The 142,567-nt window shown below is 43.0% G+C and overlaps 6 protein-coding genes and 1 non-coding gene across 8 annotated transcripts; 3 read left to right on the top strand and 4 right to left on the bottom strand.

Moving 5' to 3' along the window:
- Positions 1-35,525: 35,525 nt before the first annotated feature.
- SOD2 (superoxide dismutase 2) lies at positions 35,526-45,265 on the bottom strand. The gene is made up of 5 exons (XM_059833583.1): positions 45,185-45,265; positions 43,802-44,004; positions 39,916-40,032; positions 37,960-38,139; positions 35,526-36,618 (listed from the first exon to the last, which is right to left on the bottom strand). The coding sequence occupies exons 1-5, from the start codon at positions 45,211-45,213 to the stop codon at positions 36,473-36,475; spliced, it is 675 nt and encodes a 224-aa protein (XP_059689566.1). The 5' UTR covers positions 45,214-45,265; the 3' UTR covers positions 35,526-36,472.
- Positions 45,266-48,627: 3,362 nt separating this feature from the next.
- On the bottom strand, positions 48,628-76,804 carry WTAP (WT1 associated protein). Of its 2 annotated transcripts, none has more exons than XM_059830229.1 (8): positions 76,732-76,804; positions 72,887-72,924; positions 72,740-72,795; positions 65,547-65,605; positions 63,652-63,779; positions 56,705-56,883; positions 51,739-51,893; positions 48,628-49,839 (listed from the first exon to the last, which is right to left on the bottom strand). In XM_059830229.1, the coding sequence occupies exons 2-8, from the start codon at positions 72,914-72,916 to the stop codon at positions 49,256-49,258; spliced, it is 1,191 nt and encodes a 396-aa protein (XP_059686212.1). In that variant the 5' UTR covers positions 72,917-72,924; positions 76,732-76,804; the 3' UTR covers positions 48,628-49,255. The 2 variants fall into 2 exon arrangements, 1 of the variants encoding a protein (XP_059686212.1); XR_009484507.1 differs by lacking the exon at positions 48,628-49,839 and adding an exon at positions 56,147-56,492 and having other exon boundaries at positions 51,858-51,893.
- Positions 76,805-86,142: 9,338 nt separating this feature from the next.
- On the top strand, positions 86,143-94,839 carry ACAT2 (acetyl-CoA acetyltransferase 2). Its single transcript, XM_059835125.1, has 9 exons — positions 86,143-86,191; positions 86,284-86,418; positions 87,653-87,834; positions 88,697-88,814; positions 89,586-89,729; positions 90,820-90,942; positions 91,672-91,826; positions 93,877-93,987; positions 94,586-94,839. Exons 1-9 carry the CDS (start codon positions 86,143-86,145, stop codon positions 94,751-94,753), a joined length of 1,185 nt encoding a protein of 394 aa, XP_059691108.1. The 3' UTR covers positions 94,754-94,839.
- Positions 94,840-95,003: 164 nt separating this feature from the next.
- TCP1 (t-complex 1) lies at positions 95,004-104,179 on the bottom strand. The gene is made up of 12 exons (XM_059835103.1): positions 104,058-104,179; positions 102,432-102,517; positions 101,523-101,651; positions 100,833-100,930; positions 100,374-100,484; positions 99,497-99,678; positions 98,743-98,869; positions 98,244-98,419; positions 97,367-97,490; positions 96,032-96,224; positions 95,560-95,723; positions 95,004-95,305 (listed from the first exon to the last, which is right to left on the bottom strand). The coding sequence occupies exons 1-12, from the start codon at positions 104,128-104,130 to the stop codon at positions 95,092-95,094; spliced, it is 1,677 nt and encodes a 558-aa protein (XP_059691086.1). The 5' UTR covers positions 104,131-104,179; the 3' UTR covers positions 95,004-95,091.
- Positions 103,059-103,194, bottom strand: LOC132322027 (small nucleolar RNA SNORA29). The gene has a single exon (XR_009485012.1). It is a non-coding gene; the product is annotated as a small nucleolar RNA SNORA29 (small nucleolar RNA).
- A 1,070-nt stretch (positions 104,180-105,249) lies between the features above and the next one.
- MRPL18 (mitochondrial ribosomal protein L18) lies at positions 105,250-108,058 on the top strand. The gene is made up of 4 exons (XM_059835594.1): positions 105,250-105,377; positions 106,081-106,261; positions 107,355-107,589; positions 107,856-108,058. Exons 1-4 carry the CDS (start codon positions 105,314-105,316, stop codon positions 107,925-107,927), a joined length of 552 nt encoding a protein of 183 aa, XP_059691577.1. The 5' UTR covers positions 105,250-105,313; the 3' UTR covers positions 107,928-108,058.
- Positions 108,059-108,821: 763 nt separating this feature from the next.
- PNLDC1 (PARN like ribonuclease domain containing exonuclease 1) lies at positions 108,822-122,120 on the top strand. Its single transcript, XM_059832475.1, has 19 exons — positions 108,822-108,842; positions 109,415-109,472; positions 109,594-109,667; positions 110,622-110,655; positions 110,779-110,902; positions 111,614-111,702; positions 111,943-112,043; positions 113,340-113,419; positions 114,421-114,558; positions 115,508-115,577; positions 115,834-115,919; positions 116,146-116,201; positions 117,639-117,703; positions 119,499-119,552; positions 119,769-119,811; positions 120,384-120,483; positions 120,968-121,143; positions 121,316-121,414; positions 121,990-122,120. Exons 2-19 carry the CDS (start codon positions 109,423-109,425, stop codon positions 122,060-122,062), a joined length of 1,512 nt encoding a protein of 503 aa, XP_059688458.1. The 5' UTR covers positions 108,822-108,842; positions 109,415-109,422; the 3' UTR covers positions 122,063-122,120.
- The last annotated feature ends 20,447 nt before the right edge of the window (positions 122,121-142,567 follow it).

Raw genomic sequence — 142,567 nt, 5'->3', positions numbered from 1 at the left:
TGGGCTAGGTGGAAGCATTTCTTAGATGGCTAGATCACAGGCTGCTGCACTGGGAGATTCAGGGACACCAAGATGAATGACCTGTCTACACTGTACTGGTCTTCAAGGACTGTTTTGAGGCTGGTGTGTTTTGGCTATTGGATTCCCCAAAACACTGTTGAGCCTCAGAAAAAAAGGTGTTCACAAAAGAGGAGTGCAGAATCTGGGTGCAAGGCCCCTGAGAGCAACCTGTCTTGCTGGCTTGAACTTGCTGCCTGGCAGCTTTAGGGTGCTGCTCAGGGCATTGGATTAGATCTACCAAGTTTCGCGCTAAGGTTACTACAAAGACTTCCTGGGCAACTGTGTCATCTTTGCAATCACCAGAATTAGTGAGGATAAGTTTCTGCCTCTTGGTTTGTGGGTCTCCAGACACAGGAGAATCCTGTCTTTTCTTTCAGGCATATGGAAAGAGGCTGGCATTAGGGATTTATGGCCAGTTCAGCATACATGCTCATTTCTTGCTTCTTGGCTTGTTCCAGACTGCTTCCTCTGGAAAACAGCTTTTCTAATGGATAGTGTCCCTCCAGGCTGCCTGTTTGATATATGTAGATGCTGTCTTTTCATCCTTCCAACCCTAGTGTTGTGTCCTCTGCAGGCCCTCCTAAACAAACCTTTGCCACGATGCACTGAGGATGTGAGCATTGGGTACTACCATAAGGAAATGGCACTCCCTGATCTAACCAGCTTTATATGAGCAGTGGTGCCTAGAGTCGTTTAACACTGGCAGTCATTGCTCTGTGGTTCAAGTCCTGGTGTCTCCTCCAGCTTTGGTTCCCAGCAGCCTAGATGACTGCCTTCAATTTCTGGAGGGGATTTCAGTTATGGCAATTCAATTAACACACTACTGGGAAAAATTTTGGTACAAGGTAAAATCTCATGTTAAATTCTGTAAAGCAACAAGAGTTTGCTAGTGATGCCTTAAGATACCTGAACACACTGTGTGGCACAGAGCTGCTGCGAGCATCACTTCTCAATTTCTTTGGATTATGTCAAGACAGACTGATTAGTTTCACCTGCAGCACTAGGCACATCTTTAGCTGTAACACCTCCTGACAATGTCCTAAAACATTTTCTTTGCGAAGAGCCAGCTTTTATTTTGCCTCTCTGGTTTTCATCTCTTGAGCGGAATGGACAAGGCGCATGTCTGCAGGACATGACTGTGGTCTGTCGAGCCACCCCGGTGTGCAAGCAGAGTAACGGCCACCACCATGAGCAGGAGAAACCCCACTGGCAGCCTCCTCATGGCAACCCTGTCCTGTGTTCCCATTAGCTTGTGGGTGGCTCTGCCCTGGTACAGGTACCCTGTTACGGGTAGAAGGGAGTGGAGCTTCCCCCGGAGGGTAAAACAGCTGCTCCCTCTCTAATGCTGCACATCTGGAAGAACCACTACAACCACCCTGGCCAACAATAAAATCTCCCCCAGGCTGCTCAGGAGCAACATAGCCTTGTAGCCTGCACTTAAATGCAGACAGCTCATAAAGGGCAATAGCAATTTCCATGGCAGTAACCAGTCTCTTCTGTCTAGAGGAAATCCCCCAAAAAAGCTTGATTCAGGGTCTGAGTGCTTGGGGGGTTTGGTAGAGGATGTGTAATTGCTACCAAAGAGCAAGACAGCCTCTGGCTCCGATTCTTGTGGCTAGAGGGGCAAATGGGTTGGCGGAGGCAATCCCTACTGATTATAGGGCTCTCTGTAATTAGGAGGTTAATGATGTCCCAGGAGCCTGGAAAAGGATCTGGTTTCCTGCAGGGGTCAACAAGGAATTTCGCCCACCACCACTCTCTATGCAGCACTGTGCTGCCCAGGGGGATGTCCTGGTAGACAGGCACCTACCCCCAGCCTTCAGCCTTGTGATCTGGTGGCCAGCAGAAAAGCATAGCAAATAACCAGTGCCGGGCTCCAGCCCTCAAGGGAAACATCACAAACTTGTGACCACCATGGAAGTGAGCCACTGGAAACCTTTGTCTTAGACCAGAAACCATGGCTGTGCCATTACAGAGCATTATCTGGACTGTTCCAGCAGTAACCACCCCATCAATCTGCTTGTGGTACATCAGTGCTCGGCTCCCCTTTGCAAAGTCACTCTGGTTTACCCAGGCAGCAATTCCAGCTCCTCTCCTTCTTGGCCTCTGACCCTGCAGCAAGGCAGCATTTGGGGAAAGTGCAGCTGAGGCAGGAGACGTTTGTCCCACAGCTGCGGAGACAAGTGACAGGCTCAGGCAACAAAGCTAGATACCTGAAGGTCTTGTTCATGGCTCTCCACCTTATCCTAGTCCTTACCAAGACCTGTTTTTGGGGTGGGAGATGATAATGAGCAGGATGGAATGAGTTGTCTTTAGGACTTACTGGTCAGGTATAGAGCTATAAGAATGGGCAGATACACTTTATTATACAGAAATTATATACATATATATAAATATATCTATATGTACATAACTATATGTATGTGTGTATATAGAAAAGGTCTCTATACATGGCAAACCCATTAGCGAGCAGTCATTATTCTTAAAGCATTTGCTGCCTCCCATGGGATACTGTTTAGGAATGAGCATGCTAAGACCTTGGCTCCAATCACATTCTCTATAAAGAAGTTTAACATTATTTTTCCAGCCTGTAGGTTAGGCGACTGGCTGGGTTTTCCTCCTTCAGTGGAAGAATATTGAAATATTCAGAGTCCCACATGAAGTATAAATATGCCAATTCCATTAACTACCTTAATCATTACCACAACATCAGCCTGAAAACACATTTGTCCAGAGGTGAATTTTTCCCTAATGGGATAAACAGAAATATCTGTAAGAAGTGTTGTGCCTCTGCCTCCTCCTGCAGAAGAGCTGCTCAAGACCCCAGCGAGGACAGGACTCTGACGTGTCCTTGAAAGAGCCCAGTAACAAAAGCGAAGTGCTCTCTGCAGTGGCCGAGAGCCTGGACCCAGCCAAAATCTGCCAGCTGTTTCAGTTTACTTTCAGTGAGCACAAACCTGCCAGAGGTAAAAATAGAGAAACACCTCGGGAGTTGTGGCTTCGAGTTCAGGTCTTCCCTTCCCCATGCCCTTGGTTCCTTCAAGGAACTGACAGAGTTTGCGCCTCTTGCTGCAAGCCGCCATCAGGCTACGTGGATCGAAGATGACAGCCAGCTCTCTGAATTAAAATGACAGGCAAGGACTTCTAACCACGCTCCTGAAGGCCCTGGTTTCAGTGCAATGACCTCAATTTTTCTTATTGTCTGTCCACTGCAGCTAATCAACCAGTAGAATTTATCTCATCTTCTATTTTCCCTATGAGCCAGGGAAGGGTTTGTTGTTGGTAACGATGAAACACAACAAACCCACATCTTTCCTTAGGTAATTCGAGATTGTACAGCCCAGTGCGCCAGTGAAATTTTTAACCTGCTTGACAGTTACAGTCCAAATCTTCCACCGTGACTCTGCTAAAAGGTGGGAACAAAATTCCACTCAGAAAAAATCATCAATGCACTGTCTGCAGGTACTGGATTGAGACCATGAAAACACCGTGGGATCGCTGCAGTATAAATCTCTAAACAGCTAAGGACAAAAAAATAAGTTGAAATAAGTCACTGAGAGCCAATGGACACACCGTGAGATTCTACCAGAAAAGACCTGACAAAAGGGCTTAGTAGGCATTACAATAAATGCAGAGGAACATACTTCAGGAGTGGCAGACATACGATAAAGGCGCATGTTGAATACAATTAAATTGCAGGGTGGGCAGTGGTTGAAAAGCCACACTTTAAAAAGCCACACAGGCTCCAAGGGGAGGCAGGTGGAACAGGCTAATAACAGGACTTCAAAGTAACAGTATCAGGATTTTTTTGGTGTTCATGCTGATGTTTCTGAATTCCCATTTCAGCCACTGAGGATAGGTGTAAACTATCAGTCAGCAGATGCCATAAGTCAAAAAATATGTCTTATTCCAACACTTTGGCAGTAAGTTACAAACAAGTTTGTTGTGTGAATGACATACATACATTTGTGTTCAAATGTCTTATTGAATGTAAAGTTAATTTTTTACCCTCAAATAGGGATTAGAGGGTGAGCACTTTTAAACTTCTGTAATAAAATCTTTTCCTAGAAACACATTCATAAGACCAGTGCCTGACTGAACTTTTAGCCGGACTTCAGCCAATGCAATAAAAAAAGTTATTGGCCAAATGTTAATGATGAATAGTATGCTGTTGATAGAGAACGTTTCAGGCAAAGCAGGTCCTGTTCACTATATTACAAAGAGAAAACCCTAGAAGTCCAGTTCCTTGTTGAAGTGTTCATACCCCCATGCTGCTGTCTCTCTGGAGAGGACATCATCTCTTCAGATGTGCCACGTTTTCAGCACTAGAGCTAAGAAACCTCTTAGGCTTTTTTAAGACTCATGTTTTGAAGCAACAGAAATGATTTTTTTTGGCAAGCATTCTCTCCAAAATGTGCATATATACAGTAAAAATGAATGATAAAATTGCACTGTACCAAGAGGAAAACTTATAAAACAGACCTTGCTGAGTGGAGCCAAGCTAAACGTGTCTAACACTCTTCAGGAACCTGCCCTGTTTCAGCTCCTGTTGCCCAAACCACAGGGCCGTGCTAGGCTTGGCAAAACCCTGAATGCTTACACTGGCAACGTGGTGATCCCAAGGGCTGCACCCCTCCACATGCACTTGGTAGCCAGCACCATTGCCTTTTCTACGACGGGGCCAGGGGCTGCCCCCATCACACAGCTTTGCCTGTAGAGCACCACATCTATACATCTACAGGCTCATACTCTTTGTTTATTTCTAAAATCTCTAGCATACTTTCTGTGGCCAATTTCTTCCTTTGCCTATTGTCTTTCCAGGTCTTCATATCCCTTCAAATAGAAAAAATATCTTCAAGCTCATCCTCCTTCCAACTCCTCCAGTAAGCCTCCACCTTCCCTCTTTGCTTCCTTCGCAGACCTCACATCCGCTCTGCCGGTGACTATATGAGCTCAAACATCTGCCCAGGTCTTAGATGCTCTACTGAAACACTTCATTATGTATGATCCCAGCCCTTGTCTGGCCCCTCACAAGCTTATGTCTTCCTGTTCTTCCTAGTGGGTGGCACGTGTCAAACCTGCCAAGGTGCATCTGCTTTCACGAATGAGGTGAAACTGCAATTTTCTCATCACTTTCTCATGCAACCAGAACCAGATTCCCTCACAACCAGGCTTGAGTTTATCCTAAGGGTTCAAAGCAGAAATTTTTGTGGAGTTTAACACATAAGGTGAAGAGTGTGAGGTCTGAAGTCCCATTGCCAGATGTTTCTACCATGTAAAGAGGATGGAGGACACATGGCTTGTTGCACAGCTGCAGCTCCACTGAGGCCTGACCCACCTGCTGCTGCACTTTGTCTTTGCAGTCATTGCTGAGTTAATCTGAACCATCTGGCTGCTGCCATGTTCTAACAGCCGCACATTTTCTGCATACTTCCTTGTCGTTGACAGTGCTTTGTTCCGGTATCTTTGAGAAAATATCTGCCCTGAGGATTCTCCTTTTTATAACCTCTTTAAAATACGTCACCATCTGCTCACTCTTAAAATCTCTTCCTTGATCCCATCACTAGTGACTGGGCCCCTGAATGACCTCCCCTTTCGTAGCAAGGCACTTGAGCAGTGATGTTCATTCCTATGCTTCACATCACACATTATTCTGTATCATGTTTTGATCAAGTGGTTTGTTCAGTCTATAGCAGAGAAATGCCTCTGCTTTAGCAAATGCCTCTTCTCTTGGCTGTTGAAGGCTCTCTGCTTCTTGGCATTTGCAGTGTCAGAAAGCAGACCCCCACCCCATCTCTCTCTGCACCAGCCCAGCTCCAGGCATACAGTCTTTGGGTTCTGGCACCCCAACAAACCATTTTGTCCACTGCCCAAAGCCCATCTGCACCAAACACCCAGACATAACCACTCTCAAATCTTCACTGGTTGCTTTTGCCCTTCGTCACCTTGTTTCTTTAACTCTTTCCCTGCTGGGTACATGCCACACTCTTTTGCTGCTCCCTCCGAGTGACACCTCACCATGTGCTGTCTCCATTTAATTTACCTCTTTTCAGCCTCACTTGGCTCGATCAGTCAAAGCCAAAAGGGTTTCTTTTCAGCAACAGCAGGAGCTACAAGAAGTTCCTCTTCCCCTATTGCCTCCTCCAATCCAGACTCCCAACTTGCCTCTGCTCTCTGAAACCCTCACGAGATTCTTGCCTTGAGATTGCTTTCTCCTTCTGCATAACACATCTCCAGATAAATCCCTATTTCTGCAGTGGCTCAGCCACTGATGGCATCATTTTTTTGACTGTCTTAGCTCTCTCTTTCCTCATGTTTGCCTGAGGTTCAGCTATTCCGTAAACCAAAATGTCGTTTCAGATTTTCCCACATATACAAGAAACAGCACTGTAAGACTATAAGCTCCCATTGCTGTAGTGGTCTTTGTTTTTTAAAACCTCCCCAGATATTCCCCTGCTAACTTTATGGTCTTCATCTTTAGTTGAATGCCATTATGCATTTCTCCCTCACACCACTTTGCCAGTGTTCTTCACATCTCTCTGCAAATAGTGTCTCGTTTGCTCATGCTTCTTAGCTCCTCTCTCCCCTCTTGCTATTTTAATGGCATTATTGTGATTACTCTGCAGCATTTTGGACTCAAAGATTGGAGGGAATATTCCCTGTCAAACGTTAGTGACATCAAAAACAGGTCTAAAGAGAGCCAGAAGTGACTGCTGCTGCCCTGCTCACCCTGAGCATTCCTGTCTGTGGAGATAGCTTCTTGCTTCCAGGCAAGTTCTTTGAAAAATAATTTGGTTTTCGAGACAGGGGCTGGGAAACAGAAATCCATGAATGGAAAGGTGAACTGAAATAGTCATAAGTGGAGGTAAACTGTGTGTGGTACTTGACACAGTGGTTATGATTAAAGCCAGTGTGTGGATGATGTAATATATGCTTCGAGAGTTAGTCTGTAATGGATTTTACTTCTTTGCTTTCTTCCAGGCTAAGCAGCTTTCTCCTGATTGCCAAACATGGCTTTGAATATCATGAGAATCTCTGATATAGATCTGGAATCCCAACAGGACCCTGGTAGGACCCCACTCTGTAGACTGCTTCTCTCCTCCATTTGTGCTTAGCATTTGTCTGGTCTTATCTTCAAATGTATTTCTAAATGCCTTCTTCCTATTTAGTGATGGACTGCTACACCAACACGTATCATCTGGTTATGCAGCTCTCATCTGTACTAGCTTTTGTGCTGTCTGTGCTTTTGTGGCCAAGCAGCATCAGTTTATTTTTGCATGAAGCTCAGAGCTTCTGTAACCATTGCCTTGAGAACTTTGGCTGATTCAACAGGCACAAGACCACATGTATGTACTGGGTGATGATCCATTTTTTACTACTGTTCTGGCAGCTCACATCAGTTCACAGCAGCAATGCCAGCGTAACTGCAGCCTTACCCCAGCCAGGAGCAGGTAGGTCTGTACCCATCTCTGCTGGGGGATCCTGGAAGGAAATCAAGTTATGAGAGCTATCTTGCTAGCTTGATGTTATTATAAGTCTCTGCTTCTGGGATCCTCAGCTCATAGCTGAACAAAGCAGGAGCCATCTGTGCATGTAGTTTAAACATCAAAGGCAAGCACTGGAGATATTAAATTTGTCTCTAGCATTTCACAGTCTCCAGGTGTCTTGCAGATGATGACCTAGCATCCCTGAACTCCTGCCACATCCACCCTGCCCACTGCATATGCCACCACAGAGGCATGAACGTGGTACCCATGCTAAGCAGAGCAAAGCGCACACAGTACCCGCTCTCCTCCCACCTGCCCCCCTCCAGAACCCAGGCAAAACGCATGGCCTGACATGTCCTTCGGACATCACAGAGTGGCTGATTCTTTGAACACCCCTGGGTATTTCATACCACCAACAATTCCCTGTACTGAAGAGAAAAAAATTATGAAAATTGATTGTGAGAGCCCAAAAGCTGTTTCCCCATGCACAATGTGCATGGTTCCCCATGCAACTGTTATGCTACAGCCAGTTCCTGATAAGAACAGTTAATATCTGCTTTATGGTGAAGAAAACGTACTCCCAGGCCTCCTCCACAGCTTAGCTTTGAGTTGGGATTTTCTCATGTTTCACAAAGAAAGCCACCAGGTCTGTCACAACTACCAGGCAAACTGTTAGTAATTTGACTCCAGACTGTGAATATAAAGAAACACAACCTCTTTTGCCAAAGGTTTGAGAGGCATGGAAATCTGTCTTGCTACTACCTAGAGCAGGGAACCAGGAATAAACCTTCCCTTGCATCTGTCAAAACACTCACTTTAGAAAGCGCTAAATTATCTGGTTTGCATGCAAATACAGGAAGATCAGAAAAACAGGCTTTGATTTCCTCAAGCAAGTTTATATACTAAGGGTGACTGGCTTAGTTACTTTGAAAATGTGAAGCATGGAAAGGGTAAAACAGTTCTGTAAGAACATATCCTGGACAAATAGCAGGGAGGAGAAGAAACTGCCTGACACTGCCACAAAAGAGCACAAACCTGACTGTAATGCCATTAGGTTGCAAATCGGGAGAAATCCCTAGCCTGGGGTGCCATGAGGATGAGAAAGAGCCTCCAGATTCCGCTGGGACAAGCAGCTGACCAGTGCAGAGTGGAGCCCCTTTGGCTCCCCAACACGGCTGCATGCCCCACTGCCGGAGGGGCAGCTGGACTTGCTGTGCTGGAGCACCTCTCCCAGACCTGTGCCCACCTCCAGCCTACTGCCCAGCTTTCCTTCCTCCACGGTTCAGCCTGCTCCCCCGGCATCAAGGCGATGGCTGTGGTCCACCCGCTCCATGCACAGCCTTCCCCCTCTGCAGGAAAACATGTGAGAAAGCCCCCAGAGTTTGTCTTATGGCAGGAGCACCAAAGAGAGCACCGTGGTGCTTTGGACAGGGGTCTGCTCTGGCAGCTGTGGGCACACAGCCCCCTTAGCATCATGCAGCAGAGCCTGGGGCTGATTTGTGGCAGAAGAGGTGTCTTTCTGCACCTGGGGGCCCTACCCCAGCAAGCCAGCTGGCCCTGGTTAAGGAAAGCATCACAGTACATTAGAGGTAAATTTTAGCTTCTTAGAGACCCGGAGAAAGTCACTTTTGTCATTGGACGTTATTTTTGTTTGTTTGAATGCAGCATCCTAGAGCACTACCTGTGGGACTGTGAGGATCTGAAACTGGAATCTTTGAGACGAAAAGAAGAATTTGGTTGATTTTTTTTCTTTCCTTTTTTTCCATTTGCTTTTTATTTATTAAAATACTTGTGAATCTTCCAGGAGATTCACCAGGAAAAATTCCAGAAGGACTAATACTCATCATTTTTCTGGATCCAATTAAATCTCACATCCACTGCCCTCATCGCTAACATATGTTAAACAGAGCTAAATATATCATCTTATTGTAAATTGCATATAATTTGGCTTGTTTTGTTTGTCTTCTGTGGGCACTGATATCTGTTTTCTGCTCTGAATTTGTCATCAATAAACCAGAACTCATCCAGAGAGAGCCATTAACTGCTTGTATAAAATAATCTATCAGAAAATGTTACCAAAGAATGTCAGCAGGCGGGTCCCATGGACATTACAGGGAGTTACAACCATTTCTAAAATGGCGAAAATGTTGCAATTCCTGCCACTGTTCAGTGCACAACTTGGCTTCTAAAAATGCTGGCAAACAGAAATTTGGCATTGCCAACTTCTGCAATTGTTATCATGAGATGCTGATACTGAACTTTTTAATGAAGTCCCCACTCCTGAAAGCATCTGGATTAGGTGAAAATCTCAACTTTCATTTCTTATAAAAACACTTGTCTTTCTAACCCACATGGTTAGAAAAGCCTGGCAAAACATGGGTGTCATCTCATCTATTTTTACTGTCTGTAACTTAGATACCTATTACAGGCAGGTCACCTGCTCTACTCTACAGTCCGTGAAAGAGGCTGGTACCTCCAGAGAGTAACCTGCCCCCCCTCTTCTCACTGCCGACTCGAGCTGAGCCTGTATAGTAGTGCACAGAGGTGGAAAGGACAGGGCTGCTCTTCCTCCCCTGTGCCCGTACTCTCCCTTCTTTGACCCCCCCAGCAACTTGCTTCAGCCCACGGTAACTTGATTTCAGCTGAAATCCCGCAGTGGGAAGAAGACGTTTCGGCCAACAAAGATCAGCCCAAAGAGCGTTAAGTGGAGGAGTCTCAGGTGGTGACTGCTGGGGTGTTTGAGCTGCAGCCCTGCTGTGACAGCCATTTACCCCAGCAGTGAGGAGAGTGATGAATCCAGGCGGCAGTGTGGCCCCACCAGCACCAGCACCCCAGCATTACCTCTCCAACAGCTGACCCCTGGTCAGGTCTTGGCCTGAACCCCCGGCTGGTGCTGGGCGCTGCCTCAGCCACGAAAAGCATCGGCTGCGCGGGCAGAAAGCTGTGAGCAAAGAAAGAGTACGGAGCTATGAAGACAGCAGAGCCACACCGGTCTCACTAGTGCCAGATGATACGAAAGAGGGCAATGACCACAGGTTGTGACTTAGGAGATTTCACTTAACATTAGGAAAAATCTTTTCTTCAGGAGGCACTGCAGCACTGGAGCAGGTCCCAGGTACAGTGTACTTCCATGCCTCGGGGTTTCCCCAGGACTCATCTGTGTGTCGAGAGTGGGGCTGGACTAGGTGACCTTCAGAGGTGCCGTTCTACCTGGATCTGGAGATTTTGCGATATCTCACCCAAACGGAAGTGAATTTCCCACAGGGGCTATGCCAGCCCTCCCCAGGGAGGACTCAGGGCACACTCTTAGGGTGCTGCCGGGAGTCAGCAGGGAGCCTCTGTTTTGAGAGGCATGAGTTGTGCCCCATGTGCTGGCATATGCTCCATTTTTTTAATACTCTCCTTTTGTCTTCTCTTTCTTACAACAGCTGAGAAGTAAGTCATAATGCTTTCAAAGTTCCCTTCAAAAAATGGTGGTAGCTTTTCTGTTTTCAAGAATCTTTTCAGTAAGTCCAACAACATCCCCCGGTCCATCTGTTTTTCTCTCTTTTTCCATCTTCTTGTGAACATCTCCACTGACTTTGCACCCTCCTCTCCTCTCCTCTCCTCTCCTCTCCTCTCCTCTCCTCTCCTCTCCTCTCCTCTCCTCTCCTCTCCTCTCCTCTCCTCTCCTCTCCTCTCCTCTCCTCTCCTCTCCCCTCCCCTCTCCTCCCCTCTCCCCTCCCCTCCCCTCCCCTCCCCTCCCTTTCCCCTCCCCTCCCCCCCTCCCCTCCCCTCCCCTCCCCTCCCTTCTCCTCCCCTCCCCTCCCTTCTCCTCCCCTCCCCTCTCCTCCCCTCTCTTTTCCTTCCCTTCCCTTCCCTTCCCTTCCCTTCCCTTCCCTTCCCTTCCCTTCCCTTCCCTTCCCTTCCCTTCCCTTCCCTTCCCTTCCCTTCCCTTCCCTTCCCTTCCCTTCCCTTCCCTTCCCTTCCCTTCCCTTCCCTTCCCTTCCCTTCCCTTCTTGTTCTGGTTTTCCACCCTCCAGAAGCCCAGGAGGGGTGCTGTCTCCTAACAGAACAGGAAAGTGGCTATACACAAGGCATTTTCAAAGGGCTAATTGCTCTTGCCAATTTTTAGATGGGTCCAATATCCAACACGTTCTCCCTTTGCATCCCTGATGATGGTGCTTTCCCCTCCCTGAGCAGGGAAATCCCTGTGCTCATGATCTGAACGTGGTGCTTCCACCAAAGCTGTAAGTAACTTTAGACTGGTGTCAGGCAGATCCAACAAGCCACCCGAACGGTAGGCATGTGTTTTGCACCAGGAGGTGCTGGTCCATTATGATCCCAGTAAGAATGGCACTCACACTTTGTAAGGTATCATTTAAAATGTTATTTATTAGAGCTAACCCTGTAAGAAGAGAATAGTATTGATAGCCTTATGTCCCTTTTAGATGCTGGGAGCGCTGCATGGTGTGTCATTGAACAGGACTCTGACCCATGCACAGCACGCCATATGCAGACCCCATCCACAGCAGAGACTCTCCCCTTTCAGTAATTTGAGCTATTACAGTATTTTCTTACAAGGAAACAGCTCTACAATGGTCTGTACAATGGTCTTCTGGTCAGGATCACACCACCATGTCAAGCGGAGTGCCATATGCTAGTGAGAGAGAAGAAAAACAAGAACCAGCAGTCTGGCTAAAATGAGTGCTTAGCATGGTAGACACTCAAAAACAATAAGCCAAACAGCAACAAGAGTTGTATACATAGGATTAGAAGTGTTTATATCGCTGCCAAAAACTTTTATATCCCCAAAAGGCTTGTTAAAGATGGGAGAAGTTTGATGCTGGCTAGAAATACTGTGTTAATAGAGGGAAATGCAAGTTCTGTAAAAGAAAATTATTGTGTGCTACATAAATTTAATAAAAAGCTATTTGAAAGACAAATACAGTAGTGTGTCATGGGTAGAGCATAAGTGACTTTGAAAGAAGTGATGGCTAAGAAAGCCTAGCACTTGCTCTCACTTTCTAAGACACTGATTCAAAATAAAAAAACCAGCAGACAAGCTGGAAAACAAGTATGTTTTTCTATGTAAGAGGTAGCTAGACATGGAAGTTCCCAAAATATGTTACTGGAGGAGTGGGAAATGCCATGGGAGGAAGAGGAAAAACAGAATCGTTTCACAGTTTGAAGCCCAAGAGTCTATCTACATGGGGAAGGCTTCTCCAAATATCCAAAAATCTGTCCCACAACCCATGCTGGTGGGTGATGTGGGGAACACTGGATTTCTGCTTCATGTAAAACCTAGATGCTGAAAATACTGCGGTTAAAGAAAAAATACGGAACAAGAAAAATGTCACCAGAATGCAGGTAGCAGGTGTCTATCTGGACACCAGAACTGGAAAACGAACCAACCTCTCTTTGAGCTAGAAAAGCAGCCGCGCTTGTTTTGGGGTGGAGCATTTGAAACACCGTTAAGCATCTGCTGCAGAAAGAATGCAAGGCTAGGAGTAAGAGAAAGATTTTTTTTTAAGTCAAACATTGGTAGGAAAAAGCAAAAACAATCCAATCAGTTGCACTAAATCAATCAGCTTTCCTCAGGAACAAGAACTTTTTCTTTAGGAGCCCACTGAGCCATGGTGTAATGGAAGGGCCAAGTGCAGCTGAGAGAGCCTCCTTCACCGTAAGGAGTGCCCAAAACCTCACCCGGCACCGCAGCCAGCGGCCGCCTCCCGCGCTGCTGCACCTCGCTGTCTGGAGGGGCTCTTCAGCGTGGCAGTAACCCGGCTCACCCCACACCCTGCATTGGGGTGTGGGGCCCAGCAGCACCCTGCTGGGGGCAGGGAGCCTTGAGGAGGGTTGAAGGGGCAAAGGCAAGAAGGAGCAAGGCTGGGGCACAGCTGAGGCGGGGTTATGGCACACCATCCTTCTTGGTCATTGTAATGAAGTCCCACCACCGGCTACAACCCGGGCTTCACTTCGGAGTCAGGCTTTTCTCCAGGTCCCCACAGCTAGGCCATCTGCATCTTGCACCTGCAGTGTGCTGACATCTGGACAACTACCTGTAAAAGCAGTTTCTCACTGTCTCACATCTTAATTAATGCATCATCTTTTCCTCCAGCCTGGACAAAAGCTGTTCTGATCCATCATTTCACACAACAGTCCTTCTCTCAGCCCATTATTTTGTGGTCTTACCTCTCCCTTGGCATCTCCACAGCAGCATTCCCTCATCTCTACAGCTACTTTGGCTGTAGAAGGGCAGCGTCAGGAAGATAAGCCTAAGGGCACATGAGGACTTAGAAGTTACATGAAGGCATACCTGCATTGTAGCCAGCAGCAAACAACCTCTGTCCATCTAAATTCGCTTTCAGTTGCTATGTGTCCAGCACACGCTCCCTTGGGGAATCAACACAGTTAAGGGCAGAATGTGCAGGAACATACACAAGTGAAGAAGCATCAAGCACCAGTGCAGAATTCAGCCTTAATAATCTGGCTATTTTTCACAAACCTCAAACTAAAGTTATAAATGCTGAGCTGCAACACACCAGCCTTAGCAGGAGTAGCAGGGTCTTGGTGGGACATCCTGAATTTGAAGGACAGCTGTGCTGCTGAGCGAGTTTCTCCTGGCACCCAGCTATTGGACCTCAATTTAAAATACCTGTCACAATGTTAGGCCACGCTACCCTGTATAGCCAGGCTTTTCCTTTCCGGGAAAGGTTATGAATCAGAATGACGACAAGACTTTCACACTCCCAGGTTTCATCACTGCTCATAACTATATTCTTTATAACACGGCTAACTACATGAACTGAACAAAGTGCCGAACGGCACAGGGCAAACTCACCCCGGGGCAGCGGAGGGCAAGGTGGTGCCCAGGAGGATGGCCGGGCAGGAAACGAGTTTAACCTTTCATTCCTGCAGGCACAGCATTCACATTTGCTCAGGAAATACTGCCAAGGCGATCTAAAAGCCCTTCCGTAGTTCAGATGTTCTGAGACTAAGAAACAGCAACGGTACCTGTCTTTGGCTGCAAAGGAGAGAGCTGCCCCAGCTTTAGTGGGGCCATGTCCCTCTTCTCAGAGGGATGGGGCAGAGAGACCCTCGCGATACCCACATGGGGTTTTTGGTGGGGAGCGAGGAAAAGGAGAAGCCACTGCCAGACAAAGAGCAAAGCAAAGAATGCTCTGAAGGGTATCTTCATAATGTTTTTTACATTATTTTGCTGGCTGGCTGGCAGCATGCAGCATCTGTTTCCAGAACTGCTCATGGGAAATACTCTGGCGGCTGCAGAGGCTCCCTTCCCCCTCCCCAAGGCCTCCCCCCAAACCGCACCAGTGCTGGATTGCAGGCTCCATCGCTCGGGGCGCTTTGCCTGTAATCACTGGCAGTAGATTTATATGTGGAGTCCAATTATGTCCTCAAATTTATTATTATAATGGAGTGATTTATACTGCAAACAAAAGAGCTTAGGGGTCAGAAGACTCGTCTTCCTGTGGTTCAGTTTGTTTCCCTGATGCTTTTTTTCTTCTTTCACTTTTGGGGAGTTGGGGTTTGGGTTTTTGTTGGGTTTTTCTGCCAGAGAAGCTGCTTTCTTGTAGCTTGACTGTGCAAGGCAAGAGGGAAAAGGCAGGCCAAGAGGAAGCAGTGACTCACTGTGTCTTGTGCATTTAATTATTTTTAATTTATGAACTGTAGGCAGACGGTGGCTGCAGCACATTAAAGTTTCTTTACGAAATAACACAAAGGTTTTTCCCTCCAGTGCCTGAAAATTTTGCATCCTGAATAAAAAGTGTGAGAGAGTGCAGCCCAGCATCGGCACTGGCGTAGCACCCGCGTACGAATGACAAACCTTAGCCTCCTTTGTTAGTCAGGGCTTTTGCTGCATGAAGGCAGCTAAGGGAAAGTATAAGAGCCCAAATGAAATCAGAAAAGCTGATGACAACGGATGCTTGTTCTAAAGGTGTGCACTCCCTCTCACCCTGTGCAACACCATCTCCATATCCAATTATCTTCCCTGAACTGGTGAGAAACCTCAAAGGAAAAAGAACAAAGTAAAAAGAAACAGGATCTTGGAAGAGAAGAAGAGCTGCTGCTATGAATAAAGGACACCAGATGGGAAAACCACCTCACAGAAATGTAGTGTAAATCACTACAGAGGGAATTATGGCTTTTTTGGTATACCTGGACCTCAGAAGGCAGACATAGCTGCAGACACTGTGTTTCATCTCGGGTCATTTGGAACACCTGGTTATAAAAAAATCTCTGCAAGAAGGCTGAGTAGCTCTCTAGATCTCACTGCTGACAATGGTGAAAAGGCAGATAAAACCTTTAATTCTGTTCATGACATGAGGAATCCGCTATTAAGATCTTTCCACCCCAAATATGCTTGGCACAGGATGCTGCAGGTATAAAAGTCTACTTGGGTCCAAGGGACAACTTACAAGTTCATGAACCAGAAATACACCAAGAGCTATTACATACAAAGGCATTCCCTTCTGGCTCAGACAAAAGTTGTTGGAGGATGGGGAAGCAGCCCTTCTCATTTGCCCCAGTCTTATACTATTCCCTGGCTTCCAGTGTCAGCGATGGTAGGGCACAGCTTGCTGGGCTGGGTGAACCTCTGTCCCAACCCACTTGGTTGCTTTTATGTTCCTGCAGATGTATTTTATATTGGGTCAATTATTGGTAGATTATTCCCACACCTCCTCTGAGATCTTCCTTCCATGACAGAACATCTCAGGTCTTACCTACACAGTAGTTTCCACTGGTGTAGCTATGAAGTGTTTTAATGAGTCCGACTGAGCCAATGAGAGCTTGTACACAGGCACCCAGTACTGTAATGCTGTATTTTGGCTTTGCTTAAACCATTCTTTTATTTTCAACAGATTAAAAGAAATCAGAATAAGCCACTCTTAACCCCCAGTAGCCTATACCTACACTGTCCTATCTAGCCACACCAGCTAAAATACACAGTGTTAATTAATCCCTGGTATTTTGCACGCAGAACAGGCCTTTCTTGCAGTTCCTTGGGGACGCTTTGCTCAGCACCATGAAACTGCTGCTGCTATAGACAGGAATTACTTTTTGAGAGAATATATAGAGGTGATGTAATGCTAGGGTCTAACATGTCACTCTGCATGCCACCAGGGTGACAGCAGGCCCCTCTCCGGTCATTGGAGAGTGAAATACTGCAGTGTTGACACTAAGCCCTCGTGTCTCAGATTCGAGCCTTTGAGGAGGGGGAGAGCCTCTCTTTCCTTGGAAAGGCTGCTTGGAGTAATAGGATGCCTTTGAGGCATCCAGGCCCAGTGTGGGATGAGCACTTTGTTCCACTGCACTAAGAGCAAACTTAAACTTGGATTTTGGAGTGTTTTGGAATACAAATATAAATAGGAATTATACCCAACACATACTTCGCACCTTGCAGTGACAGAATGTGCTCCAAATTGTTCTTTCCATTTGCCTGTCCCTGCTTCCAACAAAATGATTCAACCTTGCACACCATTCAGAGCTTGAACATTGCGGGGGTTATTTTACATCCACGTGCTTGCAGAGATGAGAAAGTCTTTTGGCTGTAAGGCCATACTCAATGTTTAAAACAAAATCATATGGAAAATATATTGCAAAGAACCATACTGGGAATCTTGAACCTTCGAAAAGACAGTATTTAGAGCAGCTGGCTTCTATTAAAGGAGAGCGTAGAAGAAGTTGGTAAAGACTCATTGTATCCCAAACAAAGCTCCAAACTGAAGACAACCCCCTTTCTAATCCCAGTTTGATGTTAACCAGCCTCCTAACACTACGAGCAATATATACCCACGGTCAAGGCAACCAGCTTTCCCAGGTCAATCCGTTCACTCCACCCTTGCACTCAAGAAAGGAAAGCATTGAAAGCCTCCTGGGCTGATCCCAACGAGCAGGGCTGTGCCAGTCCACATCATTAAAAAAGAAAAAGTGGAGCAGCAGCAGAGTTTTTGTTGGCACCGCTTTGTGTAACTCACTCCTCAGCACTGGCTGCTCTGGAGCACAAGCACAGCCATTGCGGGCAGGCTGCTGGGGAGCCGTCATGCGTGCCCACACCAAACGCACCGACGAGGGCTGGCGCTTTCGCCCATCGCCGGCGTACCTCCATCCATGCCCTTGTCACCTGCAGGTGGGACAGCTGCCTTGCCCTCCCCCAGGCCCGCAGCTCCGGTGCAGCGGGGGCAGAAGCCGGCGGAGGCTGAGCCACGTCCCTGCCCCGGGGCCCAGAGAGAGGGGAGCAGAGCCCGGGGGCCCCCTCCCCGCAGGCTGAGTTTCCGGGAGCAGCGCGGTCCCTGTCCGGCAGCTCCCGCCAGCACCGCCGTTTTCTCTCCGGGCTGCTCTTGGCTTCCTCCTGTGCAGCTGTGCTCTCCACATCAGAAGGGCTTTTCAGAGAAAAGTGAAATTAGTAAAAATTAAGATAATTGAACACATTTTGTTTTACCAGAGAGACTGTTTGTGGTTAGCAAATAGTCATGAAATGTTATAAAATATTTTCTAACAGTACCCTATAGAGATGACTTGTCTGTAAAACATGAAATAAAACTGACAGGAAACCACCACATTGATTTAATAAAACATAACATTAACTGACACCAAAAAGCAACCTAGTTAAGAAGTAGAAAACTTTACAACCTCAGTTATTTGAAAAATACAGGAGTAGCCCAGCTATTAAATCGAAAGGGATCATTAGGGTAATTTTCACTATTTGGTTCACTGCTATTAAACATGATGCCATGAATGCATTGGGTTGGAATTTCTTTACTCTATTATTCTCCTGACCACTCCTGCTCAAAAAAATAGTAAAAGACTAACTGCCGTTTTTAAACCATACAATGTTTTGCAACACTCATTTAGAAATATTTCTAGCTGAGCCAGTCAAGGCTTCAGAGTTTATGGTGCATATATCTTCCCAGTGCATAATGGTACGTACATTCTTGACATACTCCATGGCTCAAACTGGGCAACTAGAGGTACTGCTTGGGTCTAACTGAGGCCCTGGGAGCAGGTATTGTTGATCCTTTCCATCTTTCAACTGCGATTTTGCAAGAACATCTGTGCACAGAAAAGGTGAAAACAATAGTAGGAGGCTAACCTAGAAGATAGTTATTTGTTCACACCTATATTTTTGTACTGCTGTAGTCCATGAACTCTGCGACTGAGCCAGGAGTCCAGCATGGCTGGCACTACACAGGTGTGAGAGCAATGCAGAGCCTGGGAACGGTCTCCTCAGCATGCTGCACTGAGCACCTGCATCAGATGCATGAAAAAGAAAGGAAAAAGAGCTGAAGATGTTCTTACCCATTTTTTAACTATTGTGGCCTTCTGGGCAATAGCTCTTAAAGAGAGAGCCCTAAAGCACCTCTCAACACAAACAGCAAAAACATCCATGTTCACCCTAGTCCTGGCTTAATCCCTTGTGCCATGGGGCCCAGAAGAGCATCACAGTCTCTGCTGTTCTGCCGGTCATGAACAGCTTTCTGGAAAATCACAGCGTGTTCAAATGGCTGGTGAGGTGGACTGAATGTGAAATCACAGAGAGAAGTGAACATCACTGCTCATGCTGGAAGCAAGCCCTTGTGATGCTGCAGCTGTTATTATTCTACTTGCAATACTGCAGTCCCAACTCCTGAGTTTTTGGGTTGGGAATCCAGGGTACCAGACCATCTTGATATGACTGTCAGCAAAAGGCTCAGTATAACCTTACCTGAGGTGGTGCACGATCCCAAAACCTTGCTGAAAAGGCCTATCCCATAACTGAATGGGTCTTGACTCTATTCCTCTCTATTCTCCTCGCTGTCTGAAGTGTCTCCACTTTTATCACGTCTCCTCTAATAGCACAGTTAGTCATTTGTTCACTTTTAGATGCACAACTCCCTTGGGAGAGTCAGCAATTTCCCCACCTCGTTCTAAAGACAAGCTCAGCGCATGTCAGGGTGTCAGGGATGCTTCCAGCTGCCTCTTCACCAGGCAGGCACAAGACTTGAAAGACACCTCGAGTGCAACAACAAACACAGCTACCATAAACTTTTTTCCCAGTACCTAGACAGCCACAGAAAGAGAGAAAGGTGGGGGTTTTTGGTGGTGGTTTGTGTTTTAAGAGTGTCTAGTACCATGGATTATAGCAAGTAACTAAATCTCCTGAGTGGTAAAATAACGTAAAGAAATTAATTAGGAGAACAAAGCAATTATATGGAGTAAATGTATAAGAGCAATTGATTCAGCCATCCCCCTTTAAATTCTAAAGTGGTGTGCCATTGTTCTAAAAAGAGAAGGCTCCAAATGCCAACATGCAAAGATTTAATATGCTTTTTCCCTTAGGCTAAACTAAAGAAAAATTGGCTGCACTTTGCTGGAATTAACAGCAAACAGGTCATATTTATCATCCTGACACTTATGTTCAAGAACTAGCAATTTAACTGTTCCTAAATGGGTTGGTTTGGCCCTCCTGAAACTGCAGATGGGTTATGGTTTATATGCAATCTTATCTGCTAGAAGTGACTAATATTAGAATAACACGGCACTGCAATCTTGGCATTCTGGAAAGCTGGTGAGATCCTAGCCCCAAATTCTCCTGCCTAAATGCTGCTGGTAATTTCAGCAGTCTTTGTGTTATTACTATGTTTTATGTATATAGGTCCCAGATAAGTTACCCATGAAGGAAAAAATAATTGACAAATTCTCCACCAGCCTTCTGAGTTGTTTTTTCCCCTCCTGGGATCAAAACCTCTTTAGAAAAAAAGATTATTATTCTCTCCCCATAGCTATAAATTCCTCAGCCAGCTCTTCTGTTACCATGCAGTCTGCTGGGCATATTCCAGAATTATTTCTTAAGTTTTCTCAGACTTCCATATAAGTCCAAAAATTCCACAGTCCTGCTCTGTGCCAGTGTGACAGCCGACCCTTACGGCTTGGTATAAATTTTTGAAACACCCAGTTCCGCTGCTGCTGAGCAGCCAATTCCACTGACCAGTAAATTAAGGACACAAAATCCGCATAGGATTTTGGGCAAGCGCTGCCACAATAATCACACCCGTCTCTCCAGCAGCTGCAGTGCTTGGTAGCAAACGAACCTGCCCCAGAAGCCACGGGGACAGGAAGCATCCAGCCATCCCCACATGGGCTAGCATTGATCACTTCCACAGAAAGCGGTGTTGTGGGGCACTTATAAAAAAGAAGGGGGGCAAAAACCCCAATATCCGTGCAAAAATACATGAATGGTACAAAACAAAATGACACTCCTCCACTGGAGGCAAATAAACCACTCCTAGGCTCCATATCAAGCATGACGTGAAGCACTTTGTGAAAATAGATGCAGCATCCTCAGCGCGGTGGTGTTCATGGTGAGGGCTTCCTACCAGGACCTGGTGTCCCAGGCGTGGTGTGGCTCCCACACCTGACAGGGGCTGGAGGTGGAAAGCAAGCGTCTGCTCATGGCCTGTGCATCCCTGTTCCCTGCTAGAAGAGCGAATTAGCCAACAATAACAGTGTTTGTTTTGTTGCCATCTCAGTAGACACTCTAATAGTGCTAATAGGAAAAAGAAACCTCACCAGAGAAGGGAAAGGTCAGAAGGCTAATAAAATAAATGCAGCTATTGTGCGTTCACTTGGCAATTCATAAGGGAGTGTGATTCTCTTTTCTTTTCTTTTTTTTCAGTAGTAAAAGAGACCACTGACGAATCCAAGATGAAATTCCAGCTTTCACACAGGGTTTCTTACTGACAGCCACATCATCGCAGAGTCAGGAATTTTAGAGATTCAGGTTTACACTTGTTAGATTCCCCCCTCATTTCATATCTTTGAGTTTTTCTTCCAGTCAGTTCTGGATATCAAAAAGAAGCAGCGTCATCCATGAGAAAATGTTGGCCAAAAAGGTAATTTTATGCCAAGAGCCCCATATTGTTCTTGAAGGGCACAGCTGGCCAGCTGCAGCTCTTCGTTAGTGTTGCCCAGCTAGGTAATTCATGGTTGTTTTATCTTTAAGCTTGTGAGTGTTCCTCTGCTTATAACCAAACACCTGCTGAAGTATTTGGCTGGATTGGGGCTTTGAGTTGCCAAAACACAGTTTGATAAATGGTTTACTTCTGAGCACACTCCTCTCCAGCACTGCATCAACACCATGGCGCTGCTGGATTCAGGGACCCCCATTCCTGTGTGTCGAAGACTACACATGCACATGTACACATACACATATATCCCATGTATCTGAGGGTCTCCAGGTACATGCAGAGCTGGAATTTCATCCTCTTAACAGTAGCAAAATCACTACAGTGCTGGAAAAAATGTCCCCATGGATAAGGGATTTAAATACAGCCGCTGCGCCTCTCTGGGAAGGATGCCCCTGCACTCCCCTGTCTTCTGGCAAGGATCAGGGCTCTGAAGCAGCAACCACAGCCCGGGGCTATGAACACGTGGGCGCCTTGGGAGGACCTAACCAGTACCCCAGTGCCTGCCCTGCACCCAGGCAGCACACATGACTGAGGCCACTTGTCCTCCTGCACTGCCAGACCTTGGCTCTCCTCATAGTGGAGAGAGACAGCCATGTCTCCGAAGCAAGGCAGCTGTTGCAAGGCATCTGAACACAGGCCACGGTACTAGAAACAGCTGATCGCCAGCACAGCAGAAACTGGGGGAAGAAAGTAGCCTGAAAGGCTGCAAAATAAGTTGCATGGCCATGCTTAAAAGCACTGGTTTGTTCCCAGGAACCAAGGCAGAAGATCACCTGCTGCAGTGAAATTCTCCCACGTCTGCAGAAGGATGCACTCGGGCTGGATCCTGCCTTTCACATCGTCCAGCACACTTCCCTGCTATGGACACCTACACAGTCGTCAGCTGGAAACAGCAGTGTCTGCAACTTCCCCAAGGGCCCGAAGAGAAGGCCTAGTTTAAAATCTATCAAACACATGAGAAGGTTCCATCCTGACTTCTTGTAGAGCATGTTGATGCAAGTAAACACCCAGACCCGTGGCCTGCGGTGGAATGAGGGCCGGGTTTTGGTGGGATACAATTCCCTTCCCAGCACACTAGAGAAGAAATACTAAAGAAAAAACTCACTGTACTAGAGAGGAAAAAACATCTGTCATGTCAGCCATCCCTCTGCAGCAGTGGAGCTTTTTCCTAGGCAATATGTTTGTTGCTTTAAAGGGTCCAATTTTGTCCTTTTCATGTCAACCTTTACTGAAGTTATGCCACAATCACAAAAAACTACTTTGGTACTCTATCTAGTATATATGTTTTGTAGGTAATAACATACCCTGCCTCAACGTCTCTTAACTTTCCTTCATTTCTCTAAAAACCAACAGCCCGAAATTCTCCACAGAGTTAAAGGGATGCTGTGGTAAGTAAACAGGGGATTAAGCATCACTAGCAGGTGCTTTCACTCTCTGCACTGGTGAAGGCAGGACAAGGAGAGCTGCATCAGACTGACGACCACACATACCAAGGGATGTTGGGAAATGGGGGCAGGTTCATAGATCAGCTACAAGAAAAACCTCACCTTTGGTTGGTGTCCATGTCCGTGCAATCAGTGACAGACCATATAGGATATGCCTTTTGACAGCTCAGTTAAATAAAGCAAAGCATGTGAACACAAATCTGGCTTGTGAACATCTTAATTAAGTTTTTACTCTACAGAAAAACCCATTGCTCGCCGTGTATAACCTATCTTCTTGGCAATCTGAGTCTCCAGCTTACATTAGTACTACAGCTCCTTAGTTTTCCCATGAAAGTTTCCTATCCAAACCCTTTATTCTACTGGAAAATATAAATTATATTACATCAGTGTGATTCAGATGGGGATTAGTTATTACCATTTCTAAAACAGAGATCATCTTTTCTTTTTGAGTTTCTCTTGTATCATAGGGCATTAAGTGGCCTTGGAAAACCTAATTGATCCATATACTGTAGTGTAGAGGCTCAGACTAGCCACAGGCATCCTACTAATCTAACGGATCACACAATAAGAGGGAGGCTAGGATTTGATTAAAGCCCTCAAGGTCTGGAGGGAGGGAGAACTCAACTTCTCATCAGGGAGAAAGACAGGAAGAGTAAAGCAAACTATGTGGGAATTAAGAAAGGAAAATATATTAAATTTACTGGCTTTAAAACACAAAGAGACACTGTGATCATCCATTTCATATAAATTCCTGCATAAGCCAGGCCATGACATGATTGATTACCTCCCAACAAATACATGGTTAGTTTCTCTACAACTATAATTACAGGTATCTTCAGAATAAGAGCATTTACTTGCATGCCAATATAGCAGTGTTTTACCAGCATCACCTATTCACCTTTTGGGAAAACATTCATATACCCCTTTCCAGATGTTGGATGTGAATTCTTGTACAAAAATACCTCAGACATGACCAATACATTCACTAGGGGACCTCAGAAGAATACGGGATGACCCAGACCTCTTTATTAGAGAACACATACTCCTATTCAGACTTCTTCTAAATCAACATCCCTCAGAGGAAGAATTGTCTCAGATTTTTCTACGAGCTCTAATTAACCACAGTGTTATTTACAGCTGTGCCTTAGGGGGAGCAAGCAGACAGCCTAGTCTGTCCCACACAGAGCCAGCAGTCCCTGGGCCCTACTTACAGTGTTCTTTTAATACAAATTTCATCTCAGGGCCAAGGGTTCAGTCAATGACCTTCTAGACACCACCACAGCCCCAGCAGTAATTGCTTGGGCAGAATTTTATGCCAAGTTATATTTCTTAACCTTAATCTGTTAAATGGTACTGGAAGAAGAGCACACAGCCCATTTGCCCATAGCTTTTCTAATCCAGCGTTACCCATCAGACATTCACAGACTGTTGTCATGCTGGATGGGGTCCCCAAGGGCTGTTTCAGTTCCCAATGAAAAAATACAAAACACTTCTCGAGGTATTCAAGCTTTCTCCAAAAACATAAAAATCTGATGTGTTTTCAGAAAGCAGCAGGAGCAGCAGCGTTTTTCTGGTCTCCGTTGCTTGTGTCCCTTCTGAAGTATATCGATATCCTGTCTCTTAAGGAAACTGCAATTGAAATTTCCCGCAGGACTTGTGAAGAATGAAAGTTTTACATGCTGGGGACGCAGGACAAGACCAGCAGTCAGGACCTCATGGACTTCTGGAGCTTTAGAGAAGTGTTGAGACTTGCCTGATATAGAGATCACTGAAATGCAGCCGACTTCTTACTCCATGACACTCCTGGCTATTAACACCACATGTGAACAATGTAACATAAATTTGAGATAAATGTATTTGTTCAGAATTTAGACCTCCACAATCCCAAATTCACCTGTTTCCTGAACTAATTTTTTATCAAAAGTTTCACTAGCTTCAGGAAATTTTCACCTGAATCTGGGCCAGTTTGAGTTTTGAATTGCAATGTCTTGCTTGGATTAGTTCCAAACCAAATTAAGTTTATTAAACATTCATTGTAAATGGGATCCACAGAAAGCTTGAAACTCAAAACCAAGTTCAGAGAATAAAGATGACATGCCAAATTTGAAGAAAAAAAATTCACCTAGCTCTCAGGAAATCAAAACATTCTGCACAGGTAAGATAACATACAAATCAATCATTCTAAATGCAATGTATATTTTAGGGCAATTTTCTCATTATTTTCTACATAATGCCATTTTTCCAACAGTACCACATGATTATTTGCCAGCTGTACCAAGCACCACTTCCGTTCTGCGCTACGTTGCGATACTTGAGATGATAGACTTCAACCTACTAGGAAGAACACAAGAAACTTTTACAGCCAATTTTGTTTGCATTTTTGACCGCCTTGAAGTTGGATGAAGCACAGTATTGTGAAATGCCTACATGTCCTAATAAACCAGAGCACTCCTTCGGTTAATGGAAAAGTTGAATTTCATTTGTATTTGGTCCCACTAAAAAGCACAATCCCAGTTAAATGTATATGACAAAGAACAGAAAATAGTCCACAGAAAGGCTGTAAGAAAGTGGTATATCTGCTTCTGTTCCTACCAGAGCAATGCAACGCTGGACTCCAACAAGGATTAAATGAAAGCAAGTCACTTCAGCATGACAGCTTTTCATTTTTTCCATGTATTTGAGTTGATAGTGTACCTTGAATAATAGTAGGGAGTTCCTTGGGAAAAAGATGAAAAAGACTTTTTGTTCAAAACCTGATTTTTTTAATTTGCATGGCAACATCTGCACAGTTTTAGAAAGCACAAGAAGCAGCCAGGGGTTACCATTGTCAGTTCCCTTCTCTCTTTTGCCACGTGGCAAAGAAAGTAACATCAAATGGATGATTTTCTTCCTACGGAAATAAATACCATCTCCTGCTGGAATTGCTCTTCCCTACTGTATGTAGATCATCCAGCTGCCTGCTCCGCCTGAATCACGGTGATCTGGGATCTGCAACTGTGAATCAGGGAAGGTGGATGTTTGAATCTTGACCCTCTATAAATCAGACAATAAACCCCACAGGCTCTTCTGGGAGCATTTTCTTTGGTGAGAAGGAGCAACTACCTCTAGGAGAGCAGAGGGCCCATACATACGTGTTAATGCTGCTTAGTTTAATATGAGTTCAAGTTGAGAGTAAAGGTTGTTGTGGCAATAGGATATTGTTCGGTCTAGGTGAGGTCTGTCTTTTATTTGATATATTTTTCTTAAAGATTAACGTTAGCAAGGCTGAGGCATTCTGGATAATCCTTGACTGCAAGCTGAGAACGTGACAGATGAGGTCAATGGAGGGTTGGTTTGGGTGGATGGTGGTGATACTAACTTCTATAAGCAGCTTTTAATCTTCACCAAAAAATTACTGGTAACAGATAATCAACCAACTGGCTTTCTACAAACACAGGTTTTTCTCTTTCGTTGTTTTCCAGTAACATCTTTTTTCTCTGATTCCTTGTTTTTTTCAGTACATTTCTACAAGTTTCTCACCATTGTCAAGAACAGCATGCAAATTAGTACAAAAGACAAAAACAGGCTCTCTCCTTTCTCTGCCTCTTCCACTGCATTTATTTTTCTGTTCAAGGTGAAGGATAAAAACTGATCATTTCTCCAAGAGAAGATGAGGTTGTGTTGCTTTAAAAAAGAATGTGACCATCCCAATTTTCAGCCTATAGTCTCTTTTTGGTTTTCTCTGAAAAAAATTAACATAAAATACTGATGCTGTGACTTTCCAATAATTCTCTCCTTTTGATCTGCAGTCTTACAGGTGGTTCTTTCTTCTTTTTCCCTTATTTTTCATGTTGCTGATTTCTACTTGGTGCTATATTTAATTTTGTGCTATATTTAATTTTGTGCTCAAGTTAACATAACCCAAATGTCACTGCCAGCTGCCACCAAGACAGTCATTCTGACTTGAGATGAACAAATTCATTGTAAATTCTTCTGAAAAAAAAAACAAAACACTCCACAGCCTAAATATCTGTAGAAGATGAAGTCTAAATTTGATCGTGACGAAAATCGGTAAATCAGAGTTCTTGTTTAGCTGCCGTTACATGTTCTCTGACTCAGTCAAGAAATTTATTTCATTCCTGTTCCGCTTTGAAGCCAATAGAAAATAGTTTCATGGAGCTGGAAAATGCTTTGGGCAAGACTGGGGAAGCAAATAACTTATTTACTGAATACGGGGTGTTGACTGATTCAAAATGTCTTGCCAATTCATCCGAAGTCACCAAACGCTTGGAGCCAGAAAGAGGATGTGGGGCTCAATTAGTGGAACGAGACCATGATGAGGGCAGATGGCTCCCCTCGAGCAGTCAGGATACTGCCCACAGCATTTTTTGGAAATCCAGAGTCTCCCTTCTAGGTGAGCATCTCGGGCACTGGGCTGGATGGGGTCACCTCTCCCTGACTGCCCCAGCTAATGAGCATTTCAGTAATTTTGGCTGCAGGAGCTCAGAATTCATCACCTCCAAAATGCTCCTGGCATGGCAGGCGGGGCACTCTGGTGAGAGGTATACGTTCAGGTCCATTTCAGCAGAGCAAGAATTCAGTGCTGCTCTCCTGCATTTTGGGGGAGTGTCCTAACTGCCTACTTGGAGGGCACTGGCAAAGCTGCAGCACCCGCCTCCTCCCTCCTTGCATGAACGGTTCTGCCATCCCACCCTTTTTCATTCATCCAGAAATAAATCAAGGGGGGAAAACCGAAGGTCTCATTTCCTTGGGGGTGGGGGGTAGGGAAAACAAAACCTATTTTTCCTGAACTTCAATTCAGAGGCTAACAGGAAGCCTTCATTTTTTATGACATTCATAGTGCAGGACTAGCATTTCACCTCTACGATACATCTGGGTAATTGCAAGAGCAGTTCCAGCCCAAGCAGCAGCTTTTTAAGGCCAAGGCTTTAGTGATGAAGCAATATGAGAACCATACCCATATACTGCCACTTGGATCAACCTGGCAACACTTACATGTAAACAAGGTCTAATGGTGGACACCTTCTGTCCTTCCAACACATTGTCAGCTTGCGCTCTGCCATGAGGGGCGAGTTCCTCTCCAGCGCTCAGTTGCAGCTGGGAATCAAAGCATGGAAACCACATGAGCAGAGATTACACAGCCTCTCGAGTCTGGTAGCCAGATGTTGGATTGCAAGAGTGAGCGTAACCAGCTGGTTTTTCTGCCATTTTTTTCTCCAAACACCCAGAAGAGGTTAACAGAATGACACACACAGAGATAAGCTCATGATCACATTTGCATATTTAGACACATACACATATTAGCCCCATTCAGAACTGTAATCCCTAAGGATCCATAATTGGACGGCACAACTAGGATTTTCAGATGTCAGGTCCAGCTCAGACTCTCCAAGAAGCTCCAAGTGAGTAAGAGCCAGACTAGGACTTCTCCATATCGCTGCCTCAACAGCGGGACCACCCTGGGGGTACAGCCCACAGAACCCCTCTGATGGTGGCTCCAAGCGTGCTCGTCGGTGCAGCACATGGGGACAGATTCTCAGCTGGCCACAGACAGCTTTGCTTTTTTTCTACCCATGCAGAACTGCCCTACAGTGAGCTCTTTGGGATTTGCAATAACAAATACAGCAGCAAGATCGTACAGTGTTGTGACACACCGACACACCAGCTGCTGATGCAAATGGCTCAGGCAAAGGGAAGAGCGTTATGATGGGATAGTTCTACAGCCCAACATGCGCTAGCTCCTTGGATACTTCTCTGAGGCCACAGAAGCACACTTCTTGCTAACGAAGCTGACATCAGAGCTCACTGGAGAGAAATCTGGGCAGGTCAGCCCAGAAATCAGTAGATGCAGATGTTACTTTCAAGGACCAATTTCAGGGCTGAACCTTCATCACCAGCCCACACCTGTATCTGTCCCACAGTGTCTATGCCAGACAGCCACACCTGGAGCAAAAACATTTAGTTGCATTTAATATCTTGTGCTTTCTCCTATACAAAACATGGGTTTGACACTCACACACACAGTGTGCATTGCACAGTCCCACACCAGCTGGAGAGAATGCATTTAGGACAGCAATGAATATCAGCAGATGGACAACAACAACCACTTAACTGCTACAACTTATGTTTAAGATAAAACAAAATCCAGGAACAACTCCAATTCCCAGCTAGATAATACGGAAAGCAGCAGTCCTGGCTCTGAACCGCTTTTAACTGACCTGGATCTCATGAAGGCAAGGGAAAAACTCCCATTGGAGCTTTTGACTCTCGGACAGGCTAATTCCAGTTTATTGTTTTCATTTTATTTAGTTAGGCAAAAAAGCATTAAGCCCTACACTTAGCTCTCAGAAATAATATTTCTCCATCCCAAAAAGATCCAGGTGAAAGTTTTAGTTTTTCAATCCTTATTTTTTCATAAGAAAAATAAGTAAGCAGAAATACATGAGCATTTCTTCCCTGTAAACAGCAGCACAGCTTATTCAAATTAAACCCAAGGTCTTTTGAAATGGTTTGAAATCTGAAGTAGAGGTGGGAGAGCCCAGATGGAAGAAAAGGGTGAACAGATTCTGACACAAGTTTCTCTCAGCAACTTGGGAAATTAACTCAAACACTCAGAGGACCCAAGAGCTGAGCTCTTCTCCGACAGAGGGGCAGGCTGGCCACGTTTGTGTGCATCTTTTATGGGAGGAACAAGTTGAAGACAGTCTGATGAGGATTCCTTTGAAAGACTGCATTTCCCCTCCTCCCTGCAGCCTGCTACTCAACACAATTCTGCTTGAGGGCTAAGAGTGGCTGGAAACATCCCAGTGAAGCATGTAGTCAGAAGACAGATACATAGATACACAGAGAGACCGAGAGGGAGAGCTTTCTGAAACACCACCTTGGTGAGTCCAAAATGCTTTGTTTGAAACAGCTCTGTCTGAATGACCTTTGGAGAAGCCTGAGGCTTGAAGCCCATGACAGCTGCCCCGACAGACAAGAACATCAGACTTCCCCAGCAGCTGTAGGGCCTGGGGAGCTTCTGGATTCCTGGAAATACCGACAAGTTTTCAATTCTGGCCAGTTTTGACCACAGTCAAATTTCAAAATTCCTGCAAACTGGAAGCCTTTGCTTTTAGCTACCTCAGGTCCGAAATTCTAGAGGCATTAACAGAGGTTGCAATAGTACCCATTCCTGTCAAGGCCAAATACTGAAATAGTACAAGTCAGTCCCTCTCAGAATCGTGGTGTTACCTTCAAATCATGACAATTAAATTAACCCATGTTCTTTCTCCTTACCTCCTGGTTTGCAGACCTCTGATGTGCCAGTGATAATCTTTGCAATAACAGTGTGAAAAGTTTTAACCTTCTCTTAAAAAATAATGTCTTCCAATACTGCCAGTGTCGCAAAACTCATTGATAAAAATAGCTGAATTACCATACTACTTGCTTCTAGATCTGACTTCTTAGAGCTACAGCTCCATTGCCACTAGCATAAAGGACAAGCCCTTAAGATGCAAGCATTATGGAGCAGCCGGTGGGAGGTAACCCAGCTACAAGGAACTACAGCACTGCAGATCTCGCTCTGAAGGAGGTGGCCCTCAATAAGGGACCTCAGCAGAAGTAGGGAGAAGCCAAGGAAGTCGAGACTTGCTTCCTTGCCAGAAAAAAGGCGAAAACAAGAAAGGACTAGGGAATTGTAGTCCAACTGAAGACAGACCTGGACTTTTCAAAGCTTTTACCTTCCCTAGCAGGGCAAAACTCCCCCAGAGGAAGTCAGGTTCTGGAAGCCCCCAACCTGTCTGCAAAGACCTAGTGCAGTAACCAGCAACTTTTGCATGTTCCCCAGAGTTTTGGAGAAATTAATACCTTCGGAAAACTGTCATTTTTTCTGCAACTTTATGTGCAACAGGATCCCACAACTACGGGTCTGCCAGTCATTTTACATAGCCCTAATGCTAAGACTTCCCAAGTGCTGCACTGCAGGGAGTTCTCTGTGTTCCAGGGATTTGCCATCAACCCAGAGGGGTGCTTAAAAACACCACAGTGGGACATGTCTGTGAAAGAGCTGCTTCAGCGGTGTCACAAGGCTACATGGGTGCACCACCAGCTCTGGCAGACCCAGGCAGCAGGTTTGCTGACCTGCCTCTGCTAAATTTGTCCATCCATCTCTTCAGGTGAGAAGATCCAGTGAAAAGCTGGAGTTTCACTGGAGCAGCAACAGCTCTGGGAGGCAACACAATTTTAACTGTAAACCTCCGTGCCCCAGGTAGCCGGCTGCGCACTCTCTGCAGTCTTGGCTTAATTACAGCAATGTAACAGACTTCGTTCCCTGCGGTTAAATCTCTGGTCTCTGAGCTTAAAAGACCATTCAGAATGTCACGGACATTGTATGTCCCTACACAGACATAGTGAGAGCCTGATAAGGCAGCCAGTGGGAATCCTAGAAGTATCTTCATTTTAGTTAGGCGTACCTTCCTCTAGACTCTGCCTGCCTGGCTTTAGTTATAGCAAGACCTATATTTGACTGTATGCATTAAAAAAAATTGTCTTCTCTACAGCAGCGTTGCCTCCTCCCCACATACTGACAGCTTCAGTGGCAGGGGTAACCCTGATTATTTAGAAAGTGGAAGTAACAGCCTGAACAGTTCCTCTACCGCGGAGTGGGAGCACACAAACTGCTTCTTAACCCGCCTCTTGGAAACCCAACTCAGAAGCCCTACTGACAACAGAGTAAGGCAGATACACACCCCCACCTAGTGGGAAACGCACAGCTCTGGTTCTCTGGGACAGGAGCGGCTTCATCTCTGCAGGCAAACACGCACACCTACCACGGACCCCCACAGCAGCACTGCTTTTTGAATCAAAGGGGTGAAAACAGCTATGATGAAATCTGAGGGCATTACTTTTAATCATTAGGCAGAAAGCACTTTAAGGAAAAGGCAGGTTAAGCCTACTAAGTTACCAGTATTTTATCTGCTTGATATTAGACATGACTGCAAACACAACTCTTTTGCTTTATACTAGTGCAATGGTTTAACTTCTGCAAGGTCAATGCAATAGGCATGTAAAATGTTAGCAGAATGTCATAGCAGCACTTTAAACCTATTTTGCTACACTAGAGAGAACTAAATTCTTGAATGCAAAACAAAGAGAAGTCAGCCTTCTGTAAATAAAGAGGTTTTAACATGTCTGTAAAAGCCTATCAGCTCACAAGCTGAGTCACTGACAGTATTTTCTGGAGACAGTTTGGGGTTCAGTACTACTTTTTTTTTTTTTTAATGCATGCCCTAGATAAAGGTGGAATAGATAATCGTGAGGTGGAAAGTAGAAGCTGGAGGAAAAAAGCGTCTTTTATCTATTTCCACTTCCAACTGCTCAGTAAAGACGCCCACAGAGCCCTCCTGTTTCAAGAGCAGGATGAAGGTATCACCCTCCGGGCTCGCCAGGACCGGCCACAGCATCGGCCCCGCTACCCACGATGGAGGGGCAGCGGACAAGCTGCAAGAGCTCAGGTTTGGTTGGACTTATGTTACTGCAATCTTCTGCAGTACCAAATGAGACACGCATGCTTTGCAATTTCTATCAGCCTTCAAATGTCTTTTTACATATCAGAAAAAAAAATCACAGATGTGCACTTGCACTTCACAGCAGCGTATTGCCCTTTGAGACTCAATTGCATCCGTTTCTGAAAAGAAGTTCAGCCACTGAAATCTGCTTGTAGTCTGCAAACCAGTGTCTCTAAGTGCAGCAGCTTTAGCACCCGTAAGTATTGCTTATGGGATCACCCCGATGCACTTTGTTCTTCCAACTCATAATACATAACCGTTTCTGAGAGGACTTGGGTTAGATACTGCATTTTTTTCCCCTCAAAATAATTCCGAATTCTTGTTTTAACATATTGTGGCCTACACACATATTAACTGTGTATACATACATGACATCTTCATAAGCAACACAGTTAAGCAAGGACTGGCAAAAGCTAGGCTCAGGGGGACTGTCAGGATGCAATTCTTCTGCAACTCTTCTGTTTGGCCCAGGTCAAAGATCAATTTAGCTAGCACTGAAGTTAGAAAACTCATTGTCCCTGTCATGCAGTTCAAGTCTGCAAGTAATTCCATGCTCGTTGATGAGAGATACCCTGCACAGTTCAGGTTGGAGACAACTTTACACACACAGCTACTATTTTTACCGTTAGGGTCAGGAAGCTCTAGGTAGAACAAACTGTGTTAGTAGTTCGGTTTTTGAGTAACAGGTCTTAAGACTTGTCCGTTCAGACAGCGCATGTGAGATTAGCAGTAATTATTTACCTTCCTGTTTCTCAGTTCACGTAGGGGGAGACACACCTGCCCACCTCCACAGCAGCTTCTGTAATGCAAAGCGCTACTTCTGAAAAGCAACAGCAGTTCCAAGCTTGCTGCCTAACACAGATCAGTAAGAGGTTTATGCACTTTCACTGCCCAGACAGCTGACAGCTTTGCTAGCAGACTTGCAAAATTACAGGCACGTACTTCAGTTCCTAGTGTCACAAGAACCACCAGGACTTTTTCCAGATTTCACAGAAGTTTGGAGTTAAGACAGTTTAACAAAGCCCTTCCTTCAAACAAACCACACAACCAACCTTTGTTTGCCCTTTATAATCATACACCAGAACAAGTATTAAATCATTTTCATTGCTTCAGTGTTCCTACTATTTGCCTTCAACATTTAGTAAATTTTCATCTTCCTATTCCACAAACATTCCCGTTTGTATACAGCTTTGGATTTCCTACATTCAGACTTAAAGACAGGATACAAGGCATCAGGACAAGCTCACCAGCTGACTGTAAACAGGAGATGAGCGGAGCTGCTTCTTAACTTGGTGCACAGCAGAAACTGAGCCTTACCAGCATGTGCTGGGTCTCACACTACTGCCTTTAAAGCCTCAGCAAGAGCTGGTTCTGCTTGAGGAGCTCTCCATGGTTTACCTCTTCACTGCCTGAGTTTACTCAGGCTTCCTCCATAGCTTAAGCACTCCCTTCCAGAGCATCAGTGTACCAGCACGTTTACCTCTCTGTTCTTTAAGAGCATGCACTACCAAGAAGATGCCCAACCTATGCATTACGGCACTCACCAACAAAGCCCTGCCTCAGCATTCACTCATTATGAGGAGGAGCACCCCACTAGGGTTGATTCATGTCTGCTATATTGTATTTCACCATATCACAGAGTCTTGAATAAGGAAAGGAAAAAGACTCTGCTGTTTCCTTCATCTTTGGGCAGACTCGATAGGAAATACAATGTGCCTTCTCTGTACTTTGAAGGTACTTCTGGAAAGTAAGAAACAAAGGATTCTCTTTGTAGCTGAAGAGCCTGTTCCTTCTCTAAAAAAATGCCACTGCTTCACCCCCCCTCAATCCACCTTACCTGCAGGATTTCAGTAAGCTGAAGTCTGACAACTAAAACCTAAGTATTGGTCTTTACTAATCCAGATATCAACTCAACTTTCTTAAATCAAGCTTTATATCTAGAGCTAGCTACACATGATTTACAAGTTATGTTAAATCCTGTTCCTTTCTCTCCCTAATAATTATCAACAATATTAATCAACTCTGTAACTAAGTCCTTAAAAGGATTTGCCTCAATAGTCTTGCAACAGAAATATTGTGGGCTACATGATGTATTTTGCGTTAATTTAAGCATTCTGATGTGCTCAGAAGGAAACACTCAAGGACAGAGGCTGGGAACATTAAGTTAGGAAGACGGGTTTCAAAATAAACTGATCACCCCAGTAAATAATTACAGCAAAGATTTCATTTTTAATTGCCACCTAGGAAGTATAATTCTTTCTGCCAGAAGCTTCTATCGGGGAAGAAATCTATGTGATGCTAGTGTTTACTCATGGAGACCCAGGCTTCCTCTCTAAGAAGAAAAGCTGAGCATAGTTTGTGACAGAGATTTCATTCACCAGCTCCCCAGACTTACAGAGGATTTTGCAGGCAGAAAGAATACGGACCCTTCAGTAGCCTTTGTTGGTTTTTTTTTTAATTCAAGTCAGAAGCTGCCAGACTGATTACCAATAGACTTACTTTTCTTCATCAGTGCTCTCACACCCTCAGAGGCAAACCAAGGATATGAGGGATGATGACATAAGTTTTAAACAAGATTATGAAGCAACCCAGACTTGTAGCAAGCAGAAGCTCAAGCTACGTATCTGAGATGAAAACTAGGCCTAGAGAAAAAAATATCCCACAGTAGAAAAAAATAAAAAACACTTTAAATGTGAAATAAGCCATGTTTGCACAACTCACTTTCATTTGCGACAGAGACATCCCACCAGTCGCAAGCTTTGGTTAGTGACTAAAGGCTGTTCTTATGGTGGTGGTGGTTTCTCTCCCTGCATCTGCTCACGAAAGGCATTTCTTTCTTTATAAACACTTCTCCCCTTAATCTTACTTGATACTTCAAAACAGCAGCCTAGCAATATGGTAATGTAAGCCTATTCATTGTTTCCCTGAGAATCCATCTTGAACTTAAAGGAGTATACTGAGCAAGCTCAAAGAAAACCTAAGCACAAGGTACTATGTATGTCCAGTAGCATCCAGTCTGAAATACTTGAAACAAAATTAGCAAAAAAACCCAAAACTCACCAACCATTTATTGTATTTTTCAAGACTTTCTGGGCATGCCCCCTTCCATCAGTACTTCATTCCCACCTCGAGCATTAAGTTTAACTTGTTATAATTGCTTCAGGAACACAGCTATGCAGAGACAATTTATACTTGATACATGCACGTAATCAGTCTCTTATGTTAAAGGATGTTTTAGGATATACTTGAACAGCTAGTATGAAATGAGTATCACATGATGTCACTCAGTTCCTATATGAGCAATTTAGCCTGACCCAGTACTGTAATCTCTTGCCCAACGTAACATGTCAAAAGCTAAGGCATCAGTACAATACATGAAGATCTCAGGTAAGAGATCCAGGAACGGGAAGAGATGATCGAAGACAGTCAAGTCAGGCAGGCACAGCAAAGCCTATTTCCCCTTTCACCTATCTTTTTAATCTGTAAGAAAGCTCCACACCCTGTAATACAACAAATTACAAAAGGTGTTTCTCCTCTCCAACCATTTTCAAATCAAGTGAGTGACTGGACCAGCTATTACTAAAAATAAGTCTCTTATAGCCAGTTATAGAAGATTCTTCTTTTGAGTTTTATTTGTTTATAGCAACATTAGTACAGGTTTCCACTTAGGTATTTTAGTGCAACAAGGAAATCCATTACCTCATTAAGCTTCAGCAAGGTGATCTATGTTTCTATGTGCAATGGAAAAGATTATTTAAAGTGTCTCCCTTTGTTGCACAACAGTTTAAAGCTCAAAAATCTAAGTAAATACCTCTCACAGAATTAAACAAGCTGACACTTTGCTTGATTGTGAAATGCTTTTGTTGGATGAGCTAAGTGTTTTCAGCAGTAGAGCAATTCATTTGTAAGCCACAGGCACTACTACAAGAGTGGTATCAGAGTAGAAGTGGTGACATTTTAGTAGTCTATGCAAGAATTCCACTCTACTTTTTGCAAGCTGCATATCTTGATGATACATTCTCCCAGTTGATCACATTCCAGATAGCTTTCAAATAATCAGGTCGAACATTTTTATACTGAAGATAATAAGCATGTTCCCATACATCGATTCCTAGCAAAGGAATGAGACCTGTAAAAAAAAAAAAAAAAAAAAGGATAAATTTTGTAAATCTGTGAAAACACGCTTTACATGTGAAGCCTTATATTGCATCCCTAAGTTGTACCCAATTTCTGAGTCTTTATCTGCAGGAAGACAAAGAGCTCTGCAGCACATAGGTGCTTATTGCAACATTTTACAGAATTGTTTGCTCTCGACACACACACACTGCATACTGAGAGAGCTGATTAAGATAAACGCTTATGAATACTCTAGAACTGCCTTGAAGACATAACTGAAACCAGATAGTAATTTCTGAAAGGTTTACATCTTTTGCACAGTTACACAAGCATTTTCAAGAAAAATTATACCGTAAAGGAGTCTCTTGCCATGCCAGTTTGCTTCCAGTATTTTAATTACAAGTTATTCATTAAGTGTCTAATTACTTTCCTTGCTTTTGTGCTAAAATATCCTTCTCACTGAATTTTTAATGGGGAGTTTTCGTGAGGAGGAGGGGTGACATTTACTCCCATTATGCTGTATGTCCCTATACTAACATTGTTCTTTTTCTTCCCCCTACTGATAAGCAATACACAGACTGCCAACAATACATGAAATTCCTTGCCATTCTCTATGAATGCTACAGAAGATGTTTTAAAGGTATCTGCAATAGGATTTGGACAAACAGCCACTGCAGGAAGGATTCTCATTGGCCATGACCTCCTCCCTCTGTGGAGGGTATCCAGCCTGCCATCATCACTTCCATGTCTCTCTAAGCAAGTAAAAGTATCTTCAAAAGTGATCATTGCCAGTATTATGCTGCTTGCCTAGCTGTAAGATTTATCCACATCCAAGGCTGATTTAACTGACACTCATTATTCTTTACCAATATTAAGGAAGCAGATTATAAGCCTTCTATTTTAAACCCAGCCTACATAGTAACAAGAGTCACTATGTACACCTTCCCCTCTCCTGTTGTCTGGCCTACACTGACAGTTCTGTGAATAGCCCCTCTGCAGAGAAAACAATCTATAGGCAAGAGGTTTAATCTTCCTCAATACAGGCAAGCTACTCCAGTTACTCAAAAATAATGCAAAGGAGCCTAAGTTAAAACTATTGTCTAAGAGAGCACTTTCACAATATGCCCCATCTATTTCCCCTTGAACTAGACTTTAAACCCTGCTGCTCTTCACGGTTTGTTAGTCCTGCTTACAAATACTGTTTTTCACTTCTGCTAGTAGTGACATTCCGTTTTCCAGCCCTATTTATCCAGCAACAACAACTCAGCATTTGTCCACAAACCCCTTTTCAGATCTCATGCACTTGCCTATGAAATCTACAGAGAGAAGCAGAGGGGAAGGAAAGAAACCTGACCTGTTGTTCCTTGCAAAGGGTCTTGATTTGCACAAGCTGCTATTTGTAGGCGCCCCTGCTCTTTGTTGTAGCCAAGCCAGCCCCAGCCTGATCCTTGAACACCAACTGATATGGCTGTCAGCTTTTCCTTGAAGTTTGCAAAGGAACCAAAGTCACGCTTGATGGCTTCCATCAATTCTCCTTTAAAAAAAGCATCGAAACATCACAGAACATCAGGTACTTAACATTTTTCAATTTCCAGATATCACCTGGAAATAGAAGGAAAGAGGAGGAGAAGAATTTGGGCTCTGTGGTAAGGAAGTGTCTAGACAAACAGTAGTTGCATCATTAATTAACAGTTCTGTCCCAGCCTGCTTAAGAGGGCAAGCAGACTGGAAAGAAATTAGCGCAGTAGTCAAACATGCTGTCCTAAAAGACATAGTCAGGGTGCTATCAACTGGACATTCAGGAGCTGACATTCTTGTCTAAAAGGAAAGGGAACACCACAGAGGACTACAAAAGAAGGTAAGGAGCTAGTTTGCATATCTAAAAGGACAGTGCTAAGTGGCTGTGATTTCTTTGTCTTAGTACAAAGAAATACTTGGACACCTTTGATATCAGTATAATGGACCTACACATAGTAAGAGGTATTTAACCACTTCCCTCAGATTTTAGTTTTACATCTGCTTCTACAGTTAAGTAGTCTATTTGATACGGATAAGTAGGCTCCATGATTAGATCCCTTCTTTATTATTATTAAGCTAATCTGTGCTGGGGCAAAGGGAACAGAAACTAGAATTGTTTAGTGTAACAACGCACTGTCAAACTACTTCCTTTCCCCTACACCCTTGCACACTTGTGGTTTTCAGATATTTAAGCATTTGCTCAAAACCTGAACGCGTCTATGCTCCTTTCTAATTAGCCTTCTAAATAGCATGTGTAAGAATACTTCAATACAGTGCAACGCTGGAGAATTCTTCATTCCCTCCACCTTCAGACAGATGGTCTTGAAAATCTCTTGGCAATAGCTGCAAGTACATCTTAAGACAGGCTTTAGCAGGCTTCCTACAAAAGCCTTGAACCATTCAGTTGAAACTGAGAGATGACATTTTAGGCTTACTGACTTTCACAGAAACTTCACAGAAATTGGGAGACAAAAATCAAGGCTTTAAAGCATCTTTTCTGAGAACGTCATCTGAAAACAAGCTCTATCAGAAATGGACTGGTATCAGAACTGCTTGTTGAAATTTCAGCTTCGAAGCTTCAAAACTTTATGCTCTAGTCTTAACTAGATCATCTTCAGAGCATCTTTGTACTTCCATGGTAGAGTCAAAAGTCACAAGCAGGTGTCACCTATGAACACTGAACCAGAGTGAAAAGCACCTGAAGTCCACCAATTTACAGACAGGCATATAAACCTCATTCAAAACCCCTCAAGTTTATCACAACAGCTTTTGTGAGATCTGTATTATAGGGCCTTTACCTTTAATTGCAGGTCACTTGTAGATAATCACTACTCTATCCTCCCAAACAGGATTTCTTTCTTTAGACTTCAACTGCTAAACCACCCTATTCAAATTGGAGAATAAATCCAGCCACTAGGTTGTGTGGTCTGCAGCACATTTCTTCCCCTTCTGTGAACCAAGTATATATGGGAACTTAATTAGCATAGCTTTGTACAACTATTTTCTCTTATGAAGATGGAAAGGACAATATACAGCAATAGCCAAGTATTTTGCAGTGTACACATAACCAGCTTTAGAAATTAAAAATACTTAGCACAGGGCTAGCTTTTTATATTCTTGCCTTGCATCCAAAAAACCCTGAATTCCTCAGAATTGTGAGAACTTGTCATACAGAAAGGCAAATTAACTCTGAAAAATAAAGATCCTTTAGACTCTTTCAAAGAGAGAAAAGATCATTGGTTCTACTGGTCAATTAAAACTGATGCAATAAACCATTGTAACAAGCACTAACCTTTAGGCTCTCCTCCTCCCTCAGGAGAAAGGTTTGTCCAGAAGATGGTGTGATTGATATGACCCCCACCATTGAACTTCAGTGCAGGCTGAAGTGACACCTGAGCTGTAACATCACCTAAGGATGCAGAAGACAAAAATACATAGATAAATAAAAACATCATCATCACCACAGTAGTCACTAAGTTGCCACTAGGCCTCCATTAATCTCCAAAGTCTTACTAGCCTATAACATGTCTGTGGAAAAGATAAGGTTTGTGACTGTTACCCGTATTTTAGATAGTCACTGACATAAACTACATTAAAGATTTCTTTCTTTGACCTTTTCTTATGCTGTAATGATATGGGATCTGCCAATATTGCTACTATCAGGCAAGCCATACTACACACCTAAGATCTACTGCCATTCTACAGCAGAATAAAGCAACTAGTACAGCCAGAACACTTTAAGGACCCAGCACTTGTAAATTGCTCAGTATTACCACTATAAGACAAGAACACTGTTCACTGATTTGCAAACTAAGAATTTTTAAAATTCTTAAACAATTTACAGGGCAAACAGTTTGTGCTTGAGAGAAAGTTGATGAGTACAGTGAGCACATACACGAACAAAATGTTCTTCTCCCTCCTATTTTTTGTTTCTTTTTGGTTTTTTTAGAGGGAGGTACTTGCAGGAAGAGATAGTACCCAGATCATTTTATTCCACATGACAGAACCTTGCATCTGAAATCAAGATCAGACAGCCCTGTACTTCCTCCCTCTCCACAAAATGTCATATTCCTTAAAGAATTCACTGGTGCCTTGTCCCTCTAAATCGTGCTGCACCACTTCAACACAAGTGTTTTGAGTGCTGTTTTGGCTTTTCAAAGAATTGAAAAATTTCAAAGGTTTTTGAAGCTTTTTCCACCACTCCAATACATTCACTAATAAGAAATCAGTAGGGGCAGCTGTTTCCTCCACTTTCTCTCAGAAATGAGTGGTCGAAATCTTCCTATAGCAATAAATGAGTCATCTTAATACAGACATGAAGGCAAGCCACAAAGCAGTAGCACACCTGTTACTAAGGTTTTAATGCAGGATTCCACATTCTCAGCATCTCCTCATACCCTTCAGAAACTACAACCAGGTACAGGAGTGGAACAAAGCATCCAATGCAGTTAGTAAAAATGCTATTTGCTGAATTCAGGTATCAAGCTAAGCATGAAACATGCCATTTGAGTGGGTACGAGATATCTTCGGAACATTTTCCTTGAACTTTGCATGCCTTGATGACACTTTTAAATTCATCCAGAGCATACAGCGTATCACAAGCCAGAAATCCAAAAACAACACACAATGTCTCTACTGTCTTCATCACTCTTTATTCCACCATTCCTTAGAGGAACCTATTCCTCAGGACCACTAGGAACCAGAGATGGCATTTGACCATTGCCCTTAAAACACAGTATTTGTGGTGCTGTCAGATCAGTCCTGCTGAACTTTGCATTGGAAAAGACAATGGAAAAAAAAAAAAACCTTTCCCTTAAGTTACAGTGAAAGTATCTTGGAATTTATTTGTATACAGAGTCCCTGGCCTTTGCTCCAGCTTACCACACTCCTCAACACAGCCACAGAGGACAATTTAGTAAACCAAGACAGGCAGCTTAGAGGTGCTCAAGAGACTAGTCAGCTCAGTTTCTCATTCTACCCAGAGTAATTTATTTCCTTGTAAGAGCAGTTAAGTAAAGCACCACAGGTCACATGATGGTCAGAAAAGAATAGGGAAAATTATGGTAGGCACAAGTTTTCGTTGAAAATAAGTTTCAAATTTATATCCTTCAATTAGCAAATCTTGCACATTTTGATGGACCAGTAATCAGAACCAGCTTATGCTGAAACAAAGTTAGTCCTGTGCTCCACCCGATCACAGAAGTGCATACTCATTTTCAAATTAGCTGAAACATAAGCCAACAGGACCCAACTCAGGACAACTTTTATTTGAGTTTTCTAAGCAGATATAGATAGGTGAAGAACACATTAAAGATAATCTGAAGAGAATATTTTACTTTCTATTGCTGAATAAAAGCCATTGACAAGGTTCTGTTATCCAAGAGAGATGTTAGATAGTGATCAGAGGTGCTATGTAACCCAACACTGAAATGCAGCACAGAAAGATTTTTGATCATACTCAGTTTTTAAGTATGGAAAAAGAACGGTGATACTGAGAGAATGAGGTAGCCATTCAGACTTTGCCCTTTCCTAAAGCCTGGTCTTAAAAGTTTTTCTAATGAGGGTCAAAATACTACACACAGTATAAAACACCAAACCAAACCAAACCACACACTCACAAATATCTCAATAAGTGTTTGTCTGCTTTGGTGTGCATGACCACCACCGATACATTATCCATTTGCAAAACAATACCTGCAAAAATCCTTAAGGAAAGATTAACCTCTACCTCTAGATAGACCATTTTCAACAGCAAGCAATGAGATGCTATAAAAGGATAGTATTTTTTAAAAAAAAACCTCAAATGATCCACAACACTGCAGATGTTTCTGCTAACCAGAAATTCTGCCTCTGCTAGGGGCTGAAGCTTTGGTCATTAAACAGCATTAGTAACAGCAGCAGCAGCAGCAGCTACACTGTTCTCTTACAGTTCAGGTTCCCGCCTCAGTTGTATTTGCACGAATTAAATCTCTGGAATACAATTTTCCTGGATCCACCACTGGCAGGACAAAGCAGCAGCCAATCTTGATTGCCTGATTCTTAGTCAAATCTCATTAGTTCATTAATTTAGCCTGCACAAGTTATTTTTAAGCTTACTTAGGCACTTGAAAATCTCTAAAACTTTCACAGGTAACCAACATTCTCTATTCAAGCACACTGGCAATTATCAAGGGATACACGGTTCAAGTTTACTCAGATATTGACAATTCTCACTTTCATCCAAGCCCAAGCAGTTAAATTACACTGTGAAGCCACCTGGCAACCAGACAGAAGTGAGGCTATACAGTAATCGCTTCCTAGAGGTAAACTGATACCCTTTAGAAAGATCATCACAACAGAAAAAACTCAGAAAATATTCCACCTTCTTAAAAAGATATACATGTTTATTTCACACATTTTCATCAGTCCAGATGAAAGAAGACTTGAAAAAAGTATTTAATGTATTTCAGTGTAGCCCTGCTACAACTGTAAAATTTTCATAGAAGTCAGTATATCTCAAGATTCAATTTGAGATCTTATAAAAAAATTCCATGATGGCTTGTGGCATATTTTAGTGTCTCACACTGGCATATGACCTACATGACCCCTTAATCTGACCCAGTGGCGTAACTGACACCAAAATTCAGATCTCTTCACCAGGTGTTGTATACGTTAACTGCACATTTGTCCTACCTCCATTTGTAGGTGACTCTTTCACAAGAATCAGCTGAGCATCCGATGTGAAAACCATCAAGGTGCACAAATTTTACTTTACGTAAGTTTGTCACTAACCTTTCATTACAAAGTATTTGTTTAGTAAAATGACTGCAATTTCCTATTGACTCAGTCTTTAGTTCAAGTTACGAAGGTAAATATGGACTAAATCCGTAACAATCAATGAATTTTCTTCTAGTTTTACAGCACTACAGAGAACAGAATTCATGCTTTTTAGTTACATCTAGTTTCCAATTATCAGCACCACTGAAGCTTATGATGAAAGCTTGTTCCTAATACTATTTCACTGTATTAAAAAAAAAAAGAAAAAAGAAAACAGAAAGCTTGAATTACATAATCTTCTAAAAGATTATTTCTAAAAGAAACTATTTCCCTTGGATATATAGTTTTCCCCATTTTTTTTTCTCCTGTATCTTCTATGTTAACAAGCTTCTATCTCATCTGTTGACTGTGGATATACAAACCTTTTGCCAGTGCCTCTTTGTATTTTTCTTCCGCTACATTCAGGTTGTTCACGTAGGTGGCATGATGTTTGCTGTGGTGCAGCTGCATGATCTCTGCATTAATATGAGGTTCCAGAGCGCCATAGTCATACGGCAAGTCAGGAAGAGTGTGCTTTTGCCTGGAGACCAAGCATCCCAATGGTGCTATCAACTTGGCACCACTTCTAGAAGAGAAAAAACAGAAGGAAATAGTCTTACTCAGTACTTGGGCTTTACCACTGAAGCAGACTGAAACCATGACTGTTATTATCAGCTGCTTTAAGTACACACAGTGGTATCTTAGATAAAGAAGTTGAATTTCTATTTTTCTGGAGCTCAAAGCAAGCACACTCTGTAGCTTAATTGCAAAGATGAATTCACATAAAGGTCACACATACAAGGCTTCGCAATGTAAAGCTGCCACTTCTCACACTCAGCCCCCCAAGCCACTGCAAAGACATGCCCCCCCCCCCCCTCATGCAGGCAAGGCAAAGGTGGGGGGGGAATGGGAAAACCAGCAGTAACATGCTGACATTCAAAATTTCACCTAATCTTTACTGATTAAAAACAGAAACCAAGATGTCCCTAGCAAGTGTCCCTCCCTCACTATCCACAAGGTCCCTGTACGAGGAAATAAAAAGGCTGAAACCCCCCCAGTCACCAGGTTCCCAGGACTGAACCTCTAGCATTAACACCAACACACGTGCTTCCCTGTCCCTATGGCGGATATCGGAAAACCACACGCTGTGTGATGACAGGGCAGACGCGATGCCCAGCGCAGAAAACCACGCAGGTTCTGGTTACCCTTCCCCATATTAACAGCTTGCACTTGTCACGAGACATGACAACGACCATGATGAAAGGAGAACCACCGGGCTGGGAGGAAGGTCAACTCCTGAGGCCCTTTTATGTTTCACTGGTGACCTTGGCATAAACCAGGGACAAACCAAGAGCAAAACCCTCGGGGCCCTGAAGAGCAGCCGAGCGCGGCGACCCCGGCTAGCAGAGACGAGAGGATCTAGCAGCACCATGTCGGGCGACGAGAGCCCCTCGGTGGAGGACGAGAGCAGAACCTGGGAGGGTGAAAGGACGACCGCCAGCAGCCCCCCGGCCGCGTTGCTGCGCGGGCCGGCGCCAAGCCCTGCGGAGCAGTCGGCAGCAGAGCTACCTCCATCCTCCCGAAATGGCGGGGAGGCGCCGAGGGGCGAGGAGGGGGGTCGCGCACCGCCGCCGCCTCCTCCTCCTCCTCCCCCCCTCCCGCCCACCGCTCAGCCGCGGAGGGCGAGTGCGGCCCAGGCGCCGCCTCACGCTGCGGGGCTCTGACCGACATTACGCTCTCCCACCCCTCCGCGGCGCGGCTCTCACCTGCCCGCCGAAGCGAGGCGGCACAACATGGCGGCTATCTCGCGGCCGGCCGCTACACCGACGTCGCAGCCGCGTCTTCGCCCGCCGCCGGCACCGCCCGCCCCAGCCCTCCTAGGGCGGGGGCCGGCGGCGGGGCGGGCAGCGCGGGGGGCGGGCAGCTGAGGGGGCTGAGCTTCGCTCCCATGGAAGGTGGGTTGGCGTCGGGCCTTGCCCGCCTCAGCTGCTGGGGAGGAGGACGAGCCTCAGAGCAGCCTCTGCCAAGCAGAAAATTGCCTACCAGGAGCCTGTTGTAAGGCTTTGTGCAGCAGAGAGGATACAGCTGCACAAGGCAGCTGTAGTAAGCTCTGCAAACCTGCCTGGCAAAGACATGTTTCTGTCAGTTTACTGACAGGACCAGCAGCACTTAAAAATACCTTTTCAGCTATTTTGTCTACTTTTTGACTTACTTTTTTTTGCTTCATTTCTGTCCTTTTCCTCATTTTTGTGTACATCTTGTTTCCCAACATCTGTTTTCTTCCTGGTAGCAATTCAACAGCCTTTAGTGCTGATGAGAATCCTTCATTCGGGTACCTTCACCCCATCAGCTAAAATAATCGGTATAGTTAGTACAAATGAGTTCAAAGACCCATTAAAAATCGGTTCTCCAGAAAGGTCAGTGAGGACGACTCTTCCCTTAAGAGTTAGAGAGGCACTAGACAAGACATTAGGGAAAAACTGAATTGTATGGAAATAATCTCTCCTACCACAAAACCCTCAATCTTTTGGGTTTTGTCTTTTTAAATAAACACGTACATTCTAAGATTTTGCAGAACCCGCATTTATCAGACTAGAAAAACACAAGTTACAAAAATTCAGTGAGGGTTAGGTCTGAACAATCTTCTTGAAAATAAATTACCTTATTTTGGAAATTGCCAGGAAATGCACCTGGAGAGACCTACACAGGGAATCTTCAGCCCACTGTGAGGCATAGTACAGTAGTGTATGCCCATCCCTCCACTTCTGGAAGGACCCTAGAAAACTATGTTAATTTACTTCCACCTATCAGCCAGTGGTACTCTCTGGAAATCTGAGCAGCGAAAATAACTGCTTTATCAATAGATACAGTAAAAGGTGAATTGTCCAAAATCAACAGGAGGTTTGGAAACAAGATTTTCCCCTGAATGCTGAAAATACATACAGCCAGATTTAGGCAGTACCTAGTCTTAAAGAATAGTATGTTGTATTTATTGGTGATGAATAAATTGTCATCTTTTGCTAACATGAACAAACTACATTCAGGATTATTAAATGTCATAATATAGGCATTGACAGCTAGGCAAGAACATGAATATTACTGGTTTTAGCATTTCTCTATGTATTATTATACTGCAATTCACTAACACTTTGCAGTAAGTGTTCCAAGAAAGCAAGTTAATGATACGATGCATTTTGTTATTAACTGGTGCAGTTGCTGCACTGCTTTCATTCTGAAGAAAAAAAACACCCCAGACTGCTTATTTAGAAAATACCTTCTAAGCAAAGAAAGACCTTGCCTTACAATTATGTTACTTCAACAAGTTAAGATAACTTCTAGTCTGAGGGTGTAATCTGTATTTGTAATTTTTTTTAGCTCTTTAGCTAAGCTTTTTTACTACTTTAAAGTACCACACATTCTTCAGAAAATTAAAATCATCTTTATATGAGGTTAAGACATTAATGTCTTATAGTAACTGACAGATTTAGGTAGCAAGCTGTCACTGCCTGAAAGCTAGGCATTTTTTTTAACCTTAGCACAATTAATAGCAATTACTGTAACTCCAAAGATATTTTACGTCCTTATAATTCCTCATACTAGGTGAAAACATGTCTACCATTTTCTTGGCACAAGTTGCTTTTGTATTTCAGACTGAGATTTGAACCACAAACACAGATTTCCCCACAAGGCTTTTTACCATCTACACTATCAGATAAAGCCATTGTTATAATCTATTATCAGCATTTTAAGATTCTTACAAATATTATATTCTACCATGTACAGGGTCCAGGATGTACATATACACGCACTATGGATAATCAAGCAATACAATACTAAGACCAAATATAGCATCACCAGCAACTACAGATCAAGCTCAACATCAGGGATTTTTGTAAACTATAAATTACTTTGGGTGCCAGATGCTGGTACTTTTTTGTATAGATACTTGTCGTTTCCCTTTCATGCATTCAACTAACGACTACTACTTTTCAGGCAATGAGGGCTAAAGTAATGTTCAAAAAACCAAGCTGGTATCACCAGTGGAATTTACGCTTCAAGTGACAACTAAGTGCTTTCAATACATTTAAGTGAACCCTACGCAATTAAAACAGCAGTTGTACATGGATTACCATGTCTCTGACACAGATGACAGCAGCCAGTAGTATTTTAATTACATCCATTTGTCTTGGATAATACTACTGCAGATGCTAATTCTCATATAATATGCCACTTAAAAATGGTACCACAGTAACCCTTCTATAATCTAGGAATTTATTCTGTGTAAATTTGCAACAAATTCAAGTATGTCCTAGAACTTTGGAGAAATACTGCTTTCAAACAACAAGTCTCACTGTTTCCACAGTACATTGCAAAGCTATAAACTATTTACTATTGTTTTAGTGGCTACATATGAGATTAATTTTATTAATCATCTGGTAATTACACAATTCAGAGGTAGAAAAATGTTGAAATTGGACTTCAGTCTTCCCAAAAGTATACTGCTAAGTACTTTTATTTTCCCTTTGAACAGTGCTTAAAAGCCAGTGCTTTTTCATTTCCTTAGTGCTACCATCACTAAACTAGTAGATAGAAAATAACCACCAGAAAGCCAGATTCTGAGAAATTCGTAGAAAATAACCACCAGAAAGCCAGGTTCTGAGAAATTCGTAGAAAATAACCACCAGAAATCCAGGTTCTGAGAAATTCATAACTCGTTGCTACTGAACAATAAAAGTATGCTTACTTAAAGGTAATTTTTTCATTCTCTGCACTTGTTTAGAAGTCAGTTCCCTCAGGTAGGCATTTGAAAATAATAGGAGTTATATCTGGTTTAAGAGGCCGAATTACTAACTCCTTAAAGTTTTGTAGTTTAATTTGTATGTTTACCTATTGGATACTTCTAGTTTGTTGTTGTTTGGTTGTTTGTTTTTTTTTTTTTTAATCTTTATAAAAGCCAGGTTCCAGCTCCAAGGTTTACTTTTATTAACTTTCTCCCTTTTTTTTTCCTGGACAAAACCTGTAGAATAAGCACTATCAGGCTGGCCTGAAATTAGTATGATAGTACACACCTGTAACTTCAGGTATTTGGCATAAGGTGTATCAGATAGAATTGACACAGGAACAAATTCAATAAAAAAAGCAAGTACTGTAAATACACTGCATACAAATAAGCCATGTAAGCCAATGCAGAACAATGAGGAAATTACATTATTAAAAGTTTTTATTTAGGTTTGGTCAGTACAGGTAAGATAATATTGGAGTCACAGAGCAATATGCATAAACAGGATACAACAGTTCTTAAAAACTGAGTAACTATGCACACAATTCATAAACATTCGGTCACCTAAGGAGAAAATGCACAGATGTATGGTGGGAAAAACTGTAATTAACACTGAAACTACTACAGGACTCCTTCAATAAGTCCATCTTTTAGTGATAAAACTACTGTACTGGGCAAACTTGGCAGTCATAAACCCACAGCTATTATGACAAATCTTGAAGGTGGTATAACAGTATGAGTAAGAATGCCCTTACACAGCACAGGTTCTAGATATACACAGATTTGTACAGACATCATTTATGTTATACTTTATGGAAATAATTTCCATTTCAACTTCACATTAACTCATATAAAAATAACTTGAGCTACACAAACGTCCTTTTAGCAACATTCAACGTAATTAACTGTTAAAATTTCCAAAGTGGCAGAGGTATTGAAGCAAAAAGAAACCCACAAAAAGGCAAAATTGTGACAAGTATGCACTAATTTAAACGGCTTCTGGACAGTATCCTCTCCCAATTTAAATGACACTGTATAAAAATGTTGCAGAAAAATGTTACAAAACTGAACCCTGCACATTTACACTGGAGTCCAAACCATTCTGGACATGACGAGAACCCACAGTTCTGTTACCTTTCATGCTCACTGTTTTCTCCTCTTGAGGATCATGATTGGAGTCTGTGTCATTTGAGTGGTGAGTGAGAGAGTTTTCACTGCCAGTGGGAGAGTCTACACTTTCATACCCAGTACTGAGTTGGTTTATGTAGCTACCACCTCCTCTACCAGTTCTATCTTCAGAGTGGTTGGACAGCTTATTACCATTCCCTGGAGAAGCCGGGAAGTCATCTTCCGTGCCGCTACCCTCCCTATAAAATCCAGGCCCAGACGTCCGCTGATGGGAGGAGCTACCATTGCTTGGTCCATTTGCCAGACGGCTGCAGTCTTTACCCACAGCCTCTCCCTGGTCTGTAGGCTCAGAAGATGGAGTCCTGCTGGTACCTGGGTTGGAGGCCTGGGACTGCTGCTGCTGGTACTGCGCCAACTGCTGGCGGGTCTCCTTCAACTGCTGCTGAAGAACTAGAATGGTACTCTGCATACCCTCTACCTCCTCATCAAGCTGGATGATGAAGTCATTCAATTCTAGATAAAGAAAACACATTTGTTGCAAATACTTAATAGCCCATATATAGCTTCAATCTCAAGACAAAAAATTTGAAATCCTGTAAAACTCAACACCTTATGCTGAAATTTTTCAACAGACTATTTTTCAGCCATGAGGTATGCACTGGTTTGATACTCTGCCTCTGAAGGAGGAAATGCTTAAATATCACCTACATACTTTTTCACACTGCTACTTGGAATACATAGGAATATGAGAAGAAATTAATTTCTGGACAAGAAAGGAGGATACGTGGAAACAGCTCAATTCCAACAATTAATATTTTACAAGTCGGTCCTCGTGTATATACTTTTACTCAAGTGTAAAACCTTAGCAGAAATGCTGTAAAAGTGACCATGAACCACATCTGTATATAACGTATCTGAATAACTACAAAAGCCTATTCAGTGACAAAAATTTTAGTCACATTTCAAGGAAATTTCAACTCTTTACTGCTCTTAATCCTTGAAATCCTGCATAATGGGACACCAAAATAAAGACTTTCTTACCAACAAAACTGATAACTAATTCCACAGGGTGTTTTATTACTTATGCACCAAGAAAAAGGATTTTACAATTAGATTCTATTTTGGAGCAAAACAAATTTGACCTGAAAACAGTGAAAGAAACACTGAATCCCTTATTCTTCAATTCAAATGTATCATTGATACGATGGAACAAATAAAATGCAAACTGCTTCTTATGGTAAAAATTCATAAAATTTAAGTGTTCTTTCTGCTATGGAAAAAAATCATTAGGAAAACTGCTATTGCAGGATTATTATAGTCTTCGTTCATATGGGGAAGAAGCAATAGGGGCTAAGAACACATCTCACTTCTGGAGCTTACTTTACTATACTGCATTCAAGAGAAGAAATTATTAAAGAATGTCCATGCTTGCTTCAATTATGAACTTGATAAATATAGAAGTGCATTATCTAAATAGTAGTTAAGAAGCAAAAGGGTAACTATTCCAACAACATGTAATTACAGCAAGAATAATTTACCTCAATAATTCCAGTTATTATGTATTATGTTATACTGCTACTGTCTCAAAAATATGGTCGGGGGGAATCTCTCCATAAAAACACAGGGTATGTCAGACTTAGATAATGCCAGATCAAGTCTATGCTATCTTACAGACTTCAGTTGTAAAACAAAGACATATCCAGATTTATGTGTCTAAATAGCTGGTGTCCCAAGACTTATTGTAATACTCAGATAACCTAATTCTAACATTCTACCAAAAAAACACCGATTCCATGCAGAACTCTCAACTGAAGATTTTTTTTAAATTTGCATTTTCCCCTCCATTTGAACTACACAAGAGGTCAGAGTTTATAGGTAATTTCAATTTATGTTTACAATGCTGTAAAATTTGGGCTGTATTTTTGTTCATCCGAGTTACCTAAGCAAATAAAAACCCTATTTTTATTATTCTTAGGCATGGTTAAAGAGCTGTTGATTTTTTTAAAAATAATTTCAAAATAAGTCAGAGTTAACAAGAAGCATTCTGTTCTCAATGCATGCTTAGCTTCATGCAACATTAACAGCTTTCATCTTACCAATTCACCAATGTGTGCAGTCTAAACATTCCCTACCAAACAGCAAGACCTACAGTACGAAATCTGACATTTTCAAATTCAAATGCTGTATTATTGGAGCTGCAAATCCCACCAGTCCTCCAAAGTTAAGTTTGGGGTATTTTTTTTTTTTTTTTTTTTTTAAATTAAGACTACTAGTGAAGTCTTACAATTGTCATACTTCACTCCATATTGCCCTTTCATTCTGGTAAAGATGGTTTTACAGTATGTATATCATCAGGAAATTAAACTAGCAGAAGTCCAAGGCAACTTCCATTTTCTTAAAAAAAACCCTTACCATCCTGACTGCTTTTAAGTTCCTCACTATATTTCTTCTGTAAAGCCAACTCTGCCTCAAGCTGTGCAATACGTCCTTGGGACAGCTGCCTTCCAAGCTCTTGATTCTCCTGGATAAGCATTCGACACTTCGCCATTAACTTTTTGCCTGTTTGGCTGCAAAGGAAAGAGCCATCTATCACAAAATGAATATAAAACCTTCAGTAATCTTCCTCAATCACAATTACAGACAAAAAGGAGATGCAATTTCTGCATGTCACAATTCAAGGAACATTATGCCTCAACATAATTGTCATAGCAGAAAGTCTCCCTATAGTTACCACATGCTGTTCCAATGCCAGTTGGTCTTCTGTCGCTGTCCCATAAAGTGGAAGGCAAGTTTTATTACTGCAAATACGAATAAGCATATTGTTCTTTTTTTGATACCAACATCTGGATTATCAGTATGCACAATCTTGCATGTGCTAATTCTCAATGGAGTTAAATATTTGATTAAAGATGTGCCTTGTAATTCAAAAGATCAAGTACTGCATAAAAATTACACGTGTAAACTGAATTATAAACAAAAACGTTCTTCATTTCTTGTGCTAGTAAAATTTAATTATTAAATTTGGGTGAAGAGAAGAAAGTTGCTTGGTGGAAAATATTAAACCCCATGTTCATTTTTCATTGTGACATCCATTTCTCTTTAAGAGGCTTAGACTTTCTTTTGAAAGCTGTCCAGGTACTCATTTAAAACATTAGGTATCTCTCTTTCAACTCAGTTTATATATTTGACAGTAATGTACACCGTCTGTTTCATGATTTCTATGGTCAGCTTTTCCTAAGCACATCTTGCATGGTGAGGAGAAAGTAAAATGTAGTTAAAAATTGGCAGGAAATTAAGGAAGGAGGTATATTATTAGTCTACTTCCTTTAGAATGACAGAATTCGGATCATGAGTAATGATCATTAGGATGTCCAGTTTCGGAAAGAAATGGGAAACAGGCAGGAAAAAATATTTTGAACTGACAAGATTTTCTTTACCACATGGCTAACATCACACATCTTTAATCTTCACGATAAAAATTGCATTGTAAAGCATTATAGGAAGTAGTATGCAAATTAATATATAGGCAATACAGCTGACTCCATAAAAGAGAAAAATTAAAGTCCTTTAAGATTCTTGGTCTGCCAAAGTCAGGATAGCAACCACAAACAGTTCTCCTTTTAATAGGCTCAGCAACATAATGAAGCTGTCCTCTTTCCTACAGAAGTGTAAGCTCTGCCAAAAAAAAACCCAACCCAAACATGAACAGGTTTATTGTGAATTCAATGGCAGGACTTGCATTACTTTTCAAGACCAAGAAGGTCATTTAATTTTTTGTTTGTTTGCTTTTAAACAAGCGACAAAGATTGAAAGATATTTTGCAGATTAAAAAAGTAGAACAGGAAATTTCTGCTACAATTCACAGCCACAGTTCTCTCCTGCAACCAAAATACCCAAACAAAAGAATTTAAAATAATAATTTCCTTATCAACTACCTTTTAAGCATTCAAGCCTTAGACAACTTTTAAGTTCTGCCAACTCTGCCCCATTTAACATTTTCCAACTGACTCTCCCAAATCTTTCAGATGGGCTGCTCCAGAAGGAATCTGGCTATGTAAAGTCCTGGAAGCCTGAAACTCTGCTAAAGGCAGCAACCTGTTTTCTTTCTTGATGTGACGTCCAATGCCAGGTCCTTGAAGTTTAAATTGTGCTGACCTAATACAGTCCAAGTCGCACACTTAAGATGCAAGTTTCCTTAGAGATGTTCATTCTGTGTAAAGCAGGACCACTTTGGAGATAACCAATGTGACATATCCCAAAAGTTATTAGGCAGAAATGCAATGATTTTTAGCCATTTGCAAATTCCTGTTACTGTATTCATCATCACTACAAGTTGAAGAAGTTCACAGTGCTCAAGTCATGTAATGTTTTTCTCTTCACAAAACAACGTCAACTGTAGAATTAGCAAGTACCAGTTACCTTGGAATTGGGACAATTTTAGAATCCCATTAATTTCTTCATGTTAACTCCTGCCAAAACGTAAAGTATTTATTACCTGTATAGAAATTTGCATAGTTACCTATAATGCTATTTCTTCCCATCAAAATTTTTCCAGATGCTCTGAACTAGTACAGCACCAAGTAACCTCCCCTTGCAATTTACAAAAAAGACAACACATGCAAGAACATAAAATCCAGTAACTATTAAAGTAACTCCTACTAGCTGTAAAACTAAGTTTGGCATTGTTTTCACAAATCCTCTTGAACATACATGCAACAGAACCTGTAAGGATATAAGCAGTTAAATTTCAGAAGACTAGTGTTTGATGTACTAGGCTTACTGCAAATGACATTTCTACTAATTTTTAATTCAAGCATATACTCTGTTTAATGATGGTTAAAATGGCTTAGCATAGCCATTCCTTTGATTACATGCCCTTTTATTTCTCCTTCCAGACATCAGCAATGATTATGCTGTACACCCTTATCTACGGTTAAGGCCCAGAACTAATACCACTTAGGGCTGCAGTTAACATGTTACCCTAAGAACACCAGTTAGGGATCTGAATAGGAGCATCATCTCTTTCAAAAACTGGTTCAGACTCCATGAAATAAGAGTAGTTGCATACAAGGATGGACAACTAAAGCAACTGTGGGGGGGTGGGGGGGGAAGCAAAGAGAATGAAAAATCTTATAAATACTTTACATAAGGCATCATTTCTTTACCTTTCCAGAAATAAAAAACAATAAAATCTTAACCCAGTTAATGAAGACAGCCTCAATTATTTACCAGGAAATAACTCTCAATTTTCTGTATTCCAGCTATGGCATATATGAATTATGCACATTCACACCACTGACTTATAATTATATGATGCATATTAGGGTACGCTGAAGCTACAGAAATAACAAAGTTGTCTTTTGATACTTTTGCTTGAAAGGAAGTGTTAAGTTACTTGTCTCTCCTCAGTTGTACACATACATTTAGAGCCTGAGGACTTAAGAAAACAATCAACCTGTATCTAAATGTATTAAATAATTTTCTGAGCTCCAAGTTAAACAAGCAATCTGCACGGCATGCCTCTATCCGCACGTTATAGTGAGCTTTACAAATGGCTTGGTAACACATTAACAATTTATTAATGCAAGTCTTACCTCTGTGTTTTGATGCTAGATCATTAAAATCTTAGATACTGCTATAGCAAAATCATTCCAGATGTATCACTTTTAAAAAGGTAAAGTTTTTCCTGTAGGTTTTTCTTTTGCTGTTAAGTCATTACTCATGCAAAAAAAATAAACCTGCATAAGTACACTACTCTCTGATCCCATATCATCTGAAGCACAAACAGTTAAGATACTTCCGAGTTAAAAATATGTAATGCCATCTTAATAGAAGTCATCAAAACAGTTAGAATACATCACCTTCCGTGACAGCTGGATGTCTTTTTTTTTAATTTAAAACTGGATTTTCTAGGATCAGACTGAGTCATAAAATGTTGCCCAACTGTTTTGAAAAATCAAAACCTCAGATTACTAAATAGAACTCAATTCACTAAGGAAAAAAATAAACACACAAATGCTATACCAAATCTGCATTTCGCTTTACACACCTCAGACATGCACTCCCAACTGTCCCAGATTGCTACTCTTACAAGTAACTTGGGACAACAGAACAGAGGCAACAATTGAGCAGCAAAGGCTCCTTCACTGATTCCACCAAGGAAAATGCATGCATTTAAGTTTTTTTGGTTTGTTAAAATACTGACTTTGTTTTCAAAGAACGAGACAATGCAGAAATAACAACCTGTTCAATTCTCGTTCATCCCAGGAGTTTCACAATACAACAGTATAACCAGCAGTGTTCCTTGAACTATATATTACAACTATTTCAAGGCACATTTTATATAGAAGTGTAATACAAAAAACCCCAGGTGTACAAAGGAATAAAAACACCCCACCAACACTGAAGACAGGTGCCATTGTGTGCCTTCTGCATTGAGCATTTGAGATCAGTTCTTAGTATAGAAGATCGAAAAATTCTCATTTCTGCATGAAAACATGCAGTGAAATACTTATCACAACCAGTTTTTCTTATACATGCTAGTTGTGATCAAATATATATTACTTCCAACAATTTTAATCCTGCAATTAGATAGAATGTACATTTTCGTACAGTCCTAATTTTGAGGCGTCCACAGTATTACCAACGATCCAGAAAACAGTTCATTATTTAGCAACATTGACTTAAGGCTCCGTCAAGTGCTAGAGAGCCCAAAGGCTAAACAGTCAAATGTGTACACTAACACTGTTGTGATATCAAATAGCACTCTCATGGCTATTCAAAACTGGTTAGCAAGTAAACTCTTTAATGCAAAATTCACCTCATTGAGTTTTGACCCAGCAGTTCAGTGAACAAGCAGGAAGTCCACAGTCTTATTGGCAAAACTGACTTACAGTGTCTCTAAGTCACTAGGCTCAAGGTTAAGAGCGAAGCATATTCCACTTCTACATTTTACGGGAATTTTGCATGTTCAATTCATGATTTATAATCTCTAGGTTCTCTCTCCTCCAAACTGTCTGCAGACACAGTGTGCCACAGACTTAAGACTTCTGTTTCTCCCTCTATTTTCTTCAAATAGAACAATTTTGCAAATGTCTACATGTTCTAGAAAAGATTTTTTTTCGAAGATGGCCATTTCTTCAGAATAGTCCGACGCCGTCAGGCCTCTGAAGCAAAGGGGGAGAAAAAAAGCTGAAACACAAGGTTCATCTGGTAAGTTTTACATTAAGCATTACAAGCTGGACAGTATAAGAATGTGGCTTTTGCCTCAAAACGTCTGAGTCTTGGTGTGGAAACGAGTACTTGGCTGTCCCACCATAGCATTCTCGTAGTGGGACTGTCAGGGAAGTCTTGACTGGGGAGTATTTGTTTTGTTTACCTATCAGGCGTAAATTTCCAGGCACTCAGTTCATTTTGGGCTTGTTCCAGTTTGTCTTTAGTCTGTTCCAGTTCACCTTTCATTTTTAGGAAAAACAAGTTGATGGCTGGGTCCACCATTGTTGATCGCAATTGGGCAACACTAGGCTGCTGGACTTGCTTGAGGTACTGAATCTGATTCTGCATAAAATAAGAAAAAAGACTGTTATTTATACAACATTTAAAAAAGTAATTTAGATACAAATAAAAATAGTTATTACAAAGGTAACATCAAGGAAGCTTTCCTTTTTTCAACAGAGTAACCCGAATAAGGCAGGATAAAAAAAAAAAATCACTTTTGTCCACCTGCACCCTATCAATGTGCATATTCACCCAACCCCCCATCCCCACCACCTGCCAAGCTTGAACTTTCAGGGCAGATTTTTTTCTTCTCTCTCTGCTTAAATTGTTTTCTACATGTCAGTTTACACTTGCCAAAGCAATGATTGGAGCATAATTCTCCCTTTCTTTTGTACCTGCCTGCACTCTTTTCGGGAAAAAAGTATACACAAAGAGTTAAAACAGATAGCTAACTTCCATGTTAACTTCAGTGAAAGTTATAGAACATTACAGCTAATATTTACAAGTAGTATTTTTAAGCAACTACTAAAAAGGTTTTTACAAACTTCCAAGTTTTTTGCAAATGCGATAGTCACTTATGATGCAAGTTTGCATATTAAACAAAATAATTTAGGAATATTAACATCAATTGAACAGATTTTGGTTGGATTCAATTGCAATAACCACAACCCAAAAGATTTACAATTTCGTAATTTACAACCCGGAAGACTTACAATCAAAATGTCAGAAAGAGTAACTGTGAGAGCACTTTAAATACAGTATTCATTAGCCAAAACTTTATGTATTTAAGTAGGATTAACTTGTTTTAAAGTTTGTTATATCTTAATCCAATCACAACAATCAATCTTAAAACATACTAAACAGTCTGCATTTAGAATCCAGCTAATCATTAAAATCACATCAGCCTACAGAGTCTTCATTCCTCATTTTATTATGCTCCCTTTATCTCACACATTTCTTCATCAGCAAGAGGTGAACAAAATTACATGAGATTAAAAAAGAAACATTAATCGCAAGTTGGCGGTTTTGCCTCCTGCTGCACACACAATCTTGCAACCAGACTTGATAGCAACAGAGTTTCACTGACGAACAATACAAGGCATCACCAGCAAAACTGAGGGAAAGAGTCTCCCTCCATGCTTTGCTTTACTTGGGACAAGCAGCACAGTCAAAAGCACTGTCAGTTTAAGCATTTTCCTGTACATAAAGTTACTCTGTTACAGGGTCTTTACACAGCAATGGTGAAGAGAAACTGTAAGTACAAACATTTAACTTGCCTTAAAAACATGCCGTAGTGACCTCAGTCACTTCTTGATTGAGGACAACATATGTTTTAATTTCTACATTGTTAAGTAGCAACAATTCTTAGATTTTATTTCAACTAGGTGATTTCAAAGTTATTGAAGTAACTGAAATACTTCCACTGACTTCACATTAATTTGATATTATCAAAATAAAAATATTTAGTTACTTAGAAAAAAACCCCTGAAATAACCATCATACTTTAAGTTTTAAATAGACAAACTTTTATGAGTCTAGAAAGAAATACAAAGGGAATAAAGCACTGCATAAAAGTATTCTGAAAAAATAAAGCACCAGAGAACCCACCTACAAACACTACTTAGAAACAGGAAGTCCAAATTAAGACTATTCTAACATTTCTTAGATGGCATTTTACCCCCACAGGTCCTTTGCCTCACTGAATGCACAAAATATTACTCACTGAATAAAGATCTATTTAATTTACTGTTATTGATATATCTTCTCTATCCACTCAACTTTCTGGTGCTTGCACTACTGGAAGTATTTCAACAACCTGTCAATTCTTTGTGAGGGCTAGTACTAATAGAGGGTGAAAAGCTAGTTTAATACATGTCTGCACACATACAGACACTCCCAGCTGGCAATGTATTCCAGGAATATAATTATGCTACAGCAACGTGGATCCCAATCTATTTTTGGACAGGCATCATTGATGGGGAAAAAAAAAACCAGTAACACACACACCACGCTCCTTGTCTTACCTAGGCCCAGCTCCCTCCCTCTTCTACTACCAGCCTAAGGATCTGTAACAGATTCCTTGGATCAGTAGCACAAAGAATCACTGCCACCCGCTCCTCACTCATACCAGAAATGTACTAAAACACTCAAGAGGACCCAGCTGATTCTGTCCAATGTCAGTTATTTAACAGTCTCATTTGGGTATCTCTAGCTCATGCTCCTAGGCCGAGCAGAGAGCACTTGCATAAGCTCCACATAACACCTCAGCTGTCGTTCTTAAAACAGTAGTATAGAAAGAATTTACTTACTTAACAACCCTTGCCCATTCCCTCCCCAGACTTAAAGACCATTTATTCCTCCTGTTTTTCCAACTCAAATTTTCTCCATCCCTCCACAAGTGCTTTCTCCAGTTGTAACTCCACAGTTCTCACCTGTCAGGCTTTTCATCCACCCAGACCCGAGCAACCTCTCCCTGATATGACCCACCCCCAAAGCAAGCCCATACCTCTTAACCCTTCTGCCTACTTCCTTATTCCATTCTTCTTCCTGCTTAGCCAGCCCAAGCCTCCCAGTCTTGCTCCCTCTAACCACTCTCTGGTACGTCTCTCCTGTTGATATTCCAGGTGGTAAGGGGTGGGGAGCAGAACAGTTTGCCTGCATTCAGGACCAACTTCAGGCTAGAGCTGAATATACAGGAACAGTCATGTCCAATGCCAGACCCCAGGACATGCCCACTCTAACACCCGAAATGCCTACTGGCTGTTCATATTCCCAAACATGAAAGCACACACTAGCTGGTATTTTTCAAAAGCCTGTCAGATGGACAAATAGGGATGAGTTTTCACAAACAGAATAAAAAACTTGGTATCAGCTTTCTCTCTGCTCTAACCCAAGGCAGAAGAACACTGAAAGTAGTCTATTTAGAGGACATCAGCCTGTACGGGGTTTTGTTTGGGCGGATTATTTTTTTTTGTTTTGTTTTTTGTTAAGACAGACAAGAACATTTTCAACCCCTCTGCTTCTCACATATTCTTGGCAACAGCTGAATCCTTTGAGCTGAAGCTGTCCAAAGACATCCACAAAGAACAGACCCTCTGACATAAAGAATTTAACAAAACAGAACACAGGTGTTTAACATAAAATGTTAGCAATCTAAGTAAGTACAACTACATATCCTTCTTATACAGGAGGAGCAGAAGGGAAGAAACTGCATAATGAAGAAGAGAAAAAACACAACAGAGCTGTAACCTAAACCACAAGTAGGTTATTAAGAGTAACAACTATCTAGGAACTATAGTCCAACTGCACCCACAGGAAGCTTCCACTTATTGTTACCTGTTCCATGGAAAACCTCTTTGAGTAGCAAATATTTCCAAATGCCTGTCCACTTATTGACCTACAGTAGCCGAGCAGTAGCTTGGGAGGGCATTAAGGCCTTTCCCTGAAGTAGCAGTAACTTCATCACCACCTCTGCCAGAAATAAAGCTTTATGCAGAAACAGTAGCCAAAACCTCACCCGCACTTCCCTAACAGCAGCAACCTCTTTAGGGGGCTGTTCCTGCTAGGGGGAAGGTAGCTCAAGGCTGCTGCTGACAATAGGGCACATGAGGTATAAAACACCTAAACTTCAACATACCCCTTTAGTTAGCCACCCTAAACTAAGCAGATTAAGTTTGCAACACCAGTCAGACTCTCAGTAAGCTCCCAGCTCAGAAGAGAACCAGATATTCTGCTGCTAGACTCAGCACAGAGCACGAAAGAATGGAGCTACGCACTCAACTACCATCTTGTTTCTTCAAAAAGAGTACCGAAACAGAATCAGGACACTGATTCTGCTACTCTGACATGCGCACCTGCACTTTCAAGACAATGACTGGTGACTTTTATAAGCTAAAGTAGGTTTTGTTGTGTTTTATCTTTTTAAAAGAAGGGTACAAATTAAAATAGCAACTAAGAAAGTCTATCACACCTTACTTTAAAACAGAGCTGGTCTATTTTAACTAGCAAAGCATTTTACACATCAGTAATCAGAAAACTCACATCTTTGTCAACTACTACCATTTGAATACAGTATGGTATTTTTAAGATTTTATCCATTTAAATTTGAAAGTGACAAGCTTGTAAGTATAAAACTTGTTCTGAAAATTCATATTACAAAAGAATAATATGAACAGTAAGTATTATATGGTAATATTCATCTGTAGTTTTCAAGAAACTTGACACCATAGATGCTCAGCCTTTCTAATGAAAAGGTGACAGGAAAGATTAAAAGGCTTACATATAAATAACTGTCACTGATATAGTTTACATGTAAAGATGGATTATAAAAAATGGTTAACTATGCTAAAAATAAAGAAAAGTTATTTTATGGACTAAAAATTAGACATGTCAAATAACTAATCATACAGTTAATAAGTTTTTGTGCATTTATGAAATGACTTAGCAACCTATAGCTTAGCTTTGCATCTCATCCAATATGATTTATTTTGCTACTGTTACTTTACTGGAAAAAATACTATCTAATAAAACAAAGCCAGAGCTCCTTGAAACTACATGCATTTAAACTTGAAAACACTTTAAGGTGCCAATGTCTCCATTATAGCTTTTTACCCCCCTTCTTCAAGGATGCATCTTCCTACCTCCATGCACTAAGGAGGAGATTACATCCTTGACGTTATTCATGTGTCAATACCTGGAAAAATATAAGCCACCTGGGGGTGCGTGTGTTTGGTTTTTGTTTCTTTTTGGTGGGTTGTTCCCCTCCCCTTTTTTTTAGTACACTGAAATTAATAAAAGCTCTTCAGAAGTTCTTCTAAACATCTTCTGGAAAGCCTATGCAACACAGCTATAAACATCTATTACAAAGTGCAGCCAAAAATCCTACGGTCTTCATCTTGTCAAAATTCATAGTCTTAAATACTTGAAATTTTTGTCTTAACTCATTCTTTTAGAAATAGGGAGGAAGAAAGGTGAAAACAGTACACACAAATTTGGTTTTGGTGAAAAACTTACATTTCTTTTAAATTTTTTTAGTATTTATTGTTTCAGCTATATGCTCAGAAGTTCAAAAGAAAAAACCTCTTACTACTGCTGTTCCTCACAGCAGAATTTATCAGTAAAACTAACAAAATAAGCACGATCAATATAGTAGTCTTACTACTGGGGAAGTGTTGCAGTATAGTACCAGAACAGATCTTCATTAGCATCCTGGGCTGCATTAGGAGGAGTGCTGCCAACAGGTTGAGGGAGGTGATCCTTCATCTCCACTCGGCACTGGTGAGACATCTGGAGTACTGGGTCCAGTTCTGGGCTCCCCAGTACAAGAGAGACATGGACATATTAGGGTGAGGCCAACGAAGGCCCATGAAGATGATTAAGGGGTTGGACCATCTGACATACAAGCAGAGGCTGAGAGCGCTAGGGCTGTTCAGCCTGGAGAAGAGAAGGCTCAGGGGGATCTTATCAATGTGCATAAATACCTAATGGGGGGAGTAAAGAAGGCGGAGCCAGGCTCTTCTCAGTGGTGCCCACTGAAAGCACAGAAGGCAATGGGCACAAATTGAAACACAGGGAATTCCACTTAAACATAAGAAAATGCTTTTTGCGGTGACGGTGGTTGAACACTAGCACAAGTCACCCAGAGAGGTTTTGGAGTCTCCATTCTACAAGATACTCAAAACCCAGTTTTGAGTGCACAGTCCTTAGTAACCTGGTCCAACTGACCCTGCTCCGAGCAGGCAGGGTGGACTAGACAAACTGAAAGTCCCTTCCAACCTCACGGGTTCTGCGATTCATTTTTTGCCACTGCAAAGTAAGCTTTACCCCCTCTTTCTTCCTCTTCATACCAGCGCTTAAGGTCCTAAGAGCAGTGAAAATAACGTGAATAGAGTTAAGTGTCATGCTACTATACCTGACAGCTCTGAAAACCTACAGGAAAAAAGAAAGGAAGACTAAAAGAAAATAACAGAGGAAAGCTACAATACTAGTTATTAGTTTTGCACAGAGCTTGTATTTTTCATAAGAGAAGCTCTCAGGAGTATATTACAGAAACTAGCGTTAAGAAATTTTACAACCTTCTCTCAGGAACTGCCAAATTAAAGCAGCAGGTGAAAAATATGTTAAGAAGGTAATCCAAAAAAGATCAAAAGTCTAAAAGTGGTAAAAGATAGTTTCAAGAAACCAAAACTAAACACAGAAGAAAACAGAAGTCACAGAAAACCCACAGAAATAAAGGAGAGAGAAACAGAAACAACAAGAAGAAAAGGTTATTCAGTACAAAGAACATTAGAAAATCAGAGAAGCAGATCTGCCAAATTTCAAAAGAACTCCCTCTGAAAAAGTCAGTAGCTCCTTCCCTACCTAGCCAAACGGATGTGGAAGCTTACAAATACTTTGTTATCCAAATCCAACATAAATATCAGCCTAAAACCTCCTAAATGAAACCCAGTAAACTCAATCTTATCCTTGCATTCCAATCTGTTCCTGCATCCAATGATAGTCAGAAGTAGTATTTTTGGTAAATATGCACAGTTGATAAATGCTAGAAGAAAGTAAGCATAGCTCATGCAAGAATTAGCTTGGTTCTAAAAGCAAGAGTCCTTCCAAGCACAATTGCTGCTGAAAATCAACTGAAATAACTAATATTAAAAAAGCAAACTTTAAGAAGTGATCTTTACTAATTCAGTGAAAGTTTAAGCACCCTACTATTTCTTTAAGCACAGAAAATGTGATGCTATAGATATACAAACAACATAGCACATGGGTACTGGCTCAAAAGCTGATATTCCTCTAACAGTCTGAAAACACTTATTGTCTCTAAATACTTACAGTACACTCTTGCATCTCCTGTTCCTTAGTTGCCAGCCTCATCACCAGAATATTTTCTCTTCGAGCAGACTCTTGCTGTTGCTGTTTCAACTTCTCTTCAGATTCTCTCAACCCCGTCACATCATTAGCTAATACAAGTAGTAACACACAAAAAGCATGTTTTATAGCACCCTGTCATGAACAGATTTTAAAGACAGCTAAAAGAATCTAAAAACAAAATTCATAAACAGCAAGAGAGTCATAAATAAGCATGACTATAATAAGCATAAAAAAGAAAAAACAAAGTATCGTTAAGTCTTAGAAAAGCTTAACAACACTATTTTAAAAACATCTTTCTGATCCTTCCTTAAGACTTACTAAACTTTTGTAAATCTTTCCATGTTTATATAGGAAATAACTTTTAAATTGCTTGCTTAACCAACTACTATTCCTACTTGCAGTCTGAAACTCAGGAAGTTGGAACTGTCCTGCTATCTATAAGAAATGTTGAGGCCAGGGTGGGGGAGGGGGACAGTCTACACTCTGGCAAAAAACAACCCACAGTCTGTAAAACTGCCATTTGTGGTCAATCCTCAAACTGGTCTCAACACTCCATGAGTAAACAGTAAGACATTCAAGACCTTCAGGAATGGCAGTTCAGTCACAACTAGAATTCTTCTGATCCACGAACATTTATGAAAGTTTATATAGGAAAGATGAGAGAAGGCAGCACAGCGCGTTTCCAAATTACTCAAACAGGAACACATGCAAGCAGCCTGAGACAAACAGTATACATTCACTCTGCAACTTGTCATGTATAAAATGACGGGAAGTTGGAATAATTAAGGTTTTATTTTTTCTCATTACTTGAGAATGATCGGCTGTAAATGTAAACTAAGAACATCACAAATTGCTTCAGGACAATTATTTCTAAATAATTCTTTGCAGATAATTCAGTAATACTGACTACGACAGCCTGTATTAGAGTTTCTAAAACTGAGAAACTAGGAATGTTAAAACAACTTATTTATCTATGTTAGGACAGTTTGAGATTAGAATGAAATCAACTGCCTACATTTGCTATATTTTAGTCTCTCCAAAACCCAAACATTATAGGGTGGCAGTAGGAGAGGGATGTACCAACAGAGGAAAGAGAGAGGACACCCAGTTGCACTGACAGAAAAATACCCTTCAAACTCAGTGGTACTCAGTCTTTTAGACTGAAAAGGTGAGCAGAAAACAGGAAAGAGGCCATCTCTAGCTGCCAACACAATTTTTAAAAGTGACTTAGGATTGGTGATTCAGTCACTTCCAGAATGTATCCAGCTTTACCCATCTGAGAGTAGGATGCTTTTTCGCCATATTCTCTTTTGAAAGACTGAAGGACGGACCAAGTTTTAAAGACCACGTAAGACTGACAATCAAATAGTTAATTTGCCTAATCAGATCAAATGTTACTTGGGGACTCATTTTAAGACTTTTACATCAACAAACTATTCCCCCTCCCATGTGGTTTACAGTCCTGTGAGACTGCTGAAGGCACAAACATTCATGAAGTATTTTGGCAGAGAGTAACATTTCATTTCTAATGGAAAAGTCCTGAAAATGCACCTATTTGTGGGGTTTTGAGACTTTTTTTGCCCTAGAAGTCTGGGTACAGATGGTCCTACAGATGCAAAAATAGACTTTTTAGAAGCTGTGTAAGATCTGCAAAGGAAAACAAGCAGCTGAGAAAGTTGGGAAAGGCTGAAAACTTATACTAGAAAAACCAGGGACTTTTTTTCTGACAAACAGCTGACATATAGACTATTATCTCTTATTTCTAACAGTTCTAAAAAGTACAGACATTACTTGAACACTCTGCTTTATACAAACATTCAGGTAACTTGTACCATTTTGAAACTCGGCTAACTTACAATTAAGGTCTGTGTACTTGCCCTCCAGAGCTTGTACGTATGCTTCATACTGTTTCCACCTAGTGCAGAGACAAAGAGAAAAAAAGAATTTTCTGAAGCTCAGTTTATTAAATCAAGGCATCTCATTCCTAAAATTTCAGAGTATATATTCATACCATAATCAGAAAATGCAAGAGGGAACTACACAACTACAAAAAAAGCCAATTCCAGTTTTTAAAAAGTGGCTTTTAATCATAGAAATAGTTTAATCCACTTTACATCTCAAAAGGATAAAAAGGTAGCTGTGCGTTACAACACTTAAAATTGACATCTTAAAACTTACTGTAGTATTTTGGACAAACATTGGGATCAAACACTTATTACTTAGTTATCTGTGTAAAAGACCTGAGATACATCTCATTCTCAAAGCAGAGCAATTCAAATAAAATTCTGTAACAGACATCATAATACAAAGACAACATTTAAGTCTGTTACCAAGTGAACAACAAGACAAGCAGAAGTGTATTACAATACACTAGAATTGGCAGTCTACGTTAAGTAATTATACCACCTCATTGAAATTAAGACCATACTCTGATTATATTCATCAACCAGAAGCCAAATAGTTTAACAACTCTTTGAAGGCATGTTATTTAAACAATCCATCCACAGTCAGAAAACCTCACACTTAAGGGCAGCACTACATTTGATACAAACCATCAAACCAGTAGCAAATAAAGTCTGCAGTAAAGCTTAGCACGACGTGCCTTACCAAAGTTCACAGGATGGTGTTTTGGGGGGTTTTTTGTTTGTTTTTACAGTAGCACTTTGCTCTTAACTGTGTGTCTTCCTCACGATGGCACAATTCCACATCATGAAACCAATTCATCTAATAGCTTACCACTACAGAAGGGGAAGGTTACTGTTCCCTCCTCCTAACTACCCTTTCCCCCAACACCTATTTTATGCCAAACGCATCATAACTGCTGTATTTTAACTCCCTAACATACAACACCACTATCTCAATCAAAACTATATAATCTAACTCTAGATCATTTTTGACCATTTAGTGAATTCAAACAGCTCACTGAAGAGTCTAAAAAGCATCAGATCTGTAACAGCAAGTGAGATCACATCACTGGGAAAAGCAAAAGTAAGCACAAGATCTCTTCCTTTAGCAGCACCAAAATTTTGCATCTCTTCAGCTGAACATGAAATCAGCATCAATCAACTCTCTCTTAAGCTCTGTAGAAGAGAGCAGTTGTATTCCCACTTAACCCTTAAACTTATCTCTTTGCTCTAAAAAGAACACGGTTAAAACCAGAAGTTTCACCGTTTGACAACTAAAGTTCTATGCTAGTTCAGGAGATTTCAATCCCCAAAAGTAAAACTGAAGCAGTCTACTAAATAGCAAACCCAGAAAGAAAGAACCTAATTTTTACATGAAATAATTACACGAAATACAAGAGTTGGTCTTCAAATACAGCTGCAGGATTGACTTCTAAATTACATCTCACAGCCTGAAAACAGTAATTCTGTCAAAATCGTGACACATACATACACACCCACCCATAACAGGAGCTACACAAAGAGCAAGTGAAATGAAGACCTGAAACACAAGTTAAGTACACGTGACAGATCATCACTAGAAAACAAACCACTTAGCCCGTGGTCACCAAGAATGTCAGATGTAACACCTCTAAGTCACCTCTCAACAACTGCTAGTGTTTAAGCAAGAACTGAATTCCTGGAAAAAACCCTAAGTACACTAGGCCATGTCATGGATTGTTCAAGTCATGTGCGTGCCAACTCTTCTAGAAACAGGATTCTTCAGACATAATGTTTTGTCAAAAACCTGGCAAAGACTGTTGCAGTTCATCTTCAAGCAAGTTTACGAAGTTGTACAGAATAAACTTGTGATCACCAGTGACATAGTCAGAACTCTTCAACAATCAAGCCACCAGTTTTAAAACTTGAACTTTTTCTACCACAGTAGCTCTAATTTCACACACATGCACTGTCTCAATTTTGCTACAACTACAGAAGATCTCAGAAGCAATTTTCTCTTCTAGCAATTGAGCTGGTTTTCACCTCACTTCAGGCAAACCAGAAAGCTAGCAACTACAGAGACAGAAATCAGACACAGGCTTATTCCATGCGATTAAAAAAGAAATAATTAAAACAGACAATCGAATAGACTAAAAGCATCAAACTAAAACCTGAAATAAGGAAAGTTTAAAACATTCACATTAATGAAGCAGACCACTCTTAAAAAACTTTGACTCAGGAAAATAAGCAAATATGTTGGTAGGCCCATACTGAAAGTGGACTGATTCCTTTTCAATCAAACTTGCAGTTGTGATTCTTCATCTGATGTGTATATATTTTTGTAGTGATCTCAGTAATTCTGAGGACTAACATATCAAAATGTTTACCAAATATATTAACAAGACAGTTTCTCAAGAACATTCATGAAACCAAGTTAAAGGAAGAAAAAACAAGATTTTCCTTTTTTTAATATATATACTTTGACTCGTTTTAGGTATTTTAAAAACAGTTTTGTGACTGCGCTGATAATTTAGTTTTCACTGAAGTGTCTATTAACTGACTTCAGACTTTAAACACCTTCTGTAATTAAGTTAAGTCTCCTCTTATAGTAACTTTTCCTGTTCAGTGCCTTTAATAATCTATTTTCCTAAATAGTCTTTCCAGCTTATTTCAATCTGATTGTCTTCCCTTGTTTACAGTAGTAGCACAGATCATTAACAGAGGGAATTGAAGTGGAATTCTGATCTTTGAAAAGCTGAAGTTACAAAGTTGTAGCTTCTGAAGTTACACAAAAGAAAATAAAAAGGAAAATAAAGAACTATGACAGAAAATAGCATTTAAAAAAAAAGATGCTGAAGATCATTGACAATATTTTTAGCACTCCAACTCTGAACACTGTTAACTCATATCTGTTTATTCCTTCTTCTCTGTTTATTATGTCTACACTGGTCAAGATGACCAGATGATACTACAATCAAACAGCACAGGTGTAAAACTCTCTATTTCTAGGTCTCAAATGACTACATGAACAGTGTTTGAGTCTGTAACACCATTCTCTAAATGAAAAATTCTCACAAAAAATGTTTTTACCTGAATAAAAGGGTAGTATTTCCAGATGCACAACTTTGGTCTTACATTGTACAACTGAATCTCCATGCATAACAGTTCTGCTTCTATACTTTTTTCCAGTAATATGGACTCCCAGCTGCTGACATGCAAGGCTGAGGTGAGTATGCATTCCCATTACACAAATCTCACATTCTAAGTTCTCATGCAGAGCTTGAAAGAGGTGACAAGGACAGCAAGCTTGTGGAATGCTGTAATGATGCCTTTGATCAGTGATGGAATCTCAGCCATGCCTGTGTTGAAACTAGGCAGCAGAAGCTGAGGCTAACCTAGCAGTGGATGTAGTATCACCTAGAAATCCCAGCTACCAAGCACAACTCCAATACAGTCCAAGGGTTCAGAGATACAAATTAAAAAACACAACCCCCAAAAAAGCCATACAAAAAACCACAAAAAAGCAAGTATGATCTGAAGCCTCCATTAGGCCCTACTGCTATCAGGAAATGGTTAGAAAAAGCCAACTCATGGATGTCAGTTTATGTCACAGAATAGTTCTTTATTTCAGATCCAGTTAGAAACTTTAATGCAAACTCTATCCAGAAATATTGTAATCCTCTGCATAAAAACACACAACTTCCCCACAGGACACCAGAACACATTAAAGACCTCTGATAAATTATGAAAGTTTTCATCTAAATAGCATTCCTAAAAATTACATACTTCAAACGTTTTCCAGCTAGCTCACTTTACAGGCTCTTCAGGGAAAAGATTTTTGCCCCTAAATACATTCTAAAGTTCAGTAAAAGAAACATTCAAAAAAACCCGTAGTGATACAGAAATATTCCCCCCCTCAAATTATGTCAGAATGGAAATTTGAAGATTGCTACTAGCGCATCTTCAGCTACAGGAGGAAAGCATTCTCCTCTGGGGAACTTTTTTGCCTTACTTGAAGATATATCCCTTCTACCAGGTTTCATCTACACATAACAACTGGATTAAACTTTTTTTAATAGGCATAGGTAAAATCAACACCTTCCAGTTTTCAGTTAAAGTATTTAAAAATTTGCACATACTTTCAAAAGCTTCTTTAAATAATCCAGTGATTTATAGAAACTCACTGGCCAGACCTTAAGTCTGAAGCATTTCTTCCCAAGATCCAAGAAAGAGATAGTTCTCTTCACACTTGTAATCTGAGAGGTGCACTGGTTTAAGCAAACGGGAGAGTTGATTTCCTTGCCCCACGTTGCCCCTTTTGGTACATCTGCTCATCAGTGAACTGGAGAGGGGAAAAAAGACAAAGGCTAAAAGCCAGCTTTTTTCTCCCATCAGTTTGGTTTCGGCTCAATATTGGCCTCTCGATCTGTTTAGTAGTTCATGTCAGTAATCTGACGGCTAAACACTGACAATCTGAAGAGCTTCACTAAAGTGCTACTTGGAAAGGCACTAAAGAACAGACAGAGCTGTACACAGTACTAGGAAGACAGTCCTGAATCCAATTTACATTCAAGGGGTCACTTACAGTCTCACAAGAACTGGAAGGTAACTGAGCAGCATTATGTAGGCTAATTAATTCTCTTCATTCTCCAAAAATATTAAGCAGACTTTAAGACTCCATGGCTTCAAAATATCTCTATAAATACCACTATTTTTCTTGGAGCATTTTTAATGCTGAGCTTTGGGGTTCACTTTTTCCAAGAATAAATGATCAGCACTTAGGGGATTGGGCACACACAGCATTGCACCAAAGCCATTCCAAAAGTGACTGGCTATAAGTCTATGTTGATCGAAGTTCAGTAAAAGCACTGTATTTCCTCAGAACTGCTTGTGCAAATCAAGGTGCTTCAGTGTTTCACAGACTAACCACCAGGCTAAACAGTCAGGGCAATACTGATCAGGTTTTTGGCTATGACCCACAGAGTGCTTTGTCATTCTGTTCTTGGCTCTTCTTTCTTCACAGAAGCTCCTCACGGTCAAGCTAAGTAGCTAATGTACTGAAGAAGGGAGGGGAAAGATGAAGGAGGTAAGTCCACAGCAACAAGTAATGAGACAAGCAGAAATTCCCAAAAGGCCAGACTGTAAGCCTTCTTGTTGATCCTGCTCACGTTTAGTCAACAGAAGTTAAAATGAGCAAACCTAAATTATGTACTTCATGGAAAAGAACAGTGAAATTGGTATTCATGGCACAAGAACTGACAAAAAAGAATTAACATTTTCTACATATGCATTTTATCAGTGCAATTGTACAGCGATGATGATGTATTACCTAAAAGACCAAAAGCAGATGATACATGTCCGTATCTTAAAAAGCATTTGTCTCACCAAAGCATGAACAAAAAAACCACATTACAAATCTTAAGAAAATCCAGTAGCGGTCAACACATGCTTTGCAATGTCTGAAAGTAGTAGAGAGGTCTTTGATTAAAATATGATATACATGTAATAGTGTTTTATTTCATTCCAACCTACAAACGAAGCCAGCAGTTAGTATAGTAATCGCTAGTTTTACATGAAATCACACTTAAAGGTGAACTTACTATAAATCCATTAAATATGCACCCCATTCAAACAAAAACACAACAGTGCTCATAGGACTGCTTAATGCAAACAAATAAAATGGACATGGCCAAAGTGGCATTTAAGTTTCCGCTTCTGGGTATAATGGACACTTACTCTCCTTAAATCAATCAAATTGCCTTTTTGAGAGCTGAAGTTGCTTTGTCTACACTAAGAAAAAGGTTTGATAGCAACACAGCTGTCATTAGCAAATTCCCTCCTGTCTCTTCATTAACACAGTTTAGCTGCTGAAGTACTTTACCTCCTTGGGTGTATTCCATCACATTCTCACTTGAATATATGCTTGAAATTATCTCCTCTATGGTGGCAACTAATCATTGCAAATTACAGAAACTGGCTACAGCTGGAAGCCTTTTTTTGTTTTTACACTATCAATCAGAAAGCAAGTGGCACAGAATCTATGCTTCGATACTTTGACAGGAATTTTATAGCTGGAAGTAAGGGCATAGCTTTACAGACTTAGGAGTTTGCTATTCCCAAGGATAGTATCAAGTACAGAAACTTTTCTAAAAAGGTTCACAAGGCCTAAACCACTTAACATCAAAGAAGCATTTTTTCCTACTGTTTAAATACATTATCCTTTACTACCCAAAAGACTAGCTACTCAGAGGAAGCCAGAAACCAATTTTAAACACATGGAGCCAGACTATGTTGACTCCCCCAGAAAGAACCATCACCCCAGAAGTAGCTGGCAGGATAGTTTGCCCAGAAGAGGGAGCAGCTGATCATATACATTAAGTGTTGCACTTGTATCCTCATGTTTCTACATAATTTAGTCTTTGTTCTATGAAATAGCAGTATTTAACTTGAGAGACCCTAATAATGCTAATAACTTATAGTGTACAAAAAGCCAAGAGTTAAAAGTTCACCAAAATGCACACACAAACTACTCTAGCAGATAAACACATGACCCACAGATGCCTAGTTTAGTCAGCTCCTTGTTTACAAATCAGGAAACTCAGGTATAGGGAGACAAATGGCTTGGGTCAGTTTCTTTAAGCAGGTGGTCTGCATGATAGGATTGCCTATTATTTTTTCCATGGTGACACTTAGCTTTCTAAAAGGTGAAAAAGATGGCCAGGCTCTTCTTTATGCAAGTTCTAGGCAATGAAAAATTCATTTTAACATTTTACTGTTAATATCTTAACATACTGACACAGAGACTGCATATTAAGAAAACCTAAAACTTAATGTAGGAGTAAGGAGTTGACATTTTTCTGATGTTTAAAAATAACTTGCTGTCTAAGAAGGAATGTAAGCAACCATATCTCCTAAAGTTACAAGTGAAGAAAAAAACTCCTACAAACTATTGTTCAGGATTTTGTCTCTTTCAAAAAAGTGTTTCCCCCCCAACTATGTATAAAAGTATTAGAGACAAGATGAAAACTTTACAAAAGAGATGCGTCATAAAGAGGATAAAATAGTTTTTAGAACAAGGATGTTAAAAACAGTGCAAGAGGGAGTTCACACATCTTCCATTAGAAGTTCACTAAAATGTTGAGATGGAAAACTGCTTTTCACTTTACCTTAGGATGAGCTCATCTCTAGGTAAAACCTTAAAATCTGCTTCACTAAGGCGAACCTATGGAACAAAAGGAAAAACACAACTTAACAAGCTGTCATGATTGGGGGTGGGGGGGTGGGGTGGGTGTCACAAGTATTTTTAAACGTACCTTCTTTGGCAGAGGTTCTTCATTCGTCATTGTGAACTCTGAAAGGAGAGGAAAAAAAGGTGTTTTATTTAGTATAGTTACTAGGGTACATGAAATACTGAACAAGTCAGAAACTTGTACTTCTAGCCTTATATTTTTAATTTGTAATATTAGACTACTGAAATATTGATTCCACACAATGCAGAGCCAGAGTACAAAACAACACTATGACAAGTTTGCTGCTGTAATCTAGATACAAAGGCAACAGATGCATTTTTTCTAAAAGTTAACCAGAACTTTCTTTAGATGTCTGAAAAGCCTGTCGGTAATCCATTCCTCCTATTTAACTAAGCAAAACCACCCAACTTTGTCCATATTTGTTTAGATCAAACTGACATTTCTTATGTGCCTACATCTATTTAACACTGTATTTTACAAGGTAGAGGATAATCAGGGTCTGAGGAAAGCAATTTATACTACTACCTTCAGTATCTCTTCAGATTAAAAGTAAGTAATTTCTGAACACCACCACTAACATTTGTGTTATGTCAAAATAATATGTTCCTTCAAGTACTTATTCTTTTAAGATTCTAATAAACAGGAAGTATTAAGCAGTTATTTTAAAACCCTTGTCAATATTTTTAGGAAAAGTAAGATGTCAAATAAATGGCTTGGATACACAAAAGAGGAATTGAATTTGACTGCATTGTGCTAGGTTAAATATACACACTTCCTTGAGTTACAGGACATGCTTCCTTACCTCAAAATGATAATACATAATATTTTCTACATTAAAACTACTATGATTGTATCAAAAAAATTGAGTCCACAAAGATTACAAGCATATAAGTAACAATGAATGCAAGGTTTGTTAGAGGCATGCATCTTTGTAATATGCTTTCCAACAGAAAAGTTGCACGGAATATTAAGATTTGACAAGCTTGTAAAGCAGCTGCAATGCACATATACCAGGGGAAGATGTGTCAACTCCTTGGTTGTGAACACTTAGCTTCACAAAAACAATGGTCTCAAGCAGTTAAAAAAACCCTTTATTTTCTCAAAAAGACTTCTACAGACTACCTTAGGTATTTTCACAGCGACACCCAATGAACTAATTTAACTTTTCCAAATCCTAAGACAAACAAATCCTAAAATTGTTTGTCAGTAAGACAAATACAGAGCAAATTAAGTAGAGCCTCTAACGTAGCATAGAACCTACGCTAGCCATTGAGAAATAGAGAGCACTCTACCAAACACGGCCCTGGTTAAAAAATAGAAGAAAATTAAAAAAAAAAAAAAACAAAAACCCCACACCAAGTACAGTGCACAGATGGAACAACTTCCAAGCCTTTCATAAAATAAAAACTGACATTAGAACCCACAGAAGGGTTTCCAAAAACATTCAGTAGAAGCATCTCATGGATGAATGGCAGCTTCCTGTTCCTAGTCTTAGTAACACACAGGCACCTAAGTGCTTCCCTAGCCTAAGAAGCCCTCCCACCCCCACCACCTTCCCTCTTGCACAGAAGTTACTCAAGCATTCTGCTTTAACCTCTGGATGCAGCTCCTTATTTGAGACTGATTTAGGAAAAAACATACCTTAAATATATTCAAGCATAGGAGGCTATCAATACAAACTGCCACTGCCCAACTCAGTCATCCAAAATAACACATGATAACTTGAGATCACAGGGGGAATGCTCGTGACCCCTGTATTTAGGCTGTCTACCTCTCCCACTATAATTTTTTAAAAGATTTTTAGAATCTTTTAACTCCTTCAGTGTTTGGAAGCAGTCTTGAAGATCTCGGCCAAATTTAAGTTCTTGACAGAGAGAAACATGCTTCTCAGATGTCCCACAAAACTACAGCTAACACTGATTAAATCATGCACAGATGATGTCAAGTCATTATTTATGTGTTCCTCAGAAAAGTACCGGAAGCGTACAAATACCAAAAAAGGTGAGTTTGGCTCACTTGGCTTGTGAACACTGCAGCAGCATACAACAAATATAAACGCTTGATTGCTGCCACAATCATGACTGAAAGAAATCAAAAGGCTGATGGGTAGTCTAAGGATAGTCTACCTCATATGTCCAGACTCAGTTCTCTACAGCAGCACCAGACCTGGCTGCTCTAAGCCACCTCTTGCTTTCAGACAGGAGCGCAAAGTGCTGAAGACTGAGGTTACAGGCCACTGCGTTACAGAAATTACTGTCTTACTGTCACCTACTATCGTCTGTAGTGATAGAACAGCACACTAAAAAAAACTACACTAGCTAAAAATATTCTACAGGTTATTTTGGAAAATCTAGGTTGATCACATCTACAGATAAACACTAGCGCTCTTTCTATGTGTGTAAATCTCACCTCACTACTCCCATGCAACAGCTTTTTTGGCACCTACAGTAACTTATCAAAAGCTTAGATATTTATTACTGCTATATATTTCTACCATTGTGCTCAGTGTTTTTCAGAAACATTAAGAGCATCAGGCTGACTACATCAGTTGTCAAGTGATTTGCCTTAGCTTTCCGTTCATTAACGGATGAATTTGTATGCTGAAGACAGTAACATTACAACTGAAACATTCGTTCTTTGAATTTAACACAGTAACTTCTCAAGTACTGTGCAGCAAGAGGTGCTTCTCATCACTTGGCTCTCCTCTGAAAGAGGAGATGATCTCTCTCCTACGGAGATCAGAAATATTTTGCAAGAGCATGACGAAGTGCCATTTTCTACAATGAAAATAATCAATGAAAACAACATTCCTGTATAACTGACTGGAATTAACACGATTATATTTTGTGATTTATATGATGAACAGCTTAACTGTACTATCCTAACTAAGCACTTTCATGATTTTGGGGAAACGATGGCTGCTACACACCACTCCTGCATATCTGCCCCTGGCAACGAGCAATATAAAACCGTATTCCATACTTAAAATAACACTGTCATGGGCACTGGAAGAATTTTTATGTAATCTCATCATGTTTTAGGCTTTTATGGCACCTAAAGTATGACGAGAGCTGAAATGGGGAAAGTGCATTATTAATTTTGGAACTACAGTAGTCTGTACACCTTTTACTACAATGTTTAGAAAACATGCTATTTAAGGATAAAAAAAACCTAAGGAACAAAGTAACTAACCATTATCAGGTATGCTGATTTACTCGTTACACCTGAAGTGACTGCCAGTTATTTTAACGATATGAAAAAGAGTTCCACGGGGGAAACCCCGGCATAAGCTCCAGGCTCCCGAAAGACGGAAAAAAGCTTCAAAAATAACACTCTGACTGGGCAGATTTCTTACTCGCCTCAGCAACCGCGGTCTGAAGTCGCGTCCCACGCCCCCCCCGAGACGGCGAGGCCCCGCCGCACAGCCCCGCCTCCTGCGTGGAGACCCCGCCGGCGGCGAGCCAGGCGCAGCTGCAGGCCGCTGACCGGCCGGCTCGCCGCAGATGCTTGACAGACCCCGTTGCTGCCGCCGCCGCCCCCCGCAAGCTCTAGCACTGCCGCCCCACCGGGCCGCCCTCCCTCGTCTTCAACAAGGGAAGACAGCAACGCGTCTCCCGCGCCCGGGGGGCGGCGGCCGTGCCCGGGCGTGGCTGTTGCTGAAGGCTGGGGGAGGAGGATCCCAGCGGAGCAGCCAGGCCGGGCTCGGGGCCTCGCACAAAATGGCTCTAAGTGCTTCCGCTCCTCCCCCCGCTCGAGGTGAGGGATGGAGCCGCCGCCACCGGGCTTTGGCGCCCCGGGACGGCGCGGTGCCCGGTCCCTCCCACGGGCCCCGCTACCTCCCGCGACGGGGGAGACGGCGGTGCCAGGGAAGGGGGCGGGCGGGGAGGAGCGCTCGCGCGGCCACTCACCTCCCGCCCGCGGTGCGGAGGCCTCGCTCTCCCAGCACTCTAGTTGCCTGGGCCGCACCCGTCACATCGAGGGCGAAACACCGCCACCGCTCACGCCTGCCGCCACCTCTGCACCCACAACCAGCTCTACGGGGACCGCCGCTCCGGAGCCGAGGTCGCCGCCGCGTCCCCCCGCCCGGGCTCCCTCGCGCGCCGCTCCCGCGCGCTCTTTATTTGCGGATTCTCTGCGCTACAAAATGGCGCCCAAGGAGGAAATGAGCGCCCGGCCGCCCCGCCCACGGGCCGCCCCCCACGTCAGGGGTGGGGGGCTGCGCGCGCAGCCAGTGCGGGGCGGCGGGAGCCGTCGCAGTGGCGCGGCGGGGCGCGGTAGGGGGACGCAGGCAGCTGCCGGGTCGGCCCCGGCCCGCTTGTGGGGCTGCCGGAAGGCGGTGTCGGGGTGCTCCTGCCTTGCTGGTGCGACGGCCTCCTGGGGTTGCTCGAGCGTTGATTTAAAGCCTGCCAGTTAAACAGGCAGAGGGGCGGGGCGGGGGAGAGCGCAGCGAGGCATCCTGGGGCGGGCGGAAGGATACGGGCGCTGCGCGTCCGCCTGCCGCTGGGAGGCGACGCCGGCCGCTTCCTGCTGCCGCCCCCGAGCGGGATGGAGGGTGCGGGGCCCTTGTGTCTTCGCGCCCCACGGGCGGCGGGGCTGCGCCTCAGCCTGCGCTTCCGCACGGCCTCGCCCGCGCAACCGGCTGACGGGGAGCGGCGGCGGCAGCCCGGGGGGGGCCGCCTGGGAAAGCTGCTTGGCGCCTTCTCGGAAGGCTGACGGAAAAGATGGCATCTCTAGGAAGGAGGATGGCGCCTAGCAGTTAATAACGTGCAAGATGGGCGCCGGGCTTCCCAGGCTGACTTCTGTGGCTTTCTGCCTGTCTGACAGGTCGGGGACCGGTCGTTTTCACTCGGATAGACCGAGCTCAGCGGTATCTGTCCACGTCAGCGTCATCAATCGACAGTGAAGGAAAAAGTAGTTCTATTCCAGCAGCTTCCAAAGAAACTAAACTTCCGTTTCAGCATTTGGGAAAATAAAGAATAAGGCATACTCTTTGCCCTTAATTGCAGTCTAGCACTGAGCTGCTACTTTAAAATCAAATTTATCTTTCTTATCTTGATTTCTCAAGCAATGTTACTAGGACAAGTGAATACGTTCCCTCTTGGCAGGCAGGTCCTAAAGCTTCTGTAGGTTAAATTAGTCTTGTCAGCTGGGTTGTGCAGGTGTAATTGATTGTTACTCACTACATCGCTGTTGCAGGTGCTCGGGAAATCTGCTTCCTTGATTGTTACTGGTAGTGGAAAGAATGTATTTGCTACAGAATAGATTCCAATGTACATGTGCCCGTGTGTGCGTACATATATGTATAAACACACAGATTTTCAGTGAGAACTTGAAACGTTTTGAAACCCATGCCACGCTTCCAAGTGATTTGACATGGATACCCAAAAAAGGGTAAGGATCATGTGATTAGGGACCACAAGGACAGAGGGCTTGAATTAATTCCTTTGAACACTTACCTTATTTTTAAACTGAAAAAGATACACTGTGATTACTGTTGCGGGTTTCCTGCTCCTGTCTCTGGTTTCCTCCAAAAATACCTTGCAGGTATTTGTTTTAAGCATTCAAGATACTAATTAACAGATGAAGCCGCCACAGAATATGGTAGCATGGGCAAGGCGCTGAAATACCAGAGTAGTCCTTAATATGAACATTAATATAGCAAATTGACTTGACTTCCTCATGCACAAATGTAAACATTACAATACTAAAAATATGTATAAGCCAAGTAGGACAAGAAGTAGAAACTTTTTCCATATAAAAGGGATGCAGAGCTGTACTTAAGGCTGTTTCTGTTATGTGTATTTCTATTAGCTATATAAATTGCCTAACATTTTCTCTATATCAGTGGCAATTTAAATACAAGATCTCCCAATATTTGCCCGGAGTTTGGCTATTCTTTATCACGTTCAGAAACAAGGCCTCCCTTGTGTCTTTTCAATAGTGCAGATGAAGGTCTAGGTCAGATACACTGTAAGGTGCGGGACCTTAAACCTTCCACCGGTGCCTGTTGTTTGTGTTCGTGAGCATGTGGAAAATATTCCTGCATTTTTTTTACTCCTTGTCAGCACTTAGTTATTTAAAATTTATCTTTACAAGCGTAGATTGCACTTGTGGGAAAGGTGCTAGCTGAGCAAGAGGCAGCCAAGAGACATTGAGAGGGAGGAGGAATCAGCCTGCAGAGCTTTATGTTCTGGCCTGCCTTCTTTCTGTCCCTTCAAATTAACGTGTATTCTCAGCCTACGCTTAACAATTTTTGTTTGAGAAAATAAGAGCTGCAATTTGTTAACCGGTCCTCTGATACTTTTGGGAAGAGGACATTTAATTGTAATAGTCTTCTATTCCCTTTGCACATCACCTAACGCAGCGAGAACTAACTTGGGGCTTTTTGGTGCTACTGGAATAAACACGCTGACACCTGCATCGGGTTGTGTTTACAGCATGATAACGGGAGTAAATTTGCTTTTCAAATAGGTGCTAGCATAACCCACCCCCAGCAGCATCGTTTGTCCTCAGATGAGAGGACACGTAGTGATCTGTCCAAGCACCAACAAAAAAGGAAAATTCGTATATTCATTCATCTATAATGGTAAGATGAAATAGGAACCAGATTATGAACATGTGGGCAGTACAGCTTGCTGTAATTAAACACAAGAAATAAATATGTTTAAGGTGAAAATAACCACTGCGCTTTCACGAAGTGTAGTGTTTGTATCTCTAAGAGGTCATGTGAACTGAATGGTAAAATTGTTGCAGACTCTGTCTCTTCTGCCTGGGCTTTGATGGAAAAGTGGATGGAAGAGGAGGACGGTCCGGAGGGGGCCGTGGCCTGGCGCGGGAGGAAGCCCCCGCGCTCCCACCCCACTGCCCTCCTCCTCCTGGCGCCCCTCTTGCGCCCAGGGCCGGCTCAGGGGATAGTAACGGCAGCGGTTCTCATTTTTGCTTTAAATCTGTTCGTATTGTCTCATCCGGTTTCAGGTTCCTTGAATGACAGCGTGTCGCTCGTCATCCGTGACCTGGAAGGCTTGTGCTTGTTTTCCCCTGCTCAGGTCTGGGTTTCCTTTTCGCCCCTTGGTTTGGGATGGGGTGGAAGCCAGCTGGAACAACGCAAACGCTAAGACGCTCCTAAACTTCGAGGGATGCTGTTCGTCGCCTTTTTTTTTCCCGCCTTGTTTTCCCGTTGGCAGTCTGTCACCCCTCCGCGCGGGCCGCTGGCGGGAGGCGGCAGCGGCGGCCGCGAGGGGGCGCTGCGCAGCCCCGCCCGTTCCCGGCTTTTCATGGCAGAACAGCGAGGGGCGGGAGAAACGCCGCGGCGTGGGAAACGCAGGCTTCAAGAAAAACTATTTACGAGTGTAAAAGACTCATAAAATAATAGCCTGGAGGTCAGGAAAGCTGGGAAATAGGAGAACAGTGAGATAAAGCGTTCTTAGGAAGAAACAAAAATGTTTGGAGTACTGCTATGTGCATTTCTTAGCGTTTGAAAGTACCTTAAATTATCAGGAGCTAAAGAAAGGCTCATCAGCTCTTGCAGAGGTTGTCCTTGACTTGTAAGGACATGAGACGGGGGGAAGGCAAAACGGCGCTGCATCTGCTGCTGGAGCAGAGGGGGAGCTCTTGGGGGGCACTAGAAAAGGCTGCTGTAGCCTACAGGTGTGTGGGGAAGGTAAAATGTACGCATTGCTGCACTGTGAAGAAAGTGATAACAGAGGGGTCCTTCAGGTAGCTACTAGGTAAAGATCTGGGCAGCAAAAAGCCCAAATTTGACATCCATGAACTCTCCCTCTCTTCCGGAAGTTTCCTGAATACTAGGCTGCAGGCTTCATGCTTTCTTTATATCCCCTGATATAAAGGATCTTACTCGAATTATCGCATACTCTTCTTCGATTTTTAAAGGAAGAAGTAATTAGAGCTTCTTCAGAAAGCTCTTATAAGGACTTCTCTTTTAATTACCAGTAATTTTTTATGATTATGTATATGTAAGACTCCATGAAAGCATATAAAATCAGAAGTATGATAATGTACAGCTCCACAGAGCCAATTTGATTTGCAACTCTTGTCTCCAGGATGGCAGCACTTGCGATGCTGCCGCACACCTGTGAATTGGTGTGTGCAACATAGCGGTCAGGAATTTTGTTCCTGTTATTAGGGGCTGACCACAGCAGTGAATGAACTCAAAAACCTCTCCTGAAGACATCCCCTGACTGGCAATCAATCAAGATACAATTACAGCCAAATGGTGACTCGAGTTGAATTCAGTTTTGGGATGCTTGATAAATACTGCAAGCTTGCATTTGAAGTACAGGTGTGCATAGAGTTGCTAAGGATATAAAGGATATATTTACTATGTATAAGGATATATTTACTATACCTTTTTTTAAGCCATAGAAAGGCCATGATGGTTTTAATAATGCAAAGGTTTTTCTGTCTGAGGGGAAGACAGCATTTTTTTATTAAACACTGATTAGATTATGAGCTTTCCCTGACACAAATAGATTCAAGGGAAACTCAGATTGCTCTTAACACAGCCAAGAACATTTTTTGCCTATCAGGAACTTGATTTCCAAGGACCCAATCAGTCAGGTTGGCATCTGAGGTTGAGGAATTTTAGAAAATATAAATCTCATCCTCACTGGGAAAACAGTTTGCTCTTTGAGGCATACCTTATGTGCTGAACTTATCCGTAGACAACTGAGTGTCAGTCCACTGGTAAGAAAACCTGGAAAAAGAAAGAATTGTCTTTATAGACTTGAGAAAGGTACTAAAGGTGCTCAGGAAGCCTTAGTGCCTTACATATCCTGACACAATGTGACAGTATGTGGAGAAAGGGAAAGGCTTCCTCAGATCTTTCCCAAGTGAAAAAGGCTCTGGTTTTCATCAAGTGATGCTTGTTCAGCTTACTTGTTTTGGTAGCTGATTTAAATTTTTTTAAGGAGAAAAAAAGTGTGACTTTGCTGTCCCCTTGTCAAAGAGCAAAATGCTGGCTTTTGCTTAGACCAACTAAAGAACAATTCTGTTCCCCATCAGGAATAAACATAATTTCAAACACAGACAAAGCACAGAAAACCTGTATCTAAAGGGCGAATGCCTCCTAAATGCTTTCAGATGAGAACTGTGGATCCCAAAATATCAAGGATTATGAGGTGTCTTACATAATTACTGCGACAAGGTTTGACTCCTATCTTTGAAGACATCAGTTTTAGTGTACACTCCTGCAAAAGTAGTTAAGTGTGTTCCATGCTGCTGGCAAAAAATAAAAAAAAAACAAGAGAGAAATAAGGACGAGTAGGATACTCTTACCACTATTAGTAACAGAAGTCCCAAATGTTGGCCAATTACTTGACATTAAATTTAAGTATCATAAGTATCATATCCTACAGCAAAGGGCCAGTTCCATGAAATATGAAGATGGATCACTTCTGCTTCAAACTTACATCTTGATCATAGGAACACATTGGCATTTGCTTATTTCATTGCTGTGAGTGTTCCCACACAGCTGGTGATCAACTGAACACCAATGAAGACGTGAATAATGTTGTATCTCCACGAGCGACCGGAGGATCACGCCAGTTTCTTCTGGTTGTACAGTATGCAAGGCAACATCAGTGGGCGAGGAGAGGAGCCACATCTCCTCCCCTGAGGAATCCTATCTGCATTTTTTTCTCTAAGGATCCCAACAAAGCAGATATTAGTACCATTATTTCTGTATAAGATTTTAAAGACTGGAGAATTTCCTATTACACGGAAGTTGTAAAATTAAGGGGTTTTTAAAATTATAGAATGATCTCCTGTCAAGATTTATGAATTTAAAGTAATTGTTCTTTGCAATTTTTTTGCCTATAAAAGGTGCGGCGTAATTTTTATCAAACTCACATCCCCAACAAAAGCATTTTTGTAAATATTTACCGACCAAGTGTCAGATTTATGGTAAAACGCAAGGGTTTCACATTTTGGTAACAACAGTGATCTCTGTAAAGTTTAAATTTAGAAACCACTTTTTAGCAGAAGAGTAAATTAGTGAACTCTGAAATGCCCTAAATTTTAGCCTATTTCTAAAAAAACTGAGCCACGATTACCAAATGAAAATGCCAAAATCTTTGCACTTTGAGTATTTCACACAAGTCACAAGGCCATTTCATTGTGTTCATAGAAAGATAATAAACAAACTTTGCGCAATGTAGCCTTACTCTTTTACTGATAGCAAGTAAGCACTCTGTTCTGAATTGACGTTCTAATTTTTACTGACTGACTTAATTTCCCAGAGCTTAGTTTTCCAAGAAATGGTAAAAGGTACCAGCATAGGGCAGTAGTTGGCTATTGAGTATTATGCTGCTCATTAACTACAGTGAATTTAAAAGCACAGCTGCCTAGTCATGTTTAATAGTATTTTTTCTACATTTCAATAACTTAACATTGATCTGTATCATCCATCTTTCATAATTATTTGCCTTTGTGCAATTGCTATGTTATTTTGTTCCTTTACATGTCCCTTTTGTGCATTTGGATCTCAACCCTGGACACCATCCAAGCAGAGTTAAATAGGGTACTGCAAGTCTGATAAAGATACCAAGATAAAACTCATTAATCTCTGTCATGTCACGGTAGCCCAACATTGCAGCCTGGTCCATCACTTGTGTTGAGTTGCACAACAGTTCTGCTTTTTGGGGCTGAGAGCAAAGGTGCAGCAGGTGGGCTCATTGGGCTGAGCTGGCCTGAAGTCCCTGGGCCCACTTCACATTCCAACTTTTTCCGCCTGTTAGTGGATTAAAGGTGAAGCGTGGGGAGGGCAGGGGCTGAAGCCTCACTTTATGTTCTATTAAATGTTTATAGTGATACACGTAGTTTTAAATACAAGGGAATCCTGTCTGTAAGTCTCACTTCAGGTGTATTGTCGTTTTTGGACTTTGCATACCTGCTAACATTTAGTGTTAGTCTGAGCTCATCTTACATTATTGATTTTGTATTTGCATTGATGACCTTAAGTTGTAATCAGTCGAATATTACATTAAAAATGATGTATTGGTATCAGTGCAGTTGATAAACTAGGTTACTTGGTGCTGCCCTCATACATCTGTGTTACTCATTCTCTATGTAATTTTGAAAAGGTGCAGAGGCTGCATTCAGTCACATAGGGTTGCTCAGGAACTGTACAATATTATTCTAAAATAATCACTCTGCGTTGCTTAAAATCATATATTCCTGAGCTTTGCTTATACGGTAGATCTACTGATTGCTTACTGATGAGTCTTTTGAAAAGACACCAAACGTTTTACCCATCCAGATTTAATCTAAGGTCTTTGTTAGTGTTATCAGCTGCCCTGAGTGCACAGCATCATTAAAGAAAAGCTGTAGCACATGCCGGTTGCCAATTAATGCATCCTTAGGAGACTGGTAGATTGGTCCACCTAAGCATTTGGTTGCCACGGGATTTTCCAGAGATTTCCTTTCCTGAAGATATCTGAGGGGATTCTTCTCTTGCCAAAAGCTGGAAACCCCAAAGTAACTGAAGAAATCTTATGACACACAGTTCCCTCCTTTGGCCTTATCCTTCAGTCAGGCTGAAATATCTAAAAGGAGAAACCTATTTTGAGTGTTGGAATTACTCTGACCAGCACGGTTTAACAAAGTTGTTGGTGAAATCTAGGCTAACAGTCTTGCCTTCCATAGCTGAAGTGGGGTTTTTTCCTATCTAGTAATGCTGTCGCTTTTTACATTGTAAAGCAAGAACAGTGACTGATGACAGCCAGAGGAATCCAGTTCAGGTATTGTATTGCTCCTGTTGCTCACTGTTTCCACACAGAGGGTTCAGATGCATTTTATGCATGCAGATTTAGTACCACCGAGTTCAGATTAGCCAACATGCAGAATGTGATCACAGGTGTGTTGCTGCATCCACTGTCATATATGTTTGTCAGTGTTTGTCATCTCACAATATGTGCTTTTCTAGGACTTCATTTATCCTTTCTTTTTTCCCCAAAAAACCCCACCAAATTTGACTATGCTGATAAAAAATATATTCCCCCAACTTTGCTGATACTCCAGCAAAGGTAGGAGCGACAGAATATCATCTAACCATCTTCTTGGCCTTCAGTTACAACTTCAGCGCAGTGCTTTGGCTGGCACGTCCATTAGGTTGAGTACCTGTTCTGCGAACGAGTCAGCGTAGGATGCGGCACAGGAAGGAATAAGGACTGAAGGTCTAGGCGGTGGGATGGACAAGTGATTTCAGCCCATCTATCCATTTATTTTTTTTACTGCTGTTACTGTCTTTGACTTACTGGTTCTTCCCTTTACTCTGTCCCTTATTCCTCCAAATGTTGTAATACTGTTGCTCCCCACCCCACACCTCTAGGCTTCCCGGCCACATTTCCCCACAGAGGAACGTTTCTGCCTGCCTGCTGTGCCAAGGGTTGCGGCCATGGCCGCTGCCGCCTCCTCTCCTTCCAGCCTCTGCCTCCCTGGCTGCCAGGGAGCTCCTGCTCCCAGCACCGGGTCTCTCCCGGCTGCCCAGGCTTTCTCCCTGCAGCATTTGCCTCCCACGGAGGCAGCCTGGGAGCAGCCAGCCCCGGGCTTGCCTCCTCCGCAGGTCAGAGGGAACGGCTCTTGGGCCAGCGGCCTAGCGCTGCCTACGCTAAAAAAGAAAAGTAAAGGTTAGGCTTCTGTGAAATTAAAAAACAACAAAAAAAAGTGTGTTGGGCGTTGGCAATCTCTGGGTGTCAGTAACCATTGCTGAGCAGGTCAAACAGTGATAGGCAATTTTGTATAGTTAGATTTAAATGATTATTCTCTTGGGGTTTTTTCTGCTCACAGAGATCCTAGGAAATAAGCAAACTGGCTGTATGCCATATATATATAACAGAGCATTCGAGCCGCATGTTTTACTTTATCAAGAAGCAAACGGCGTGTTAGCAAGAGGCGGCAAAAGGCGCTGGACAGACCCCGGCCGTGTTGGCGGGACGGGGCAGAGGGAGGTGACTGGAAGCCCCCCGAAGTGCGCAGCAGCCGCGGGCCCGGCAGGCGGAGGCGCCACGGCTGTTCTCCGCCCCACCGCCTCCGGGCGGCAGCTGGCGGAGGACGCCCTCACCCCATCGCCATCCGGGAGCACGGGCGGGCCCCGCCACCGGGCGGCCTCCCCGCCCTCCCCAGGGCCGGGCCACGAATCACGCGTGCGGGCTCCCGCTCCCGGCAGCGGCCTGCCCCGCCCGGCGGCGGGCGAGGGGCGGGACCGGCAACACGCGAGGGGCGGCCCCGGCGCCGGGTGCGCTCTCGCTCCGGCCGCGGCCGCCGCTCCCGCTGCCCACCGCTGCTCCGCGCCCGCCGCCGCCATGAGCGCCGACCCCGTCGTCTTTGTCTCCGCCGCCAGGACCGCCGTCGGTGAGGGGCCGGGCCGGGCCGGGCGGCGGGTGTCCGTCCGCGTCCCCCGCCCCCGGGCCGGTGCTGAGCTCTCTCCCTCTCTGTTCACCCAGGCTCCTTCAACGGCGGCCTGTCGGCGCTGCCGGCGCACGAGCTGGGGGCCGCCGTCATCCGGGAGGTGCTGCGGCGGGCAGGGCTGGCCCCCGAGGAGGTGTCGGAGGTGATCCTGGGGCAGGTCCTCACCGCAGGTACGCGGGCGGCGGAGGTGCCTCTTCCCGCGGGCGGCTGGTGCTGGCCGGGCTCTTCCTCTCTGCGGCCCATCCCGCCTTAGTTGCCGCACCGGGGCAGCTCAGGTTTCACGTTTCAGAACGTTATTCCTTGCCGTTAAGAACGTGGTTCTCTAACGAAAGGCTTGAGCGGCGTCCTGGCCGCTTCCCCGTGCGTTCTGGGTGACCAACCCGTTGCCGGGTTTTTGGAAAAGATGTGGTGGGGGGATAGTTTGGGTTTTTTTAAATCCCCAAAGTAGCTAACAGTGTATGTGTGAAAGTCAGTTTGTTTTCTCTGTTGCAGCATCCCTTTTCTCGCGTTGGCCATCTCCTCTTGTAAATTCAACATCATAAGTAATGATAACTCTGAGACTTTAAGAGCAAGGCCGGCATTTGCATCTGTCTGCAAGACCGACCTGCAGCATCTGTGATGCCACTTACTTGGAGCCAAATACTTTGATTTAACAAAAATGCGGCTGATTGATAGGGAATTGTTTGTTTTGAAATGGTCTCCTGCTTTTTCCAGGGTAATGTTTAATCAGCAGAGTCATAGGGCAGCTTTGTATTTTGAAGACAGAGGAAGAAAATAAATAAATAATTTTGTCGTACTTAAAGCTGATCCAGATTCCCGTATATTTTTAGCTCGCTGAATGATGTGTTCTCCTTACCCATTTCTTTGCATACAAAGAGCTGGCATTACTTTGGCCCGGGGAGGTGCAGATGAAGAACGTTTTCTTTGAATATACTGCTCATATTCTCTCCGTCAGGATTATAGCAAAGAATGGAAGGTTTCGTGACTGTCTGTGCATAATTGTGCTTTTGGTTTCCATGGGAACTTTCCCTAAAAGTTATCTGTTGGTGATGTACAGGAGATGTCAAAAAGAAACCCTTCAGCAAGTAGCAATTGAAATGAACTCTCATCTTACACGTGTATAACAGGCTAGTGCGAATTTGAAGTTGGTGTTTCTTCTGACCTGCCATCAAAAGCAGAGTTGCAGATGTAAAACTATCAGTAGCAAGTCCCTGATCTTGCAGATATTTTATTGATTGACAGTATAAATGAGAGGGGTAACTGAGCTCCTGCCTCTGCCTACCAATTGAAAATAGGAGCGAGCTCAAAATTTTGGTGGCATCAGGGTACCTGTCGTGAAAAGTGACGAGGCCAACGTTTGTTTTTTAAGAACGGGCAAAGGAAAAATGCTGCCTCTTCCTGCAGGTGCCGGTCAGAACCCTGTCCGGCAGGCAAGTGTTGCTGCGGGAATCCCTTACTCTGTGCCCGCCTGGAGCTGCCAGATGATCTGCGGGTCTGGCTTGAAAGCAGTGTGTCTGGCTGCTCAGTCCATACTGACGGGAGACTCCAGTATCGTGGTCGCAGGAGGCATGGAAAGTATGAGCAAGGTAAAGCAAATGAGTGCACTCGTGTTGCATTGACTTACTTCAAGCAAACAGCATTAAGTTTTGTTGAAGCCTTGTATTTCTAGGCTAACGCTCTAGAGGCAGATTGAAAGAGTAGCTTCAGTTTCTGCGCTTGGCAATGAATTTACACATGCAACAATTGACTTCAGTAGCTTTTTTTTCTTAAAAAAAAAAAAAGACATACTGTAGCTACTGAAAAGGTGTGATGCAAACACATACCACATTTAAAATCCCATTTTAATTTCCATCTAGCCCTATTGTGGTGAATGATTGGCTTGTGACAGCTGGCAATAGACAGTTTTTTTTCTGTTGCAAAAAGCTCAGAGAAGGAGTAACTGGAAAAGTTACTGTTCACCAAACAACTTAAGCTTGGAAAGCAAGCAAAGGGTTTTAATTTCAAGGTGTTCAGCCCAAAGCTGTATTGAGGAATGGCGCTGGGCTGGTGATCTGATCCCTAACAAGGGAGTGGCCTCTTCTGCCGGGGCTTGCTAGCTGCCCACTCTGAGAGTGATATTGGCCGTGGCTGGCAGTGGAGTACCACCTAGAGCAGACTGGTAGGATGGGCGACCCACAGCTGTATGGCCCCAGGTATGATTGATTCAATCTGTGGAGAGAAAACATTTGGTGCTTGCTGATCTGCTGCCTGGGAAATCCATAGGCCAAACAGAGCGTGCCAGCTGGCAGACTCTGGAGGGAGAGACAGAGCGGGCAGCCAGGGAGACTGCTGAGATTTGGGGTAGTTACTGGCAGCCACAAGGTAGGGGGTCTGTCTCTTCAGCTGTCTGGCTGTATTGTGCACTGGAGATATAAAACATATAACTCCTTTCTAAATACCTTCTTGCAGGCTCCTCATGTCATTCACATGCGAGCTGGGGTGAAAATGGGAGAGGCTTCCTTGCAGGACACTATAATCCTTGATGGACTTACAGATGCTTTTTATCAGTATCATATGGGTATAACAGGTAAGTGGTGACGGTCCAGAAAATGAAATGGTTAACTGGGGACGGGGGAAGAATTCACTGATAGGAAATTTCAGAAATATGAAGTTTCAAATAAGATGTTTCAAGCTGTCCTTAAATTGTAGTCATAAAAAAGAAAGAAATCCCTAATACTGGAAGGTATTAAAGGCATTTTCTGCTTTGTTTGTAAAGCTACTGTTTCGGGTTTTTTTGTCTGAGCTAATCTAACTGCATCTCTTTTGCATCTGAGCAATTTAATTTCAGGAAAAATAAACCAAATAATCGATGTATGTAACTGAAGCATTCAGCAGCACAGATTTAGAGTGGGGGGAATTACGTAAAGTGTGCTGTGGATACATGTGGTTCTGCAACTTCAGGTTATTCCACCCTGGATGGGATAGCCAGCCAACTGCTTTTTCAGATACTGCTTATGAAACAGAGTAACTTCAGAACTGTTCCCTCCTTGGAAGTAGCTGTAGAGACATCTGAGCATAGTAGTTCAGAGAAGCAATAAACTAGAAAAGCTTGTTTGCATTTGTATTTAACTTCATACACCATCTGGGAGGAGATCCCACACAGAAATTTTCACCCTCGAAACAAAATATAGTAGAGAATCATGAGCAACCAAAACAAGGAAATCGGAATGACAACTGTTCAACAAGCTTAGCTGTTTGCTACTACAGCAAACATTAATGGCTACCTTTGTGCTTACAATTTTACAACTTAAAATTTTAGCATTTCCTAATGGCAATTTGCATTTTGTTTCTATTTCAGCTGAAAATGTGGCCAATCAGTGGCAAGTCAGCAGAGGGGAACAAGACCAACTTGCTGTACAGTCACAAAACAGGGCAGAGGCAGCACAGAAAGCTGGCTATTTTACAAAAGAAATTGTTCCTGTTCTTGTACCTTCTAAAAAAGGTAGGTGTGAATGGATAATGAGGGCTGATTTCAAAGAAAAATCTCTTTTCTGCTATGTCTCCTATGATTAGTGGATGGTTTCCTAGTTACACAGCCTTTTCTGTAAGCTGTTCTGTAAGCGTGTAGCCTGTTGCTTTCTTTTTCAACTTCCAGTTGTTACTTTTTGAAATAAGAGAGAAACAATGCAAACGTGGAATATCTAAATGTAGCTCTCTGCAAGTACTACTACTATCTGTTTTATTGGAGATGTAATTACTACCCAGGCAAACCGCTAACATAGGCTTGGATATGGTACCAAAACCAGTATTTTTTGTTTCGTTAAGACTCCTGCTGCACCAAACTTAAAACAGTCATGTTGATCTGGCAAACCTTTCCCACCTAGTAAAATACACAGTGACAATAATTAGGGTTACTAGTTAATTAACTAGGTGAGGTTACATATATTAGGTATGTTTTTCTTTAGGTCTGTTAGGGATATGAACAGATCTATTATGGTGCTTGAGCCAAAGTTCTGTTTCTAGAGCAGGGGAATTCCCCCAGCTCCTTGTGGGGTGGATCCAGAAACTGAATTTTCCAAAGAGAAATCAAGAATCAGTTGTTCAACATTTGCATTGAATAGACCCTGTGGGAAAAGTTCTGGCATTGGGCCGGTTACAAACTAATGAAGGGCTTTCCTGATACCAGTTTAAATAATAATATTTAATGACACTTGACTACTCTTTGCAATGAGATTCCTACAAGTATCATTTGGAAGGAGCGCATTCTCCTTGGAAGAGAAGCTATTGGCTTAGGAACAGCAAGAATGAGATCTGCTTTTGTACAGCTAGACAGTATTGGAGTTGTTAGTGTTTGTTTTGAGAAACCCAGCTATCTGTCCTGCCTGAAGCAGCTGGAGGGAGCTTTAACAACTTGCACTGAGTTGGAAGTTGTCTCTGACAGAAGAATGGCATGTTGGTTAAAAGGAATATGGTGCATATTCCCGATCAGCCTGTTGTTTGTGCCAGCTTTCTGTTAGAGAGGTGGGGGTGTGTGTGTGTGGGTGTGGGGGTGTGATTAGACCCTCCTGTGAATATAATGTTCTGTTTTGCAGGTCCTATAGAAGTTAAAACAGATGAACACCCTCGACATGGGAGCAACTTGGAAACAATGGCAAAGTTAAAGCCCTGTTTCCTGACAGATGGAACTGGGACAGTAACAGCAGCTAATGCTTCAGGTTGGTCTGTCTGGCTAAAACTGAAATGGAAAAGAGCAGTAGCTGCTCGTGGCTCTGCAAGGGGTTAGGCTGCTGTGTGGTTACTGCTGAAAATATTTTGCAGAAAACAGCAGTGTGTTTGACAGCATAGGTAGAACTCGAATATAACTCTGATGGAGGACTTCTTTACAGATGAGTTGGATTTTTTTGCTTGCTTTCTATGAAGCAATACAAGTGTTTGGACAATAACAGCACTATTTGATAGGCTGAAACAAATAGAAACTACATCCTCTCTTTTTAAAACTAGCTGTCTAGTGGTTTCTAATACTGCACGTCTGGGCAAAAGAAAGCTTAACAATTCATGTTTGAAAATGTTACTCCTGTGGGACTAACTCTTCTGCCACAGGCAGCTTTGAAACTTCTTCCTTGGTCCTTATGCTGCCTCTTCCAAAGTCTACCTAGTAAATCTGATGTGCTCCTTTTTGAGATTGTGCCTCAATTCTTCCACCTGCTGCTTTCCAAATAGAAATCACAAACATGTCACATTTACAGCAGTATAGATATGTTACTCATTTTAAGTGTTTGTGTCAGAGGTCAGACTTGGCTGATCTGAACAATACTGACCTCAACCAATAAAAAATTTGTGAATTTTGTTTTGTCTAGATTGTGAAATTATGCAAGCAGGAAAAGGTGGTACAGTAAAAACCATAAACTCCAACAAATACCTGTAAGTTCTTTGTCATTCCACAGGTATAAATGATGGAGCTGCAGCTGTAATTCTAATGAAGAAATCAGAAGCTGCTAGGAGAGGTCTTATGCCTTTGGCTCAGATTGTATCTTGGGCTCAGACAGGTATAGATCCATCCATAATGGGAGTAGGGCCCATTTCAGCAATAAAGCAAGCTGTAAGTAATTATCTATCTATGTATCTATTATTTAAAAACTCTTGCTTGTAATCGCTTCTCATTTTCTGGCCATGTCTTGGTTTCCCTGTATTCTAAGGAAAACTTAGTAGAAAAAATAAACTAAGTGAAAACAAGACTTAAAATAGTGGAGAGTATGTAAGATTAAGATGTCTCGTGCTACCAGGCTAGTGCCTACTCTCTGGGGGGAAAAAAGTAACAAATACATAGGTGTATGAATGGCATTCAGAACATCAATGAGTCAGGTTTGTGGAAGGCCACCTAGATAACCTAGGAGTCTAAAGATCAAATTTCATGGATGTGTATACTAACCTAATTTGGGGGTGACTTACTTGGTCCTGCCACGATAAGGCTCTGGTGCTGGCCAGGTTAACTTTCAGATTGCTGCCTGATTGTATTTGCAATAATACGACACTGAGAGCAGGGCCAGTCAGCGCGTCTGCATTAGCAAATGTGATGGTGCCCTTTGTGCTTCAGTTTGCCCTGCGAAAGGGAAGGAGCATGCCAGTTGGATTCTTTTCAGATGAAACTGAACAAGAAGGTGCACTCCAGAACCACGTTTAACGTGCTCAAAACATTATTGCACCCACTGATGCGCTCTGTGTTCAGTCCACAGGACAGGATTCTTAGATAAAATGCCAAGTGAGCAGCTCCTCTGGTGGTACCACACTGCTAATACAGACGTAGCCCATGGCAACCCCAGCTGATTATTTGCTAAAACTGAGCTATGAAACTGAGCATGAAAAGAGCTCTTGTCCAGCTGGTAAGGGTAGACTTGCTTTAGTATTCCTTCTTAGTTTTATGTATACTGTGTAAAGGCCTTATTTTGTTCATCTCTGAAATGTTCCGGCAATGCAGAATCCTAACTTGAACTCACCCAAGCTCTGTGGCTTTTAATGGGAAAATCACAACTGTAATACCAAAGCTTTTTCTTATCAGATCTGAAACTGTTCTTTTAAATCAAGAATGCTATAAATGTATATACAGTACACATTTTTAGTTTAAATTGTAGAACAGACAAGCTGTATTTAACAGTACCTATAATTTTATAGGTACTCTGAAAAAGGGCACACTACTTAATGTAAACTTTGTAATGTGTGTTATCAAACACTTCACATCCTCCATATATTATCAGTTTATCCCTTCAGAATTTCATAGTAGCACTTTGTAGTGAGAGAATGACTAGGCCATGCATTTTCGTGTTACAACAACATAGGAAATCTTACAAGACTTTTCCCAGAAGGTGAACAGTTTCCATACTGCCTCTGTAATATCTAGTAGAAAGAGGCCCTCCTCCTTGACTATAGTTTTGGAGATGCACCTGTCTGGCTAGCTGGTTGTGAAACACCATTGCTGCAGATGATTCTGCTGATAAAGCATTGCTGTTAGAAACAAAGTGAGTGGAAGTAAAAACATAAATATGTGAAACATGCCAAAGCCTGTACCCAGGGAGGCAGTTGCACCACAGGAGTTTCTCAAGCGAAAACATTAGCCAAACCATCTTCCAAAATAGCCGCCTGTGAAAAGCTTCAAGTGGCAACATCAATTTAAAGGCAGGAGAGACTGGACAAATTACACTTGACACCCATCACTAATGGTCATTTCACTATTTCCTGTGTAAAAATCTGTATTAAGTGGATAATCTGTAATGGAATCAGACTTACGTCCTGAAACACTTGCTTTTAATCTGTTAAAACCTGCTTTTGAAAACAGTGCTTGTTCTATTAAGGGCACCACATAGTTTGATTCCCACAATTGCACTACCACCAGTATGTGTGTAAAATTAGCCAAGATTTTTTAAGAGCAGCCAGTGCATTACAGCACATCGTACTGACTTTTGCTGACACTGACATTTTGTCTGTTCGTCTTCAAGAATTTTGTCATCAAACCTGTCTATTAAAAAAATCTGTTTCCTTCAACTTTTTAGAAGTGGTGGCTTCAAGTCACCCAATTTAAGTCTTATGAATAGCTTCCTCTGGTGCTGAGGAAAACCTGAAAGATAATAAAGCCTCAATTTATTTTGTTTTCTCAGATTGACAAAGCCAGCTGGAATCTGGAACAAGTTGACCTGTTTGAAATTAATGAAGCCTTTGCATCGCTATCTGTTGCAATAGCAAAAGAACTGAAAGTAAATCCAGAAAAGGTAATAAGTGTATTTGAGGCTGTCATTAGTTTGCCTCCTGTAACTCAAAGTTGTTCCATTCTGTGCATCTGGATTGTGTTCCAAAGAGGCGAGAACAGTCCTTTTGCAATCACTTCGCCATAACCAAAAGGATGGGAACCCCAGTAGGCATTTCCTTGCACTATTCTGTAGGCATGCTTTGCTAGCAGGCATGTTGTTTCCCAGCTGAAGAGGCTACAACTGTGTTACAGAGGATTTGTGTGCCATTCCAGAGAACTGCTTGAGCATACTTGTTATTAACTTCAGAATTTGAACTTGCTGCTGGAAGTATATTTGCCACTGTATTCTTCCCATGATGAAAAAAAGTGCAGGCATTACTCTCCCCTCCCTAAATTCACCTCAATTATGAATTATCTTCAGATTAAAGATGGGCCCCTTTCAAAAGAAATACTAATTATAACAGCTGTTGTATTCATGTTCAACTTCTCCTTGAAAGGGTGGTAGCAGTTTCAGGCTTACTGTCAATTAAGGACTATATCCAGTGAAATCATTAATGTTGAAACTCAGCTAAGCTACTTAAGCAATTTCTTAACTGGACCTTCTGTATTTTTTTTTCTAGATTAATATCCAAGGTGGAGCTATTGCTCTTGGCCACCCTCTTGGCGCCTCTGGTTGTCGTATCCTTGTTACTCTTCTACATGCATTGGAACGAACAGGTGGAAAACGTGGTGTTGCTGCTCTCTGTATAGGAGGAGGAATGGGAATAGCCATGTGTGTTGAGAGATGAATGTGAACGAATGAATAGCTACTGTTAACTAGCTTTGAAACAGTTTACTAATAAACTTCTAATCATGGAGCTTACATTTGTTTTGCCTAAAATTAAAGAAGCTGACTCCATTACTTTGTGCCATTCAATTGTTGCCTTGACAAGACTGGTGGCTACTGCAGGCAGTGTAGTTGGTAACACATGCTAGAGCTTAAATTCTTAACACCCAGGTCCAACCTCACTTTCAAAAATTAGTTTGTTCACAAGAAAATAGCAGCAGCATTCAACCACTTGTTTTATTAACATTTTAGTTACAAGAGTGGGAAGTGTAAGTTAGACAAACATAAATAAAACCTAAGTTATTCTTCAAGTGCTCCAGAGTGAACTGCATCCTCGTAGCACCCTCTCTCTTCTTTAGTTTCAGGGTGCAGTTTAATAAGATCATCAATTCGAAGAATAGTAATTGCAGCTTCTGTTGCAAACTTCAGGCTCTTAGTTTTGACCATGGTTGGTTCAAAGACACCGGCTTGCTTGTTATCGCGAGGTTTTCCATTGATCAAGTCAAGACCAATCCTGAAAAGAAAGAAACATTGTCAGATGGAGAGGTAGAAAAAGTAGAAAACAGAGTTGGGAGTATGCTGTTTAACTACTACCAGGTCCCAGAGACATATTACATAGGAGTGAAGGACACAGAAAGAGAAGTCAGTGATAACCTACACCCTTTTTCTACATGCAAATCATGGCTCAGTAAACTAGTGGAAAAGTTCTCCATCTAAGTCACCAACCCACTTCACTTTTAATAGCCTTCCTATAGATAAGATACTTGCCATTTCAGATTTTTGCGATCTGGGTTAACCTGAGCCTCGTTGTGGAATGCTCTCAACTTCGCGACAAGATCTGTTGCATCTTGAGCAGCATTTACTGCCAACGTATTTGGAATTATTAAGAGAGATCTTGCAAATTCCGCTATTGCAAGTTGTTCACGTGATCCCTAGAAAGAGGAAAAAGTTTTTAAACCAATTGCTGCAACAAGAGGAAAAAAAGCAGCCATCATCAAGAGTGTCAATAGTAGGTAGGGGTTTTCACATGCAAAACCTATTTTTAGGACAAAGAACCACATAGTCTAGTTCTCAGAGATAGGAGTTACTCCTATCCTCCATTTTAAAGCATCTTACACTCTGTAATGTGGTTTTTCATGAACCGTGGAACTGACTTCTAGTAGAAGAAAATAAATGCTTGAAAATTCACGCTGTCCTAGTTTAACACATACACACGGTTACTTCTTTGTGCAAGACTTACCATGCTGGTTGCGTAATTTTCAAGATAGATTGAAAGTGCTGCCTCTACAGCACCACCACCTGGGACAACAGACTTGGATTCCAATACCCTTTTAACAACACAGAGAGCATCATGTATAGATCGTTCCATTTCATCGCACATGAAGTCATTAGCTCCTCGTAAGATAATTGATGCTGAAGTACGAGCCTTTGTACTAGGGAAAAAAGGAATCAGAAGTCAGCTGTGTTGAACAGAATAGAAACTAAAACTCTTCTTGCTGAATTTTTTCTTCTAAAGCCAAGTTCAGTTGAACCAGACTCTTTCAATGTTTAAAAGAAAATCTCAACATTGGTACGCGCCCTTACAGGGCATGTACATTGTAACTTAGTAAGTCAGTATTTTAAGTTCTAATATGCAAGAACCTAGTGTGAGTTTGTCTTTTAAAGAAAGCTACCTGACAAGAAGTATGACAGACAAGATGTTTTCCCATCAAATAAGGGGACAATGTAATTAGGTATTAGGAAAGTTCTCTTTTGCATAGCTATCAAGTGAGCTAATGACTACCAACATTACAGTATAAGCAGTCATGTAACTGTCACACAGGTGCCATAGTCAGAATATTTCATTCACACACAAATGAGACTACAGGAAGTTCAACACTGAGAAGGGATACCAAAGCAGTGGAAAAGTTAATATCCAAGGTATATTCTTGTTAAACAAACTGCTACTGGAGTCTCCAGGTACCAGACAGCAGTGGCATACTCAAAACTTCCAAGGGAAAATACCACATGTGCAGACAGTTATTAATTGTTGCTTTTCTTACCCTTTTAAAAAACCCTAAAAAAATACCCTTTTACCAAGCAGATGACTGATTCAATGAAACCAGCACATGTAAACCCTGTCTTCCCACTATAAATGGTAAGATCTAGCTTGTACCTCTTTATTCAGATGAAATTACTCAGATGGTACCCGTTTTCCTTTACTAAGGGGAAGTCAGTGTGACTATAGCACTAAAAGCCAGGTAAAGGAACACGACATGAATGCTGTAATAAAGTCTCTAGCAATTTAATAGAATTCTGTTCTAAATTTTAGAAAAATTTGTTTATAAACAGAATTTTAAGTCTATCTAGCAATCTGATTGTTTCACATTATGGTTGATGAAACAGGTGTCCAGCCCCACCAGAAGAGATTAAATAATGATACTTTCACCTTTGATTTGCAGTGGACTTGTATACTCTTTTCCATGCATGTAACTACTCATACCACTGAGATAGCATGGAAGTAAATAAATGGGATTTAATCTCAAACTTAGCAGAAAGTATATACAAAACTGAGTATTTTAAAACAGATCCTTACTTCTTGATTAAAATCAGCTCATCATCACAGATTCTCTCTTGAATCACTTCTTCTGCCTGTCCCAGCATTAATGCCTCAAAACTCTCCTCACCTTCAAGGTTTGCAAGGGTTGAACATATGGTTGCTTTAACAAACAAACAAAAAAGTGAAATTAGCATTCAATTCCAGCACATCCTTTGCCAACTTCCCAGAACAGGCATACAGAAAGAAGAACAGAAATTGAAAACAGAAATAAAAGCAGCATAGATTTTTCTTAAATTCAACAGCACTTCTAATTCTCAGGTAGCAATTCAATATTCCAGTTTTTAATTGATACTGCTCTTTTTGCTCAACTTCTACAGCACTTAACTTTTCCACAGGTAGCACAAGTTCCTGTGCTTTACCATAATGAAAATGCTTTCTTGCAAATTTAAGAATTGACAGATAAAAATCTGTATAGGACCAGAATTTTTTTCAGTACGTATTTAATGATTTAGGAATTCCTCATTTGTCTTGAACTATCTAAACAAGGTATTTAACTCTCCAAACAGAGACTTATGAATGTGTGCTTAATAAAGACACACAAATACAGATTCTGGCTTCCATTTCCACAAGATGACAGTCTTCCCAGTGCAACGCAGCACTGTCTTCCCTCACTGTAAATCTTCAGTCAGCTCTTATGGTGCTCATCTACTTCGACAGAATGGTCACTTAAAAGCAACAGTGAAGTTAAAACCTAACAAGAGTGGCTCAGCTCTGCTCATCCTCCCCTTGCATGGCCTGCATGTTAAGAAGCCATGTTTTGAAAATTAGTTACTAAAACCTTAACAGCTTTTACTTAAAAAAAGGACAAAAGAGAAAATATGTATCTCTATATGTATATATATATATATCATACCTCCTGATGCCTTAGCAATCCGCTTAAGGTCCTTTTTTACAACTCTTCGTACTGCCATAGCACCAGCATCAACAAAGTATTTCAGACACATATCATCAATACCTCCAGTGGTGAGAATAACATTGGCACCAGTGGCCAAAATCTTCTGGATCCTTTCTTTGGTAATATCCGATTCTCTGCAAGGATAATGTCAAAGTTATAAAAATTGACTTAAAAGTCTACAATCACATTCTGTTAAACAATTTCCTGAAATCTTAATGTAGATCTCAGCAAGGAGAAGGAACCTTGAAGGAATACTTGAATTTCTCTAAAACTGACTTAGTACTAGTTCTGCCTCCAAAAGTGAAGACTTTAATGTTTGGTATTGTTGGGAAATACTGACATCTAAAACATTTCTACCTCTTGCGCTTAGCCGAAATTACATCGAGCCACCTCAACAGAAGAGACCAAAACAAGCCTGTGAAACTCCACTGTCTCAGATATTCAAGCTTCCACACACCTCTGCCTTATCTGGTCCAGCTTCTCAGGGTCTGAGATAACAACCTGAACACCAAGCTTCATTTTTGCTTTCTGCAGGCTGAAGTCAAGGCATGCAATCTTTGCATTAACTATTCTCTTGGTCATACCTGACGAGAGAGAAGAAAAAGGATTTTGTCAAATCAAGTTAACAGAACATCAAGTTAGCATTAGAGATTAAAACTAATGCTACTTTCAAATTTCACATTTCTATTCACTTTGCTTCTCTGCCTCCAGTTCTGCCCTAGTACAGAAAAATACTAACAAAGACTTTCAAAGAGAGAAATTTAAAGAAAAACACCTCTACTATAACCTCTGTTACCTTTTTACAGACCCCATCCCCAACTGTGAATGACCATGAAAAGCTGACCTATCAGTCTCACATCCTTTAGGTTACCTAATCACAACACAGCTATGCTAAATGTAACAGTGCCCTACAAACCTGACATTGTCTCCCCACAAGGGAGATGCTTACGCTCCAGAAGATCGTAGTGTTAGCATGCTAATACTGAACTAGGGAAACTGCAGTAACTTACCAACACTTTGTGGATCACTAGTAGCTGTCAGACCCTAGCCTAGAAACCACTGGTGAAGTGATAAGGTTTTTTTGTGTTCTTGTTCTGGAATTGAAAACCCACATGCTTTGCAACTAATGCAGTCAGTAAGAAGATTCATGCAGAAAGACTAAAGAGGATTGACTTCACACAAAAGCTTTATGAATCATAGCATGTTCTTACCCTGTGAGCCCACCACGCAGTTCAGAGCGTAACCGTTCACAAGTATGCTCTCTTTTTGGCTGCGGCCATGTGCCTTCAAAACATTAACCGAGTTGATCGGATACCGAGCCTGACCCTTCTGGTCTGTATATTTAACTGCTAGTGCAGCATCCACCACCATATTAGCAAAGAAATCACCATCACTACAATGCTGTTAAGGTTAAAACTGAAGAAGAAAACTAGTATTGTGCTTAAGAAAACAAAAAAGTCACTGACAGTGCCAAAACTAAGACTCAAAAACTGTTTCCAAAGAAGAACTCCAGAAAGGTATAGAAGCGTTAGCTTTCTTTACCATTCCCTTAAAGGAATGAGTAATTCTGAAAGCTGAAACACTGGTAAGAAAATTAGGACAGGCTAATGTGATGCTTGCATTTTACACACCTTTTGTTCCTTAACAAAAATACCTATCTTACGGTCAGCCTGCATTCCCTGGCTGGCACAAAGGCTAAAAATGCAGGTTTTTCTATGACTATGAAATAAAATGCAACTTACTTTCCCCTAGTTTCACTCCCTAGGTACTTGACTTCTGTAACGCATTCTTCCATTCACACAATTCCTCATCTAGTCTCAATAACATGCAATGTTGTAAGGAAACAATACACTGTTAAAGCTACTGTGATGTGCCTGACCAGGTCTAAATAAATTGGAAGAGTCTGAACATGTCTTCCCATGCCAGATAATAATATCCATGGAATGTTTTCCACACCCCTGTTATAAAAACGACAGATTGAATATTATACCCCATTCATAAAAACGGCTGCAAAGGAAACCAGCACGGCTACTCAAGCTCTCTAACCAATCACTCTCCCTTAAATAACTTGATGAAGTTAAAGGATACATTCCTATAATTTTAGAGGACATTGATGTTTTAGCAGCATTAATTAGGCACTCCCTGCCCAATTCATCTGTGTTAATAATAAGATTTTCATTGATGTAGCGAACTGCTTCCCTGTAGAATAAAGACAAACACTGGTGAAGAGTTTCACCCCCCCAAAGAAAAAATCTTACATGTTTTCAGCCCTTCTAGATGTTATCTCAAAGAACACAGGGATGTAATCAATTCATCTTCTAGGAGAGTAAAGTGACTCTCCTAGGGTCTATGTGAGACTACAGAAATTAACCCCGAAACACCAAACCAACAAAAAAAGCCCAAAACACACCCCCAAACCAAACCATCATATCCACTTTGCACCAAGAAGTCTGTATTAATGCAGTCACAAATACAGAAATAAACAAAAAGCATGCAGTTATTGTACTTTAAAAAATGCAATGTACTTCAACTGTATTAGTTTCTTACTTGCAAGCAAGTCGATATCCACCAATAATGGAGGTAGGATGAATTTTCTGTTTCACTAGTTCATCTGCATTTTTCAGAAGTTCTGCAGCAATAATTACCTGTTTGAAATACAAACACTAAATACATGTATTTCATACAAGCAAAATAACTACCTGTTGCCACTAAGTGGAAAGTAGAATCACAAATAGTTGTCCAATGTCTACTCAGTGGAAACAAGTACTCGCAACCTAGAATTATAAATAGTTTCCGACATCAGGTAAAAGCCACCTGATTCCACCCCCCTCCCAAGCTGTCAAAAGTCTTAGGCAAGTTTTCAACACTCAGTATCCTTGTTAGTCCTAAAACTTTAATTTCTCGTGGTTGTTAAAAATTAAAAACCTTAATTCAGAATCTATCCTCAACCTTCAAGAAAGGAAAAAAAACCAAACCCCACAACCCTGCAGCAAGCAAATTCCATTCCAGAGCACCAGCTGCATATGGAAACTTAGCACCTCTAAAAAACCGCAAGTCTAATTTCTTTATCCTGTAACCTACTTCAAAAAACTGTTTCTATTCAGTCAACTGCAAGGTTTTTCATTCTGTATAGTTGATCCACATTGCATAAAGATTCATAACAGATAAATCAAAAGCTGCACGGTGATAATGAAACACTGACTTTTGGTGTATCTGCCTGTAAAACTTTCTGCATACCACTGATGTTGTCCCATCGCCAACTTCTTTGTCTTGTAGGTCTGCCAGCTCACAAAGAACTTTTGCAGCAGGGTGTTCCACTTCCAGCAGTTTCAGAATGGTTGCACCATCATTAGTAATAGTCACATCCTAATTTTCAGAAATCAAATGTTAATACGGAGTATATTTCTATTATGTTTTTACTGTTCCGTTTCATAACGTTTATGCAAATGAAAATTAATTCTTCGTGAATGCCCATAAAATAACTATTTATACCAAATGTTTACTGCTTATTTTTAATCAGGAGTCCCATTTTAACAACAGAAATGTTACCAGTGCTGAATTTGCGCATTCTTTTTATCAGAAAAGTATTTATGTTACAGAAACTCAACAAATGTTTTGCACAGACCAGATATGTAGTAGTGCAGAGAATACCCTCTAATATAGTATTTTATTACAGCAGCCTGTAAAATGGCACTTTCCTCATTTGCTTTAAATATTTTAAAACCTGAAATATGGAATATTGCTTTAAAATGGTTATGGAATTATTGGAATTACTTTTTATGTTATTTCTCCAAATGCAGAGACTAGGATATACAATTCAACACCATCACATGGCCTGACTTCAATGGTGATATTAAATCCTGTGAATTTGACCAATACTTGTCAGTGGTGACAAGAACTTACATGTACTGTACAGAGACAGCTGTACTACATAAACTGCAGTACTAGATTAAATTAAAATAACGTAGCATACATTACCCAATAGCTAGCATGCTCAGTTTTACTGAAGTTCTCCTCCCTCCGCTCCCAGAACCATGATAAAAAACAGGTATGTGCACATTAGACCTATGAAGCACACTAAGTGGAAGCACTTTTACATAGGAATGCTGTATAAATCCTCCTGACACTTAAAGAAAGCTTACTTACCCCGATATCATCCACCAACATCTTATCCAGACCAACTGGCCCCAAAGAACTCTTCACAATGTTGGCAATAGCAGATGCAGCAGTAACTGAATAAAAGAAAGAAAAAAAGTTTTATTTTTCCAACTTTAGGGCGATTCGCGTTTACAAGAAAATGTGTCAAGAATGCGCGTTTCAGAAACCTGAGATAAAGTGACCTAATTTAGGATTAGGTTTCAGGCTAGCTAAGCTAATAATGGCTTACTACTACCAAAAAATACAATCTGTGCCAATCCTCACTCTTCCCTCCAAGCTGGTTCAGCTAACTCACCTGGCAAAACTAATCAATCAGAAAAAAGAATGGTAAGATGGAGGACCCTACTGAGGTCAGAAAAGTGGTAGCTTACCAAAGGTTGGCAGCACTGCTTTGGCAGCAGCTAGTCATGCCATGAAACTTCACTCTCATTTACTCCTCAGTTCTAGGCAGATACAAAACAATGGTATCACCATGTATCAACCAGTAACATGACTTTTTGCCCCGATTAGGTCTGTGACTGCAACAAAACACTTCTATAACTAAGTCAAGAAAGTAGAAAGTGACCTTTTAGTCGCTACTGGAGTAACAAGAAACCTCTAACATAGTGGCTTGTTTAAATAATGTTCTGCCAACTTCATATAGGAAAAAGATACAATCAACCTTTTCCTTCAGACCGTGGCAAGATTTTCTATATCCCACAAGCATAGCCACTTAATCTGGAAATTGAAAAAGTGGTAGTATAATGGGAATAGTTACAACTCAGACCTTCACTTTGAACTTCAAACAACTTAATTATGCTTTTTTTTGCTTTGGAGGAGTAAGGCCAGCTTTCTGAAAAAAATAACCGTTTTATCATCAAAGTTGCCATTATCAAGTATCTCAGCCATAAACCAAGGTAATTCTCATTCTAAGCGTTCTGCCTGAAGTATCGTCAGAGCTGTGTGACTCTATCATCAGGAAGCAGGTCTACAGTTTTTTCCTTTGTCTTTTACCTACTCAGAAATTGAGAACAGCCTCTGAATTTGCAGTCTTTTCCCAAGACTTGGGATAAAATCCAGAGAAATGTGTAACGTTTTTGAGAACTACAGTTAAAGACACTTGAGGACGGTCCCCACTTCCAGAAGCAGGCTATTTCCCTGTGCTGGGGACCAGTAAGCTTCCGCAGCCGCCCTTTTCCCACCAAGAGCCCTCAACTACTCTGCAGGCCTTGCCGGCTCAACACCCTACAAGCTCGGGACGGAACACAGCCGATCTCCTGCCAGCAGCTGCCCCCCTCCCACTGTGTGCTTCTACCGAGAAAGGAAGAAGGATGCAGGATCACTTCACCACTGAGACGCCGGGGAGCAGCGCGGGATCGCGCCAGCCTCTCGTCTCCTCGTGGAGGCTGTAGAAAAAGACTAGTGCCCCCCGCCCTCTCTCCCGGCGGCGGCGGCCCTTCCAACGGCTCCTAACGGCCCGGGACGGAGGGAAGCTGGCGGCAGGGCGAGGCCCCTCCCGGGTGGGGACAGAGGCGGGTAAGCACATGGCGGTGGTTACGGCCGCGCCATATTACCTCCTTTCTGCCCCTCCCCCCACTGCTCATCAAGCCCCTGCCGGCGGCGCGCGGCCGTTACCGTTTTGCGTGCGGATCGTGTCGCCGCTGGTCCGGTCGCCGAAGACAGCCAGGGGCCCCTCCATTGCCGCCATCTTCCCTCCCGGCCGCGGCGCAAGACGGAGAGGGAAGGTAGCGCGCGGAGCCGCGGAATGGCCAGAGAGCCGCAAGGAATGCTGGGTACCCCACCCCTGGAGAGGGTGGAGGGACCGGGGACAGGCCCGCACGCCCGAGGGGCGGGGCCACACTCTGTCTGCCCAATCCAGGTGCGCGGTACGGCCCAGCCTCAAGCCGCGATTGGTGCGTGCCGTTGAACAAAGCCGCCACGCGGAGGGAGGGGCAGGAGGACTTCCAGGAGGTTCTAGAAAGTAGTGGGGCCTCGCGCGCATGTGCGCTGGCTTCCTCGCTTCCCAGGGGCGCGGCGCGGCGCGGCGGCGGGCGGGTGGATGGATGGATGGATGGATGGATGGGTGGGGTGGGGTGGGGTGGGGTGGGGTGGTGCCGTGCCGTGCCGCTGCCACGGGCTTCGGGTGGCGAGGGCTCGGCCTGCGCTGCGGGTCCCCGCCAGCGGTGCGGGGTTTGTAAGAGCTGGATAACCCTGCAGCGGCCGGGGAGCGGGATGGGCGGTTCGAAGCGGCTGAGCAGCCGCTGTGGCGGGGTAGGCGGTATCGCACGCCTCCCGGCGCCGCTTGTGCCTGATTCAGTAGCGGTAGATCCGTAGTCTGCAGCGCAAAAGAACCGGTTTTGCTTTTAATAACGGTGGGCGGTTTTTGCAGCGGCTCTGGTCTCCATCCCGTGGCTTTGATAGGCGCTGGGAGAGGACGGGAGCCCACCTCCCCGCCCCGCTGTGCGGGCGCGTCCGCTTCGTGGGCCCAGCTCCCTGTTACTTCAACCGCGTTCCAGGAAGCGTAGCCCCGCTCTCTGCTGATCGGTACCTCCTCACGCCCTTTCTCCAAGGGGAAAAATTAAAGAGCTGCTCGGAGTCATGGAGGAATTTACTGCCTAGCACAATCATGCATTTCCGCATGGAGGTTGCACGGGGGGGCGGGGCGCGTACTCCGCTGGCGGAACGAGAGCCACCCCCTCCCTGCGGCGGCGGGGCGGGGGGGGGGGGAAGGAAGTCGGTGCTTCCGCGTGACATCGTCAACTGTGGGCGGAATTCCTCTCGCGGTCGGCTTCCGGGGGCAGTGCCGGCCTCGCCAAGATGGCGGCGCCCAGGTGCCCCTGAGCGGAGGGGAGGTGACTGCCGCCCGAGGCCGTGGCGGGCACCGGCTCCCTATGGCGTTGAGCAGCCGCAGCTGTCTGCTGCTGGTGGCCGGCAGGCTCCAGGCACGTGGAGCGGGTAAGCTCAGCCTCTCTGCGGCTCGCCATGCCGGCCTTTCCTGGCAGCGGTGTTCCGCGTCCCCCATGCTGCCGGCGAAGGGCCCCTCTCAGTGGGATCCGGCGGCCGAGTGTCTTGGCGGGGCTGCTCCGCTGTGCGCAGGCCCCGGTCTGTGCCGGGCTGCTGCCTGTCAGAGCCGTTCGGGCTGCTGTGGGACGGGGGCGCTGCTGGTGCGTCTCCGGCCGGGGCGGGCGGTCACTGGTGAGAGGTTGCCGCTGCCTCTCTGGACCGAAAACTTGTGTAGCAGAGTAAGTTTACAAGCCTAACTCCAAATTCATGTTTGTTAGCTTAATTAGTGACGAATAGCCTGACAGGATCGAGGATTTTTACCTTGTTATTTGGTAGCACTGTCATTGGTTCTTTGTGTAGTTCACTGCCAGTATTTTGCAAAGCCTTAATCCTAGGGATCTTCTAGTCATGCATGAATTTGTTTTATGTGTGGGTTTTGAACCACTGTTAAAACTTAAATGTGCTTTTAATTTTTAGTCTACAGTTCATCTCATAAACTGTTGAGCTCTGGTAATCCATCTATTCAGTGTTTAAAAAGAAAAAATTGTGCCCTGCTAAACTTTACAAGCTGCACCATTCTGTATTGTTTAGTTCTACTATCTGCACTATGTTTTTTTAACACTGGGGGTTTATTTCCTGCTTTCTTTCCCTCAAGGTCTTCATTTTGCATCAACGACAGCCAGTCTCAAAAGTGAGACTGAAGTGGACACAAACGAAAATGAGGTTGTTGCCCCAGACTTCACTAACAGGAATCCTCGGAACTTGGAGCAGTTGGCCCTGGCTAGGAAGGAGCGTGGCTGGAAGACAACGTGGCCAAAGCGTGAATTCTGGCATAGGTGAGTCAGAAAGTCAGCAGCAGAAACGAAGACTCCAAAAGAAATAAAAACCCCATCAGGCAGAATTTCTACAAAATGTGCTTTTTGAGTTGTTGAATCAGTCTCTTCTTTAGTTGTTCTTAATTAACAGGTATCTTCTGCGTTCAGAGATCAGTAGGCTATCATCACATGAAAGTTAGCATATGTGTTGAAGATTTTTCCATCTTTTGTTCAGGTAGCAGTAATATTGCTTAAGCAACTGCTGTTTAAGGATTCTTCTAGCCCTGTGTTGACCATGCATCGTTGTTTTATTTGAGGTACCATAATAGTCTGTTGGTTTTTGTTTGTGGTTTGGTTGTGGAGGGGTTTTTTTTCCGTTTGGTTAGGGGGTTTTTTGGCTTTGTTTTTTGGTTTTGCCTTTTTTTTTTTTTTTTTTAAGAAAATGCTGATTTCTTGTTCTCGGGAAAATAAGTTCTTTTTAAGCTGGGGATTCAAAAATCATTATTTTGTTCTTGAGGGGAGAACCATGTCCAGTTTATTCATAACTGGAAATCTGATATTGTCTCAGTGCAATAGAAAATAGTTGCTGCTAATGCTCTGTGGTTGTGTGTTACAGCTTATAATGTACTGCTTGACCACTTGCCGATCTTGGCAAGTTGTTACCTGCTGTGTAAGCAGAAGCCTTTAAGAGACCTTTAAGCGTAGCAAACCTAAGGTTACATTTCTCCTGGAGCAGTTCCCCTGATCTGGCTCATAAGCACCTGTACTACACTGTGCAGGTGTACAGTGCTTGGTTTGGAGTGAGTGCTGGCGTGAGGCAGCGTATAGGGCTGTCACCTGCATAACTGGTGAAAAGTTGCTCTTAGAATTTCACTCTGTTGAACTGGTAAAATGAGTCCTATTTTATGTTCTAATAAAGTAAGCAAAACCCTAGATAAGATAATAAAAGCAATATTAAGACATCGTTATTGTATTAATAGCTCCAGTACATTGTTTTATTTAAAGTGAGTCACAAGCATTTAAGCATTTGAATGTGCTCTCTCTTTCAGAGAGAGAATGTGCTCTCATCCAGAAAAGACATTGTAATCCCATGTTTTTTCTTTCCTTCACTCAGATTACGGCTTGAGCGGACACAGCATTATGTAGAAGCCTTCGTTGAGCGCTGTAACGGGGATGTTGTAGTATCTGCCTCTACCCGAGAGTGGGCCATAAAGAGACACCTGTACAGTCCCAAGGGAGTAACAGCATGCAAAAACCTTGGCCGTGTAATGGCACAGCGCTGTTTGGAAGCTGGAATCAACTTTGTGAACTTTAAAGCTGTTATCCCCTGGGAATATCGTTGTGACTCGGCAAGTACCCATCTCCTGACACGTGCTTGGCCTTTTTTTCCTTTTTAAGTGTAACTTTACTCCTCTTCCCCTTTAGTTTTCTTATGTGGCTTGACAGTCCCTTCTTGCAGCCCTCAAAAGGGTAACTTTGATAAGCTGCGATTTATGGCATTATGCTTCAGCGAGGCTGTTAACCTCTGCCCCTCCATGTAACATGTCCCCACTGATACGTAGGTGCTGATGGCTTTTCTTTGTACTTATTCATGTCTCTCTCTCTTTCAAACAAGATTCAGGAGTTTGAAAAAGCTATGGAGGAAGGTGGTGTTGTTCTGCGTGAGCCACGAAGAATCTATCAGTAAAATGCAGACCGTTGGGAAAACTTTCCAAGGAACAACAGTCGCTTCTTTAGGCGTGTGTACAGGCACGGTGAAGGTCCAGAGCTGGAAAAAGCTGGAACATGGCATCTTGTAATAAAATATTTTTAAATGCATGGAAGTGTGTCACATTCTTGATTCCAAAATCAACACCTTTCTATTAAGGCTAGAATAAACTGTTACAGTTCAGCCTGACAGACTAACAGAATTTACTTCAGAATTCAACAATTTTGAAGTAGATTTTATTTTTTATATTTCATTGTGTTTATTCTAATCTGAACTCTTTGAAATGCTTGATCCATGTACACTACCCGTCTAATTTAGCAAAATGGCAGTCATTATGTGAATGTTTAGAACCGTAAAAAAGTTACGTGCTTGACTTGCTAAAAAGATTAAATTCCCCTAACTCGTCTTTGCAGCTTTCTCGCAACCCTTAGATTCTAACTCCTGAAGCCTCGGAGGCCTAGTAGGGAAGCTGCACAATTGCCAGCTGTGGGGAGCAAGAGGTCCCTTTCCTTCTTTCCGTGTCTGCCTGCTGCTTGGCCACCGACCGATGCTGTCAGCTTGCCCGCCGGATGGACCGGCAGAGCTCCTGAAGGCGCCCGGGCTCTGCGACTCATTTCCCAGCCCGTCACGTTTCGGGTTCGCAGCTTCCCCGCTTTTTCTTCCCGCGTCCCGGCGCGCGGCTCCCCCCCCCCCCCCCCCCCCCCCCGCGACCTCGGCTTCTGCCTTTTCTATTTTTTTAAAGCCAGGGTGAGAGCCGCCCCGCCGGCGCAGCGCGGGGCACGCAGGCGCGCAGGGCCGGGGCCGTGCGGAGGCCCGCCATGGAGGTGGGGGCGGCGGGCTTCCAGCGGCTCTTGCCGGGCCTGCGGAGACGCATTGGCCGCGCCGCCTTCCTGGGTGAGCCGCGGGGAGGGCGGGGGCGACCTGTCGGCCACTAGCGGCGCCCTCAGCCCCTGGGGCCCGCCCGGCCTCCGCCCTCGGCCGCTCGCTGAGGGCGGGCGGCGGGCCCTTGCCCGGCGAAGGGCGAGGCTGTAGCGGCGCGGGCACGGAGGTGTGCTTCAGTAGATACTGGCGCTGGTGTGTACTGGAACCGCGGAGGCTGAGGCGCTGGGTTTTAAAACGGGCAGCAGAGGTTGGAAAGTGAGCCCTCCCTGCGGTGCGGGCCTCGGCTCGGTGGGTTGGGGGCTCAGGATGTTAGTTGTGGGGTGGGGGGACACACGACGACATGCTCCAAAGGGTGAGGCAGGCCCCTCCCGTGGGGTGGGGGTCCTTTCCTCATCCTGCCAAAGGGATGAGGGAACAGGAGACTCCACTTCCACAGCAGTCAGTTGCCTTTTGTCTTGAGCTTGCTACCAATGGGTTTGGCACAGAGAACGGTGAAGAGAGGTGTTTCAGAGATCCTTGTCCTGATGCTGGTGAACTGCATGTTTCATATTTCAGATTTTTTTGTGTTCTTTCCACCTCAACAGCCCTTGATATGGAGTTTACTGGCTTACATTCAACTTCCCCACAAAATAATGAGCCCAGGTAAAGCTGTTGGACTTGAAATGTGAGGAAGACTTGCTGCTTTAGCTCTGTGAGAACAACCTGTGCATTGCAAGCCTTCCTGTTCCAACTCCCCTTCCCCCAATTCTGGTTTTGTTCATAGCCTGTTTGATTCCCCTACGGAGCGGTACCTGAAGGCCAGGCAGAGCATTCAGCGCTTCACTGTTACTCAGCTTGGTAAGTGCTGTTCTGACACAGACAATAACCTCCCGAGGTCTTAGCGGTAACTGGCCTTCTGCCAGCTGGTGAGCCCTGCAGGTAGCTCTGGTCTTACTTCACTCATTACCACAGCAAACAAATGTCTCTGTAGGGTTCCCCCCACCTCCCGATGTTTAATACTATCAACTTTTAAATATTTTAAATAATGTAAAGTCAGGTGGACCATATACTTTGTACTGGTCTAAAGTTGTTTGTATTTAAAGATTGCAGGTGCAAATACAGGGCTTTTAAAACGGAGGATGCAAGTACGAAGTAGGTGACAGCATCTCCTATTCAAGTCTGTGTCATTTGATACAGTGTATGAGTAAGGGGACTATCAGAGGAAAATGAAGGCTAGTATTTCTGATGTTCCTAAAATAATAAAAAAATCACCACCAAGCCTGTGGTGGTTGTGGAGGGCTATTGACAGTTAAGAACCAGTTAAAGGTCAAGAAACCAACTCCAAAACTGTTTAAAATATTGTTCAAAGCCTTAGGCTATGTAAGATCTTAATGTGCTTTTTAGGGATTAATAAAAAAAAAAAAGAACCTAAGTAGTAAAAAACATGTTTCAGTCTCTGTCATGCCTAGCTCCTTCCAAATGCTTTTGTAGTGTAGTTGGACCGACAGACCTGTGTATGCACAGTTGGAGATTTTCATCACCAGCACACCTCTTCTCACCCATTGCTCAATCTATTTGCTGTTTAATCAGACTTGACTCCTTTTCCCACGTAGCACTAAAAGCTTGTCCCTGTTCAGCTCTTAGGGAGCTGGGGAATGGCCTGGCACTTGCTGTTAAGATTTGCACTGTGGCATTAGTGAATGGAAAACGTGCTCCATCAGGGGATCCCCACATCCTTTATCTAATTTTCACAGTATCTGTAGAGATCCAGCTAAACATTGCCATTTCAGTGAAGGTTTCTCTCTCTTGCAGGGCTAGCAATATTCTCAAATGAAAATTCAAACAAGTAAGTTAAAAAGCAGTTTTCTGTTATAATGAAGACAGTGCAGCTGGGATTTTATGCAGAATTCTCTTGGGAAGAGTTATTTCTTGTAATTATCTTCTAGAGATATTTTTCTTTTCATTGTAGGTATGTGGTGCATTCATACAACTTCTTTCTCTTTCCCTCAACATTGGGAGTTACGGATGTCGAATTCAGCCTCTCTGCATCTAGCATTCAGTTCCTGTCTCATTATGGCTTTGACTATAATAAGGTATGTAATCTCTCTGCCAGAAATCTAGAACGAAGGAAGTCTGTGCAATTACAGGAGAAATTAGGATTAATATTTCTAAATGCTACATTTCTGGGGTAAATAGCATCTTGCTAAAGTATGAATGCATCATGTGGTTCATTATCAACAGGGAGAGTGAGTGCTATTTTTTCTGAACTGCTGTGGAGACAATAACCCAGCCTAAGACAGGTTTCCCCACCTCAAAAAGAAAAACTTCTCTCTGGTGAGCTGAGAAGAGGAGCTACTAAACAGACCGCAGTGAGAGTCTTTACTAGCCATGAAGGTGGGGAAGTCTCAGTTTATCTGCATCTTACATATTGCCACACGTCCCATAAAATTCAGACTGTGTCATCACATAAGAGTGCTGCTTAGCAATTTTGAACAGGAAGCATCATGACATCTTGACACTTGAAGTATCTAATAGGAAAGGTAAAAGCAGAGCAAAAAAAATTTATTACAGTTGACAAAAATCCTTTTCTTTCCTCCATACATAAACACGTCTTCCTTTATGTAAGAATGCATCTTGGATTACCTACAGTTTGTATTTTTGACGAGGATATTCTGAGAATGAGGAACACCAGCATCTTCCTAGTATATGCTGGTGTTGGACCGGCTAACCTGCTGTTCCCTAATTTACTGCAAGAAAGTTCAGGGGAGAGTAACCAACCTGTTGGTTTTTTTTTTTCCCCTCAGTTCCTCAAAGATGGAATCCCATACATGAATGAGGTACAGGAAAAGATCCTTAGCCAGCATCTCTTAGCAGGTAGCTGGAAAGTCAGCAGGTGAGTGCTATTCAGAGAGGTGAACCCTCAGTACTGACTGTATTGACAGCTCACCTTGCCACCAGCTGTTCCAGCATGCTGTGGTCTGTCTGAAGGAAGACTGAGATCACAGGGTACAATCTGGAGAGTTGTGTGAACGTTGGGAAGTGATGCTTTTGCATTCCCACAGCAAGACACAAGGCTCCCTCTGTAAAGAGCTTTTTCTCACCCTCTGCCTCTTTCCCCCTGATCCTGCTTTAGTGCCGTGGACAGGGATGTGCTGAAGAAGGCTATTGATGAAGTGACCTGTTGGATGGCTGCAGCAGAGGAAGAGGAGACTATGATTCTGCAGGATCTGAGTGGTATGAAACAGGGTGCCTCCCTTAGGCACCTGTGGGCTCTGAGTGGCTTCATCACTTCTCCTAAACCTAAGGGGCTGCTACTGTCCTTTGCTGCCTGTTCTGTTAAACTGCTCTGTTGAAACTGAAAGCATCTGTGCCCATCCTGCCTTTACAACTCTTTGCCCCTGTCTACGCCTCAGTTCCTATCAGGCATTCATCTCTGGGCTCCCTTTTCTGCTCTGTTGGGGTGGTGGGTCTTTCCGTAGTGGAAGTGGATGTCTAGGTGCTTGGAGCATGCATTGTGGTAACCAACTTCCATTTTGTGCTGCTTCAGAGCAGCAACTGGAGAATTTATAGTTGCTCTGGATCAGGACAACTTTTGACTTGTTTTAAATTCTGTGTGATCTGGTTTTTGTTTTCTTCACCTTGGAGAAGGGAAAGGCCAGGTCTTCTTTCAGAGTTTGTTTCTTCTCATGTGGAGCAACAAGGAGCCCTGTGGAAGCACATATATATGCCAGTGGGGATAAACAGGCCGCTTACCATGTGCATTAGCTTTTGGGAGTGCTATAGTAGAGCTGAGGAATTTCTGTGCTGTTTTGGAGGAGTTAAGGGATGTGGAACTGTAGCAGAGAATAGTTTGTACGTTTGCTCGCAGAAACCAAATCTTAATTCTTTTTTTTTAAGGCTTTGTCTGTTGATGCTTTTTTGCAGAGTGTGAAATACTGGGGGTGGGAAGTGTGCTGTGTTTTGTATCTGCTACATCAGCTGTAGTAGATATGATACTGATACTTTAATAGGGTCTGGCAATGGTGAGCACTTGTGACAAGAAAGTAAGCAATAAGACTGATTAAGGTGTCTTTTTGCATGCTGTTCAGAAGAGGACTGGGTTAGTTCCTTATCAGGTGCGGGGGTAAAATGCATTGGTACCTCTTATCTGTATTTGGCTTCTGGATGTCTTGCTCTGAAACGTTCCAAAACCACAGACAGTCTTTTTCAGGGTACTAGCCTTCCTCCCTCTTCTTTTCGGTTAGTCTTTTCCTTTCCTCTGTGTCCTCACAAAAGCCGTTTTGCCCGAAATTCTCACTGTGACTTTTTTGTTGTTTTCTCTTGTTTGGTTAGTTTTGTTTTTTGTTTTTTTTTCCTGTCATCATGTATGGTAATGTGCCAAGATAATACATTCAGGAGTATTTTCTGTATACTGAGGGAGAAACATCTGGTCAGTCTTTCTGTCTAGAAAAATGTGTTTTCCTAAATAGGCTTGTCTGCACTACTGAAGTTTTTACTACTCCTGGTTTTTTTTTTTCCTCCTTGTCTCAGGCTATCAGATGTTTGAAGTTCAGCTGGTTCTGAGACAGGCTCTCCAAAATGTTTGGACACAGCCTCTTGGTGATAAGAAGGTGAGATGGAAATGTGGACCTTTTGAAAAGAGGGTTTCTATCTAGACAGATAGGACTGGCATTCTTGCAGGGACTCTGAAATGTTGCTTGTACTTTTGATGATAGGGTCCAGGAGGAGGAGCAGACAATGACAAAGGAATGTTCTGGGAAGTGTTGATTGTGGGATCCCAAGAAAAGGGATCCAGAAAACTGAGTAACTTTGGTTTCTGTTTGTCCTGTAGCCACAAAATACCTTGAGCTGGAAGTGCTTGTCCTTGGGGCACTTCTGGCGGGACCCTCTCTGTGTCTCCAGACTTTGTTAGATCTCTCCTTCAATACCTCCACAAGAATGTGCAGTTTTTAGCCTTTTTTTGTGGTTTTCCTTTGCTGGCTTTTGCCATATAGTTGCTTTGAAGACTTTTACTCTGTCTGTTAATATGGCTTGCTGTTTTGCTATTTGCTATTGCTATTTTACATTTGGTGCAATATTTTCTGAATTAAACCTATGCCTGTGAACTTCTCAAAACGTGAGTATGATAACAGTCAGTTGCTTAGAAGTAGATTACAGGTCTTTTTTTGCATTAGTACTATTTTGGTCTGATAACCAGTGTCAATAGAGTGATAGATTTATCCAGCCTTCTCACCTAAAGTATAGCCTTTGGGGACTCAGTTTGTGTGATTGCTGTTTGTTTCTGGTTTTTGGTGCCATGAACTTACCATATTGGTGTCAAGTTAAATTGAATTGTATTCATTTGTGCTCAAAAAAACCCTGTGGTAGGAACCATCCTCTTAATAAGAGAAGCATTAATAAGACACCCTTAGAGCAGGTCTCTTTTGTTACTGGAGCACTGATCTCCATATGGAAGAGAAGTGAGACAGTCCTGAAGTCCCAGGGGATGCACTATTTCTCCATCCTTCATAGCCTAGAAGCTGAACTTGTCCTCAGCATTACTGAACCCCAGTAAACAATGTACATACAACTAGCGTGGGAGGCTGAGATACCCAATGACTGCTCTTTTCAGGTAATGGTGAAAAAAGTGACTCCACAGCATCGTCGGCTTCTGGAGAACTCTCCTTATGACTACTGCCAGAAGGACCTCATTCTCCTGTCTGCCCGGGGCTTCACCAACCTCTTCCAGACACTTGTTAAAGCCAAGAAGGTAAAATGCCTCATCCCTACTCTCATTTTTCATCTCTTTTTGATTTACTACATTGGATGTAGAGGGATGATAAAACATAAAGTATTAATTTGTATTAAATAACTCATTCAGTGTGATCATCCTGTTCAGTTGTTAGTAAAACTGAACTCTTAGATTGCAGTCATGGTTAGAAAAAATGAGTGTTAAACATTACATCTTCTTACTGACCACGTCCCACTCCCAAAGCATGTTCAGAATTATGGATCCAAACACTAGATTTCCCTGTGTTACTTTTCTATTACTCCTGCAAACCAAGTGCAGCCAGGGGAGAGGGAGCCAGAACGCATTCTGCAATGTGTTTCTTACGTCACACAGGAAAATGCAGGAGTCCACAATGTTGAAAATCCTTGTGTTACATAGCATGAGTCACTATCTAAGAAAGCTGAGCAGATTCTTGCCTTTTGGGTATGTGACATGCCCATGGCATGTTTCCTGCCTTTTCAGCATGTGACAGACCAGTTTTTTGGACCATATGGACCATTGGTCTGATTATGTGTGGAAATTCTTATGTTCTGTATGCAGATTATTGAATGAATTTCAGCTTCAGAAGACTATGGGTGATGTGCAGGCAAAGGCTGTCCCTCCCTTTGTGAGTGAGCCTATAAATCTGATCACTGGAAGATTTTACCAGTGTTCAGCTGAACTGAGAACCCACCTAGCTCCTTAGGTCCACTCAAACTAAAATGCTGCTGAAAAAATACCCTCTTCAGAGAGTCCACAAGTCTGATTTCCTGAAAGCAGTAGTCCTCCTGTGAGCTTTGCAGCCTGAACGACTTTTGTTTGAGCGTGTGTGAATGCTGTCCACTGGAGGAAAGCATTACAGCTGTTGAGCATGCCTGAAATTGGTTATCTCTGAGCTGTCTTCAAAAATATGCTCCAATGGGCTGTTATGTTTATATTCTTCCCGTAGCCCCTGGTGGGACACAACATGCTTATGGACCTTATGCATCTTCACGACAAGTTCTACAAGCCCCTTCCAGGTAATGCTGTACATAGCTGCTGTCTCCAGGCTGCTGCCTTTGCAGTGGGGATGGGACAATAAGCACAGTGGTCATTCGCCACCCCAACCACCCACAGTGTTTAGCAAGCAGCAGTGCTAGTTGCCTCTTCTGAGCTCTAACTGCTGGAGTGGTGCATCGTTCCTCTGACTTCATCTCTCTTTCTTATTCATTTGAAATACGATTGGCTTTTTCCTCAGTTTTACAATGTCTTTCTCCACATGTGTTTTGCTTTCAGAAAGCTATGAGGAGTTTAAAAGGAACATTCACAACCTGTTTCCTGTCCTCATAGACACCAAGACTGTAACAAAATCCATCTGGAAGGTGAGATGCAAAGGTCTTTTGTTTGGAGTTAAAGCTTGTCTTTCACACAAAAGAGAGGATATCTTTCCTCAGTGCCCTGTGGTTACAGAACTGTGACCAGTTCTCAGTGTTGCCCTGAGACATTTTGATTTTAGATCTCATTTAATGAATCAGCAGTACCAGTAAATGAGCTCACTTACCACGTGGTCTGTCTTGGTTGGTTTTCTAACATGGTCTTCTTTTATAGAAATGTCTGTTTCCTCGAGCATCTAATCTTTTGGAGGTGTATGCAGTTTTGTGCAGGTAAGTGGTGGGCTATAAAGCCTTCAGCAATCCCTTTGTTTTCTTGGGAAAGATATTTCAAAATCAGTCATTTCATACGTTCATACTTACCCTCCTCCCAAACGTTTTTCAGCTGGTTTCTTGTCTTTCTAAATTTAAGAGCAAAAGATTTGCTCATCTTTCTTATAAAGTAATTGTGCAGTAAATTATTTGTTCTAAGTCACTTCTCGTATTGTACCACCATTACTTCATTGGTCACACGTTTGGGTTGCAGACAGCCTTATATACAACTTTAGACTTGTATGTTGCTTATGTTGTGTTATGAAATGAGTCAGTTTCAGTTCTCAGCAAAAGTACACCGTAATTTCAAATGCCAGCTCCCAAGAAAGAGCTGTACTGACCCCAAAGCAGTAACTAAATACAATGTTCAAATGGAGCACATGAGTAGATACCATATCTCATAAGCTTAGCTGTGATGTGGTAGAAGAGTTCTCTTTTTTACACTTCTGTTGTGGGTAAATTGTTTTCATGTCAATTTTGCTAAGAAAAGGAAAATTTTGCCTCTTTCCCTTCATCCCCTACTCCCAAGAAGGAGATACAGAATTAGTGCTTATAAAAACAGTACTGGGATTCTGGGGGTTTTTGTTTGTTTTAGCAATTTCAGACTGCAGATTTTCACGAGTTTTTCACAGAATCACTACGGTTGGAAAAGACCTATAAGATCATCAAGTCCAACCATCAACTAACACCACCACGCCCATTAAACCATGTCCCACAATGCCTCATCCACATGTTCCTTGAACACCTCCAGTGATGGTGACTCCACCACTTCCCTGGGCAGCCTATTCCAGTGTCTCACCACTCTCTCAGTAAAGAAATTTTTCCTAATATCTAGTCTAAACCTCCCCTGGCACAACTTGAGGCCATTTCCTCTTGTCCTGTCACTAGTCACTTGGGAGAAGAGACCAGCACCCACCTCTCTGCAACCTCCTTTCAGGTAATTGTAGAGAGCGATGAGGTCTCCCCTCAGCCTCCTCTTCTCCAGACTGAACTGCTTGTTTGCTCTTTATTTCAGTCATTCCATGGGTATGTGTTTATTAATCTGTCCTCCAGAGTTCCCCATTCAATAGAACCATCTAGTCAACCCCTTTCATTGGAGTTTTCCATTGATTTTTAGTTCTGTTCACATTTTTTGTATGCAATTAGAACAGACTTGCTGCTTAGAAGGTTTGATTGGGGGAAGAGACTGAGGAAGTATGTAGGAGTTAGTTCTCGGGAAGAAAACTGGTAGATATTCAGCTAAGTATCTTACCTTTTTCATAGAATACTACCAAAGTTCCTTTTAAAGTCTTCAGTAGCTTTTTCTGAAATGAAGCCACAGGTCACTAGAGAACAGTAACTAGTCTCAAACATAATGAGGAAAGACAAATACCTTACACATCCACTTGTCTTCAGCAGCAACCTAAATCCCGAAGATTCAACGTGCCCAGTGATAGCTCTTGCAAGCAGCTGCTCAAGATATGGTATGTTCTTAAACAAATCTTCAAAGTCAGGTAGCTAAAAGGGTTTTGTTTTACTCTGTGGATGTCCACATGCAGTGAGTGCAGTGCATCTACTGAATTTAATCAGAGCTGCCGATACACATTTTTGTCCAGACCCAAAGCGTGGGCTCCCAAAGCGTCGTGTGTTCTGCATGTCCCTGGTAGCTGCCGAGGGTAGTGCAGGGCAGGTTTGCATCATGCTGCTAGCACAAATGGCATTTACATGAAGCTGGGCTGAACTGAGCCTGACTTGGGGCTGTGAAGAGTCAGTAGCCCTTGGAAGGGGCAAGGGGAGGTGGGAAACAGCGGTCCTAGTATGGAAAATAGAATCATAGAATCATTTAGGCTGGAAAAGACCTTTAAGATCAACAAATCCAACCATAAACCTAACCCTGCTAAGTCCACCCGTAAACCACGTCCCTAAGTGCCTCATCCACATGTCTTTTAGGTATCTCCAGGGATGGTGACTCAACCACCTCCCTGGGCAGCCTGTTCCAGTGTCTGACAACCCTTTCAGTGAAGAAATTCTTCCATATTAATATCCAGTCTAAACCTCCCCTGGTGCAACTTGTGGCCATTTTCTCTTGTCCTATCACTTGTCACTTGGGAGAAGAGACCAGCACCCACCTCTCTACAACCTCCTTTCTGGTAGTTGTAGAGGGTGATAAAGTCTCCCCTCAGCCTCCTCTTCTCCAGGCTAAACAACCCCAGTTCCCTCAGCCGCTCCTCATAAGACTTGTGCTCCAGACCCCTCACCAGCTTCGTCGCCCTTCTCTGCACACGCTCCAGCACCTCAATGTCCTTCTTGTAGTGAGGGCCCTAAAACTGAACACAGTATTCAAGGTGCGGCCTCACCAGTGCTGAGTACAGGGGCACCATCACCTCCCTACTCCTGCTGGCCACGCTTTCTGACACAGGCCAGGATGCCATCGGCCTTCTTGGCCACCTGGGCACACTGCTGGCTCATATTCAGCCAGCTGTCCATCAACACCCCCAGGTCCTTTTCTGCCATGCAGCTTTCCAGCCACTCGTCCCCAGGCCTGTAGCCCTGCAATGGGGTTGTTGTGACCCAAGTGCAGGACCCGGCACTTGGCCTTGTTGAACCACATACAACTGGCCTTGGCCCATCCATCCAGCCTGTCCAGATCCCTCTATAGAGCCTTCCGACCCTCAAGCAGATCAACACTCCCGCCCAACTTGGTGTTGTGTGCAAACTTGCTGAGGGAGCACTCAATCCCCTCGTGCAGATCATTGATACAGAGCTAATGGTAGGGAGGTCCCAGGAAATAGCAGGAGCTCAGTGGTTCACGTGCAGGGTTAGTGTTGCTGCATGTGCAGGAGGTTGTGTTCAGTTCATGGTGTGATACTGGCTGCGAGGCAGATGTTTCCTGGCTTCTCCTGGCAGCATGGTGTCCTGCAGTGCAGGGCCTCCTGTGTTTTGAAATGGTTCCCATACCATCAATAACATATACAACACAATTTGGTTTAGATCTTCATGAAAGTTAAAAATTTTTTAATGTGCATCTCACTAAGCTTTTCAGCCATTCACATAACTGCTGCCTTTTTGTTGGTATCATTTTAAAATGCATGTAGAAGCATAGACTTTCTATGGGGTGTAAAGGTTTCAGAGTGAGGAAGGAAACAGAGCTAAGGGTGAGAGGCAAAAACTCCAAAACAGAACAGTGGATCTTAATTAATGTTAGGGTTCTGCAGTGGAGCAGTTCCTACAGCATGCTGAAGGTGTTTACTGCTTTTTGATTTTGTCGGATGCTTACAGCTGAGAAGTCGTCTCCTCACGAGGCAGGCTATGATGCATTTCTCTGTGGTTCAGGTAAAATGCTTCTTAAACACTTCTTCATGATTTGTGTTGGAACTTGGCAATTCCTTTCCTTCTCTGTAGCTCTATCTAATGCTAAGAAGTATTTGTTTATATACAGTCTGTTGCTCTTATTAACTTAGCTGCACTTTAGTGAGTTTTTGCTTTTCATTTGTTTAGTTATGTTTCTTTAGCTTTGTTCTAATGCCACCTCATTATTCCTTCTTCTAGTTCTTCTGAAGTCAGCTCATTTGCTACTGTGCAGATCCACAGAGTGAGTGATGATTAAATGTTTACTGAAAATTGCATTATATGGATGGGTCCTATGGAAAACAGTCGTCAGTTTCCTCTGGCTGACTTTTTCTTTTTCAGGCTGGCCTTCCTTTTGGGTAGGAGAAAGTGTTACTGGAAATGTCACTGCTCTAATTAGATTTTTATTTTATAAATCTGAAAGCAGTAGCTTTATGTCAAAGCTGACATTTAAAAAATGAAATCAGGGGCCATGCGACAGCTCAGAGGTTGGGAAATGGCATTGTGACTCCTTTATCCTTGAACAAGTGCTCTCAAGTTTAGTTCACTTGGGTAAGGGTCAAATCATTTTCCATTAGTTTCCATTTTTGAAATCTGTGTGATTCAGTGCCTTCAGTTAAGTTCATAAGAGGCAGCTGTTCAAATTCCTTCCCTTTGCTTGCAGCTTTTCAACTTCTGTAGAAGATAGCAAGATCTGAAATACCTATTTTGACACTAGTTAAAGAGCTTCTTCAGGTGCTCTGTGCTCCAGAGACACTGTGCAGCAGTGCAGCGCTGGAGAAACAAAATTTTGTTCCATTTTGTTTTCTGATGTAGTGACGCAGTGGAGGCTGATCCTTCTTTCTCTCAGTATCTCACCGTGTTAGCCGAGTATCTGAACAAAGTGAATTTCATCCGAGGTGCTGTTTCAAGCATTGTGCGTATGAATTGCAGGTCTGTGACCAGTTTGTGGGGTGCATAGGTCAGTAGTCTAGTTGATGGCTTCATTAGAGGAGAAAAACCCACCAAAGCCTGGGCCCACCTTGACAGAAGTTGCCGTCATATAAATGACACAATTGACCTTTCAAAATGGCAAATGAGTTGAATTTCTGCTTTGTGAAATGTATTAATATTGTTATCCTGTAACATAAAATTAGTCAGTTTAAGTTGCCCTAATTCTCTCTGCTCTGCAAGAGAGCTTGCTGTTTCTGGTGGTTTCTCCATGGTAATCATGCCAGTTTGCTTTTATGACTCATGTTTAGAAGAATCTTGGGACAAAAGAAAAATAACTTTACACCAACAGCTGTGTTGTACAACCTGTCTTATTTATGTGCCATGTTTTGCATTTTTTCTGATTTTATTAATAGTGCTTCTATAGTATTTCTGAACTCAGCTATGTCTTAGTATTGTACATTTTCCAGAATTTTTCTGGGGAAGATGCTCCCTGCCAGCATCCCCCTCTCTTGGTTGTCCATGTCCGAGGCTGGCCAGGGCTGAATGAAGGGCAGATTTACGAAGAGTTTAAAGCTCTTTGTCGCTTTGATGTCAGACGGCTTTCAGAGAACCAGTTCATTCTTCTCTCCAATAAATTTAAGCTGTAAGTGACCGGAAAGTCTTAATTTTTTGTCCCTTGATCCTCTTTGATCCAAATCTTCATCCCACTCTCCCTCTGCTGTGACAACTCTTAGATAAAGAGATTCCTGTCCTGAGCTGTGGGATGCTGTAAGCAGTCTGCAAGCCACGGCTCGTGACATCTGCTTTCATTACAGCGTCAGGCTTGTTCTGCGGGATTATAAGCATCACCCTCACCTGCGGGTTTCTGTCTATCGCCACTGGAGGCACTCTCCGCACGTGAACTGCCTGCTGCAGTGAGTCACGGAAATCACAGGAATGGGGAGGGGGAAAGGCAGTCCTTTCAGGGTGCCTGCCTGGCCCTGTCACAGCAGCAGTCTGCCGCTCTTTTGCAATGTCCTTCTGCCAGCCCTTCAGGGGAACGCGGGGTTCAGAAGCAGGTTCACTTGCTGACTGCTGGGTGGGTGCTTGTGAGCTTTCAGCCCTGCGCAACTGGACTTTAACCTTGATCCTGATTAACTGGGGAATGTTACCCCATGGATAGCACAAAACTACGCATGCATAATTACAACAGACAGAGGGTTATCTTAATGAACTGTAGTGATAGCTCTAATAAGTTTGAGGAGAGAGAGGCAGAGTCTTCCAGCTGTGGAATGGATGTGTTTTTTCTACAGCAGAGTCGAAAGCTCGGTAGTAGGAGAGAATTCCAGATTCAAAGTGCACCCCTTTTGTGAGGCGGTGACAGTGCTGCTCATGAAGGGTGAATTTCTGGCCTAACACTGTTTGGAAAAGAATCTCAGTGCTTAATAAAAACGAAATTAAGCCCTGAATATAAGTAGCCTAACAGCAATTTATTATTCTTGCCCTTTAGAGTCTCTGGTATTGTGGCACTGTGGTCTCTCTTGGCCTTTGTACTCGGAAGAGCTCCTTGTTGTTCATTCTAAAGGACTGCCTTACAGATGAGACATGAGGAATGCAGATCTTATTTTTTGTGTTTGTCTATGTTTTGTTTTGTTTCATTTCATTCAATAAACTATGAGCAAAGAAAAAAAGCTATGAATAGTGTTTTTAATTGCTTTCTTGGAAATATGTTTTTAAAGAGAACGTGTTGGTTTCCAATTTGTGGTATTTTGTAATCTGCTGAAAGCATAGTTCCGTCCTGAAGAGGGGAGAAATGGTTCTTTTAATGCCTAATTTACTTTGATCCTCTGTTGGTTCTTCACAGCTATTCATAACCCAGTTTGTTCCCAGTGCTTGTGCTGCTGCACAAAACACATTTCTGATGAAGTTCAGGAAGTTATGAAATGAAAGGGGTTATTTTTAGCTTCAGTTGTAAAGCAGGGGAAATGTCACTGTTTACCAAGTGAAAATGGGCAGGATTGATGGAGAAACCACTCTTGGGGCTCATGAAGGATTCTGGGGCATAGTAAATAATTTGCAGTGCTGTCACTGTCATGCAGTGGTATTTGCAGTGGCAGTGGAGCTGAGGGTAGACACAGATAAGTGGAATTTATCCGCTTCCAATTTGTAGAATATACACAGGTCAGGTAAGTTGACACGCATTTCTGTTTGCTTCTGGAGTGCAGCATGTGGCCAGTTCTTTATCCAAAAATATCATGAGACATGCTTTGTTGATCAGTTTCTCTGATACAGCTGGAATATTTCTCAGTCCAGGGACTGTGGTCTTCAGAAATTCTTCTTATTAATTTCCTTCTCTTCTTAAAAACAACCTGCTGATCCATGGTGTCCGAATAATGGTTCCTAGATTTCATCGGTCAGACCTAATTGGATGGGGCCCATGATCACCTAATACGTAGAATCTGCCTTTAATCGACTGTAAAATGGGAGTTGCTGCAGGGGACCTTAAAGCAGCAGCACAGTACTGTGGTGTGCCTGAAGATCACGTGCTCCTTGCTGCTAATGGTTTGCTGCTTTGCTGCTCTTGAGGAGAAAAGGGCAGCATATCTTCATATGCGGTTCTTCTGCACAGCTTGTGGTTTACAGCTCTTATTTCATAAGCCAGCTCCTAGCCAGACTGACTTCTTGATGACCTTTTTTTTTTTTTTTTGTAACCCCTTCAGTGACGGGGTTCTCTGTCGCAGTGTGCTTTCATGTACCAGTGTAAGTATCTCCCTGTTTATTCTGTAATGTTTTTGTGTCTTTTAGCATCATTAGACATGCCCTTTGTGTCAAGGAGAGCACAGGCTCTGTATGTCGTGTAGATTTGGGAAAATTTTCACTGGGTGTTACATGCAAGAGCATGCATTTTCCCATAAAAACACTCTTCTTGGCTTATGATCTGGGAAACATAATACCTTTGTTTTCTGGGATCCGGATTCAGCTAGCTACTTAAACGTGGGGAGATGCAGCCTCGCTTGCATCTAATCTTCACAGTCTGCGTATCATGAAGATACAGATGCTGTTACCTTTGAGAAGCACAGCAGTTTTTAAGGCAGAATGCACTCTGAAGGAACAAAGAAATTGTTCTGCCTTTAAATTTTGCTCCCTTCCTCCCATTTTCTTCTCCGAGTGGCACAGAGACAAATAATGAATTAGTTCTCTGCAGTACTATTCTCTAGAGGGTGAACCAAGAGAGAGAAACACACTTCCCCATGGAAGAAACCGGAGATCCTTTCACGCCTTTTTGAGAAATAGCCCATGGATCTGACCGTGCCTTCTCCCTGTCCAAGGGACAGACATGCCTCATGTAGCAACATAGTGTAGTGAATGAAGAGACTTGGCTTTCCTGCATTAGAGCTGGGAGAACTTATAAGTAACAATTGCTGTAGATCTACTAGTTATTCCTACTATAAATCAGTTAAGTTTACATGCAGAGTAAATACATGAAGAAGAAATGAGAGTGGGTTGAGTATATTCTGATCTGCCTCCTAGGGGAGAATTTACAGAAACAAGTTGCCTGTCTGTAATAACCTAGGGTCACTTGCTGCTCAGAGCCTTTTAAAGACATCAATCAGACGTACTAGCAGTCAATTCCCATGAAATGGTTTAGCTGGGGGCTAGTCTAACAAATCAGAGCAGCGACTTTTAGCTGTGGGAACATGTACAAGTTTTTCTGAGCAGCTGTAGATCAAGACAAAATCTCCCTGAACATGCCAATCTGACCATTCTGACCTCAGCTGTTGCTTTTGCTCCAGACTAGGGAATTGTTATTAATTGAAGTAAGAAGCATCAAAAGTCGTTCCGGTTATGCCTGTTTCTGCGTGTCCTCTGCAAGGAGTGGGGGGTACTTTTGATTCTTGTGAAGCCAGTTCAAGGTGGTGCAACCTGCCTCATAACTTTGGTTCTGCAGAGGTGCATGTCAAAGCTGCTGAGTGGCTCTGGGGGCTGGCAGCTCAGAAAATCAAACCTGTCTCCCTAAGACAGGGAAAAAACCACAGCAAAGTCCCTAGCAGCAGTTATAGCACACCTGCTTCTCAGCGCTATGAGAAACTTGTACTTCAGCTGTAAGGCTTGAAAGGATAATTCCAACCCTCAATGAAACAAGATGTTAGAATTCAGGTTATGAAGGTGGGCACTAAAAGTATAGCCCTGCAAATGGAGCATTGCAGATCAGAATATATCTATTTCCCAGAACAATTTTATTTTTGATGCGTTGACTTCTTTTTTTTTGACATGTTCAAGATTAAATATGTAGTTTTTGAGATAACATCTCTAACTCCAGTGGGAAGCCTCTCAGGGCACCTCCTGTTGCTGAACACCTAGAGTGGAAGTCTTGCAATGGAGGAGCTCAGCATTGTCTCACATTGAAAGAAATACCATCACATCAGACTGGTGTTGAGAAATTTTATTTTTATCATTAATTTTGAAAAAAAAAAAAACCCCAAACCCAACAAACAATGCTGTTAAATTATGCAAAAATGTCTATCAATTCATACTTGGAAAAGGCAAAATTAAATATTCCTTACAACATCATTCTTACTGCTTGAGGTTTCAGTGGTGATACACCACTGGCATTGGAGGACAGCAGGATTTACCCCTCTTAAAAGTCAAGGTATTCTTTTTATATTGAAGAAAATTTTATATACTCCTGTTTTCTAATGGTGTGAATCAATGATTCTTCTTAATATTACGCATTCATTCAAAATCCATCATAGCTGAAAACCTTGGTGCATCTTGGAAGGGCGAGGCTGCAAATGTCTTGCTGGATGAATTAAGTGAAACAGCCCGGTGCTAAGTGCCAGCATCGCTCACCCCCTTGAAGTGAGGTAGCCTAACAAGCCAGAATGGCTTTGGCTCTATTGCAGCACCGCAGCTGCATCAGACAGGGGAAAACCCTGATATGCAACTGCTCCATTAGTGCATTTTTGTGGTGTTCTCCATATGCAGCAGCAGATCTGACTTTTATTTTCTGATTTTATCTCCCTTTTTCCCATGGCTTTTCCCAACAGCCCCTCTCCACCACTGGAGAACCCCCTACCAGAAGACTAATTGAGGGGGCAGCGCATGAAATGCTGTGGCCGTATTTCTTCCAACAACCCTTATGCTTAAGGAAGGGCGGTGATTATACCCAGTCTGACACAAGGAACCCTCAGAAGGGGAGCGTTGTGTCGGCCCGGTCCCCTCTGTAAGGCAGGTGTGTTAAGGAGATACAGACCAGCGATGCTGGGGAGAGCACAAATCTCCGTATCTCTCGGTTTGCCGGAAGAGCCCGAAAGCAAAGGATTAGAGCTGCGCTGGAGGTGTGGTGTGTCTCCTGGTGTGGACGGCTGACAACTGAGACGTCTGGCTCACAGAGCTGCTGCATCCCCAGGAGCGCTGGTGGAGAGCTACCCATGCGAGTATATGTAAGTGCGGCATTTTTTGTTACAAAGGCTGTGGCTGAGCAGCAGGGAGAGAGGCAGGCAAACTGCCTCCAAGCCTTACCTGTGCCTCCAGAGACACGTGGAGCTCATGGGGCAGAAGATGGCCAAGGGTGGCTGTGGGGCACAGGTTGGGGCAGGCAGAAAGGGGAGGCTCAGCAAAGATGGAGACTGGAAGGAGAACATACGCAGGCAGAGGTGATGGAAAGGAAGATTTTCTTCCAGAGGTCCTTGAGGAGCTGTGAGTTTGTTGCAAGGCAGGAGGCGATGAAAAGTGGTGAAGAGTTGTACTACCAGGATGCATAAGGGACAAGGGAGAGTTTATGCCCCGTGTCTCACACAGCTCATCTATGCTTTCTCTGGCTGCAGAAACTACCTTGTTCAGGTTTGTGGTTTTAACAAAACCAGTACTTCACAAGTATTGTGTGAGCACCTTCGGGCTCACCTTCAGGGAAAGAGCATGCGGCAGCCCCAGCTCTTAGGGGTACCTGGGCTGGGGTTAAGCCCAGGCACTGCACGCAGAAGTGCTCTGCCTGACATTCAGACCCCTGTCATGCAGCTTGGGCAGGGGAATAAGACCCAGATCCTCGGCATGGAGGGATTCAAATGTGCCTTTCCTCTCAGCACCCTAACAACCAGGCAAGTAGTCAAATCTCTTGCAACTTCTCCCCAGCCAGGTAAGCATCTAGAGATGAACAGACAGATGTTTCACCAAATGCAAGATGGAGATGGGGCTCCTGTACCCCCTCCTCCCCACCTAGGATACCCAAGGGCCCCCTCCAGACACAGGAGTGATTGACACTGGTTCTCCTGTTTCTGGAGCAAGTGTGCTAACCCATAGACCTATACAAGACCTTCTGCAGCCAAGCTTTAAAAGAAAATGGCAACAGCAAGTCCGCTGGCAAAGAACATAATGCCAGTGCTGTAAGTTAGGCTTGCTCTTAAAATACCTATGAGATGGAAATCTGCAAGAGGTAATGGTTATGATGCAGGAGAAACACATGGTGTCCTGGCAGAAACACATCCAGTTAAAAAGGAAAAAGAAAAAGCACTATTTCAACATGAAAATGGGTTATTCAACACCACCCAGGCACATACAAATTGAGGAAATCCTAAACTAGTTCTAAGTCTGGACCTGGTCCAATCCACTGACACCCCTGGAATTCACCTGGGTTTCTAAGCAGTGGAAGAGTAATCGGCAATCCTCATTCTGTATTTTCAAGGAATACAAACTATTTTATTTGTCCCATAAAACTTGGCACTAGTGATCGGACAGAGCTGTGGCATGTTCTGAGCTTGCTCTAAAAGATGCTGCTAGAAATTTCTGCTTTGCCTCCAGCTTTTGGTTACCAAAGGTCATGCTGTCTATAACTTCTGATTGTTTAACAAGCTGTTTCCTTACAAGTGCCGCTAGCGTAATCAAAACAGGCAGTCATTCACCCACCCACTGGAACTCATGTGTCCTGTGCACAAAACACATACAATGGACTTTGCCATTCGTACATAAATACGAGGATTTGCAAACCCACAGTCTCCCACAGCTGCCTGAAGTGCTCAAAACTTGCCCCCTCCCCTGGGATGCAGGACTGAAGCAGCTTGATGTAATTGTTCCATAGGGCCACTGGGTCATGGGAACTGATGCCACAGAAGACGTGCTGGGCTCCTGGACCTCCCCTGCGGTCCCGCAGCCTCCAGCAGCTGGGCAGCCTCCAGGGGATGGGCTGGGGCTGGCTGCTCAGCGAGGGGTGTCCAGGGGCTGTCTGCAGCCAGACGCATCCCGGTGGAGGGGGGATGCTCTTGCTCCACAGCTTGCACTGATGAACATCCTACACGTACCACAACTTAGCACAAGAGAAGACCATGGTGATGGGGGATAGAAATGCAACCGGAGCTCTTCCTAATCCCATAGGCACCTGTCACCATCTTCAGACTCCCAAATACTTGTACAGTCTGGCTGGCACCTCTGATTCCACACCCGCTCCCTACTGAGCTTAGCCTCCTTTACCTGCGTGCTTCCAGTGCTGTTACTGCTGGAGGAGGCACCTGGAGGAAAAACATCATGCCTGTTGGTGGCTGCTAGCACATGGTGGGGTCACATCAAGCAGGAGGCAGGGCTGCTGCTGCACAAAGCACTGCTCTCTCCCCTTGCTGCTTGCAGTTCCCAATGAGGATGTGCTTGCCTGTCAGCTGTTTTTATTAGTATTTGTGTTAGAGCAGTGGTCCTGCACTCCTGGCACATGTGCCAGGAATAGCAGCCTCGCTGCTGGCAAGGCATGAGTACAAGAGAACCTTGGTTCCACCCTTTCTTCTCAGTTGTTGGCCCCCACCAGGTCCCAGGGTCAGCAAGCACAGGAGAGAGATGGACTTTTTGCCTCTCCTCAGTGGGGGAGAGGGGCTGGAAGAAGAAGTTGGATTTGGAGAGGACAGGCAGGAATAGGTGACTGGGAGCTGGAGGTGATGTGAAAGGTTTTGCTACTGCTGATCTGCAGGTTGAAACTGGGCTCCAGCCCAAGGCTGGAGATCTTGGCACCTTCACCTGCACATCACTTCCTCCTTGCTGAAGGTTACCACTTCTCTCAGGGTTTTGCGCATTCACCCTTTAATCTGCCGCATCAGCACGAAGCCCACCCAGCCCACCAGAGATGGGCAAGAGGGCTGGAGCAGCTGATGTGAGTAGCTGGCAACCTACAGCAAGGGTCAGTGTTTCTTTCCTGCTACTCTCCTCCTCCAGCTCTGGGGTACAAAAATGAATGCAGCTTTCTTGTACGTACGGAGTTCATTTCTTGTACGTATTTCTTGTATGTATGAAATTCATATATAAATATGAATGCAGCTTTCTTGTAAGTATGGATTTCCCCACTGCCAAACACTTTTTCTAGTGTGGGGATGGTGCTCGGGGATGGTGCACTGCTCTGTGTTCGCAGGTCTCTTATCCCCAGGCAGGTGTCCCAGGCCAGCTGAACACAGCCCCAGTTGCCCCACTCTGCACCCAGCGGGTGCCAGAGCCAGCCTGGAGCCGTGCCGGTGCCCCCGCGCTGGGCAGCCTGCCCATCCTCGGCCCTCCGCGCTGGAGCTGGATTCCCTGCCCCCTTTAGCCTGTTCAGCCAGCTTGTTCAGTTGGGGGGGCGGAGAAGAAATTACCCTTGAATGACTCCGGCAGGGATCCTGTGTGATTTTAATTCTCTAGCCAGGGGAAGGGTGCCTACCCAGCAGGGTGGTTTGAACATTTTTTGCTTCTTTCACTCCTTACCCCTGCAATACCGGAGCGGCAGCTTCCCGTCCTGTAGCCACTTGTGTTCCATTTTTTGAGATATGAAATGCTCTGTCTCATTTAGTTTTGAGGATTTAGTGTTTTTTTTTCAAGAAGTCCCAAAATCACCTACAATGGAGTTTTCACCACAAAAATGGGGTAAGTTTTGGAAAAAAAAAAGAATAGGGAGAGTTCACTTTAATTTTTCAAAAACTGCTTTTCTTTGCCAATGGAAAAATGTTTTGGTTTTGTCACACCTGCAGAGTGCATGCCCTCAAAAGGGTTTGTAACCAAACTCCTGGGTTTCCAACCCGTCCTGGCTGTGTTTCTGCTCTCACCTTGCCCTCCCTGTCCCATCCTTTAAGGCTCCCTGAAGTGCTCTCTGAATGGCTTCTCCGAGTCTCATCTTCCTCTGTCCCCCGACACAGAAGGAGACCGGGGGGTTTGCACTGCTGTTGGTGATGTTGAACGAAGCAGAAACGTAAAGGAGCCTGAACGGCAGTGATGTAGGAAGTTTGCGTTTCACAGTGCTTGCGAGTCTGATGAGGAATGCCATGACGGTGACAGCGATGGCGAGGTCAAGCTTCATTCGGGGGCCCTGCTGTGGAGGCCTCTTTTGGACAGTGATGAACAAGATCAAACTGGAGAGAACCACGAGAGGGGTAAAAATGAGGTAATTAATGACAGAAGTGAAGATAATTATTACATCGCTGCTCCCAGAGCCCTTGGTGAGCAGAGCTTTTGAGTCCTTCATTTGGTGAAAGCCCCCATCCCACCGAGCAGGCAGGACAGGCACCGAAGAAGAGCACACGCGCGGGATGAGAGGGGCTCAGACCAACTGTGCCGGTGCCGTGTCGGGGACAGGACCCTCAGGCATCGCGCTGCACTGGCAGCTGTCAAAAGGCAGGGACCATTATTGTACCCAGCGGAGAAAACAATGCCCATCACCAAGCTGAGATAGCTGAGAAGCTCCCCTGAAACTGCAGGTGACTGAAGGTCCATTAGTGTTGGCATGGAGGTCACATCGTCGATGGCCAGATTTAGGACAGACACAGTGAATTTGCTCCTCTTCACCCGGGAGCACAGAAAGCAGAGGATGCTACCATTCCCACTGAATCCCAAAGTGGCTGTGGGAAGCACTCGCCTGACAAAGACTGCCTTCAGAAATAACAAGCTGTCTTCTCAGCCCTTGGATTCAGTCTCGTTAGGCTTTGCTGGGTCTATAATGAGGGACAACACGGTGTTTGACTCTGTCATGATGTCACTTGGACTGAGAACTGTTTTCTCTGTCAGCAAGCAAGGGGATGTTCTGCCATCAGTTTGCATTACTGAAGCGGATGGAAAAATACAATCTTATTATCAAATAGTTTAAAAGTTCATAGGTATTATAATTCAGAGAGATTGCAAACAACTTAATTTCTCACGAGTCCAATGTATTAGGCATAGATTAGTCTCTGAATGTTACTTTAATTAGATAAATTACTTCACCAAAGAAGAAATGGGTTTATCAAACACCTGAGTTAAAGCCGATACACATTTTGTACTGCATATTCTATCAATCACAGCTGTTTTACTGAGTGATTCCTAGTTCCCCGTTACAACAGGGTTACAAAGATCCCAGCTCAGGCACGAAAAAGGGAAGGTAAAAATAGTTTCTTGGAGAGAGAAAGCTGCTCATTGGAGAGGACTTCTGCAAAGGTTAGAAGTAAAATTCTGCAAGTTATGCAAACGTCCAAGCTGACAGTATTGAGCTGATGGCACAGCAGAGATTCTCTTTCAAATAGCACTGCTTGCAAAGAAATAACTAGAAAAAAAATAAATGTGATGTGGGCCTCCTGATCTTACTTTTGTGGATGAGTATTAGGAATCCAGAAACCCCGAAGCAAGGAAGGATGCTTCTTCTTTTGTAATAAAGACTCAGCAAATGTGAGCATGTTAGCAAATTATCTGTATTACAATACGCTTTATCAGCTATTAACTACTTTTCATGGCAACCAATCTGATAAAATCATAACTATCATCAAAGAAAAAAATCACCACATCTAGTCTTGTTTATGCACACCGAAAAGTTTGTAATTTTTTAGAGCGCACAAAGTCACTGATCAAAATTATTTGTGTCCCTATGTTAAAATGGCAATTAATGCATTGTGTTAATAAATAAATATATACAAGTATACGTACATAACTCACGGTATCATTTGATCTTGCGCCTTTTGCTATCTATCTAGTGTAGTTTGCTCATATTTATATAGGCTTGGGAAAAAAGTACCAAGTAAAAGCACCAAGCACAAAGTACCAAGCATCTTTTACCCCATTACAGTCGTAACAGCTGATAATGTTCAATGCTTTGTGGGACTAGGGCCTACATCTTCCACGAGTCATGAACTTTGTTGTAATTTGTCTCCAAGGATCCAACTGGGGGTGCAACACTGACCCCTCCAGCTCTGGCGTGCTGATTTCAATCTTTCTCTATATCCAACAGAAAAGGGGAGAGCTTGTTTCTTTTTTATAGGCTTATGCTCCCTGAAGCTGTGTCTCCTTGCCTTGAGACACAGCCTCAATACGTCCCTTGTGAGGAGGGGCTGGATACTCAGCTCTGTCACCGTGACCTTCCCCAGTGTGTCCTGGGTTATCTCCTGTCAACAAAGGCAAAGCACCGCCTTATCAGCCTGCTTTTAGAGAGCTAACGGGGAATGCCCAGGGGCACTTTAAAAGTATATAAATAAGAATAAAACCTTACCATCACTCTTTAAAAATGAGACTATGAAAACTGGGAAAAAAAGAAAAAAAATTCAGTTTGGGATGAAATCTTTATTCCGGTGCATTTGATCTCCGAGTTTTGAATGAAATGGCAAACCCCCTTTAGGCTGTTTAAATACTTCTTTGTATACTCCATTAATTAAAAAGACTCAGAAAAATTTGAGTACTAGATAGCATTGATTTAAAACAGTAAGACAAACAGTATTACAATTCAAATTACTTTTCTTCTTTCGTAAGCAAAGTAGGCCAGGAGGCATTTGCTAAGACTTTTGTTTTATACTTCCAGTGCCCACACCTATCATCCCCATGTCATCCTTGCTGGGGCAGAACATGAGCCTTGTGGCAGCCTCACATGCTCTTTTGGCTCCCTTGAAGGAGGAACTGCAGGCACAAGGGCACACACTTGCTATTGCAATTGTTTAAGGCTGCTCTGGTCTCCAGGGAATCACAGGAGATGGCCACCTTCTTTCTCAGACAACTCTCTTCCTTGCAAGACTTGCAAAATGAAGCAAATGGGATGCTAAAGGCTCCACTGGTCATACAGGAATGGAAAGTCCCAGACATACCCATGAACTAGATTAAAGCTAAATAAGCAGACTTTATTAGTACCACTGCTGCAGACACAGAACTCGAATCCGGAATTCCCAAGAGCAGAACTGATGCAAAGGACAATATACTGATTTTGTTTTGCTGATAGGATATGATCTTGTCGGCCGGGCCAAGGCATTCTGACACTTCTAGATAATGTCTGACATAAATAAGCATGTCATTTCCTAACTGCAGGAAAAAAAAGTGCTTCACAGGCAGTTTTCCTCAGTTTTTCAGAACATAAATATAAGTAAGTCAAGATTCAAGCAAGTTTCAGGTTGGGTCCTGTTCCCAGTCAAGCCAAGGGGTGAGCTGTGCTGGAGGTTTCGATGGGAGCTGCTGCGGTAATTAAAATGTTTTTAGATACATGCTTAAAAATAATTACTTTTATCTTGAATAATGCCAGCATGCTGATTTTTGAGGAAAACGGGCAGTTGTGCATGTGAAGAATTGCGCACATTCAGTGGCAGCCACCACGCTTGCTGCGAGAGGAACCCCAACTAATCCAGCTCATGACTTCTTCACCAGGTTAGTGCAGGTTAGTGATGTCCCACGGTCTGTAGATGAGCTGTGTGGGAGGAAGAGCGAAAGGCAAAGCTGAGGCAGGTCACCACGTGCGCTCAGACAAGCTCCAGGCTTGACATCGTAACTGGGGGAACAGTACAAAGCCTCCAAAAAGGTAATGCTTCCTTAATGCTCAGTGAATCTAAAGGGTTAAGATGAAAGAGGTGGTTTTCTTTTCTGCCTAAATTAGGAAAGCAAAGAAACTCTTGAGATTCCCTGTTTCATGTGTATGTCTGTCCTGGAAGACCTGTACCAAATAAAGACTTCATGTAACCAATTGGACCAAAATAAATCGTCTGTCTGAGGTGGAAGGAGCACATGGTAAGAGGGGGTGAAGGCAGCCCCCTGGAGCCAGTGGGTGATTGTGGAATGAGCACGTAGAGAAAGAAGAGCTGTTATTGCTGGTGGTGTGACAGGAGAAGGGCATGAAGCAGGTTATGGTTAGACTGAGTGCGGAGACCTGCTGGGTAGAAATGCAATGATGGGATGTTGCAGGGAGATACTGAAGATGCATGCTCTCCATGCTAGTGCTTTGAGGGCTTTGTCTGCACTGAAGTAAAGGAAAAAGTCACATGGGTTTTTTCCTTAGAGGTTTTTTTCTTTCCATCATTCTTCTCTTTGCATTTTCCCTATCTCTCAAGCCTTGTCTGGCACTTCAAGTGGTCACGAGAAGGAAGTTAACATCTCAAGGGAGAGCTGCAGAGCATGTAAGTGATGAGAGAAACGGCAGAGCAAAAAAAAAAAAAATCAAGAAACAGGCATAAAGGAAGAAGAGAGGAAATTTAAAAAAAAAGCTGTGGACACTGGAGTAATATAGAGGACAAAGGAGGCACAACAGTCATTTTAGCACTGCTTATTCTGCTCCTTTTGCTTGGTCCAATTCAACGCAGGGCTGAAAGTTTGAAGCCAATGCAATAGCAGAAATACTATTTTAAGGTCTGTTTGTTTTCAAACCAGCTGTCAAACAGACGATTTGGCAGCCCAGGCCTTTGCCTAGCCCCAGGAGGGCATCTCTGGCTTCTACATCCATCAGATTGTGAAGTTATCCAAGAGAAGAAGGGACCAGGGCAAAGGCCCAAAAAGGAAATGCTTCCCCTCCTTTCCCCAGAAGTGTTTCCAAATCCTCATCTGAGAGAAACAGCTTGGCTTTGGCATATGAGAAAGAAATGACCCTAGAAGGGAGGGGCCACCTGTGCCTATTCCAGGAGGATTTTGACTCTTATGCAACGTTTCGTGTGGAAAGAACGGCTTTTCAAAGCACAAACACGTAATTTGCCTCGTGGTGCTACAACAGCCATGTCAGAGAGCAATACAAGGGGCTGATCTGCTTGTCATACAAGGGTGTATTTGGGATATGTGAGGAACGAGCAAAAATACGAGTATTGCCGCTCTGGAAGATTATGCCGGTTACTGCAGTTGGGGAGTGCTCTTGGCTGTGAATTAGGGTGGAGAATTTATCTCCTGTTGCATTAGCATAAAGGCCTGTTCTTGGAAGCCAGAAGGTATAATTAGGCTTACTCAATCACATGTTTCCACTGGGGAAGTCTGCTTCACCACTGACACAGGATGCTTGAAAAGCCTGGCCTTGTTTGCCTGGCACGACATGCCTTCAGAAAACCCGCACCTACAGTTTAATGATCGTCACGAGAAAGATTTGCATTTGCAATTATGGGACGGGCAGTGCCACCCCCTCAGCTGTTTCTTCCCAGCTGATGAAAATGCGAAGACTGAAGCATTTAAGCCTTGATTGAATAAAGTGCCTGAACACAGGCTTGAATTTAAGTGGTGTTATTTAAGCCCTGCGCTCACGCCATGCTGAATTGAGCTTACCTTTCAGAAGAGTCAGTGGTTTGTGTACCATGCAAAACCTTTGTATTCAGAGGCTCCACCCTGATCCCATCCTCAGGTACACATACCAGCTTGCTTAAGTAGCTGAGAAGATGCCAGAAACCCCTGTAAAACTAGTTAGCTGGGATCAGGAAGCACCCAATAGCCTGGGGCTCGTTCCCTGTTCTTGGGCTCACAAATTCTGTACTGTAGTTTAACTCTGCCAAAACAGGATTAGTAGATGCACATGGAGACTATCACGGGTGATAGGAACAAAAAATGCATGCTTACAGGTCCTGGCCAGCTTCCTCCCATATTGCATCCTCTGTCACAGCGCAGTTGTCAAACTGACGGTCATGATCCAAGAGACACGGACTCTAGCGACTCGTCTGCCACGTGAGGGATGAACCTCACTGCCTCGTCATCCTGACATGGTGCTGCGTGTGGCTCTCAGGGTAATCTGCCACTGTCTCCACGGCTCTCCTGGAGCTCCCCATCACACACAGACCGTCGCCAGCGTATGGAGGCAGGAGAGGGTGAGTGCCATGACCTCCCTCATCATCACTGTGGAGGGGTATGACTGCTGATAGACCCTTTAGCACCAGCTTCAGAAATTCATTCATCTGCACGGTCCCCAGTGCCAAGGCAAGCCGCGGCGGTAGCAGGCAGGGCAGGCAGCGCACAGCAAGGATGCCACGGCGGCTCTGTGCTGGTGCTGGACATCTGAGCCTTGTTTGCAGGGCCAAACGGGCGCTGCTGGCCCAGAACAGTGGTGACCTGCCAGCGGCTGACCGCTCTGAGACCATTTCCTTGCTCTGCGCTTTTGCAGTTCTGCTCCTCCCCTATTAATTCCAGTATATCATTTACTTGAAAAGGAGGGGGCAGCGTATCACCCCTCTGGTGCCTCTTTCAGGACTCTGTCCCTGGAGTCACCTGGCAGCTCTGGAGGATGGCACTCAATCTCTACGTGGTGTCAAAAGACAGCTCTGGTTTTGGTCTTCAGTCATCACAATGTCTCCAAAACTTTCCAGTGAAAGAAAGAGATACAGTCCATCTAGTTGTTTTACTGATCTCTTTACTTGCTTTTTGTCTTCTAACTAATAGGATTTCTACACCATAAACTGTATTCTAGTCTATTACTGATTCTTCCTTCCCCCATCCCTGTCCCCAGAAAAACAACACCAGAAACTAAGCCTTTCTTCACCCAGGAGAGTGGTAAGTTTAATTTTGGCAAGATATGTGTATAAATATTATGCATATCATATACTATACAGTCATCTGGAGTATTGGTACATTCAGCCTAACGAGGAGGCACTGTCTAGCTCTGTGGCTGACACCTCGTTATCTTCCATCAATCCATATTTGGAGGAGCACTAAGGAAACAGCTTTGCTGAGAATGTCTCAGATCAAAGTCTGATTTCTTTGCAGCACAGCAGAACAGTCTGCATGACAACGTAGGTGGAGAAAACTCAATCTGTTATGGGTATTAAGTGTGCCTTGAGTCATGCGTGTAAACTCTGCTTCTAAATGAGAGTGTATATTCCTATCAGTGGGAACGTGGGTGCATGTAAACTACAACAGGTACTAAAAGATTAGGCCAGGAACTGGGAGCAAAAAATAAAGGACAGTGAGGCAGAGAAACAGGACAGATGATACAGAGCTGCCAACCTTCTAGCTTTTTAACCTAAGTGCCTCGTGAGCAGTTAAAGTGCAGTTAAGTGCTTTTACTGGGACTGTGTTGGCTAGGAAGCTGGTGGTAACCTCAACATTTCTGTGCTACGCTGGCTCTCCTCTGCACAGCCAGCTCAGCCCCACTCCACCCCACCATGAGTGCACAAGCAGACATGACTGCCCACCTGGGACATGCCCTGAAGCTATTCCTGCGGCTGGCTCTGCTGTGGCCAGCAGCATGTATTGCATGGCCAAGAGCTTGGTGTGTTGCTCATAGGTCAAGAAAAAATGTGTGTCCTTCACATCAAAAGATAAAGGGAAAGTATGACAAGGAAGAAAAAACATAGTCCTAGGAAATGTGTTCAGCAGGAAACAGAGGCAGTAATAGTCCCTGGAGCATCTAAATTCTGAGGAAAATATTTTTTGTTAACAAAAGACTGAGACTTCAAGTGAGTCTGAACACACTTTAGTTGCTGGAAATCCCTGTTAAGGGGAGGGGGGAATGCAATGGTGTCCTTAACCTCTCCACCACAGAGGAAGAAGGAACCTGACGTTTTGATGCAGGAAGAAGCGGAATTCCTAAAAAATGCAGAATTTCAGTTTCTTTATCTCCAGCTGCAATTCAGCTGGTTGTTGTTCACCACCTAACTTGTTTTGTGTTATCTCAACTCTGCAGAGCAAATGCTGTTACCAAACCAACCTATGAATAGAAGAGGACAAGTCAATACTATTTCTGGAAGGAAACTGATGACAGAGCCAATATAGATGTTCATGCTGAAGCTTTGGCAAGATGTACCACCACATCACTGTGGGGGCTAGAAATCCTGAGGCTGGAGTCCTCAAGAGCAGCCTTTGTTCATGTGCAGGGGCTGAACTGTTACCTGGTTTACTGACAGTGATTTCCATGGCTTTGTGACAACTTACCACAGCTGAGCATCTCATCCCATTTCTGTCACAGGTATAAAGGAGATAGTTGGAAAAGGCGGAAAAATAAAAAAAGCCGAGACCACTTGTTTTTGCTGTAATAGAATCAAACTCTGTTCTTATTGTGTTAGTGAGGTTGAAGTAGTAGGCGAATTCCTTGGTTTTTTAATATTTTTATTACTATGCTAGCTAAGCATCTCACAGATTTGAAGTTATCCTCCCAGTGCTCCCATGTTACTTCCATTTTGCAGAGGAGGAATTTTGATGAGGATGAGGAAGTCTGAGACAGAGTAAATACAGGCCTCATGATTTCTACCATCAGAATCATTGTTTTGTACTCTCGCTACACTTTAAAAATATCCTTTTGCAGAAATTATAATGGCTTTTTTTGATATTTTAGGATTCTAGATCCACTCCAGGTATATATGCTTGATAGAAAAGACAGACAGTTCAGTGTTTTCATTCAGTGACCTTCTGGCTTTATGCAGTAAACCTACTGCATGAGCTTGTTTTGCACATGCGTTCAAGGTGGATCACCTTGGAAAATACAAATTATCTCTGAGTCTATATTTTGCCTTTGAAAAGAGACTAGTAGTAGAAGCAGTTTAAAAATAATAGAAAAACTTTACTCAAAGGAAAATGTTTGGCTACTTGAGATTCTCCATTTTAAAAATTCAACATTTGGGAAAAATCCTAAAGTAGAAAATATTCCCCATCTGAAATGATGTTTTGATGCACTGTGCTCTGGTTCATCTCTGTCAGTCAGGCTCCCAATCAGACAGCAAGAGAAAAGAGGACTGTATTACAAAGTCCTGTTCCATGGTGCACTGTGAGAGGTTCAACCCAATAAAGAAATGAGACATGAAAAAACTGGACTGCAGTTTCCTCGCAGAACCACAATGTGATATCCACAATGAAATTTTGATTTTAAAATACTGAATTAATCCATGGACTTTTAGACCACTTTCACAATTCCGATGGAAATTCCTTTATTAAATCCCAGCATCACATAACAATACACAGCTCCTTCAGTCATGTCACTACAAAGCTCGTGTTGTTTACTGCTTATTATCTAATTACATCCATACACAGCAGTTACATTTGCAAGCGTGTCATTAGATGATTTGTAAAGGTGTTGCCCTCAGGAGTCACAGACCTATCCTGGCTGAGTCCAAAGAGTGTTCAGAAAAGGCTGTCAACAAGTCCTATGTCATCTACCTTGATTTTTTGAGGTACTGGTGCCTCCATACAGCAGTTATCATCCTTTTAAATAATTTTCCAATACAAGGGATGCTCGGCACTGTAGCTATTTCTCTTGTGTGTAGGAGCAGAGTGCAGGGAGATAGGTGGACCACCAGACTTCAGCTGAAAAATCGTTGAGTGTTCAGTGAACCCAACCAAAGAGACTAAGGTTTCACAGTAGCAAGCATCAAGGGATTTACTTAACCACCTATTCCTGCAGTGCAGAGAGCAAATAAAGAATAATGGCTAACTTCTGTGATAGGTTGGAAATGCAAGTAAATGATGACTATGTGATACAGAATAAAAATAAAAAGAGGGGTAAAAGAAAGAAGGCAGGCACATTAGTACAACCAGGAGTAAAGATTATTTCAGGGCATTCTTGCTTAACTAGGGCAGGCACTTCACATAACTTAGTCTGACCAGCAACTCTGTTTCAAGAAGGATTTGGACATGTGTCGATTGGAACCTCCAGAAACAACACAGGTTGAAGGGTAGAGCACCATGGTACCAGACCCTTCTTTCATTATCTTTACCAGTAATGCAAAATGTCTTAGTCTATATGAGGTAACTGGGTATAGCCAAACCATCTTATCTCGACCTAAACAAAGTGAAAGCTAAGTTTACTGGCTACTTGGCATTCAAACTTTTTCTTCCAACCTTTTATCATGGAAAGCTCTGACTCATCTCTGTCAAGTGTCTCTCATCTTTTCCAATCCTGTAACTTCTGCTTTGCACAGCCAAAGCTAAAATGGTCTAAACTGCCTATACTAGTTAATCATATATGCCAAGTTATTCCATTCTTATTCTATTCTCTCCCCAATGGTTTCTTGTATTGTCTTACACTACATAGCAGTAGTGGCCCTAATGCTTGGTAGCTGGTGGGGCTGCCAGCAGGCAGGTGCACTGTATTTTCTCTTCTGATGTGTGACGATGCTGGGTTTGGTGCTAGCGTTTGTGCCATCGGTGACTGGCCCAAGAGGGAAATAAGACTCAGAATGATTTTAGCAAGGGTAGATTTCCACTGGGGACACACCCCACTGTCCCCAAGGTAAAAGCTGGCACCTGCTATGCATGTTAGGACTAAAGGGTAGGTCTACAGACAGCTGAAGAGCCTCTGAAACACAAGGATAGAGGAGACCTCCTCACATTCAGTGTGGCTGAAGACAGAAGCTGTCTCAATAAGCAAGGTTTTGTGAAGGACTCATGGCAATTTCTCATGAAGAGGGAGATGGGGAACAAAATATTGGTGAGGCTTTGCAGGGGACTGACTGCTAGTAAACAAAGACCCAGAAAGGCGAAGTGCAACCAAGAGTGGATCAGAGTACAGAAAGATGTGAGGCTGCTTTGCGAAGGAAGAAGACAGATGCTCTGGACTTCATTAAGGTTCAGGTTCCCCCTCTCCGTGACTTGGTGGGAGGCAGGCAGAGAGCGGGAACACATTTCCACTTGCAAAGGACACTTCTTCTAAACCAATAGATACAGAAATATGTTATGGAGATTCTTTGAGAGGTGAACACTTGTGGGTTTTAGTAAAGATATGTATTCTTTTCCTTGCCCAGGAATACCTCCTCCATTCATTTTTTATACCTTTTAAAATTTTGTATTTTTTCCTTCCCCCCCAAAAAACCCACAGAAAGATGGGCAATAGGAAACCTTGTTATTTTATATTAGTTTCTCCCAAGCTCACAGCATCACTAAGAGCTCCTCACTTACTGGTACTCTCCCTCCACTCCCCACCCCTTTCTGATTTGGGAAACTCTCTGCAATTGCCCTCTGACTGCCTCCCCACCAGCACTGTGACAGGACACAGAGGTACGAGCTCAGATCCAGAACATCACCTGTGTTGCACGCAGGTGGGTAGAGGCGGCCACCCGGTACCATATGCATGCCTCTGTACAGCTTCTGCACCCAAACCGGCCGATTTCCCCTCTGGCTGTGGGGCGGCACAAGTGGACCCAGCCTGGAGCTGTCCTCCCCCCCCGGCAGAAACCTGCCCGGGCAGCACACGGCTCACCCCGGCGCTGCGGAGCGGGAGCTCTGCTCCTCCTGCCTCGTGGCATCGCCCAGTCCTGGCATACCACCCGCAGCTGTGCGGGGGGGGGAAAGAAGGTGCAGCTCAAGTCAGGAGCGGGAACATCTCCAAATCCTCCCATGCTCACATGACGGTCAGTCCATGAGGTTACATGTAAACAGTTCCTCTATCCTGCCACCAGTCTGGGCAAGGCAGTAATGGGCCAGACACCTCACCTTGCTTCCAGAGATTTCCAGATCCCTGGAGACTGGATTTGGGCCCATCTACCCCTAGCTGTCTACCCACTATTAACTACCTTTTTCTCATCAGCCACTTCAGAGCAGAACCTAAAACGCATGAATCATCCCAAACCACCTCTGACAGAGAATAGAGAAGTAATCTGAAAGTAGCTTTACCGAAGTATTTCAGGGGCCTGTACAGTCCCAACAGTAACCATAAACAGCCCATCTCTCACTAGCCACCGTATTCTTACCTCAGATAAAGTTTTTCACAGGTTCTCAGAGTACACCTAGTTTTCAGGCCCTCTGCCACAGGCCCTAAATCCACTTTCATAAACAACATGAGGCGGGTCTTAACCACCCAGAAAAAAAGATGATTAATTCACCCCCACCAACTTGAGTTGTCAAAATCTCTCAGTAAGATTTCAGGATTAAGCAGTAATCCTTGCTTTTGGAGCCTGCTATTCCATACTGTTCTCATAAAACCACAATCCTATGATTGCCACTGGCAGGATTTTACAACTGGCCTTGTAACAACTGAGCAGCCACCAAGGAGTCTTCATCCTAACCCTGATTCTGGGCTCAGTCTTCTTAGTCTTCACCTTCTGTTTTCTTGAATCTTAGCTCCTACCGTAACCTTACTTTTAACTACGAACAGATGATTCCTCCTGGCCTCAAAGCTAGCTGGTGACATGGACTTTCACCTTGCTTTGCAGAAGCCAACAATAAATCCAGCTTTCACGCCTGGTGCCTATAAAATACAATCCACCAATTACCACCTTTTAGGGAGCTGGACATACGCTAGGATGATGGCTGATACCAGTAGGATAAAAGATGTCTAGCAAGTTCTGTTGTGGGATTTGGGTTAGGGTAACCTTAATCCTAACGTTTACCCTAAGCCTAACTCTTACTTTAACAATATTCTCATACCACCTGTTGAGGAGTAACCATAAGTCATCCTGGCTCTTCTAGTATCTGTGAGCCTTAATGGATCTTAAGACACTTAAGACCCGTGCATTTGTCCCCAGTGTGCCCCACAGTCCTCTGTTTGCTCTCCATGGCACCCTAGAGCCCTCTGTTTGGGCTTTGGTCATCTTACAACCCCTCAGTTTTCCAGTGTGCCCCTCAGCCCTCTGTTAGTTGTTTGAGCCCAGCTCTTCAGTCAACACTCCTCTGAAACCTAAGCTCAACTCCTAACCTTTGTTTGAGATGAATAATTATGGAATGAATTTCAGCTGGAAAGTGGTAGTGACTGAATGACCATCAGGAAAAATTGCACTGCCTGAAAGTGCTGCCAAAGCTCACCCCTTAGGGTACATAGAGGCTCTTTTATATACCAGCACCTCTATCAACCACATAAATCCCTTTAATTTGGTTATAAATCCTAGGTTGTTGAGTTTTGTTTAATGAATGAATTATGAATTCTTTTCAGGTTGCCTTCTGTTTCCAGGAATTGGAGATATAAGAACATGAAATTATTCAAAGGCTCAAAGCAAAATGATAAAAAGGTAGCACTGCTAGCTTCGTACATACAGGATATTTGAAAGTGTCAG

The sequence above is a fragment of the Gavia stellata genome, chromosome 2, assembly GCF_030936135.1.
Source record: "Gavia stellata isolate bGavSte3 chromosome 2, bGavSte3.hap2, whole genome shotgun sequence".
Taxonomy (NCBI): Eukaryota; Metazoa; Chordata; class Aves; order Gaviiformes; family Gaviidae; genus Gavia; species Gavia stellata.
The sequence above is the reverse complement of the archived record's forward strand: the minus strand, read 5'-3'. Positions and strand labels throughout refer to the sequence as shown.

Coding starts and splice junctions, on each gene's coding strand:
- SOD2 (XM_059833583.1), bottom strand. CDS start 45,213: ATGTTGTGCCGCCTCGCTTCGGCGGGCAG. Junction 38,140..39,915: donor GGGAGGAGGAGAGCCTAAAG/GTTAGTGCTTGT, acceptor CTTTTTTTAAAG/GAGAATTGATGGAAGCCATC. Junction 36,619..37,959: donor CCCTTTGCAAGGAACAACAG/GTCAGGTTTCTT, acceptor TTTTTTTTACAG/GTCTCATTCCTTTGCTAGGA.
- WTAP (XM_059830229.1), bottom strand. CDS start 72,916: ATGACGAATGAAGAACCTCTGCCAAAGAAG. Junction 56,884..63,651: donor AGGAGATGCAAGAGTGTACT/GTAAGTATTTAG, acceptor TATTTTATGCAG/AATCAGATTCAGTACCTCAA. Junction 51,894..56,704: donor TGGAAATTTACGCCTGATAG/GTAAACAAAACA, acceptor TTTCCTTTGCAG/CCAAACAGGCAAAAAGTTAA.
- ACAT2 (XM_059835125.1), top strand. CDS start 86,143: ATGAGCGCCGACCCCGTCGTCTTTGTCTCCGCCGCCAGGACCGCCGTC. Junction 86,192..86,283: donor CGCCGCCAGGACCGCCGTCG/GTGAGGGGCCGG, acceptor CTGTTCACCCAG/GCTCCTTCAACGGCGGCCTG. Junction 87,835..88,696: donor GCATGGAAAGTATGAGCAAG/GTAAAGCAAATG, acceptor ACCTTCTTGCAG/GCTCCTCATGTCATTCACAT.
- TCP1 (XM_059835103.1), bottom strand. CDS start 104,130: ATGGCGGCAATGGAGGGGCCCCTGGCTGTCTTCGGCGACCGGACCAGC. Junction 100,931..101,522: donor GCGATGGGACAACATCAGTG/GTATGCAGAAAG, acceptor TATTTCAAACAG/GTAATTATTGCTGCAGAACT. Junction 95,306..95,559: donor GATCGCAAAAATCTGAAATG/GCAAGTATCTTA, acceptor CTTTCTTTTCAG/GATTGGTCTTGACTTGATCA.
- MRPL18 (XM_059835594.1), top strand. CDS start 105,314: ATGGCGTTGAGCAGCCGCAGCTGTCTGCTGCTGGTGGCCGGCAGGCTC. Junction 106,262..107,354: donor AAGCGTGAATTCTGGCATAG/GTGAGTCAGAAA, acceptor TCCTTCACTCAG/ATTACGGCTTGAGCGGACAC. Junction 107,590..107,855: donor GGGAATATCGTTGTGACTCG/GCAAGTACCCAT, acceptor CTTTCAAACAAG/ATTCAGGAGTTTGAAAAAGC.
- PNLDC1 (XM_059832475.1), top strand. CDS start 109,423: ATGGAGTTTACTGGCTTACATTCAACTTCCCCACAAAATAATGAGCCC. Junction 109,473..109,593: donor CCACAAAATAATGAGCCCAG/GTAAAGCTGTTG, acceptor TTTTGTTCATAG/CCTGTTTGATTCCCCTACGG. Junction 121,144..121,315: donor CTCTCCAATAAATTTAAGCT/GTAAGTGACCGG, acceptor CTTTCATTACAG/CGTCAGGCTTGTTCTGCGGG.